Source organism: Choloepus didactylus, chromosome 16 (genome assembly GCF_015220235.1).
Source record: "Choloepus didactylus isolate mChoDid1 chromosome 16, mChoDid1.pri, whole genome shotgun sequence".
NCBI classification, from domain to species: Eukaryota; Metazoa; Chordata; class Mammalia; order Pilosa; family Megalonychidae; genus Choloepus; species Choloepus didactylus.
Genome location: NC_051322.1, coordinates 16,183,870 through 16,328,048, shown reverse-complemented (window position 1 = coordinate 16,328,048; position 144,179 = coordinate 16,183,870). Strand labels below are relative to the sequence as shown.

At 39.6% G+C, this 144,179-nt stretch overlaps 1 long non-coding RNA gene across 1 annotated transcript; it reads left to right on the top strand.

The window, feature by feature from the left end:
• Window positions 1-25,008: 25,008 nt before the first annotated feature.
• LOC119511809 lies at window positions 25,009-84,001 on the top strand. Its single transcript, XR_005212247.1, has 3 exons — window positions 25,009-25,119; window positions 49,458-49,541; window positions 83,857-84,001. It is a non-coding gene; the product is annotated as an uncharacterized LOC119511809 (long non-coding RNA).
• The last annotated feature ends 60,178 nt before the right edge of the window (window positions 84,002-144,179 follow it).

Genomic DNA, 144,179 nt, shown 5'->3' with positions numbered 1-144,179 from the left:
TAATATTCTTACTATATGAAGAACTCCTAGAAATCAAAAAAGAAAATCTCAACTAACCAATACAAAAATTATTAAAGTGTCTGAATAAATAGATCACAGAAAGAGAAATACAAATCATACTTAAATTATGAAAAGAGGCTCAGCCTCCCTCATAATAAATAAATCCAAATTAAAATTACAATGATACATAATTTTTTGATCTAACATGCTGGCAAAAGTACAAAAATTTGACAATCCAATTTGGCAAAAGGGTGGGGAAACAAGTCTTCTCATATAAATTTTGATAGGTGCGTAATTGGTATAACCTTTACAGACAGACAATCATACCGAAATTACAGATGGATATATAGTTTGGCCCAGTATTCATTGGTACAATAACAATTTACCAATCATTATAACTATAACTTCAGTTATAGTTGCATATTTGCATGAGATTTACAATCACAAAAGATGAAAAATATTAATGCACAGGAGATTGACTAAACAAATACAGTTTTTCCATTTCATGGAATACTATGCAGCCATGAAAAGAATACATGCTGATTTTGAGGGGCCTTCAAGATAGATTAAGTGAAAAAATTCAACACTGTGTGAAGTGTGTTCTCTTTTATATTAAAAAGGGATGAAAATATAAAATTGTACTTGTGTTTGCATAAAGAAACTGGAAAAATACACAAAAGCTATTAAGAGGGTCTATTATTTGGGGTGAATGTAGAGCATCGTTCATTGTTTATAAATGTTTATGTACTGCTCCTACAGGAGATTCTAAGCAGCTCCCAACTAAGATTATGACTCCAGCCGGGAATCACTGTATCTGTAACTAACAATCAAGTAAACTTTTTTTCCAGTTTTACTCTCCATAGTGTATTGTAAAGAAGTAGTAGATAATTCATGGTGACCCCCAAATATAAATGTATACTGTAGGATTGAATATGCTTTTCAAAGTGTACATGCATCTCCTCCTTCCCAGATCTGAAATGATCTGTCCTCCACACACATATCATCCGCCACCTCACCCTCAGAACAGCTGAGTCATGGGCAGAAATCAACTGAGTCCAGTTCATGGTCAACTGTGCGAGATTCTGCACATAAGAGGTACAAGTAAGGTGTCTTCATTCCAAGAGGTGTGTAGTGTCTTTCCTACGGCATGGATGCCAGGGCTGCTCTGGCAACTTGGGCGCCAACTGACACTTTGAGAGAATGAGGACTTAGCATCCCAGCAGTGCACGGTGTCATTTTCACAGAGGCACCGTCGGCCCACGGGGTGACCCGGCTACCTCGATGGGCTTCTCATGAGAAGAACGTCACCAGGGATGAGCAGAGCTCAGGACCAGGGACAGAGACGAAGCTGTGAAAGCTCACGAGCCGACACTTGGGATCATCCGGAATTATGAGGGAGGTTGGTTTCTGGGGGCAGGCGACCCTACACAAGTATGTAATGGGCCTGAGAAAAAAGTTGTAAATGAATGAAATCTTCCTCCTTTTGTATACAATGAGATCTGGACATTTTGTATACAACAAAAGTTGTAAATGAATGAAATCTTCCTCCCTCCTCATTTGTCACCCAAATCAATGAGATCTGGACATATTTGTATACAAGGATAGAAAAAGTAAAAACAACTGGAATTGCCAATGCTTGGCACTGGTTTAATACATGAGCTATCCAGGATGCAATTTATGCAGCCCTCAGAATCATGTTCTCCAGGGATTATTTTATTATGCGGGATATTGTTAATATATTTTGGTATCATTTATGGCTCTCTGGTTGGAAAAAACACAGAATAAAGATTTGGACAGAACTTAAGCAAAAAAGAGAATATATTGGTGCAATATGGAGAAGCTTATGAAATTTAAGGAAAACTTCAAGGACATCAGGAAGCAGGGCTGTGAAGGAGATGCCAAGGAACTGATGGACTTCTCCATCTGACATGGTCAGAATGAAACACTTCCCACAGCGTTGCATCTTTATTCATTCCTGGAAGAAGTATTTTTCGCTTAACTTGCATCTTAAGCAAACCCTTAGCTGGAGGAGGGGAGGACCCTCTAAAGTTGCATACAATGGGAAGGGTAGGCTCCCAAAGGATATTTGGGGCATTGATTTCAAGAAGGAAATGTGTCTGTGTGTGTGGGTGTGTGTGCATATCACAACACCTGGTTAAAATCACAGTTTCACTGTTGACCAGCTGGGCAACCTTGGGCAAGTTACTTAACCTCTCTGTGTTTCACTTCTCTGTAACATGGCCATAATAATAGCACCAATTTCACAGGATTATTGATATTATTTAATTGAGTTGTTATTAAGTGAATTACTAAGTGTAGAACACTCAGAATAGAAACTGGTCCACAGCTCAACCAAGGACTCAATAAATGCTTGGTATTTTCAGTAGCTATTGTTGTGTTACAATGAGCATATATGTTTTTGGTGTCAGGACTGGCACTTTCTTCAATGGGCATGGTACCAGGAGTTCGGATGGCCAATCTAATTTGCAATAATTTAGGAGCTTTTATCCCTAGTAAATGTAAGAGAAGCTTGGAAACAAGCCATACACGATCACAGAGTCATGCATGGAACCCAGGCTCATAGGAGTCATGTCACCCACATCGCTGACAACAACGGTGGCGGGTAGTTAGGAGAGGTGCGAGAGGCCCCCACCACTATGAACTTTATCCCTAATTCAAACAATTTCATAGCCCCCAGACTCCCTCCCTCTCTATGAGCTGTTGGCAGTTTTGAAACACAGCATTTGCCCGAGACCACTGACCCGGGTACTCCTTGCTTAAAGGGGTTGGTCTCCACCGCCAGTGTTAACAGAACAAACAAAGGCTGTGATTGCATCGATCCCACAGTGAAGTAGGGAAAGATAAAGGTAGAGTATTCTAACACGTTAGGCTGTTGCCGAGTGGCTGTGTTTAATCAATAGGGACAGGCAGGCTGGGGGACTTCTGCGCTACAGCTCAACCCTAGAAAGACCCGCGGCCAAAGGAGACAACAGAACAGTGTGCGTTTCTGCCCCCAGCCGGGGCATCAACAGCTCGAGAGCAGAGCTCCGAATCCTGCCTGATTATTCACCCTTGCTAAAGCCTTCCCCTGGCTAGTTTTTAAAATGAGGCCTTGGGGTCCAGGCCTTTCCACCGTCTCTTCTAAAGAAGGAAGATGTATCTGTACTTGGCCTCCCCTCCGGGTGTCTAACCGCTGCAATCAGCTTCTGCGCCCACCACCCGCTCCAAGCTGCTTTCCAGCGTCACAAGACTGAGCCCTGCTGGGGCATTTTCTATGATGATCACAGTTTCCTATTTGAGCTACCATTTTCTCCTTTGCTGCTGTGATCCTGTAGTATTCTTGTTTTCCTCCTTTCTTGCTGGCTGCTCCTTCCCAGCCACATTTTCTGACTCCTCTTGATGGACGAGCCATGTCGAGGAAGCCCTGGGCACCCTCTTACCCCTGCTGCCTGCGTGCTCACTCATGATCGCATCTGTTTTCGGGATTTCCATACCCCCTACACTGCCCACTTTCACATTTCATCCCCATCCCCTCCTTCAACCTGAAGCTCCTGGTAGCCAGACACCTGCAGGCAACGCCCCCTCCCCTCCCTGCCGCACAGTGTGACAAAGAGAATCCGCTAAACCAGCCCCAAGCCGAGCGCCTCATTTCCCACCTGCGCCTCGGCAATAGCTCTGCATGGGCTCCCGCTTTCTGTTTTGTCCTGCTGAATCCATCTCTCCTGTGGCAGCCAAAATACTCTTTCTGGAGCCTAAATCTCCCGTTCAAACATTTCTGTGGCATCCAACGGCTATCCCCATAGATTCCAAGCTCTTGCCTGGCCCCAGACCTCCTCTCTGAGTCCATCTCCACCTGCCTCCCTCATCACATGCTAGCCAAGCCACCTCCTTTCTGATCCGCAAATGCACCAAGCTCGTTCTTTTTGCTTTCAAAGGCTCTCGGCCTTTGAACTTGTTGATTCCATTTGGAACGCTGTCCCCTCTGACCTTTGCCCCCTGGCTGCTCAGAAAGGCTGTCCCAGGACAATCTATCAAAGCTGGACAAGCAGCCCTCTGTGATTCTGCCCTTGGTGGTTTATTCAGAGCATTCATCCATGCCAAGAATATCGCATGTACTGATTTTATTGTTTCCATGTTTATCATCCACCCCTCTCCCCCAATACTGTTAACTCTGCCAGAGCAGAGACTCTCGCATTCAGTTGCTAGGGCTGCCATAAAAAGTACTGCAAACTAGGGGCTTAAAACAAGAGGAATTATTATCTCACAGCTCTGGGGAGAGAAGTTGTTCTGGAAGGGAGAAGTCAGAAATCAAGGTGTCCGCAGGCCAGGCTCCCTCTGAAGGCTGCAGGGGAGTTGCCAGCAATCCTCTGAACTCCTTGGCTTGTGGCCACAACCCTGCAATTTCTGCCCCTGTCTTCTCTGTGTGTGTGTCTCCCAATCGCTCTCTCCTAGCAGGACACCAGTCATGGATTTTAGGGCCCACCCTAGTCCAGGATGACCCCATCCGAATTGATTATATCTGCAAAGACTATTTCCAAGAAAGGTCCTGGAGCTTAGGCCTTGAGCCTATCTTAATGAGGAATTACAGTTCAACCGAGGACACTGCTGGGCACTGAGCACTAGGTGAGACGCCTGCCTGCTCACCTGGAACACTTTCTCCCCTCTGCCCCCTTGCATCAATGCAGGTGGCAACTTTGCAGCAGGGCACTGAGGAAAGGCGGGATGTTGACTGTACGTAGTTGAAATATTTCGAATGCATAAATCTGTATTGTGCGGCAGGGCTTAAAGCACTGAACACTGTTTCCAGGTACTCTCGGTTACTCCTAATTTTGTTGCTGGGCCTTTCCTGAAGGGTTTTCTTCCTGTTTGTCTACTTTTCTTCCACTCTTCAGGCCCCCAAATCAAGTCTTCTTCTGTTTGGGTCTTGGTAATGCGCAGCTCTGCTTCTGATTAAAACAAACAAACAAACAAAACAAAAAACAAAAAACAAAAAACAAAAAAACAAAAAACCCCACCCAGTTATTGTTAATGCAGCCACCTCCCTCAGCTCCTCACCTGTTGTCTGCTCTCCTCATTTCCAGGCTGACTCTGTTCCTCTGGTGTTTTACCAACACTCTACGTCCACAGTGGGGATTCTGCTTTACTCTTTCTTTTCATTGGTTTCTTTCCTCAGCCTCCTTAGCCTTTGGCTGCCACTTGTTTTTCTGACACAGACTCATTGATCCTTTGTTTTCCACCCTCTGAAGACTTCACCATGCATGTCTGAATTTTAAAATCAACCCATCAACTTCCATTCCAGCATCAAAAAAAAAAAAAAAGAATCTTACTAGATGTTTAGAAAAAAAATTAGAACTAAATTATTACAATGTTGATAGATTTTTCTCACAAAAAGGTGACATTGCGGGTGATCTCAACTTTTTCTTTCTTTTATTCTTTCTTTCAGAGGAGTCTATCTTTTAAAATAGCTTTCCCTCAAATAAATGTCTGATGGACATTGTGGGTTCTGCGACCTGGGGGAAGTTGCCCAATGTCAGTCCCTTTGGGCAGGGTGGTTGAGTGATTGGAAATGACTCACTGAACTCTAACTCTGTCCCATGCACCATACTAGGTGCCTTGGTTGTGTTGTTTAATTTAAGCCATCAACTCTGCACTATTGCCACTATTATCCCCAGTTAGCAGAAGATGAAAGTTAAATTTACAAGAGTATGTAAGTTAACAATTATTACACAGCTAGGAAGTAGTGGAGCTGGGATTCGAACTGAGACCTGGCAGTTCTAAAAGTCCATTTCTCCTCATTTAGCATGTCCTCTTTGTTCAGAAACACATTTTAAGGAAGTACAGTATTTATACTGACTGAATATAGTATGCCCTCAATGAATATTTAATAGGTTGGGTATAACTGAATTCACTTTTTTTGGTGTAAAGAGATAATTGTTCTTCTGAAATCATTGTATCATCTTTTCATTCCTCTGATCAATGGACTGTCAGTGTTTTCCCACCACAAATAATTCAAGCCTCTTATCCTGGCAATCCAGTCTTGGGTCAGTGAACTTCCAGCCTGTGCCAGACCAGAGCCTCCATTGTTCCACCATTGCCCCTTTGCTGCCTCCTCCCTCTTTACTAAAAGCTCTTGTCCCAGGACTTCTGAGAGTCCTCCTTTCTGTCATCCCAACTAGCATTTGGCCTTCACGACTTTGCTTTCCTAATTTCCTAAGTCCTCATCAATACCTCCCTTCTCTGAAATCCTGCTATGTTTTCTGTTTGTGCTGCCTATCTGCAACTTGAAAAGTGGTTATTATTTTTTATTCAACTTTAACATATGGGAATATTACATTTACAATAATGGGGGTTATTTATCATTTCTTAGTATCTCTGGGATCTGGCACTTAAACGAAGCTAACTAGCTAACTGAAAGTTTTAAGGCTTTGGACAATGATAAGTCATTTTGGATATAACACACTGGAACAGGAGGAGTAAGCCAGCAAAGCTGTGAGTGCCCCCTACCCCCCATGGCCTGGGTGGACTAAAACATACATTATATTTCTTTGTATCTTCAGTGTCCCAGCATGCTGCCTGAAAAAGAGCAAGTGGTCAATAATATTCATTGAATTCAACTCAATTAAGGATAATTTTGTGGAGAAGGTGACTATCCAGAGCTGTTTGAATAATACAAAAGAAGATCTGATAGCCTCTTAGCAAATAAATGACATTCCAAGCACATTATTTCTTTCTAGCATGTTTTAAAAAGGAATAAAAAGGTGGGGAAAAAAAAGTAGAAGCAAGTGGCTGGATGAAAAACCCAAGTGACATAAATTTTAAATTGCCAGAGAAAGAATTATAGGAACTTTCCATATCTGCAATAATTTAGTCACATCATTTCAACTTTGCCTTCAGAACAATGTTGTTGGATGGCTCGATTTACGTTTTCATCTTAGGGAATCTCAAGTGGAAATATTTAGTGGAGATATAAAATGCAAGAATGCATCTGTTTTGGTTTCCCAGCTACTAAAGCAAGTACCATGCAAAGGATTGGCTTAAACAACGGAAATTTATTGGCTCATAGTTTTGAGGCTAGAAGAAGTCCAAAGTAGAGGCATCTGCAAGTCAATGCCATCACTCTGAAGGTGGCGGTGTCCTGCGTGTTGGTGTTCTGGGGCTGGCTGCCCAAGATCCTTGGTCCTTGGCTTTCATATGGTAATGCACATTGCCAGCCTCTTCTCCCTTCTATTCTGGGTTCTGTTGGCTTCTGGCTTCTCTATAAGGCCTCTAGTAATAGGATTAAGACCCCTCCTGATTCAGTTGGGTCACACCTTAACTCAAGTAACTTCATCAAAAGGTCCTATTTACAATGGGTTTGCACCCACTGGAATGGATTAAGATTATGAATGTGTTTTTTTTCAGGGTGGGGGTACATAACTCCACACCACCACATCTCAAAAAATATATTATTTTATTCCCGTAAATAGAATTCACAGTTCTTTAGACAGCATCTCAATATAAGAATGCAGTAAAAATCAGATGAGATTTCCAGTTTCATACTTAGTTTTCACCAAAACAGGCTTATAATTGCTCTGCTAGGTTTTACGTAAGGAGACAAACAATCATGTTCAAAAGGCATTTATTTTTCATAGAAGTAACTGGGAAACAAACAATAGTACAGGCATAATGTCATTGATATTGAAAATCTAGGTAGAATATAATTGCTCAAATACTGTTTGATGATGTTTTAAACAGGAATTATGAACAAAAGATCAGGCAAAAATATTAAATATGACTTAGAAAGTTTAGAAATATATAAAACATGTATGCACATACACTACGAGTTAAACTAGAATCCCAGAATATTAGAATTGAAAAGGATGCCACAGATGGAGAAACAGACCAGAGATGAAAATATTTTGCCCAAAGCAGCCCACACAGGGCTGAGACTGGATCCAAAAAGAAAGCATTTCAGAACAATTCTATTTGGAGCACAAAGCCACAGTTACAGATTTTCATAATGCCTCATAAATACTGAATGCAAAGAAATAATGTCTCTTTTCTTTGTTTTCTAGATTTTTCCCCTCTGCTTTGTGAAATATAAAGATTAAGGCCAACTATGTATATTACAGTGTGAGCTCCTTGAGGTCAGGAGCTGTGTACTCTTATTTCTATCTTCATCTCCAGTGCCCAAGCATCAGAATAGAGGTTAGAGCTAGTAGTCATTGACTGCTCACCATGCTCATTACCCTAACTACCAGGTGCATACATTCACAAGTATAAACCTCAGAGCAGCCTACAGTGGTTTAAGGAGCTATTACTCTCCCATTTAACAAACAATAAGGTAACTGAATCCCATTCTGCAGGGCAAAGCAACATGCCCAGGCACAGCTAGGAATCTAATGCAGGTAGTCCATCTCCAAAAACTATGCTCAGAAGTCTATACTGTGGAGGCAGTTACTAAATGTTTGCTGATTAAATGAATGAGTACCTGGAAATGCAGTATTTCTCTAGGGTTTATGGGCATATACAAAATTAGTTCTCCTTAATATACTGACTTAAATCCAATTTTTTAAATCATGCTATAAAATTTTTATTTTGAAATCATTTCAAACTTACAAGAAGGTTGCAAAAAGAATACAAAAGCCATTCAGAGAATTCCAAAATACTTTTCACCCCCAGATACCTGGATCCACCAACTTTCAACATTTTGCCACATTTGATATATCACTCTATCTATCCATCCACCCATTTACCTATTTATTTTCTAGACATTTTAGAGTAGGTTGTATACCTCATACTCCTTGAACACTTAACACTTCCATGTACATTTCCTGACAACAAGGATATCCACTTATAGAACCACCTAAATTGCAGTTATCAAGTTCAAGAACTTTAACATTGCTATAAAGCTTTTACTCTATGTTCCACTTTTTTCATACGTCCCAATAACTTCTTTTGAGCCTTTCTTCCCTGTTATTAGATCCAGTCCAGGATCATGTATCGCATTTAATTGACATTGTCTCTTTAGTTGCTCTTTTTCTTTTTTAAATTGTGGAAACATATATATAAAACATAAACTTTCCCATCTCAATCCCTCCTAAGCTACACCACTCAGTGGGTAAATCCAATTTTAAAAACCTTTTGCAACCCAATGTTTTCAGCAGCTGTTCAACTCTATAAAAGATGAGTTCGTTCTTCCTTGAAAATCCACTGTGAGTATCTAACAAGTAAAACAAAGGCACCCAAGACAACTTTTTGCAGCTCAGTGGCTCAGTTCCCTTCGTTCAGTAATAACTGTGTGGGTAAGCTTTCGCAGTGCTAACTTTGATCAAAATATCTGTTTATGAATATCCTACTCTGGGAAACTGTGTCAGCCACTTTGCTAGGTGACCTTAATTTCCCCTCCACACTTTAAATAAGAAATTTGCCAGTAATTCTGAAATTGTAGGGAGTTTTCTGTCTAATCACTCCTTCTCGACCCAGGGAATGGTCAGCTTTGCAGGAGAGCCAGTTTGGGGGCTGTAACCCTCAGGTTCAAGCAGAAGGGAAGAAAGCCGCGACAAAACAATTCCTGCTGATAAAGGAGCTTCCTATCATTACCCAGTTAAGTGGACAGACGCACTGACGGGTGGCCTAGGGTTCCATGGGCAGCTGGGGATTGTGACCAGAAACGACTCCTGGTCTCCTTTTAAAACATCAAATGACCAGCTCTTCCAGTCGTGCTGGGTCCCTTTTGCTCATATTTAAACATTTCAAACCTAACTACCATAGAGGCCAGTAGGAGTCTTTGGCTTTCAAATGAATAGCTGTTCCCAGTCCAGAGGAGAGGCCTCTTAGAGAAAGGTTGAAAGAAAAAGTTAAGCTCTACTTCATAAAGGGCAAGCCACTTACCTCAAGTGCAGATGGATGCTATGGTTCTTTTCCAAGGCCTTGCAGGTGTGAAGCCTTCAGGGTAAAGTGAAGTCAACAGGCTCTTGGAGTTTATTCAAGTGGAAGTTCCTTCCCTTTTTCCTAGGAGCAGGAAGACTGCTGACAATGGCTCACGTGTAAATCCAGACAGTCAGTAGATCAGGGCTTGTTAATCGAGGTCAGTAGATGGGGCTTGTTAATTAGACAAAGTATAAGGTGATCCAGAGATCTAAACTATTCTGCAGATATTATATGCCATTGTCATTATTCCATTCAGAGTGACAGCAAAATTTTGGAGTTTTACTGGTTACCTGGTGACCTCAAACAATGCAGATGATTTCTCTGGGACTTACTTTTCTCGACTTATAATATGAAGAAGTGCATCTTTATATTCCTGGCTTTCTGATTCTGTGAAATGTGACACGAAATCAAAGGGCATGCAGCAGAAAGGAGAGTCAGGAACTGCAGCCTAACAGTGCCACCACCGGCTCCTTGGTGAGCTCAGTGACATAGAACAAGATATTGAAACTCCAACTCTCTGTTTCCCAAATTGTAAAATAAAGATATTCATACTCATCTCCAGATCTGTTGTGATAATTACCTGAGATAGTGTACATAAAGTGATCAATCTATACCTGTTTATAAATGGCAAATTTTATCATATTCTCTTTATATGTCTAATTGCTCCCTCTAGACCCAGGGAGATGGTCCACGTTGTAGGAGAACCAGTTGCTGAGTTGTGGTCCTCAGGTTTTATTAGAAGATTTCAGAATTTCAGATTTTTTAGAATTCAATTTTGACTAGCTTGTAACATAGTGCCTGGCTGGCTCATGGCCCCATAAACAGATGGTCATTGAAGGAATGCATGAGTAAAGGAATTAGTGAATGAATGAATGAATGCTAGGTCTGCACAATGCTCTTCAAGTGCTTGACCCAGCAGCTGCCACGCTCTAGCAATATGCCTGTGACCTAATTATTAATTTAAACCTATTTTAAAATATTAATTCAGTCTTTCAACAAAGAACATTTTATATAAAGATATTCCTTCAGATTTACTCTATTAATTTATCCCCCATAGGAAGTCTATAAAATATAAATTATTGTCCTATTATACAGTTAAGGAAAGTGAGACTCAGAGAAATTAAGGAATTTTTTCCAAGGTCACTCAGGCAGGAACTAGCAAAACCAGGATTTGAAGCTTGGAGTGTCTAACTCCAAAGTCACCTATATTGATCACAACCCTACATTGTATGTCCTAGAGTGAACTCTGAAGGTGCTCCACACTAGTAAGAGGATGAAGACAGGTACACACCTCACTATGGCCTATGTGAGTGCAGGGAAGGGTGGCTTCTAGCAGGTACTAGGTAGATTGCCAGGTCATCTTTACACGTTTGCTGGACTTTGGGCTTGCCTTTCAAAGTTGGGCAAATTTTTGACAGGGAGATCACGAAAGCAGAGGGGATTTTAGACCAAGAAACCGTAAGAAATGGCATGAAGACTGATGTTTGCTCACACAATACCCAATAATTGGTTTTAATTGGAGCACAGAGTATGATGTGGAAAAGAGCTGTTGAGAAGGCTGAAAAGGGAAATTAAGTCTGGAATTCAGACCAAGGATTTTTTTATTTTATTTAAAATACAGAGAAATGCTACTTATGATATTAAGCCAGTGAATGATCTGTGTGAGCAGGTTTGGAAGGCCGATCTGGCTAGAGTGTGAAGGACAAGCAGGAAAGTAGTAAACTGTAGGGGGGGAAGTCAAGTTAAGAAGCAGTTGCAGTCATTCTGATGACAGGAAAAGAGAACACACCTTGGTTAAGTACCTGGTAGGTAAAGGTGCTGCCCTACATAGTTTAATCACATTTACGCCATTATTAGTCCTGACAACAATCTAACAAGGACATATTGACTCAGTTTTACAGATGAAGGCACTGAGTCTCAGGAACTGTAATGGTCAAATAGTTGGGGACAAAAGCAGGGTTGGATTCCAGGGATCTCTCTCCAAAGACCACTGGATTAAGTAATATTCTTGGTTGCCAGTGACCTGATTCCAGAGCCAATCCACGGGAAGGATGGGGACAGGGGTGCAATGGAACATGAGAGACCCCGAGAGCCAATGGTTTGAAGACTGCCAGATTGTGCTTCTCTCTGCATGTTAGAATCATTTTCTCTCATTGAAGATCCACTTTCTCAAATACCTAGTAATCATGGCTATCAGCAATACCCAAATTTTATATCTTATCTTATTAGCCACTAGAGAAATACTAAGCTGATAAATCTTTTCCAAAATTCTTGTGGGAAAGGAATAATAATTACCTAGCTTAGGTCTCTTATCTATCTTTAGACTGCTCAGCTCTAGCAAGAGTATGGTATGGTTTGAGAAGAACCCGTTGATTGGGCACCCAGTCTTGAGGTTGGGGGATATGGTTACATTTAGCTAATACGGAATCTCCATCAAAAAATATGTGAATGGTAAGAAGGTAGTTTCCAAAAAATAAAACTGTGGGGGAGTAGCTGCTTTGGGCAAATCATAGCATTGTTCATCAGTTCATGCCTTCTCTTTCCATTAAAAAATCCCTTTGAACTGAACTTCAATGGCCTGGATCACAGGAGCCCCAGAAAGAATGGAAAGCAGAAGCCAGTCACACTCCGAAGCACAGGTCTTACCATGAACACTTCCTAACAGTCCGTATTTGTAAAAAGGTGCCCCAAAAGGCTGTTAAAGTGGTTTTTCAACATTAAATGGGCTTTTCAACTATTGAATTCCTGGTGTTAGTTGGTCATTTCACGATGTTTCCTTATATGAGCAATAGATGCAAAATCATGAAATTTTTAAAATAATGTGATCGACAATACAGACAACCCCAAGCCATAATAAAATGGTGGCACTCTTACCTGTCTATCAGAGATGGTGATCATCTAGCTGCTTTGATGAAAGGGAGCATACTTTTTCCTTTTGTTCCTACATATGTTATCCTTTGCGAATAAGTTTACAAAAGATGAGATAATCAAGATACCAAAACTTATTTATCTGCATGAAACATGTTACCCAGGCAACCCAAAAATGCATTCAAAATCAGTTTTACAAAGAAGTTAAAAATGTTTTCTTTCAGACCACTTAAAGATCATTCCATCCTGTCTAGAAGATTCTTTAATAATTATCTAACACATTTACAGAGTTTTACAGTGCATTGTATTCTCACATGTATCATTCCATTTGAGATTCACATCAACTCTGCAAGGTAGCCAGGGATGACATTCTATTTCTGTTTTTGCAGATGATGAAATTGAGGTTCAGAAGAAGTGATTTTCCAACTTTCACAGTGTATAGATCATAATTCTTAGTTGCAAAAATCAGAACTCCATTTCATTATTAGGAAGGAAAGGAATGTGTTAACAGATATTGGGCTATTTTTAGAATCTCTGATTTGGCTGAAGACCCAGGCTTGATGAAGAGGTAGCTACAACATTGCCTAAATTACACCCAAGAATGGCTCCAGTGAAGACAGCACTGTTATTACTGATGGACACAGATGCCATGTCTACCACCTGTGACACTGGGCAGGAGACAACACTGCTGAGGCCTGATCAATGCCTTCTCTGCGAGCTCAATGTCTTCAATGCCATCCCTGCCAGAATCCATCTGTGCCTTACCTGCCTCTGCAAATCAGTCACCTCTGAATGAGTGGGCATATTTAAGTGGCCATGCTGACTGCATCCTTGTTTCTAGGGCAACCAGTCTTTCTGATTTGCCCAGGACTGTCCCGGTTTGAGCACTGAAAGACCTGCCTCCCAGGAAACTCCTCAGTCTTGGGCCAACAGGGATGACTGTCCCCTTACCTAACCCTAGCTCTAAGCAAGGCCTTTTACACAAGTTTCTACCACCTCTGAGGTAGATAATTCCTTAAAACACACCAGAAGCACTCAACCGTAGAAGGCTAACAAAAAAGAGCAACAAATGCCAATACCCATAAGTGATGAGCAATTCACTTCTCACTAAATTGCAAAAGGAACTAAAGTATTAGAAAAAAAATTCATTATTGATTCAATGGGTGTCTTAGTTTGCCAGTTCTGCTCCAACAGATGCCGTACAATGCTTGACCTAAACAACAACAATTTATTGTTTTATGGTTTTGGAGGCTCGAAGTCCAAAGGCAAGGTGTCAGCAGAATCATGCTTTCTCCAAAGCCTGCAGCAGTCTGGTGTGGATGGCTGGCAATCCACAATGATCTCCACCTCCGTCACATGGCCATCTGGGTCCTTCTGGGTCCTTCTGGCTCCTATTCAGTTATCTGTGTCTCTGTTTAGATTTCCCCTCCTGATAAGGACACTGGTAATATTAGATGGAGGCCCATCGTCAATCAGTTTGGCCTCACCTTAACTAATAATACCTTCAAAGATTCTACCTTCAAAAAATGAGTTCATATCCACATCTTTGTGGGGGGCATAGTTCAGTCCTTGACAGTGGGCATCTTCTTTTGTTCTTTTGGACAAGTACAGGTCATATCCACCCAATCTCAGTGATTGGTCCGTGGATAGTCATGAAACTCAAGCCAGGATGATCCCAGGTTATATGCATTCTCCAGGATAGGATTAAGAAAAGCAAGAGTGGTTAGTATCTGGGTTTCTTGCTTTGCCTTCAACAAGGAAGAAGCCAGAAAGCTCTTAACAGGGTAACTGAATGAGGTCAATTTACGGAGAGGAGCAGAGCCAAGTGCAGAGAGTTGAAAGCAAGAGAGGAAAAGAACCAGAGAGAGAGAGAGAGAGAGAGAGAGAGAGAGAGAGAGAGAGAGAGAGAGAGAGAGAGAGAGAGAGAAAGAAAGAAAGAGAAAGAATGGGAGAATGAGAGAGTTAGAGAGAAGTGATGATGATCTGGGAGTCTCTGAAACAAGCTTAGCTCCTAGCATTGCCCATTATGCACCTTAATAAAGTCCAATTTTGCTTAAGCTCAGGTGGGTTGACTTTGCGGCCCTTATCACCAATAGAATCCCTAACTGCAGGGTTTTCTTTCTTCCGAGGGTTTGGAAGAAACACAGCCTGAGTATGTAACTCCGTGGAAACAATTAGAATTGTTAGGAGTATGTGAAACGCGGGCTCATGGCACACAAATTATCATCTCCTTTAAAATATGCATTTGCGTGGTTTATTACTTAGAGGATGTCAATAATTTGGTTGCTTCTATATTTATTTTTTCCCAGTTAAGTTGTCTTATCACCAGCCTGTTATATATTCCATTTTATAAATACCTATATTTGCGTGTTTCTTCATATTTCATATGAAGTGTCAAATCCTTTTCATAATTTCTTAAAAATTTATTCCAGCATATATTTCAATATTATTTGCTCTACAGGGATAACTTTTCTGATTAATGTTTGTTTCTCATTTTGGGTCTAATGCCAATGGTCTATCTTGTGCTGCCCAAATCTCCAAGGTTCTATCACTGGGTGCTTTCTTTTTGGCATTGCATTTTTCCTGAGTGGATGGTAGTGCTCAGGATCAAAGACTTTCTGCTGGTCTACTGGAAGCCCAGAAAGCAAAAACGAGGAAAGTTAATACATTTTATTAACAAACACTAGCATCACCTATTTGGCTTGACCATTTTAAGAACCTTACAGTCAGATTTCCACATAAAAGCTGCTGGATGCATGATGTACCAGTGGATAATCAGGCATAGAATTTGTGAGGAAAACCAGTATCCCCCAAGTTTCTGTCCCAGATAAGGAAGCTCACTGCTATTGTTAAATTGTACACTCAGACCAGAGAGGGAGAGGCCTTTAGATCATTGGTGCACTTACAAGCTCCTGGTTGGTCAGTCCAGTGCCATGGGGGTCCCCTTCCCCAACCTGGCTCTCCAGCCCCCTAATATTGCCTGCTTCTTGCTCAAGCCACTGATTATCATTCAAAAGAGGAGTAGATGAGCGATAGTGAACTCAAGGCGTGGTTGCTTCCCCTGCAACTCAGAGAACGCCTTCAGCTTGTGCACCATTCCCCAGGACTCATAGGTGAAGCTTGAGGTCATGAATGTACAACATTTAGGTGTCCATAAAACCCCAGGATTAGCAGCACACTTTCCCTTCTTAGGACATGTGCTGGTTTGAAACTGTTTTGGACCCCAGAAGAGCCATGATCTTTTAACCCAATCTTGTTGGGTGAAGCCTTTTGATTGAAGGTTTCCATGGAGATGTGACTTACTCGACTGTGGGTGAGAACTTTGCTTAATTTATTTCCATGAAGGTGTGGCCCCACCCATTCAGGGTGGGTCTTGATAAATTCCCTGGAGTATATAAGAGAGCTCAAGAGCCGACACCTACGCTGATGCTTGGAGATGCTTGGAAATGCATACAGAAGGATGTTGGGAGATGCTAAGCTAAGAGATGAGGCCCAGAGTTTGTCCCAGAGAAGCTGGACCCCCAGATGCTTAGAGAGAAACTCCCTGGGAGAAAGAAGCAGGGATGCACAGCTGCTGAGAGAGAGGAAAGAAGACAGAAACCCAGAGACATTTTGGAAAAAGCCATTTTGAAACACAACCAGGGAGAAAAGATCCAGCAGATGCCAGCCATTTGCCTTACCAGCTGACAGAGGTGTTCTGGACACCATCAACCTTTCTTCAATGAAGGTATCCTCTTGTTGCTGCCTTAGTATGGACCCTTCCATAGTCTTAGAACTATAAATTTGTAATCTAATAAATCTCCTTTATAAAAGCCAATCCATTTCTGGTATTTTGCATAAGGGCAGCTTTAGCAAACAGGAGCAGGACACTTACATGAAAGTGTAATTTTTGCATCCCACCAGGTATTTCTTAAGTCTGAAAACATGATGACATCCCATCCTGTTTCCATGCATTGTCAAGTGAAAAACAAACCCATGTACATTTCCTTTCTTCCCACCACTGACAGACCGCTTTAAAGAAACATCCACATATATTTTCTCCCCTCTTGAAAACCATACCTGTACCTGGGAATTTCATTCCCTCACAAAGAAGAAAAACAAATAAAGCAGTTCTGTTGAAGTTTCCAAATATAATGGTCATTAGTTCTTGCCCTATATTGAATTATGGAGGACCCTCTACCGGAAATCTGGAAACTCTTTTTTTTTTTTTCCTTTTTTGCCTTATTTTTCTGATTCTCCATTTGTGTCTCTGTGTATCTTCCTCTACTGCGGTCGCGGTTACTGCTTCTGGGAGGAGTGGCGGCCGGTAGCGGAGCCCTCAGCTCTCGGGGCTGCTTAAAGGGTACCGGCGGCGGGGGCTCTTTCCCGGAGGCGAGGGCGAGGCGGAGGACTTGGCCAGGTCCTCGGCGGGAGGCGTGCAAGGTGTGGAGGGCGGCGATAAGGACAAGACACTCTTCATCCAGTAGGAGTATGCGCCAAAGAGATTTATTTAGGGGTGATTACAGGTTATATAGGCTGGTAAGAAGGGCAGGGCTGGAAAAGAGGTGAAGTAGCCTTAAATGGCAATACTGAAGGGAGAGGGGCTAGGATTGGTTCTGAGAGGACGCAGGAGCCGTTGCAGCGGGCGGGAGTTGTTCTGGCCACGGTGCATGCGCGCTGGCGGTGGCAGGAGTTGCCTTGGCACAGGGGAGTGTGCGGGTAAGATAAGGAAGTGGGGAAAGGGCGGTTGGGAGAAAGGCGGTTTCCTCCGGCAAGCCTCCCCTGCCCGTGACATTTTGGGTGAGGAAAAGGGAGCTGCCTTGACCTCGTTCCCCAGGCTCGGGGGGGCTGCAGAGGGCACTAACGCCCATACCTACTACCCTCCCCAGGGGGTGATATCAGGTCCCCTGGCCCAGGCCTGGTAAGTCGAGGTACAAGCTCAGTCACCCGCACTCTACCTTGTAAAACATAATTCCATGAAAGTCTTTTTTCTTCTATTTTGCATTCTTATCTTTGTTATCTACCTTGTCTATCCTGGTTATCATATGCTTCCATTATTGCAAATCTGTGAATTAACTCTGAAATGTTTATTTCCAGAACTGGCCTTCCACCAAATTCCAATTTCACTTGTTCAATTAAATATCAGATGGAGCCCCAGGATATAAGACTTGATGTCCAAAGATGAATTGATCTCTTGTCTCCTTAACCTACCCCCTACTCCCATGTCCTCTGTCTCTAGGCTACCAGCACCACCAGCTTCAACCTCACTTCCAACCCTCCAGGCACCTGGTCTTGAAACATCAAAACTAGGTTTTAACTTTCTTTGGTCCTTACATTGAATTGGTTGCCTAGTGAAGTCAGATATGCTGTCATATACTTTCTTCTTACTCTCCTCCCTCTTAAATGCTTGTAGTTCTCTATTTCTAACCTGGACTTCTGCAGGCACCCTCCCTTTCAGTGATTTTCAAGTGTGTGTTTTGGCAGAAAGTGGGGCAGTAGATTGGAGTCCCATTAAGGCATTGGCAGGGAAAAGGAGGCATTGGTGGTGTGCAAATGAGGTACTTTATCAGGCATGGCTGTGAACTGACCCTCCGTGTTCTTCTATATGGTGATTTAGGGAAGCATACAGGCCAGGGGTGCATAGAATGATCCACATGGGGGAAGAAAAACTCAGGTCCTCTATTGTCTGTGGATATCTATTCTGTTTTCAAACACAAAATGGGAAAAGCACAGAAGCTATCCTAATATTTAATGGACAGCTTGGCACTGCCACCCTCCCACCCCACACTCCACTCCCTTGCCATGTTGCCTGACTGTGCTCTGGAAGAGGGGGCAGCCAAGCCTGGGGAATGGACAGTGATGTCCTCACTTGGTCCTTCGTCAGCAGCCTAGAGAATTAGGTTCAGTTCAGGTGTACTCTCATAGCGGGCTTCATGGGTTATTTCATCCAGCGTTAACTAAGAAAACTCACAAAATTAAAGTGGGTAAAAAAATTCTGGTAGAAACCTGAAGATAATATGAATAATTAAGCACAAGCAAACAAAAAAACATGGCAAAACTGAGACTTCTCCTATTCTCAGTACAAGTTCTTTGTCATTCACACTGAGATAGAGCATAATGATAATCTAACCAGATATGACAAGAAATAGGCTTCAAACATTCTAAATTAACAGAAAGCTATTTGAAATATGGCTGTGTTTCCACTTTGGTTGAGGATAAAACTTGCCTTAAGTATATATTGTGCCTGAGGGCATGTAGCTGTCATGATTAGTAAGAGACATAAAACTATGCCTGAATAACATGATTAATTTTATATATATATAAGTGCATATAGAGAGCAAAAAGGTTGCTTTTACAATAAAAATGTAGTAAATAGATATTTGAAATATTTTATCTTTATTTAATTTCTCTATTTGAGTAAACAGTACAGTAGTACGTATGGAATCTATAAATAAATTAAATAAATATATTAAAGGTATACTTAAACTGTCTACGAAAGTATGTCATCCAAAATGTCTGGAGACAAATGTTCTTCACAACTAAGACAGCAAAACTTGTCCCAAGTAAGCAGATCAGATGGAATGCATGATTAAAATTTACATTGTTCTACATTTGGAATGAAACAATTTTTCATTAAACAATATCTTGTATTTGTTTTTAGTGAAATAAATAATTTGCTTTGAAAGTTTTAATAGAATTTTAAAAGCAGTAGAATTTTATTCTTATCAAACTGGAACATGGGTTAATAGCTGTTTGAAAAGCATTTGAGGAACAGTATTTGCAGTGGTTTTTCAGTCTGTGGGCTTTCTTCTTCACATTTGGTATACTTTTATTTTGTGAAATTTGAAAATAGGTTATTAACCAAGAGTTTAGTATTAGAGAACACACACTAAAATCAAAGAAGTAGAAACCCTAAAAGTCTAAATCTGAATTGAAAATATCATTAAGAACTCATAATATATTTTATCTTTTAACTGTGTTTGTATTCCTAGGTCCGGCCTCTGAAAAGGCTGAGAAACAATGACAGTCCAGTAGCAATAAAAATCTCTATTGTCTAGAATGTGGTTGCTAAATTCCCTGGAAAAATTTCTGATTTCAAATCTTGTAAATTAAATGTATAAGATGAGCCCAGAACATCATATTATCCTAAAAAGTAAGAATGTCATCAAAGACAAAATCAAAAGGATTCCAGAACCACTGGATTGAAACACATCAAGTATGTTAAAATCATAAACTTAAAAAGGATATGTTATACTTAAAAAACAATTTTCTTTGGTGATCTTTGGAGAATCCTAGAATTCCAACTTAATCTGAAAGCTTGTAAATAAAAAGAAATAATCAAGCAATAACTGGATCTTACTGTATATACTGTATCTCAGAATATGAAAAACTATTGAGGAGGAGAAAGTTCTTTAATTTTTTTTTCAATTGAAAGACCAGCTAAAAAGAAGGAATGACAGAACTGGAATATTAATGGAAAAATGAATACAAGTAATGATCAACAAGGTAAAAAAAAAATGGGATTTTCATAGTGCATAAATCAAGCTGAAAATTCCTAAATACTTGATTAATCTTAACAAAGGACAACCAGATTCTTTCTTCATTGTGATGGGATTGAAGCAGAAGTACACAACATCACCTATGGAATAGTCTTTCTAAAATAAGCAGGCAAACCTTGAGTAACATCGCAGGTATACAATCAGCAAAACCTGAAGTCTGGGGAACTCTACAGGACAAACAACCCACTCTTTCCAACAAACAAATTTCAAGAAAACAAAGGGCAGAAAATCATAGATTAAAAATTTGAGAAGCATATAAACCAAATGCTTTCTGACTTAATCAAACCAAAGATAAGTAAAACAAAAACAAACAAAATTTTGATGCATTAGGGGATTTTGACTATTGATTGGTGTGCCAGGTTGGATGTGTTATGGTCCCCCAAAATGCCATGTTCTTTGATGCAATCTTGTGGGGCCAGTCGTATTAGTGTTGATTAGGTTGGAACCTTTGGATTAGGTTGTTTCCACAGAGATGTGACCCACCCAACTGTAGGTGATAACTCTGATTAGATAATTTCCATGGAGGTGTGGCCCCACCCATTCAGCTTGGGCCTTGGTTAGTTTACTAGAGCCCTATATAAGAGCTCAGACTGGAGGAACTAGCAGCTGGAGCTGAGGGACAAATTTTGAAGATAGCTGTTGAAAGCTGGTATTTTGGAGAACGCCATTTTGAAATGCAACCTGGAAGCAAGCAGATGCCAGCCACGTGCCTTCCCAGCTAACAGAGGTTTACCAGATGCCAATGGCCTTTCTCCAGTGAAGGTACCAAATTGTTGATGCCTTACCTTGAACACTTTTTGGACTTAAGAGTGTAAATGTGTAAGTAAATAAACCCGCTTTATAAAAGTCAATTCATTTCTGGTATTTTGCATTCTGGCAGCATTAGCAAACTGGAACAATTGGTATTTAAAAATATTAAGGAATCATAAATTTGTGTGTGTTATAATGGTAATGTGGATATTTTTAAAGTCCTTATGCTTTAAAGATGTATATTGAAGCACTTATGGGATAAAATTAAAGAGTCTCAAATAATCTGGGGTTGCAGAGAGTGAGTGGAGTTTTAGAAGCAGCAAGATTTGCCCCATTTGATTATTGTTGAAACTTGATTGATGACTATCTGGGGTTTATTATACTACTCTAATTTTGGCATGTGCAAAATTTTCTGTAATTAAAAAACTCAGGTTTATGGACAGGTAGAAATAATAATAAAGTGATGCCCCATACACGTATCACTTTTAGATATTTTTCTGTAGAAAGGTTTGTAGATGATCTAATATGTAGTATTTTTCAAAAGAAAAGACAATTTCATCTTTCATACAGCTTCCAGATTAACCTTCTTGGATCACAGACCTGTATAACATTGTGTATTAAACCATCACTAGTTTCTTATTTGCTATCAAATGACATAATATGAAAAATTTAGCCTAGCTTTCAAATTCCCACACAATATGATTCAAATATGATTCACATATTTGTCTATGACTTCATCTTGCAATCATTTTTTGCAGTGGCCATGTTATTTCTTACAAATGTCTGCTTCCTTTGATTAGGCTCAGCCTTGCACTTGGAATGCTTATCCCTTTATCTCTACATGATCCAATCTACAGGCTTCAAAGATCATCACCTCATCTGCAAAATTATCTCCAAATCTCTCAGATGATAATAATCCCTTTCTCCCCAGAACCCTGTAGGATTCCATGAGGAATTCACCTTTTATTCTTTCCTGGCTCTAAATTTTTTGTCTGTATTTTTAGCAAATTCTTTATTTCTTATTACCCAAGTTTCTCAATGTTGTAATTTCTTTTTGGAATCATCTTTGCAGCTCCTAAATTACAGACCACAATGCTTTCACACAGAAGGAACTTAGTAAATAGTTTTGAAGTACAAATACACATGTTACAGAAAAAGAATGTCTATTATTTAATAGCTTTATCTTTGAAACCCAAAAGATACCTGTGAACTGAGATCACTTGTGTCAACTTAAAGTAGACAAGACTGTAGAATACCTACCTGTCGACATTGTTAAGTTTAGGCCCTGGACCCTTACCCTACCCCTGACCTCAGGAATTCTGAAAGTCTGAGCTAAAGCCACCCCCAACCCGACCCTAGGAACCCTGCAGGTCTGCAATAAGCCACTGCTCCCACCCTTAGGAATCCTGAACTTTCCCACTCCCAATGGAAATCTGCCAACTACTCCCTTTCCCAAAAGTAGCCACTGAAAGACTACAATCCTAAACCTACCAGCCTCCCTGCCCCTAGACAAAGAACTTCCCACCAACCATTTTTTATAAGCCCGAGTGTTCCCTTGGCTTGGGGCTGTTGCCATTTTCTTGGGCTTCAGCCCGCCTACACAGCTGGACAATAAAACTCCTTTTGATTGGGTTGTGCCAGTTTGAATGTATTATGTCTCCCCAAACGCCATTATCTTTGATGTAATCTTGTGTGGGCGGATGTTATCAGTGTTGATTAGACTGTAATTCTTTGAGTGTTTCTGTGGAGATGCGCCCCACCCAACTGTGGGTGATGACTCTGATTGGATATTTTCCATGGAGGTGTTGGCCTGCCCATTCAGGGTGGGTCTGAATTAAATTACTGGAGCACTATATAAGATCAGACAGAAGGAGCAAGCTTGCTACAGCCAAGAGGGACACTTTGAAGAAAGCACAGGAGCTGCAGATGACAGAGAGTTTGAAGACAGCCATTGAAAGCAGACTCTTGCTGTGGAGAAGCTGAGAGAGGACAAATATCCTAAGTGCAACTAAGAGTGACATTTTTGAGGAACTGCAGCCTAGAGAAGAAGGTCCTGGGGGAAAGCCATTTTGAAACCAGGACTTTGGAGCAGACACCAGCCACATGCCTTCCCAGCTAACAGAGGTTTTCCGGACACCACTGACCATCCTCCAGTGAAGGTACCCTTTGTTGATGGACACTTTATGGCCTTAAGACTGTAACTGTGTAACCAAATAAACTCCCTTTTATAAAAGCCAATCCATTTCTGGTCTTTTGCATTCCAGCAGCATTAGCAAACTAGAACACGGGTTTATGTCTCTTCTCTTCTTGATTGAAAAACCTAACAGATGTGACCTAGTTGTTTGCCCCAGGAAACCTTTGCCCTGGAAAATTAGACCATAAACCAATAAATACCCACAGTGTTTTCTTCAGGAAATTACTCAGACCAATTTATTTGAGCTTATAATTTTTTCACTCATGCGAAGAGTTAACTCACCAATACTTGCTGACTTTGTCTTGTTGAGTCCACTGATCTTAAATTATTATATCACAAATTTTGCCCACTTCCAATTAGTTCCTCGCCTTGAAAGGTCTGCCCTAAAACAACTTGAGCCTAGACCCCAAAGCTCAGTAACTCTCCTGCTTCTTTCTTCCCCTTTCTGAGACACTCCTAAGACTGCCAGTGGTGTTATCCCTCAGTCAAAGTAAGGTTGTTTGGAGCTCTTTGGTGAGTTTAACCCACCCTATAAATGTTTCTGTTATTCCACAATTGTATGTTCTCGTAAAACCAAGTAAGAAGATATACTAAATTTCTCCAAAGCCACGATAATGTCCATGGGACTGAACACAGGGATCAGAAAGTAGTAGACTAAAATTTTTATTGAAAGGCCAGATTAAATATGGAAAGATCTTATATGATAAATTTGCCATCTGCAAAAGAACCTTCCACGTAAAATTCAGCATTTCTCATTGTAGTGGAAAACATCAATCTTCCTCCTCTCTCACTTCAAGTACTGGAGAATTGTTAATTTGACAGTCATTTCTAACTCACAGAGTTACTGATAAGTTAGAATGTTTACATTTGCCCATTTCAAGTCAATTTGCATTGAAAATCTCATTGAAGCAACCTTGTAATTTTAAATTTCCTTGTGAAATATACAACGATCATTGTACTCGAATTAAAAAAGCAAAGCAAGGACATCATTATGGTAGCTTCCTACTCTTGTTTTGAATCAAACTATAAAAGGGGTTTTGTAAATTGCAAAGCACTCTATGAATGTAGCTTTCATAATTCTAGAATGGAATGCCTTGTCTGACACATAGAGAGGACTGTGATAAACATTAGTGAGAAAGTGACAGGTTTTTTTTCTACAATTAGAAGGTTTTGAAAATGTCTCTGTGTAATTTAACATCAACTTATATTTTCATTGTGGGAAAACTACTAACATCTGATTATTCCTCAAGAGCAAGTGTCATCCACAGGGAAGGCGAGAGTCACTGGGGGGTGGGATAAGTGACCCCATTTGCAGAGCTAAAGGCAGAGGCAGGGAGACTGAGCTGGCTGGTGGCCACAAACCATGGGGCACATTCTAGTTTCTCAACGAAGCCCAGGGTTGTGCAGTGCCCGGCAGCCCAGCTGATGTCCCCGAAGTGAATTCTTCCATTTCTGAGGTGTGCCGGTGCCTCCCCCAGCCATGTGGAGTGAGGATAGAGGAATCTCTTTCCAGGCTGGGTTTGCTCTGAGACCTGCAGGGGACAGGGGTAACTCGGGGTGGGGGAGCTGCTCATTACTCTCCTACAGCTCACCTGGCATGTCCCGGGAGCACGAGAAGCCCCGGGCTCCGGGGCTCCGGGGGTTAAAATGCTGAAAGGGGTATTGTAAAGCACAGATACAAAGAGCCAATTGATGCAGATTCTAGTCATGATGCAAAGCAACAGATAGACAATAGTTAGTCTGCACAGGGAACAACAGCCAGAGCAGATTAACAGAAACAAAGAAAGATCTGGTTTTTACGTTGATGGCTTCAATTAAGAAGAACAAAAGAAGAGAAATAGAAGGGAAATGTGTATTGTAAGTATTTTTATTTTTTCAAATGGATCATTTTTTCTGGGTTTCTCCTGTCCTTGTTTTTTCAGCTCTTGGTAAAGAGATACATACAAATGAAATCTTAGCTGTGCATGAATGTGCAGGGAGATTATATATATATATATATACACAAATGAAATCTTAGCTGTGCATGAATGTGCAGGGAGATTATATATATATATATATATATATATATATATATATATATATGCATATGTACATGTATTCCAGTTTGCTAATGCTGCTGTTATGCAAAAATGCCAGAAATGGATTGGTTTTTATAAAATTTTATCTGGCTAAAAATTTCAGTTCTAAGGTCATAAAAGTGCCCAAACTATTACATCAACAAGAGGATACCTTCACTGAAGAAAGGCCGTTGGCATCCGGAACACCTCCGTCAGCTGGGAAGGCACGTGGCTCGTGTCTGCTAGTTCCTTGCTCCTGGGTTATGTTTCAGATTGATGTTCTCCAAAATGTCTCTGGGTTTCTCTTCGCTTCTTTAGGGTGAACTCTGAGCTTCATCTCTTAGTTTAGCATCTCCAAACTTCTGTCTGCATCTCCAAATGTTTCCAAGTGTCAGCGTCAGCAAGTATCTCTTCAAAGTCTCTCTCAGTTGCTCTGACTCCTTCTGTCTGAGCTCTTATAGGATTCCAGCGATTTAATCAAAACCCACCCTGAATGGGCAGCCCCACACCTACAAAGAAATAATTTAGTCAAACATTTCCACCCTAATCAACAAACTTATCAGTCTGCCCCCACAAGATTGAATTAAAGAATATGGCTTTTGGGGGGACATAATATATCCAAACCAGCACAACATGTAATTTCTATATGTTCTCTCTATATAGTTTATATATATAGTTGATATCTATACATTTGTGTGTATGTACATGTGCATATCTATTTATACATATATATATATATACACATACAAAATTGATTCTCATTATAATTCTTATTATTGGTAGTATTAAAGTCTTGTTTATAATGTTGCTGTGAACACCGCCTTAGTGAATCCTGAACCATCACTGCTAGGTGAAATATGGGGAAATAAAGGGTTAAGTTCCTATGAGCCTCTGGCCACAACTTTTCTGGCAACCAATCAATACCTAACTTTGTTTTATATGTGTTTCTGTTTAAAGACACCTTACTTAATATAAATTGTTGATTCATTACCATTGAAATCACGGCCAATAGCAATATAACACATGCCTCAATGAAGCATAATACAAAAAATTTAAAAGAAATAAAACACAATAATTTCTATGGCTCAGAGATTTCCAATGGAGTCTAGAGGTCACTCTGGAGGTTTTTCTGATGCAAATATCGCAAACTGCCACAGTATGCAAAGCCCCAGGCAACAATGTTCCTGGAAACCTAAGGACATCAGTACACCATAAACAAACCACAAGAAAAAGAACTGTTAACTATCTAATCTGCAAGACAATTGGAGTACCCAAAAAGCCACCAACCACAACTGGTGTAATCTTCTTTTCCTGTAAAATCCCTTGCCTGGAAATGCAAAGGAGGGACAAGATTTGGGTTGCTACCTGAATCTGTGCTCTTCAAATTGCAGTTCTAAGACCCATATAAATGCCTTTATTGCCTTGCAGCTTAGTTTTTTATTTCTTGGTTAACAACAGTCTTCGGCACTGAGGAGCGCTAGAGAGCATTTCTGTACTATGGTTGGGTGCCATTTTAAACAGCATAATTACCAACAAAAAGCATAAAAATGCAAAAAAGTGCCCCTAAATATACTGCAGAAAGGACAGTTGCTTACAAAACGACTGCTGAAACGAGAAGCCAGAGTTGCCTCGTTGGACCTCAGCTGGGATCTCTATGCAGGTCCACAAATGACAGAGAAAGCACTGGGAGTACTGATGGCTGCAGATGAATTTGAGCAAGTAGGCAAATTTTCAAATGCAGAATCTGTGAATAATGAAGATCGACTGTACATATATACAATCTTCAACAAGATCCTCCTTGCCCTAAATTACATTGCAGCACAGTGGGCCCTGTCTCCCCACTTGACTTAAGGAAAGACATTACAACAAGGAAAGAAGGAGAGAGGGGAAATCACTTCAGTTCTTTGGTAAGAAGACTAAAGAGAGTGATAGAGAAAATCTTTCTTGTTGGTCTGAGGAGGGAAACGGGCTGCCCCAGTGTGGCTAAGTTAGCAGATTAATCTGTGGAAAGAATGGACGATGCAGATAGTGCTGAAAGTATCAGCAAAGGAGTTCCATCAGACTTTTGAGGAGAAGGTGCTAGACTCCTTGCTGCTTAATATGTGGAAACATGAGGCATGCTTACAGCTGAAGTATAAGTCCTCCAACACTGATGGACAGCGTATCATTATATCTGAGGGACAGACCCATCAGATGACAGGTAGGCACAGTTTGTCCTCCCTGGCAGAGTGAAACAAAGCAAAACAATATGAAGCCATTTGTAACATGCTTTATTTTTCCCTGGGAGATTGTGTCCTGCCTTCTATTCCCACTGAATGTAATCACAACTGTCCTTGGATTACAATTTGGACAGATCTCCAGAAGACAGTAATCTGCAAAAATTCTCAGGCTCTGCAGTGCACGTGCCCTTGTGTGAATAAAGCATAGAGCAAGAGGTATCAATGACCCAAACATTGTAAGCTGCATCTCATAGCTTAAATGGAATTTTAAAGTTGACTTAATATACGTATCCTTTTTGTTTTCTTTACTCTCTCAGAAAAGCACAGCTGAGAATAAAGCATGGTGGCTCCTGAGACCACTAATGGTCTGAAGAAGTGAAGAAGGGATGACATTACGGGGGTGTGGGTCTGGGTGAGATGGTGATGCAGCAGGAAGGATGAGAAATCTGACAATTTCATCTTGATCCTTTGGGACACTGGTATTATCATGCCCATTGGAAAGAACCAGAATGTCTGTGCCTTGGACTTTGCAAGCCATCAAGACAACAATTAACACTTGTTGAACTTACCTTGTGTTGGGCAAAGTCCTTAAAACTCCTTCCATTTTACAGATGAGGAAACTGAGGGCCAGAGAATCTAAATACATTGTCCAATATCACATGCTTCCTAAGTAGCAGAATAATGATTTGGATCCCAGGGTCTGGCTCCACGGTCTGAGCTCATGGGCTCAGGAAAACATGTTGCATCTCCAGATCTGCATTCTAGTAGGGTGCACGCTAGCCTTTAGGAGCAACTGATATTGGAATGGTGCTGATTACTGGTCCCAAGTTGCTACACAAGCTGGAGTAAACTTCCATTTACTGATTATTGTGTGTCTGCTTGTTTACCATTGGTGTCCTTTACTCAAATGTAAAATCCACAAAGGCAGAGCCTTTTCCTTCTCAACTCTGTTGCCCAGCATGTGGCACAGAGCCCAGCCTACAGAGGCTTCTCAGAGAATATTTGTTGAATGAGTGAAGGACCACCAGTCCCTAATGGTGACCGCTTAACTTCCCCAGGGAAGGGTTTTACATTCTAAACATCCAGAGAAGAACCTAATTTTGGAGCCATACTTTAAGCAGAATCCTCTGCAGTTGCTTAGTGAAAGTGGACTCAGTTTCAAGCTCATTTTCGACAGAGAGACAAAGAGGAAGGCATGAAGACAATAAAGCTCTCCTGGGCGTTTGACTGGCATTCCCTGCTAAAAATGCTAATAAGCCATCTGAGTAACTTCAAGTCCTTCATACAGTTACTGAATTGGTTTGAAAAGGAGTGGAGTGACCCTTGTAAATGAGTTTAACTTGCTTTTTCACATGGATAGAAACTGTCAGTTTTCTGTCATCTAAGCTGGTCCTTTATGTTCTGTGTGTCGGGCAGCTCAGTTTTTTCTTTTTTTTCCCCCTAATTTCATATACCCTCAAGAAGGACCTTGTGCTTTCCTTGGAAACATGCCACTGTGATGGATGCCAAATGCAGTTCCTTCTTCCCCTCTTTACCTTTAGCTTGGTGCCAAGGTCCCTGCCCTCTCCCCTCTCCTTTTTAAAGGTCTGATTTCTCTGAGTCACGGGAAGAATTTCCCAGCCTGCCTCCAGGTCTGCATTTGTCTGTTACTCCCAGCACAGCCACCCTCTGAATCTTCAGGTCTCTGGGAAAGGTGACCTGGATGGGAAGGACAATAGCATATTCAAAGCCATTGGAAAACCACGTGGAGGAAAGGCGACTCCCGAAGCAGGTCAGACTCCAGGGGTGGGAGGCGTGGAGGGGGGCTTTGTGCCTCCACTCTCCCCTCCACCCCCCAGTTCCAACCACAGTGGTGTGACCCACAGGCCATTCTCCTCCGAGGCTCAGGCCTGACCCCGTGAGGTGCCAGAAGCCCAGGACCAAATACATCAGCTCCTGGTGCCCCGAATCGAACGTCCAAGCTCCTAGCTTTCTCGGTGTAGCTCTCAGTGTGGCTAAGGTGCACACAGTTCACCAGGGGCATTTTCTTTAAAGGCTGCTAAGAGCAGACGCTGATTTCCTCCCTCTCTCGTTCTCTGTCGGCTTTTAAAAAGAAACGCCATCTGATTACTAACCCTGATTACTGACACCATCTGATTACTAACAAAGAGGCCCTCTCTCAACATCCTACGTATCTCACAAGTAAAGAGATCATACAATTTTAGACAAGAGAAAAGGAAATTGATATTTTCAAGCACGGGGGCCAATAATTACAGTAATTTTCTATTCCTTGGATCTCTGATTGCCAATATCTTTAGATAGCTTCAAATGTCATTTTACAGCTTTAGATACAGCTTCACTGATGATTTTGAGCATTCCAGTAAGTATTAACAATTTATCTTTGAATGGCTGACAGCATTATAGTTTTATTCAAATGGGAGAAAACAAGAGCTATTTTACACTGGCTTTGTGGAAGGAGATGAATATCCCAGGCAAACAGTCATGCTGCAATGTGCACTGGAGTAATGACTGTATCCACTGTGGAATAAAGCACAAACAGCCCCGTTCCTTCGGAAGGACTTCTGCATAAAGACAAAAAAGCAATTATACAGTGCAGGTATTTATACTCTAAAGTAACTTAGTGGAAAATGAAAGAAGGTCCCACTATTTAGGAAAGTAATAGGGAACTGAAAAGCAATTCCAGATGCTATTTGCTGGCCTCACATCACTGCAAGAACTTCTCTGTGGCCTTCAGTGGAGACCCAGGGCGCCTACAGGTTTACAATTCTCCAGGCAGCCTGTTGGGTTGATCTTACCCCTTTTGCCAGCCCAGCCAATCAAGCTCCCCAAATGCATTTCCCTCCAGCCTCACTGGTTGGTTGGTATGGTTAGTAGAGTGAACCAGCGTTTGCCTTCTGTGTGTTCAGTAGTTGGAGGTACAACTCTGAACCTTTATGAATATACTGCAGTTATTCTACAATGAGCTGCTGCTTGACCTTGGCAATGACTTTCCCAGATGATATTGTTAATCTAATCAGCAGCAGCAATTTTGATGCTAATGCTAACTAATGTTTTGTAAATCATTTCAGGGAACAGAACTGCTAGTGTTCCTGTATATTAATCTCAAAATCTTTAATTTTTTTCTCTGCACCTTTCACTTGTATTTGGTGTCTCTGAATCTGAAAGAGCTCACTCTCTCGCTACCAATGTATGGAATGTTTTTATTTTAACCGCTGAGTTGTGGTGTCATGGCAGAATACTTTCTTTCTAGGAAAATCTAACAATTTTCCAATTTAAAAATGCTTTCCAATCATGTTTTGATTTTTTTTTCTCCTTCTCCCCATGACAATTATCTTTCTGTTATTTAGGGATATTCGCATGATCTGAGAATCTTTATTAAGAGTTCATCTGTTCCTGCTATTTATCCTCTACCTGAAATTCTAATAGTCTTGTTTGTGACAACATAATCGTTTCCACTGCAACCAGTTGTGATATTGCAAAGCAAGGATTACACTTCAGGCAGGCAATAAGCACCTAGGAGCTGGTGAATTTTGCAGAAATAAAAAGAGGGCCATTTATATGCAAATCTCCTTGAAGGTGGTGATGGGGAGTGGGGAGGCACTGGGTTTAAAGGAACGAATAATAAAGAAATAGCACTGTTTTAAATAGACTTGAAAGGAAGTTTTTTCCCCCTGGGAATTAAGTGGGCCCTTTGCTACAGCAGCAGGTTGGTTGGTTTGTCTATTTATCTATCTATCTATCTATCTATCTATCTATCTATCTATCTATCTATCTATCTATCCATCCATCCATCTATCATCTTTAGTTTCAGAGGGCTAGACTTGTAGCACCAAATATGGCAGTTAAAAGAGAGATGTTTTTGTTGCCTGTGTACTGGTGAATCTGCTCTCAGGGAAGGGTGGGGATCTTGTATTTAGACCTTCCAAATTCCCTTGCTTTGCCTCATACATAATTAGCTGAACTGTTTTCATGATCAGCTGGAACAAAACGCTGCTTAACCAAACTTGGGTTGTTTCTCTCCTTCCCCCAGGCCCTTGATCTTTACCCATCCTCAGCCTGAGCCAGCCTCCTGTCAGCAGTCCTGCCTGAGAATAGGCTGGCTTCAGGGTAAAACATCAGATCACAGAGCCACCTTTTCATCTCACTCACCCCACTTCCCCCACCTCTGGTTCTTTCTAGCCTTGTTGATTCCTCCTTATAAAAACAAACCGATTTGCACACTGATGTTCATAGCGGCATTGTTCACAATTGCCAAGAGACGGAAACAACCTGAATGTCCTACATGAGATGAGTGGATAAACAAAATGTGGTACACACATTTGATGGAATACCACACAGTAGTGAGAAGGAACAAGGACAAGAAGCATATGACAACATGAATGAACTGTGAGGACATAATGTTGAGTGGAATAAGTTGGTTACAAAAGGAGAGATATTGTATTTATTGCTAATGTGAACTCTGTGAAAAATGTAAAACAAGAGTATTATGTTGCAGAATATAGGGGACCTAGAGATAGACAGCAGCTAGTGCAGGGGGAACAATAATCTAATAAGAACAGATAAGATATTGAGGGTAATCTTAATGATATGGGAATGCTCAGGAATGGCTATGGTTCATTAATTTTCTTGTGGTGTGGTAGGGGCATATTAGAAGCAATGAAACTATTCCAGGATATTTGTTTTTCTTATCCCTTTGCTGTGTTTTGTTTGGAAATTTTGTTTTAAATTTTTTGATAAATAAAGTTAAAAATTAAAAAAAAAAAACCCTTTAATGTCTAACTTTGGAGATATTTGGAAACCTCGTGGTAGGAGTATTCTCGCTATGGTAACAGTCCCTTACACTAATCCTTTAGAATAAAATCTCTCCTTACCAAGGCCCAGGTTTGTTTTTATTTGCCAGCAACACATACAAATTTAAACAGAGTTGTTAAAAGGATTTATGTATGAAATCTAATCCAGTTTGGTGTTATGTTTCCTACACAACTCTGTCTCAGTAGTAAACTCAGTATGGTTAATCAAAGGAAAAATCAAGCCTGACAAAGAGGTGGAAGTAAGGTGTGTGGTCCAGAAGGTGTGTTAAACTGGGTTCCTGCCGAAGCAGATCTGGGAACAAAGGTTGATGTGCAGGTTGTTTCCTTGGGAGGTGATCTAGGAAGACCCAGGAGGTGAGTTGGTGAGTGAGACAGGGAAACGAGGGGGAATTGACACAAGAGGCATTAGTGAGCAGGTCACCACGTGGGAAACTGGGAATCAATCTCCCTGAAGACTTCTGGGAAGCAGGGTGAAATCCTTCAGAGTCGCTTCACCTAAGGGACAGGTAAACTGCACTATCTATTCACAGTTGCTCTCAGAGGCCTTAGCATCTGAGGACTTCAGATCTGTCACACATGTGGGCCTAGCATATTCCTGCAGCAAGCAAGCCCCTAGGCAGACAGTCACAGTGTTTGCATGAAGAAGCCACTGGCATGTTTTCCCAATTTCATTTTCAGATTGTTCATTGATAAGGAATAGAAATATAACTGAGTTTTGTGTGTTGTTCTGGTACCTGCAAACTTGCTAAATTTGTTTATTAGCTCTCATAGTACTTTCGTGGATTTCTTAGGATTTTCTAAATACAAGATCATGTCACCTGCACATAGAGATAGATTTATTGCTTCCTTTCCAATCCGAATGCCTTGTATTTATTTTTCTTAGCTAATTGCCCTGGCTAGAACATACAGTACAATGTGGAATAAAAGTGATGAGAGCAGATATAGTTGGCTTATTCCTGAACTTATGGAGGAGGCATCCTGTCATTTACCATTAAGCATGATGTTAGCGATGGGTTTTTTTTGCAGATCTCTTGCCAGTTTTTTTTTTTTTTTTTTAAATCATAAAAGGGCAATAGGTTTTGTCAAATGCTTTTCTGCATCTATTGAGCTGGTCATGTGATGTTATCCTTTATTCTATTAATATGTTGCATTTCATCGATATTCATATGCTGAACCAACCTTGCATTCCTGAGATTAAAAAAATTGACTCAGTTATGGTGTATAATCCTTTTAATATGCTGCTGGATTTAGTTTGCTAGTATTTTGCTGATGCTTTTTGCATCTATATTCATAAGGGATAATGGTCTGTAGTTTTCTTTTCTGTTGATGTGTTTGGTTTATGTATCAGGGCCATACTGATCTCATAGGGTAAGTTAGGAAGTGTTCCCTCCTTCTGTTTCTTGGAAGTTTGTGAAGAACTGGTGTTAATTCTTTTTTAACCATTTGATAGGAACTATCTGTAAAGCCATCTGAATGTGGGCTTTTCTTTGTGGGAAGTTTTTTTGATTACTAATTCATTCTCTTTACAAGTTTTAGGTTTATTCAGATTTTCTATTTCTTCTTGAGTCAGTTTTAGTATTTTGTGTCTTTCTAGGAATTTGTCCATTTCATATAGGTTTTCTGTTGGCATAGGTTATTTATTGGCATACAATTGTTCATTCCCTTACAATGATTTTTATTTAAGTAGTGTAGTAATGTCCCTCTTCTGATTCTAATAATTTGAGTCTCATCTCTTTTTACTTTGATCAGTCTAGCAAAAGTTTTCTCAATTGTTTAATCTTTTCAAAGAACAAACTTTTGGTTTCATTGATTTTCTCTATCATTTTTCTAGTCTCTATTTCATTTATTTCCACTCTTCATTATTTTCTTTCCTATGCTTGCTTTGTGTTTGGTTTGTTGTTTTTCTAGCTTCTTAACGAAGAGGGTTAGGTATTGATTTAAAGTTGTTGTGTTTTTTCTAATATAGGAATTCACAGCTACAAAATTTCCCTCAGTACAATTTTCACTAAATCCCATAAGTTTTGAGATGTGTTTTCATTCTTATTCATCTCAGTGTTTTCCAATTTACCTTGTGATTTTTTCTTTGTTTGATATATTAGTTATTTATGAATGTAATATTTAATTTCTGCATATTTGTGAATTTTGCCAAATTTCCTTTGTTACTGATTTTTATTTTCATTCTGTTGAAGTCAGAGGACATACTTTATATGATTTTATTCTTTATAAGTTTAGTGAGTTTTTTTTGTGCCCTCTTTTCTGGAGAAAGTTCCATGTCCATTTGAGAAGAATGTGTATTTGGGTGTCACTGAATGGAGTGCGTTATAGGTATGTTAAGTCTAGTTGGTTGATAGTGTTAGTCAAGTCTTCTGTTTCCTTATGGATGTGCAGAGAAATAGGTTGGCACTGACACTGTCTGCCAAAGAAGTGTAATATGGAGGCAGTTTAGAGTCATATATATTCTTTCTCTTCTGTGAAATTAGCTTAAAGGTTTTCAACAAAATAGCTACTCATAATCATTTGTTTCATTATCTCTATCTCTATTTACCTACTGGACTTCTGCATCTCAAGATATCCTACAATTTTGGAGGAATTCATAGGATAGCCTCAAACTGATCCTGATTCCCTGTTTTGAAAGCATGACTGAACTGAGCACTAGACACCTCTGCTATTTTCTCACTTTGTGACTTAGGGAAAATTACTTGAACTTTCTGAGCCTAATCTTCCTCATTTGTAAAATAAAAATGATCCCTGTCTTTTAGATTTCTTTTCATGAACAATATATAACACAATGTATTTAAAACCTCTGGAACATGTTAGAAGCTAAATACATGTTTTGTTTTTTTTTTTTTTTCTCACTTTACATTACTCATTGAGCAAGGAGAGAGGTTTTCAATAACATTTATCAATGCTCTTACCTTAATCCTTTCTTGCTCAACATGTTTATTAATGAGAAAGCATGGCTATGAAATTTATTTCTGATACAAATCTGAAATTTAAAACCATTGGTTTCAGAATCATGATATGAAAACATTGACTGTGTGAAATAATAGGCTGACTCTAGCAAGAGGAAATTTAACAAGGATACATATGAAATGTTACATTTGGGCTGAAAGTCAACTGCATATTTATAAGGTGCTGGAGGTCTGATTCACCATCATTTTATGTGAAAAATATGTTAGCAATTTGATTTCCCCAAAATCTCAGAAAGAATCTCCTCTGACAAGTGATGCTAAAAGAGGAACCTCGTTCTTAGGCAATAAGAAGGGGAACAGCTTCCAAAGCAAGGGTGCAGCCAACCCCCTGTCTATACACTAATCAGATCACACCCACATTTTAAACAATGATTTGGAAGAATGAATTCTATTCAGAGATGCATTCTGGAAATGAACTCATAGGAAATATTTGAAAGAACTTGGAATATCTAAACTGAAAGAAGTAGAACTTGGTCACAGGGCAAGTTTCACAGTTTCACACTTGACATTGAAGAGGATTTAATGCAGAAGAGGGGAAAGCTTATTTGGTGCCTCTCCAATGTCTAAAATACAACCTGTGTTTGAATATAATAAACAGATTCAGCATACATAAAAAGATTCATCTTCTCACAATTAGATCTGGTAGATGAAGAAGATTTTCTTGAGGATCAGTGAATCCTTCATAATCAGTGAAGGCTGGATTCACTTGTCTGGCTGATCTAGAGTGATTTAGAGTTCCCCTCTGTGGGTGTGGGTGTGTGTGTGTGTTATTGTGGGGGAGGGTGGGGCACAAAAAGGAGATGGTTTATAAGATGTTTTTCTAATGAGTCATAGTGGAGAACACTGCCAGTTATCTATCAAAATCTCTCTTCTTTCCTCCTGTAGAAATAAGTCGTAACTTGGCACATGGCCTTAGAGTCCTATATTCCCAGAACCCCTGGCAGCTAGGTGTGGCCCCATGTCTATGTTCTGGACAATGGCAGGAGATTGGAAGTGACATATGCCTCTCCTGGGCTGGGCCCTGACGCCAGCAGGTGGGTCTCATTCTCCCACAGGCTGGAGCTAGGACAATGGGCACAGCCCTGACCACACAGATGCCCACCTGGGCCTCAGGGACAGCAGAGGCTCGAGATGGAAGGGACCTGGTCCCTGCATGACAATCTGGATCAGAGCTGTCTGCTCACTTGGAAGCCTCACTTTGGATTGTTATGTAAGAGAACAATGAACTTCTATGTTCCTTAAAGTCACATTAATATTGAATCCCTCTTTACATCTGTCTAGCCCTTTTCCCAGGAACAAATCTAGGCTACATAAAGTCCAAATTCCGTACAGTTTGGGAGAGTGGGGAGTCTTCTTTAAGAAAAAAGAATACCAAGCTACAAATACAAAACTAAGTACAAAGGTGAATATTTAATTAGAGTGAGAAGAGAAATTTTAACAAATTACAAATTAAAAAAAAAGCTGACAGACAATGAACATCATAAACCAGAAAATCAGCATTATATTTATATTAGCTACCTCCCTGAACACTCATAATACTTTTTTTCTTATATATATATATATTTTTTTTTTGGCTGAATACTGTTTATGTCTTCATATGACAGTGCTTTTCTAGTATCATTTTCTATAGAGAGAATAGAAAGATAATTAAATATTTTTTCTAGAATAGTTGATTGAATTTTTTTTTTAATTTTTGTTTTTGATGGTTCAGGAAAATTCATTTTAGCTTCACAGCTCCTTAATGGTATTGCCATGTAAATTTTTAAGATTCATATCACATTTAAGGAAACATCTATCAGGTTCCTTTCACATATAAGCTGTAAAATTTCATGGCATTCCAAGTGTTACTGTTCAGGGATTGATTTGAAATCCTGCTTGAAATGGTGAGACTCACAGACATTCTCATCAGGGGCCTATTACAAGTTCTATTGTGGGTGCCCCACCTCCACGTCTGGGTGCCAGGAGAGTTGGCCCAGGTAACTGGGTTCCTGGAAGTCTTTCCTACTACCTCAGAAGAGCAGGCAATGATTTAACTCTACACTAAAGTGACTGCAAACCTCATGAAAATATTGCATGACTCCCAGACTAAAAATTCCAGAGCTCCAAATCCCGTTGGTAGATTCCCCAAATTCCTGTGGCTAGCAGCAAGTTACCCAGCCCAGGGGAAACATGACAGAAGGAAGTCAGAGTGTGAAGAGGCAGTGGTCTGAGCTGATGTCTTTGCCAAATTTCCATGAATGGAGGAAAAAATACAAGAATCTGTCAATGGAAAGGGTTGGGGAAGTAGGGTGAAGTGTCCCTTGAAAGGGTCCCTCACAGGAGAGGGGCTCTGAAGCTTAAGCTTCCTGGGACATCCAGTCCCACCTTTATTCTGACTAAGGCAATCTGTAAATTCCAGTAGAGAATGTCTCAACATTGTTATTTTCTGAATAAATGTAAACATTTAACACTTCAGCCTACTTCCCCAACCCTTTCCATTGGCAGATTCTTGCATTTTTTCCTCCATTCTGTCACTGCTGGACAGGAAGATGGGAACACTTAATTCTGGTCCCCATCTGTAAATCACCAACCATGTGACTGTGAGCAAGTTCCCAATAGCTTCTTAAGGGCAGGAACTATTTCTTATCAATTTATGTATTCCCAGGTTCTAACCTAGTAGCTGACATGTGGTAGGCACCCACTATACCTAAACTAACAGATAGGTAGTTAGCTCCTACTAAGGTCCTTGGCCATGGGGATTCACTGCAAAATAATGTAGAATCCTTGTCCTCATGGAACTTATATTACAGTGGGAGAAGCAGAACATAGCCAATGACTAGTTTTAAATAATAACTAAAGTATCACAGATAATTATACCTGTAAGTTCTATGAAGGAAAATACACGGAGAAAAATGGTGGATGAGAAAGGGGTGGGCAGGTTGAAGCTACTCAACTCTGGGTTTTAGGGACCCACCTATAAAATGAAGTGTTTAGCCTAAATGTCCTCAAAGATCCTTTCTTGTTATGTAATTTTCTGATTCTATGGTGTTGTGGGGGGAAACAGAGTTTGTCTGTGCTTCTGGGAGATTCTCAATCATTTGTAATCACTACATTCAATCAAAAGCCTGTTCTGTGGCCCTTGGAAGATTCTCAATTTTCAGGAGAAAGAGGGAAAGTGAGGCCAAAGGAAGCAAAGACAGTTCAGTGATTTTATCCCAAACATCTTCTCCTGATTTCTGTTCACTTCTTTTAGAAAACATAATAGCAGAAACAGTGAAGAAGAACAGGGAAAATAGGACAAAATGTACTATTTTTGTTGGCATGCCAAATCATGGCAGTTTTCCCAAGGGTAAGAGGAAGAGAAAGCAGGAAGTAAGCCCCAGAGTAGAATTAGTAGGCAGAGAATATCAAAAATTCCCCAAATCAATGATTAAAAAATCTATAGAAAGGTGGACAAAGGATTGACAAGGTTATGAAAGGAAATCCAAATCAGTTAATAATCTGGATCCCTGTTAGCAAACAGAGAAATGATAATTACAAAATACAGTGAGCTACCAGATCATCAGCATAAAATTAAAAAGCAGGAAAAGTCTGACAATCTCATGTGCAGCTGAGGAAGCCTACAGATTCAACACAGCTTGTGGGGTGGGGAGATTTACACGACGGCTTCAAGAGTTCTCTAGTACTTGGAGGCTGCAGTTGTGCATAATGTATGGTAAAAATTTCAGTTCTAGGAATATAACCCATAGAAATTCTTACATGCTGTACACATGGAGACATGGACAGAAAGGTTAGTGAACCATCATTGTTAGTATAATGGAAATCTGAAGTTATGAAAATCCCTGGCAAAAGGAGACTGGGCTTGCTAACTGCTGTCTATTCATACCACTGTATGCCATTCTAAATGAGCTAGGTGGATACATCCAAAAATATTTAGTTGCTAACCAAAAAAAAAACTCCAGTTGCAAAATACCTATAGAATCATATAGGTTATTTAAAGTTTAAAAATGTGGATATATATATATATATACAAACACACACACCCTCACTCAAATCACCCAAGTTAGGAACCAGATGACCTCTAGCAGGGGGAGGGAGAGAGAGGGTTTCTGTTAAGAGCACATGGTGGGCTTCATCTATATGTTTCTTTGAAAAAAGAAAGAAAGAAAGGAAAAATGTTAAGAGTGAAAACATGATAATGAGCACATAGGTGCTTATTGTATTTGGCTGTATGATCTATATGATTGAAATGTTTTGCAATGAAAAAGAGAAAGGTAAGAAAAGAACCCATTTCTCCTAAATTGGCATTTCTTCTCATTCCTTTTTCTGCTGCTGTGAAGGCGGGAGTAGAGACCCATATGTGTCTCTACTCAAAAGATACTGTTTTGGGGGAAAGCAACTGAAAGGCTCTTACCTGATCCTACAAACCTTTCTGGACCTAATGTGCAGCCAACCCAGTTGAAGGTAAAACATCTTTAGGCTTAAAACTGGATCCAAAGGTCAGAAATGGGTTGAAGACTAGGCTTCTAAGAAATCTTGTGATGAAAGGAGAGAAGTCAAGGGGCAATTAGCCCAAGTTAGCAACCAGAACAGTTTGTTTTGAAGACAGAAATGACTTGATAATATTTGCAGGCAAAAAATAACATTAATTACAAGAAAAGCTCCATCTGTCAGAAGCAGGTTCATTAATGGATTAACAAGAAAATTGCTGGGAACATTTTCTTAGAAATACAAATATAAATTAGAATACTTACAGAGAAATACTCATTACGGAAGAGCATTTTTGATCTTTGAATGGGACTGAGAGACGTCTGTAAGAAAGATAAATAATTTGGTCACTCTTACTTACTTTTCATTCCAACAAATATTGAATTATTTAAGTAAATTCCAGTAAAATAACATAAATTCGAACCTGACATTGCCATTGAAATTAATTTGAGGCAAATATCTGCTTGGACAGCTGGCACAGAAGAGAATAAACATTTACCTCGAAGTGTCACAAACACATTGGTTTTTATTTAGTTGACTCCTCGATGAGCGATTCAGAAATAACGGTCCCTTGTGTGGCCCAGGAAGGAAACACTACAGCACCACGGAGACTGCTGAGGGCACTCTGGGCAGCAGTTAAGGACAGAGTGGCAATTGCAGATGACAGGATGCAAACATAAAACTCAATCCATATTTTTATTGCAAATGGGTCCCTTAGAAGGAAATAAAAATTTTGCTTTCATTATTTTAGCATCTCACTGAAGATGTCTACAAATAGCTGCAGGTCAATAACAACCACCAGTGTTTCACCTCAGTGGTGTCCCAATAACACACAATGGCTGGAAAAAGAAAACATTCAGGACGACATGGGTTTTTCTGGGCTTTTCTCTAAACGATGATGAACTGCTGGCATGTTTTGTTTCTTTTTTCATCTTAATTGGGAAGGTGTTTGTCTAAGTGGAACTATTTCTTTGGCACGATACAGGGAGTTATTGAGGAAATAAGAGCCCAAAAAGAAAACAGTCTCCTAATTTTGAGGTATCAGGGAGGAAGCATTTATTTTACATCCAGCATGTGTCAGGAAATGAAGTAGTTGCTCTACAGGCAGCACCACACCTACTCTCTCTAACAACTATGTAAGACATGTATTATTATTCCTATTCAAAGGTTGAAAAACAATGGCTTAGTGATGTTCAATTTATTGCTTAACATTGCACAGCTTGTGAGCAATGAAGCTGAAAGGAGGGGTCAGGACTAACTCCAAAGTCCACTTCCCATGGTCTTTTCTCTTCTTTACCTGTTTTTGGTCTTGCATAACGTTCAGGAAACATGTACCTCCTTTTTCTCACCTTTGGCCATAGCTTATAATTATAGCCACTTGGTATTCTCATTGCCATTACTTTATTTTTAAGAAGGCTACTGTTTATTTTTCATAAAGACCATTTGCCATACCTTACCCAACAACGGTTTCAAACCTTCTTTGAAATCTTGTAACTTTCATAGGTTTATAAATAATGACTGTGTGTGTGTGTGTGTGTGTGTGTGTGTGTGTGTACATGGTTAATGCATGATAGGCCCTGAGTTAAATACTTTTTATATGGAGTCTATGCAATCTTTGCAGTAACTGTTTGAGATCAGTATTCTTATTACCTGTTCTAGTTTGCTAATGCTGCAGAATGCAAAACACCAGAGATGGATAGGCTTTTCAAAATGGGAGTTTATTTCGCTACACAGTTACAGTCTCAAGGCCATAAAATGTCCAAGGCAACACATCAGCAACCGGGCACCTTCACCAGACGATGGCCAATGGCGTCCGGAAAACCTCTGCTAGCTGGAAAGGCAGCCGGCGTCTGCTCCAAAGCTCCGGCCTCAAAACGGCTTTCTCCCAGGACGTTCCTCTCTAGCAAGCTTGCTCCTCTTCAAAACATCACTCCCAGCTGCACTCCGTTCCTCTCTTTGAGTCAGCTCATTTACATAGCTCCACTGATCAAGGCCCACCCTGAATGGGCGGGGCCACGCCTCCATGGGAACATCCCATCAGAATCACTACCCACAGCTGGGTGGGGCACATTCCAAGCAAATCTAACCAGCACCAAACGTCTGCCCCGACAAGACTACAAAGATAATGGCATTTGGGGGACACAATACATTCAAACCAGCACATTACCTCATTATACACATAAGGAAGTTGAGGCTCAGGGCTGGCAGGTAACATTTCAAGATCTTGGCAGCTAATAAGTGGTAGAGCTGGGGTTCAAATGTCTGCATAGGTCCAGAGTCTACATAGCAAATCCCCAGCTGTTCCATTTAATAGCTTTTATAACTAGCAAAGAAGAATATTATTTCACGTTTTAAGGAAACCTTTGGACGTTTATCATTCTTCATTAGAAACATGCTTCTTGATGTCCATAATTGCTGTATAAAAGTCCAATCCCAAAACTCAGGGCTTAAAACGCCCATCATTTCTTATTGCCCATGTACCTGTGGGTTGGCTGGGGTGCGGTGTGTGTAGACTGAGCCTGGTTGGGCAGCTCTGCTTTAAACGGAGGCTGTGGAATATTCCTGCTTCTCTCTGCAGGCCTGTGGGTTGGCTGGGCCATCTCTGCTCCATTGTTCTCATCCTTTTTGGGCTGGTGGGCTGAACAGGGTACAGCCTTCTTATGGCAGAGGCAGGGACAAAAAGAACAAAAGGAAACAAGCCAGACCATTAAGATTTAGGATGCAAACCAACTCATTGTCACTTCTGCCTCTTTATACCGGCCAAAGCAAGTTGCATGATCGAACCCAAAGTTAAAGGGTAAGGAAATATATTCTGCCCTTATGGGATAAAATCCCACAACGAATGGCAAGGATACAGGGAGGGGTGAAGAACTGGGGCCAAAAGACTGTCTAGTCTTTTTTGTTGTTTGTAGTCTCTTTACATTGATTATAAGAGATTTCTAAAAAGTGTGTATTACAAACTATAAACATTTTTTTACTTTGTAGGAAGTTCTTAAAATTCTTTTGTTAATATTTTGCACTGAGAGAGAAAGAAAAAAGAGAGTATATCACTTGCTTATACAGTATCTTAGGCTCTTACTTGTTTTATAAATAAATTCTTAAATCCCTTATAAAAATTTAAGATAAATTCTGCTGCTAAAGTGTATTCTGTACTCTATTGTATTACAATATTTCTGTGGTTATATTAGCCATAAACAGAGTTGAATCTATCAATACTTTTTATTACTTTATGAGGTCTCTCGATCCTCCTTCACCTGCTTAAGTTTTGTTTGTCTTCTGGTCTCTTCTTAAATAGTCCTTTCTCAGACACCTTCCTGACCTCTTATGTTGCCCATTACACAGTCCTTGAAAACCCTGTTCTTTGCAGTTTATGAAATTCACAAAAAGTGTAATCATTCATGTGCTATTTTTACTCCACTCTATGCAATAAGTTCCATGGGGTCAGGAACTCTGCCTGTCCTTACTGCTGTGATCCTTGCCCCTAGCTCAGACATTTTGCATGAATGAATAATTTAAGAATAGAACTGCATTGAATGTAGTTGATCACCAGCTAAGTTGCCTTAGTTGTTGGGTGTTTTGTTTGCACATCACAACTTCAAATCACTTGTGATTTAAATTTATACTTAGAAAATGAATACATTCTCACACAAAAAAATTCAGGTGGCTTGTCAATAATTAATATGATGATTGTTAAACCCATGGATGCCAAGGTTGTACCAAATTCTTTAACTCACAGAGAAAGGCCCAGCTGTTTTCAAAAGGGCCTTTCTGTAGGAGTCTTGCTGGGTCACATGAATATTTTTTAAGAATAGAATTCTGGGTTGTTTAAATATATCTTTGCATCTCCCATGTGTACTTTCACCTGAAGAAAGCTATGTAATCCAGGCACCCTAAATAATTAAGAGTGTGAGAAAAGATAAAATTCTTATTACAGAAAACTGTAATTGAGATTGGGAGGCAAAGGAAGATTGCCCAGAGAGTTCTACCTGCTGGCTTCTACTTTTACTGGCATAAGGAGTAAGATCTCCCCGGGTTATAATTCTCCAGCTTTTGAGATTAAAGGGACCCATCAAGAGGGCTGTAAAATGTGTGAATACCTCTGAAAATTTGTGATGATTAGAGTGCCTATTTGTAGCTATTAAAAGAAAACTTTTAACTCTCCCTCCCTCCAAATTTTAAATTTTTCCAAAAACAAATGAGCTAGTTTTCCTTGTTTTCAATGAGACTGGCATGTCATTGATTTAAACAAACAAACAAAAAATTTGGAAAGAATTACGTGCAGTTGCATAACTTTAACTTCAAATTGCATTTTATTCCATTTCATATACTCCTTTTTTGGACTTGTTTGTCTTTCATATATATTTCTTTTATATATCTTAAATTATTAGGAATGGCTGTCTGCTAATATGACAGTGGATTAGGTTTCTACATTTTCCCCAAGAAATACCAGTGTCGTCCATTGCTCCAGTCATGTCCATTAGGGAGTCAAGTTCTTTATGAGACGTGGTTTTAAAAAGTTTCAAATAATTTTAGCAATTTTTCCCATTTAATTTATCTTCAAAGTTGATTGAAAGGAATGCATCTAAGTAGTCAAAACACTTTGCATGTTGAAGTCCCAAAGGGAAAGGAAGTCGAACGACAGGAGCAAAAGACATAAATATCAATCCACATATTTGAGCTAACTTCTGCTTTCAATGAACTGAAAATTGCATATACCATGTTGAATTGAATTCAAAACTTTGAATCATTTTCTCAACATCAATACATCTTCAAAGAAACTGGCATGGGGAAAAAAATCAGATATGTGAAAGTCATTGAATTTCAATCAGCAATTCATTACGCCAATTTCAAATGTGGGAGTAATTACCTTTACGTTTTCTTGGAACTGAGTTTTGTCAGAGAAATGCAAATGATTGCAAACAGTCTTGAGCCATCTTGTGGCCTTGAAAGAAACCCAACTCCTGTTGGAAGTGTGCACGGTTCAGCTAGGGCGTGCTTTCTCTTCTCAGGCACCCTCCCTCTCACTGTTAATCTGTTTTGTGTCTTAATATGTTAAAGAGAAGTGGGATTTATCAGCTACAAATATGTTTAAGTTCATTTCAGTGACATTTCAGTGAAGTCCAACAAGTGCCTTTTCAATTAGTTTGCCCACCCCATCTTTACAGGTTCTGAGGGGAGTTACTGAAAAGGTGGGAAGTCAGCTACAAAGACAAAGTATTGGTTTCAGGTGGAAAACAAAATTTTTGACCAGATAAAAATTTGTTCCTAAATGTGGAGGGCAGCTGCATAGCTTTGAAAATACCCCTGACAGAAAAAAATTATATGAATATTAAGGTAAAGATTAAAAAGGGTGGGTGGCATGTACTTTAGATGTCACATGGGGGCAAAAGCTACCTAAGGATTATCTGGGCAGTGCAACTGTTTACTAATGACAAAAGTCCCCAGACTTAGTGAAGCTACATGTTAACTTGCACAATTTTGTCCAGTGGAGATAACAAATAATTTCTCTGAAGGAACAGAAATCCCCAAAATTTTATGGCCCTGTGGGAATATGAACCCATTTTGTATCTAACCCTGGAATCTTACCATTTAATAAATACACTAGCCTCTAAAGTGGGCTTTGAACCAGTAGTAACATCTTACTGGTTTGCTATTAATTCATGAGTTAAAGAAAGTCTTTGATATGGGATCACTTTATATTTGTGTGAAGGCCATGAGTTTACCTTTCTGAAAACTTATACTTTAGCTCCCTGTTCAGAACAATCAGGATCAATGATAAAGACAAAACAAAGATAAAGACACAAATTAGATTTACTGTAAACAGAAAGATTTAAGATTGGATGGAAATTAATGGGAATTAGAGGGCCATTCCCTGGGCAGGTGGGCTATTAATATGGAAGCAAGAGAACTCGGTCTGATCTGAATTTCGCCATGAATGAAATTTTAAGTTTCAGTAAGTCATTTAATCACTCCAGAGCATCCCATTTCTTTAAAAAGAGAACTATCTCACATGTATAGCTCAACATTTCAAGGTGTGTAGAAAGTGAAATCACCTTGTACTTAGTAGAGCCACATAGATGAACATATTAAATAGAACAGCAGTGTTATTTAATGAGTGATAAGTAAAATGCTAAACAAACAGGAGCAAAAGTTTGCTTAAGAGCTGTTAGTAATTTTTTTGGACATTGTCTTTAAATGTCTAAAGATACAAAAACAAAATTAAGAAGAACAAACGATAAAAACTCATGATTATCTTTAATTTCTAAACAGCTATATTGAAATATAATTCACTTACCACACAAATCACTAATTTGGAGTACACACTTCAGTGATTTTTAGTGCTTTCACAGATATGTGCAACCATCACCGCAGTCATTTTTAGAACATTTTCATCACCTCAGAGGAAACTCCATGCACTTTAGCCATTACCTCATTATCCGCATCCCTATCCTCAACCTGCCTACAGCATTTAGCAACCATTAGTCTACTTCCTTTTTCTGTAGATTTGCCTTTCTCAGCATTTCAGATGAATGGAATGAACTAATGTTGTCTTTTGTGATCGGCATCTTTCACTTAGCCAATGTTTTCAAAGTTCATCCGTGTTGCAGCATGAATCTGTACTCCATTGTTTCATATGACCAGATAATATTCCACCATATGACTATATCACATTTTGTTTATTCATTTGCCAGTTGATGGACCTTTGGCTTGTTTGCACCTTTTGACTATTTTTGAACATTGGTGATCAAATTTTAGGGTGGAGATGTTTTCATTTCTATCGAGTATACACCTAGTGGCGGAATTCCTGGGTTGTGTGAGAACTGTATGTTTAGTCATTTTAAAAACTGCTAGTCTTTTTTCCAAAGTGGCAGCACCATTTTACATTCTGACCAGCAGTGTATGAGGGTTCCAATTTCTCTACAACCTTGCCAACACTAATTATTATCTGACTTTCGGACTGTAACCATCCTTGTGGGTGTACAGTGATATTTCACTGGGGTTTTGATTTGCTATTCTAGATCCCTTGCAATTCAATATGAATTTCAGAATCATATCATCAATTTTTACAAAATGTCAGCTGGGATTCTGACAGGGAATACATTGAATCTGTAGAAAAGTTTGGGGGGATATTTCCATCTAAACAATGTTAAATCTTCCTATTCATGAACATGAGATGTCTTTCCTATTATTTAAGGTCTTCTTTAAAATGTTTAATAATGTTGTGTGGTTTTCAGACTATAGATGTGCTTCCTTTGTCAAATTTATCCCTATGTATTCTACTATTTTTGATGCTATTGTAAATGGAATTGTTTTCTTTATTTCATTTTTGAATTGTTCATTGCAATTGTAAAGAAATAAAATTGATTTTTATATATTGATCTTATATCCTGCAAACTTATTGTATTCATTTATTAGTTCTAGTAGTTTTTAATGTATTCCTTAGGATTTTCTCTATACAAGATCATGCCATCTGCAAATAGAGATAGTTTTACTTCTTCCTTCCTAACCTGGATATATTTTATTTTTCCTTGCCTGACTGACTTGGCTAGAACCCCCAGTCTTGTTACTGAACTTAGGGGGAAAGATTTAGTCTGTCACCATTAAGTGGCACAAGCTGTGGGGTATTTTTCTAGATGCCCTTTATCAGGTTGAGTTTATCTTATTTGGAGTTTGTTGAGCCCTCTCATATGTAGGTTATTGTTTTTCAATAAATGTGGGAAGGTTTTAGTCATTACATCTTCTAATATATCCAATATATCACCTCCCAAATACCTTTCAGCACAACTCCCACTGTTCTTGAGAGTGCTTTTAGGCTTGAAATTCCTCCATGCTCTGTTGCAAAGGAAGAATCAGTTCCTCTGGGAAGAGATTAGGAGCTGTTTGGCTTTTTTGGCCTGCTCCTTCCCTGTCCCCATACACAAGCTCTGAGCCAGGACTTGGAGCTGAGGTGGGGTCTATAGCAAGACCCTCTTCAAATGACACCCTGCTCTGGGTGCTGAGTGCTACGAGGAGAGAGGGCAGCTGCTTGGGTTCCTCTCGGCTTGCCTCTCCTGGCATGGAACCACTGTCCCACTAGCCGGGAAGGGGGTTCAGGACCCCAGATTCTCAGCATTACTCACCCCTGGCAGAACCTCCATTCCACAAGTGAGGGCTGGGTGGAAGAAAGGGGCCTCCACCTCTCAATCGCACTCACCTGGGACTTAGTCTCAGCAACGAGTACCTGGTGGCGGAATGAGAAACGCTACTACTCCTTCCGGGTTAGGAATGAGAAACGCTACCCCTTCCGGGTGGAAGGCCCTCCGACCCGAGCTGGGGGAGAGAGACCCCGTTCGGGCTGCTCCATGGTGGAGTGGAGTCTGCCTGGCAGAGCTGGGAGGCGGGGGAGGGAATGGTCTCGCCAAATACCTCAGACGTTCACTTTCTTAATTAATTTTCATAGATTTTCCTGACTAGATGTTTCAGTGTATGCTGTTTGTCCTTAGGACCATTCTCAGAGGCTGTAAACAGTTATTTTAAAATAATGTCACTGGTCAGCAGGTCAGTGGATCCCCTCATGCTCTCGCGTGGGAAGTTGACTCTCTATTATCTTTTAAGTTTTAAAGAATTGTTTTTAACTTCCAAACAACAAGAATACTTTTCCCAGGGAATAATATGCTCTTTTAACAAAGGCTTGCTATTGCAGCAATAAATCTGTGAAAGAAGCTTTTCTACCTGACAAAAACTAATTCATTCACTATGTATTTTTGGCAAGAAGCGAACACCTCATTATTTATGGGCATCACGTGGTTATACTTTATTGCATATGGTAACCTCATGAGGCACAACACACCACAGCGCCTAGTGAACGTTTAAGCGGATTCCCATCCACACCCACAGCCCCCGGGGTGAGTTCTGGGCACCTGGGGCCAGTGTCCAGGGTCAGCTCAGCCACGTGCAGCCTGTCCTAACAGAACGTGCCTCCCCGTGATGCATGGGGGTTAGCACTGCTGGTTTGTGCTCTTTAAAAGACCGTAAGAAAATCATCAAGCGGTAGTGACTTATTTAAAAGCCAAAGGTCACCTAAGAAAATATATGAATGTCACAAAAAAGTAAAATGTTTTTCTCTTGTTAATGAAAGAAACTGTAAAGAAAGTGGGGTTTTAAGGTAAATTTTAACTTGAAGACAGGAGGCTGCGACAGCTAAAGAAATAAAGGGGATATTGTTATCCTTTTAAGGTAAAAAAAAAAAAACTGGTTAACTTTTAATTGTTTCAATTTAATAGAGAATGTGTGTGGCTCTTTTATTACATTGCTAATATATTTCCCTGAGCTTCTTGTGGCCAGGGAACAGACCAAACAATGCACGGATTCACTGGTTTTATGTTTTTATGCCTGGCAGACCATATGTTGATGATTAATTGTTAAATAGTAGCTCAGATTGACCCAAAGTTGCTACTGTTTATTCATTCTCTGCTAAATGTCATGATGGAAGAAAAGAACACCTTCACCATTTCCCATGGCTTGAATTAGGGTGTGACCTTGGGAAAAATATCTACGGGAGATCTAAAAACTCAATGATAATATAAATTAGATTGTAATGCAATATTTAAAAAAAAATGTGAACGATATCTCAATGAGTAAAATATCAAAATTATAAATAACTGTTGGGTTGTTGCTTTTGTTTTACAGCCTGTATTATTGTGCAATGGGAACAGCCATTTCCATCAGACTGTGGTTCTGTGGACACCAGTGAAAGGCTTTGCAGTCAACAAGGTATGCAAACAGATTGAACAGTACAGGGCTTTACATATAATCAAGTGTATTGATTGCAGAGCTTTTATTAACTACCTCTACTTGGTTCAAAGTAGAAGAGGACATTGTGATAAGTGTAATAGGGAAGCCAATTTCTCTTTTTGCCTCAAGCCCCAACATGGCTCCTGTGGGCACTGCCATTTCACACCATTCCCAGTCTCATGTGTCTTGTCACTGCTGCACCCTAGGCCTTGAAGGGTAGGGTGCCGAGGCTGGACCCTCTCTGGGCTGGGATAGGGACACTGCCTACAGCTCCCCACCCTCTGCTGCCCCAGCGAGGCCTCTCCTTGGACCAAAGAGGTGCACTGGCTCTAAACAGTGTACAAGCTTCTGCTTGGGGAAGGGTCAAGAGTGGATGCAGATTCAGGGCCAAGAATAGATGCAGATGTCTCTCTGCCTTGGGAAAGAAACTGAATGGCAGAATTGACTTCTCCAAAACCACAGAACTGGATAAAGTCTGAACTGGGCCTAGGAGAGAGAGTGGGACAAAGAAGGAGGAGTCGGGAGAACTGGGTTAAATACTGGCACTAAGGCAGGTTAGCTGGTAGAGAGTCCGCAAAAGGAAGAGCTGGAGGGATGCTGCTAAGTCTCTTTTCACCTCTGCAACTTGGAAGAGTCTGACGAAGACATTTTCTTTGTTTAATAAAGGGGAGGGAGGTACCTCCCTGTAGTCGGTTGATTTATGTCCCCCAGAAAACCTTACTCTGAGTCTGAATCCATTCCCATGGGTGTGAAGACCTTTTGAAGATGTTTTCAGTTAAGGTGTGGCAAACTGAATTAGGATGGGTCTTAATCCTATTTAACCTCATAGAGAAGGTCACAGAGGGGGAGGGGCACAGGGAGGGACAGAAGGTGGGAGGCAAAGGAACCTGGAGGAGAAAGGAGAAGACATCACATTGTGCACTGCCATGTGACCAAAAGGCCAAAGACCAAGAATCGCTTGCCACCAGTCCCAGACCGCCATGGTCTTCAGGGAGAAAGCAACACCTTGGTGACACCTTGACTTTGGACTTCTAGCCACAAAATTCTGGGCTGATAAATTCCTTTTGTTAAGCCAACACATTGTATGGCATTTGTTTTAGCAGTGGAAAAGGAAAACACTCCCCCCTCCCTACATGTCTCCTTGAAAATGTAATAGGGCTGATAATTGGCTTGACCTTGTGATTTTGCAACATAAAATCACAGGCTTTCTGCGCCTCAGGACTGTAAACCCTTGTCTTGGAAGGAGCTTGGGAGCCTCTCCGAGGTTGGCATGGTGTGATCACTGGTGCATCCATTCACGCTCAAGGAGAGAACATTGTTCTCGCTTCTGTTTTATTGTTTATATTCCAGTGAAATCCTGTCCACCACTGTGGTCATTTGCATAGTCTACCTATATGCGTGTGTTTCTGATTGCGTACCCCATAATAAATGTACTTTTTCTCTCTCTCCAGTATTTGTATTGAGGGGGTATTGGTTGGCATGTTTTATTTCCCCAACAGACTCCTCACTTCCAACACTCCAGTTTTATATGGAAAAGCAGAATACATTGGCATGTTAATTATGGTAAATAAATAGGCATACACATGCATAAAACAAGTGTTTATGTGGACATAAATATTTTCATTAACTCCCTCTGTGTTAACTACAGTGTTGTGACTAAGACCATAGGTTTAGGAGCCAGCTTCTCTGGGTTTGAATCTGTAAACTTCTGGACAAAAGAAGCTCAATTTTCTTTCCATTTGTTCAGTAGTTGCACACCTGGAAGGTTCAATATATATTAAAATTTTGAAAAATAAGAGATTGTGCTTATCTGTAAAAATATTACTATTTTAGAATCAAATATTTATGATCAGTTTTTCATCTACATGTTTGTCCCGTAAGACATGTGACAGTCGTTTTGGACATGGAAAATTCCTCATCAGGTCGATCTCTCCTGTGTGCTGTAAGATGTCTAGTGTACCTGGCCTCTGCCCCTAACTCATTTTAAAAATCAAAAAACAATTCTGCCCATTTCTACAGTGCCTTCCATGATACTGTCACATCTCATCAAGAACTTCATATTTAAATAGTTTATCCAGTAAAACACAGAATTAGTGATATCAGTCTTCTCAAAGAAGAATTCCTGTTCAATATCTGCTCATTATTCAGTAACCATTTAATCCTTGCTCTGTGCAATGCCTTCTGGAGCTAAGTGAAACACAGCCATGAAATGCAAGGTTTGGGAATTAGACAGTTCCTTAAAGATCATTGAACTCAGTTGTTTCATGCAATTGCTGACAGACCTGGCTTTGTTTGTTTGTTTGTTTGTTTGTTTGTTTGTTTTTATAAAGTCAAGGCATTCATTTAAGTCACCTGAGAAGATCTGCATTTTGCCACATCCATTCATCTTGGTCCTTTGAAATTATGTGAGAAAATCCAAGGGTAATGTAAGAAACGTATATTGATGCTTGAATATGTGTTTCAATGTCTTAGGGATCCTTTTGGAATATTCTTATAAATGTTCAGGATACTTTATCTTTTGGTAATCAGTGAATTAGACCAAGAACGATTAAGACAACAACAACTCTTGTGCTTTCTGTTCCCCCAGCTCACTACAAGCTGGGCTGGGTCTTATCACTGGATGGTTGAGGTGGACCCGATTCTGCCAGTTACCATTGGGACCAATTAACTTCACTGACCTCTGTGTCTTCCTCTGTGATCTAGGGGTATCAAAACCTACGTCTGCTTAATATACATGTGAATGAAAATAAAGAATGGTCTGGCCTATATCAGAAATACAGGAGGTGCTTTATATATTATATTCACACATCACAGGAGGAGGTAAGACTGGCACTATTATCACCATTTAATAAAGAAGAAAACAGAGACCATGAGTGCTTTTGAGGATTTTCAAAAGAAAAATTATGATGATATGAAGCCCCAGCCATGATCTGATCACAGACTTCCTAACTTGCAGGCCTCTGAAGCTTCCTTCATTTTCCCAAGTAGTGAGGGAGGTTATTTTGGGGCATAAACTCTGGGCATATGCTTGCAATCTTAACCTTTATTTGTTCAAATGTGTCAGGAAGCCACAAGTGTGATTTTTTACTATCAGATTGAAATGAAAGTTCAAATTATTTATAATTGCACTTTATTTTTGATCTTGTAAAACATACTTTTAAAAATAGGATAATTGCATATTTGAACTCATAAAGAGTAGGGTCAAAGCAGAATGCTAAATATTCCAGGTCAAATGTTAACAATATATCAAAATCTATGATAAAAATGAAGAAATATTTAAAGCAACAAATAATGTACAAACAGCTTTTTCATGAGTATTACTTGTATGTAAATATGAAATTGGATGACATAGCTTTTAGATACTCAATAAAACATAAGAATAAATGGAAATATTTTAAAACTTAACAGGCTTTAAAATTAAAGAGGAAACTGAGGTTATATATAAAAATAAATAACACATAACAGAAAGGAACGAAGTGAAAAATGTACAAAAGTGGCCCAAGGCACTTTGTCTAACTATAAAATACCCTATTTTAAAAAAATATAAAAACATACCACTTTTTCATTTCTGGTTTCTGGGGCTTTTATGTGTATTTTGTTATGAATAAAAAGTCCCCCAAACAACATCATCATCATCATCACCATCATCATCACCACCACCACCATTAAAATCTTTGATAAAAGTCAAAGTGCTTATTGCAAACTTTTATCTATTTGAAGTATCCACTTACATATATTTCAATGGGGAGGCAGATACTAGTTTATATTGCTTCTATGTCTTTGTCAACCCATACAACAGCAATAAGCTGGCTAAAGTGAAGGAAAAAAATCTGTGTTGGTGATCACAAATGAAACATGAACAGCCAGTCTCAGAGCAATCTGAAGTACTTTGTAGACTTTGAAAGCCATTCCATGTGGATCACAGTGTTTTGTCTCCCAAATACCCTGAAATTAATTTTTAAAGTTTGACAGTTTCAAAAATTTTTCTTTATCAACAAAACATCTTTCAGGACTACATTATTTTGTATAGCAGCAATGGAAAGACTTCTTTGATGTCAGCCATAAGCAGTTAGAATTCATTGCCAATTGTTTAAAACGGTGGGAACTCACTGCCAATTGAAGACAGAAAGTGTGCTGGTATTTTATTGTAGATTCCAGAGTCCAGTGACATCACTGACATAAGGATAGCTACTATAACCGATTCATTTGCAATATTTGGGCACTACCGAATGCTAAAGTTATGTGAAATCTGTCACAGGGGCATAGTGTGGATGGTGAAAAGGATTATATATTAAGAGCCAGGAGACAGGGGTTCAAATTATCCTTGACTGTGTACTGACCATACAACTTTAAAAAGGCAGGGTAATCTCTGGATTCTGAGGGAATTGCTTTGCTTATCTGAGAGGCGACACACCAGAGGACCTTCTGAAGTTTCTCTGTTGCTCTGTGATTCTATCTTTCTCTCCAATTGTCTTAGGCTGAAGGACAATACATTTCCTGATTTAGGAGAGGCAGAACATCTGCTACATACCCTGGCCTGTTTTGCCCTTGGGTTACCTTTGATGTCCAGGAGCAACCAAATCTAACATGTTATGTATGTGCAAAGAAGACTTCTATGCCATATTTCTGGCTCTCAGAGAATTCTTAGACCTAGATGCTGGAAGATAAAGATCAATTGGAAAGCTATTTTACAACACAGTAGGAATTCCTACTTCCAACGTGCGTTTATGATATGCCAGTCTGAAATCTGCCAGCAGGGAAGAGGGTGGAATAGCCCTACAGATGGTTGCTACCAAGAAAACCCTGAAGTTGCCATTAGAAAGCAAATGATACTCCATGAAGCAAGTAGAATGGTTACTAGTTCAATGGAATCCAACTCTTCTTCAGCCTTACAAAGAACATGCAATATGAGAAGTTCCAATTTATAAATGGTCAGTTTGGGAATAAAATGTGAGATTTTGTCCTTCTAGATATAAAATTATTAAATGGATGCCAGTCACTGGTAAATGTTTTATTTAAACTAGGTCAATACAAGGTGTTTTGTTGTTGTTGTTGTTTAATTTGGAGATGAAAACACTAACTCTCTGAAATAATGAGACCATAGAACTTCTCAGCTAAAAAATAATTGATAAATCAAAACAGTATGAAATAGATATTGAGTTTTAAAGCTTGTCGAGGTTATAATATTCATCGTATTTCAAAATTTCCTTCAAACTGTCAATTCTGCCACTACTGAAAGAAATTCCAGACTTTTGCCTAATAACAACCTTTCTTAGCAAGATGTTTTTCTTGCTGTTGAACTTCAAGGTTGATTGTTTCCCTGCATCTTTATTTATGTGACTTGAAGAAGAACTAGTTGACATGTTCTGTGAAGAAAACTTTCCAAAGCTGAGGACTATAATGAAAATATTGTGCTTTAATCCATTGCTTACACCTAAATGCACATTATTTTCCCTTTACCTGGGTAGTTCTCAGAGGGGGAGATCAGGCAGAAAAAATGATGACTTCTGAGAATCAGATGTGTGTTTTTGGTTATCAGCTGTTGTAAATGGAGCAAAGGGTGAGATAAAAATAATAGCTTTGCAGATTGATTCATATAAAATAATCGATTGCTTATCATAGAGAAACATTAGAAAATCAAATCCAAGTGTTGTCTGGGAAGTCTAGGAGGGACTGAACACTAATACCGTGCAAATATGTTAATGCTAAGTGAAATCAATTCAGTCTTCAGTATACCTTACTGGTTACCTTATTGGGTTCCGATGCCAGACTGCTTTGATTCAAATCCTGGCTCCACTATTTAATAATTGTGGGATCTTAGGCAACATAATATGAATTATAAGCCACAGTTTCCTCATTTGTAAAATGGAGTTGATAATAATTTTTATCTTAAGAATGAGATAATGCATGTAAATTGCTTAACACAGTACCCAGCATGTTGTAAAAACTCAGTAAATGTTAACATAGCCAAGAACATTCTAAATGCTTTGCCCAGATAGTCTTCATGACTGTCCAATAAGGTAGTGCTATTGTCAGCACCCCCACATTACCAGGGGAGAAACTGGGCCAGAAGGAGAGTAAGACCCAGCCCATGGTCACAGAAATAGTACTTGGAGGAGGAGTGATTCTAATCCTGAAGAAGCTGCAAATACCTTCTAAAATTTTCTTATTTTTAATTCAATTTTTATTTTTAATAGAATAGTTGTGGTTTTGTAGAAAAATCATACTGAAGATACAGAGTTCCCAGATACCACCTTCTCTCACATATGCAGTTTTCCCTGTTATTAACACTTTACTTTAGTATGGTAACTTTGTTACAATTGATGAAACCATATTATTATAGTTACATTATTATCTGAAGTCCATAGTTTACCTTAGGGGTCACTGCTTGTGTTGTACCATCCTATATTTTAAAGGGGAATTTAAAATTCCCCTTTTAACATCATTCAAATTTATAATGCAGTGGTGTAAATTATATTCACAATATTGTGCTCCCATCACCACCATCCATTACCAAAAGTTTTCAGTCACCCCAAAGAGAAACTCTGTCTCAACTAAGCATTAATATCCCATTTCCTAACCCCATTTTGGCCCCCTGTTAACCTGTATTCTATATTCTGACTCTATAAAATCAGGATCATACAATATTTGTCCTTTTGTGCCTGGCTCAGTTCACTGAACATGGTATCTCCAAGGTTCATCCATGTTGTCACATGTATCAGAACTTCAATTTTTCTTATGGCTGAAAAATATTCCATTGTATGTATATACCACATTTTGTTTAGCCATTCATTGGTTGTTGGACATAAGGGCTGCTTCCGTCTTTTGGCAGATGAGAATAGTGCCCTTTGAGCATCAGTGTGCAAATACTTGTTTGAGTCCTTGCTTTCAGTTCTTTTGTGTATGTATCTAGAAGTGTGATTGCCAGGTCATATGGTTATTCTATTCTTAACTCTCTGAGGAACTGCCAAACTGTTTTCCACAGCAGCTGCACCATTTTACATTCCCACCAACAATGAACAGGTGTTCCTATTTCTCCATATCCCCTCTGACACTTGATATTTTCTGCTTTTTGAGTAATGACCATTCTTGTGGGTGTGAAATGGTATCTCACTGTGGTTTTGATTTGCATTTGCTAATGGCTAATGATGTTGAATATCTTGTCATGTGCTTACTGGCCCTTTGTATATCTTCTTTGGAGAAACGTCTATTTTTTAAGTCTTTGCCTTTTTCCTATTTTTAATTGGGTTCCTTGTCTTTCTGTTGTTGAGTTGGAGGACTTCTCAAGGATTTTTGAAAACGCACACATCTGGGAGTCAAAGTCCTGGATTCCAGATGTTGCTCTTTCACTTAACATCTTTGATCTAGTTCCTCAGCTGTAATTTGAATGTTCTGGACTAGATAATCTCTAAATTTTCTTCAATTCTAAAATTTCCATTATCTTTGATTTTACCTTACTCTGCCATCAAAATTTATTCCATAGTCCTCCATAGTCTTCTGGGTGCCTTTTGTGTAAACAAAGTTTTGGGAGCTAAAAATCTAAAGGAAAATAATTTAAATTATGACATTTTATCAAACTCAAGTATACCTCAGAATTCATCCATCCTGGTGTATTGTATTTGTGTGAATTCATTTAGAATATTCTAGTTAAGTAGTTTGATGTGTGAAAATGATGAAAAAGTCAACTGTAATCTGTACTAACGTTGTAGTTTGGTAAAGTATCATTAGGAATCTTAGAAAAATTTAAAAATACAACAACTGGATAGACTCTACAACACAGCAAACCCTAATGTAAATGATGGACTATAGTTAATAGTACAATTGTAAAAGTGTTCTTTTCATCATAGTGTTTCATCAAGGTGTTAATAATAGGATGGTATATTGGAACACTGTATTTTATGCACGGTTTCTCTGTACCTACATCTTCTCTAATAAAAAATTAAAAATTTAAAAATTAAAAAACAAACAGGTGATCTGTTAGGAGTTAGACAATAGACCTACTGCTCTTGAATGAATTCTCTATCAGCAACCATTACGGTTCTTACTCTACACTGTTGGTGCAGCCCTTGAGATCAAAAACTTGGGGATGGTGAATAAATTCCCTTCCAGGAGGACTCTTATTCCCCTTCCAACTAGACAGCTTGCCCTTCTTGCCTAAGAACCTGGAAGTACCCGCTTCTGACCCAGCCTCCATGCAAGGTACGAGCTGGAGTATCAGAGAGCCACAAAAGAGACCTTTGGAACTGCAGACAGGTTATAGGTCTGTGCCTACTTGCTAATAAGTCTGGGTATTGGTGTCCTGGCCAAAATATAGGGGGATTAGTTAACATGCGACTTGCTTTCATTGCCAAATGCTATCTAGTGGCAATGTGGGAGGGACACGTTGCTGTCAATTACCGTCATCCACTGAATATTACCAATAGTTACCAAAGGTTCCACCCAGCAAATTGACGTGGGTCAGTTTAAGACAGTGACAAAGTTAAATACGTTACCTGGTGAATTCAGAGTGAATATGCTCACAAGATTAGAGTCAAGGGAAACTGAGACAAGATATGTCCTTGTATAGAGAAAAAAGATAAACTGCTATCAGCGGTTTCAATAATTATATATAAAAAAAGCTGAAGAAAGACACAGATTATCTGTGTCCCTGCCCCTTCCTTCTCTGGTTCAGAGCAGGGTGGGAACCTAATTAAGTTGTTTCAATAGAGTTGCTTGACCAGGCTGAAGGACGGCAAAATGAGATTTGTGGCATTCTTCACTCTTTGTGATTAACTTAAGTGATAAGCTGTTTGTAAAGTAGAGATTAAGTGCTCAATTTATTGATCCACTCAAAAATATGTGTTTGCACCTACTTTTCTAGGGTCTAGAAATACAAGAGTGAATAAAATAGACAAAAATTCCTGCTGTCATGAACTTTACATCATAATGTGGCAGTGGAGGCAGCAAATAAGTAAATAAAATACATAATGTGTTAACTGCTGATAAGTGCTACAGAGAAAAGTAAATAAGAAAGGAGGATAGGGAACTTTGGTGGCAGGGTAAGAGAGGTAAGAGAAACACTCATTCAAGGTGTTTCTAGATCCCCTTACTGAGTCCTTTATAAGAGGATAAAGGACAGAGAAAACCCAGAGAAGATCACAGAAAAAGCCCCAGAGAAGCTGAGACACATGGACACACCCGCAGAAGCTGAGAGAGGAAGCCACTGAAGCCAGAAGCTGGTAGCAATGACACCTGGGAGAGAAGGACCAGGAGACACTGCCATGTGCCTTGCTATCTGACAGAGGAGCCCAAGCTCACTGGTAACCTGTCTTCAGAGAAGCTATCATCCTGTTGATGCCTTAATTGGGACATTTTCACAGGCTTAGAATAGTAAACTTGTAAGCTAATAAATCCCCATCGTTAAAAGCCAGTCCATTTCTGGTATACTGCATTTCGTCAGCTTTAGCAAACTGAAACAGAAGGCAAAGGCAGAAGCAGAGAGCTCAGATTAGGAGGCTGCCATAATTCCTGTGGGAAATAACAGCAGCTCAGACCAAGGTAGTCATGGTGTAGGGTGTAAAAAGTGGCTGGACTCTTCTATTTAGAAGGTGGCATTGTCTGAATTGGTTGACATATTAGATGTGGGGTATGAAAGAAAGAAAGAAAGAAAGAAAAAGAAAGGGTGGGGGAGAGGGAGGGAGGGAGGGAGGGAGGGAGGGAGGGAGAGAGAGAGAGAGAGAGAGAGAGAGAGAGAGAGAGAGAGAGAGAGAGAGAGAGAGAGAGAGAGAGAGAGAGAGAGAAAGGAAAAGAAAGAAAATGAAAGAAAGAAAGAAAGAAAAAAAGAAAGAAAGAAAGAAAGAAAGAAAAGAAAGAAAGAAAGAAAAAAAAAGAAAAATCAAAGATGACTCCAGAGATTTTGTGGAAGAAAGTTTAGGAGAAGCAGTTTGAAGGTGGGGGAGCTCAGGAGCTTGGTTTTCAACATTTTAAGTTTGAAGTACCTATTATACATTCAGTTGGCCATATCAAGTAGACATGTTTGGGAGTCAGAAGAGAGGTCCAGGGTGAACATATATATTTGGGATCTTCCGTACACAGATGACATGTGAGATCTCATGAAACTAGAGGTGAATGTAGAGAGCAAAAGGAAGCAGTCCCCACACTGAGCCCTGGAGCACTCCAAAACGAAGAGCTCAGGGGAGATGAAGCCATGAAAGAGGGGAGTAAAAGATGGATTTCAAGGAGAATTAAATTCTACAGTGGTGTAGCATCATTTCTTTCCCCTTTTACTTTTATAAATTAGGGCTGCTCAAATAAAAAACATCTTTTGGGAATTGAGTTTAGCACATGGAATGTTTAGAATACTTGAAAACCACAAACAAGGGGTAGGTTCATGTTTACAAAAATGTATTGCATTTGAGGGAGGAATGAAATTGGACCATCTGAACAACTAAAATATTGTTTTCTTAGATCCTTTTAGTTTTCTCTCTTTTTATGGAAGGTGGATTTCTATATTTCTGTGAGGTCAGCCGCACAGAATCTCTGTGCCCTCAGTCAGCGAGCTCTGGAAATTACAGTTTGCCGAACACCTGCGATGTAGGGTTGACAGGCCGACAACTCTTGAGGATGACAAGAAGCCCTGCAATATTAAATGTTTATTTCACACACACTATCTAAGGGATGAACATATGTTTCCTGACTGATGAAAATGCCTTTGTTTCACTGCTAGACTCAGCCATTTATAAAATGTTTATTAGTAAGAACTGTAAAAACAGAATTTCAATATTTTCATCAAGATTTGGGATATAATCCAGGAAAGGGCAAGTGAGAGATTATCTTATTTTTCCTAATATTTTATGATGAAAATGTTCAAAGTTGTAAGAATTTTACAGTGGACACCTTTATACTCACCACTGGGACTCTACCAATAAATTTTTACCTATTTCTATCTACATATCTATACATCCTTATATACATTCAGCAATCCATTTTATTTTCTGATGCATTTAAAGTGAATTACTGACATCAGCTTTACCCTAAATACTTCTGGGTGTATATTACTAATTATAGTTCAATATTTGTTTACTTTTTTTCTTGACTAATATGCAGTGAAATGCATGAATCTTAGGTGTGTATTGATTGAATTTTGCAACCCAGAGCCCCAATCATTACCCTCATCCCAGAAAATTTCTTTCTGCTCTTTTCCTATTCAATCCCCCAAAGCAATTATTCTGGTATTTTCCCACCATAGATTAGCTTAGCCTGTTTTAGTACTGCATATGCACGGAATCATGCACTAGGTTCTATTTCGTGTAAGTCTTCCTTCCTTCACCATTTTGTAGCAGAATGTCATATCTGAAGACAGAAGAGCTTTTATAAGGCAGCCAAAAGATTAATATATTTAATTCTGAAAACCCAGTTGAATGAATGCTTAAGAGATGCACAAAGATGGAGTGATGTGGATTCCTTCTCCGGAGCTTTCAGAGTAAAATGTGTGTGTCTGGGGGGTGACATTATCTGGAAATACACATTGGATTTTCTGCTTAAGAACATGGGAGAAGACAGCTGATGTCCACAGACCACCTAATGTGCACTAGATAGTTGATGTGTTATTTCACTTAAACCTCACAATAAGAGAGGTGTAATTGCTTTCATTTTACAAATGAGCTGTCCTCTCCTTGATACACTTTGCTGTTTCCTAGGGCTTCCTTTCACCCTTTAGGCACTCAAGGTCCTCATGGGGATAGTGGGGTGACCAGAGCTCCACAAGGGAGCACGGCCATCCCTAGCTAGCCTTTCTTGTATTCTTTTCCTGTTGATTTTCCTAGTTTCTTGTGTCTGGCTCCAGACCAGCTGATAACTAGTTAATATGTTAAACTATCATGACGTAATGACCTATGAATGTTGGTGTCCTAATATATTTTCCCTTGCTAGTTGATATGTTTATTTTGTAGCAACACTGTATGGTGACAGAATATCTTTATCTGAAGGAAAAAGTCATGGTGAGAATTTCAGGTATCCATTTATATGGGTTGAAAATATATTGGAGGAGGCAGGCATTCACACACTTCTATTTACTAACCTTTTAAGAGTTTCTAGACTGTTGCTCGTAGATTCTAGAGATATGATCTTTCTGTATCCATCACTAGGAGCTCAAATATTACAGACCTGATTGGTCAAGACCTCCGTAGCTGGTTCAAGACTGTAACCAAGAGTTCTGGAACCTTCAGGCCTAATCACGTTTCCTAATTAAGTAATATTTAGTATCTTTATGGACAATATTCCCAGTGTTCCAATTTGCTAATGTTGCCATTAAGCAAAATACCAGAAATGGATTGACTTTTATAAAGGGGGTTTATTTGGTTACAAATTTACAGTCTTAAGGCCATAAAACTGTCCAAACTAAAGCATCAACAAGAAGATACCTTCACTGAAGAATGGCCGATAGCATCTGGAACACCTCTGTCAGCTGGGAAGGCACATAGCTGGCATCTGCTGTTTCCAGATTGCATTTCAAAATGACGTTCTCCAAAATGTCTCTGGACTTGCCTCTCTTAGCCTTTTCAGCTCCTGTGCATCTAACCATCTAGGGATCCTCTCTTAGTATCTCTGGAGCAAACTCTGTGCTAGCATCTCTTAGCTTAGCATCTCCAAACATCATTCTGTCCACATCTCCAAGTATCAGCTTTCAACGGCCTTCTCCAAAATATCTCTCTCAGCTGCAGCACTGAGCTCCTTCTGAGCTCTTATAGGACTCCAGTGATTTAATTAAGACCCACACTTAAGGGGCAGCATAACACCTCCATGGAAATAGTATAATCAAAGGTATTACCTACAGATGGGTGAGTCACATCTCCATGGAAACACTCAATCTAAAGTTTCCATCTGACAAGATTGGGTTAAAGATCATGGCTCTTTTTGGGGGACATAATATATCTAAACTGGCACACCTAGGATCCTGGTCTCTTTATTCCTTGACTTCCTTTTAGTGAATTCTTTTTCAACCTTCCACCTTTTTCAATTGAGGTTGTATCCTTGTTCATCACAATAAATTCTTGACTTCCAGACCTTGATTTCAAGGATCCCAGTCCCTGACCACATTCTATCTATTTGATGCTAATTCCCTCATTCAACAAGACCTTCAATTTATTGTCCCTAAACCTTTGTTTTTTAAAAATCATTTGTCACATCCATGGTTCACATCTTTTTCCTTTTTGACATTAAGGTCCATGGGCCAAACTTTTAACCACTTCCTCACCCTCTCTCTTGTACTCATCTAGAAGAACTTGCACCCTGGCAAAAAAAAAAAAAAAAAGTAGCAATCCACTTGCTTCATTCCACTGTATTTCCAGCATCCAGAAAACTTTCTGCCAACAACAAGGGGCTCTATAAATATTTGATGAATGAAGAAGGATGGAGAAGGGGGACTGGTTGGAAATATGCAGCTGTGTAAGATTTACCTTGAATCTTTAATTTCCTCCAGGATGTGTGGAATTACTTGGGTTAGAATGGGAGAGACCAGGTAATACCACGTAGTTGATACCTTCTTGGTCTGATGTTTAGGGCACCTCCAAGCTGCAGATGTAGTCTGCAGGGGCTCCTGCCAGTGGTTCAGAGAGGCAAAACTCTGGAAGCTTCCAGGGACCTCCTTTGGCAGTTGGCAGTTGCTTAATGCTCAGCAAGTGGGTGGGGGCCCCACTTGGTGGTTCATCTCCTTTCTGTTGCCAAAGGCTTCCTGAAATATCTTGGGCTGATAATGGTGACAATGCCAAGAAATTCCTAGTAAAAACCTGTGGTGTTGCTGGTGTGCATCCAGGATGGCTTTCCTCCTCACACCGCTAATGGCTACGTTACACCATCTTGGTTCAGTGAGCCTTTTCAAAGGACAGTGCTATTCAATACCTTGCCTTTCAGGAATGTTCCTTAAGTTCCCCAAAGTGATACAGGAGTAGCAATGAGTGTAACAGCACAATAGAGGGCCACATTCCCATATGTCTCTTCGGCTCAATTTTGGTGCTGGGTGACCCCTACTGACTTCTGAGGGAGCTCTTTGCAGAACATATTGTGCGGAGTCCACCACCCTTTTCTGGCACTGTCTAAACACGGATATCAATAGTGTCTTGGGAGAAGCACCCACTTTTTTTGCCCATGTCTCCACTCATAGGGCTTAGGATCTTGAGTTTCAGCGATGGTCTGGGTATATTGGTCCTCCCCTCCCACCTCCTTCACAACATTCTAAATGCAAGTAGAACTGTACTTGTTACTTCTGGGTTGGGCAAAAATATGTATAAAATACGTTCAAGTCTGCCTATTGCATGTGAAAAGGTTGCACAATCCTCTATCCTTTAGGTTAGAGCAGTTTTCTAAATTAGCCTAATTAAAGGATCACCTGGGGTACATGTCAAAAAAAAAACAAAACAAAATGAAGCATAGAAGTCAAGGGCTCCTCCCCCAGAAGTAATGATTCAATGGGTTTTGGAGGGGTGCTGGTGGGAATTTGCTGTCTTAGCAATGGCCGCAGATGATACAAATAATCAGGAAACTGAGTAGCTCTAGGTCAGAAAATGAGAATAATGTCAGTTTGATCACATCTCATTTTCTCACTCAGTCACCCTGTCTGGAGAACGCAAAAACAATCCCTTCTTTCTGCCTCTGTTTGTCTGCCTGGGTAGACTGAATGGGCCAGTGTGTTTGAAAACAAAACAAAACAAAACAACCACCAAGATAAAATGATAGTCATAAGGCAAAAATATTTCAGAAGCTGGGGTTCAACCCTAGATAAATGTGCACTCATTATTTATTCATTAGAGATATTAACACTTACATAAATAATCCCAGACTCTGTGAATGGGAAAAAAAAAAAAAAGAGAAGTAACCACAGAATAGGATCAATGTCTAATACCAGGCACAATTGTTTAGGGGGCATGAGAGAAATCTCTCCACTAATAACACTTCTTCTAGACTAAGTGCTCACTAAACATTTCTACAAAATCCAAATTTCATTGCCACTGCAATGGAAAGCGTAATGCTGATAGTCCAACTTCAAAACCTAGACTCCAAGGTACAGACATGCATTCCAAATAGTTTTCTGAGAAAAATGGACTTTTGAATTGTGTTGAAGTAAGAAAGGGTGCAAAGAATTGAGAGTTGGTGAGGTTAATACAAGCCTTGGAGGTCAACGTGCCCTTCCTTTGGGTCATAGGGCTAATGATCAGTGAACCGAGCAATAACCAAGCACAGTGGAAAATCAGCAGGGGCCTGGACAAAATCAAACTACTGTTGGCTCCAAGATCTTTTCGTTTTCTTCAGCACTTACCGCTTTGTACTTAATAATGGATAGTCTGTTAGAGGAGCAGTCCCGCTCCGGGTTGCAGTTGTTTTGTGTGAGTGGGTTTAGTTTTGCTGTTTATGTTACATAACATATAATAGATATGCATGAAATACATATACACATACATTCGTAGGATATATGTACATATATGTGCATATGCATACCTTATATAATGTGCCACTGCAAGAGGACGTGATAGTGCCAAAATAATTACTTCTGTATATTGTTTTCAAAGAGTTTTCTGCATACATTATTTCATTTACTTTAACCCTTGTAACACCCTTCTGAGGTCAGAGTTATAATTTTGTTCATTTTCAGAGGTGGCGACCAAAGCTTAGAGAGGCCAAGAGATTTGCCCAATGGCGGCACAGATCCAGTGAATGACGGAGCTAGGTTCCAACATTTCATGTTGAGCTAAAGTCTGTGCTTGTTCCTTGGTAATTTGCTACTATTTTTTTGTTTGTTTTTCTTTTTTGGAAAAATGATTTAATATTGTCAATCTAATGTCACAAAGAAACTTTGAACAGAAATCATGTTTTCTACTATCCCTTTAAACTTTTGAGTCTGTTCTTTTTTTCCATGAAACCCTTCATGTATCTGAACCTTTAGTCTCTCTTCTTCCTTTCCTTACTTTTACAAAAAAGGGTCTTGTAAATGTATTTATAATGGGGGGGGTGTGTGTACAAAATTGAGTCTGAATATTTCCTTCTTAGAATAGTATTTTAATTTTAATTGGAGATAATGCCTTACTGGTGAAACTTTAAAGCCTAATGCTCATAGGAGTAAGTGTGTATTTGTGTGTGTGTGTGTGTGTGTGTGTGTGTGTGTGTGTGTTTAAGCGTTTAGAGGCAATGGAAGGCCCCTAGAACCTCAAGTACAGATTCCCATCCACTCATTCTCTCCGTAGGACCAGCCCTGAGTGGTCAGTTGATTTCTTTGTTGAGAGGTGAGGATGGGTAGAGGTTCTAAGTGTGTTCAAAATGAGGAAAGTTAGTTAGAAACAGTGAAGGCTACTTTATATAAGATAGCGCAGAAACTAGCAACAATATCGCTAATTTCTCTACTTCTCACATACATTCTATTCAGACCACATCTTAGGGGCATATATGATTAACATGGAATGTATGATTTTTGCTTTAATTAGTGAAGAAAGTTACATAAACTTGTATTAGTATCAGCTTTTTGCACACAAACATGTAAACTGAAACATTAAATTATTTAAACTGATTTAGATTCTTAAGTTCTACACACATTTAGGCATGTTAATGTTTACTGATTATTAAGTTGGTTTAAATCAGGCAGATTTTTCACATATTCATAGAATTTTAAATTCTTAACTACTTCCCTATTTTTAAGGTACCGGTGTAAAGAATAACGCATAGAATAAATAAAATGAGGACTAGAAAAATAGCCAAGGAGAAAAGGAGATGATATAAAGAATAAATAGAGAAAAAGAAAATTCCTTGAAATACATGATTTTTCAAAAACATACATGTTTTGAGGTAAGATATAATTTACCTAAATAATAACTTTCGACAAACTGTTTAAATATATAACATTTCTATTTCTGCTATCAAATAAAATATTTCATCAGGTTGAGTTAATGTAATCTCAATTTAATATTACTAGGCTGGCCTCTCAAAAAAAAATATGAGGCCACCTGTTTTTTGTGGCTTTCATGCTTCACACTCTCCTTGGTGAGTGGCAAATTCTCCCCCAGGCTTGGAAACTCAGCTAAAATTTTAGCTCCTCTGTGAAATTTGCCCTAAATTCCCAGGTGGAATTAGTCATACCAAGATGTACCCTTGGCACTTTGCATGTAACTTTATAGATTTGGGAAGCAACCTGATTCCTATAAATACCCTTATAATATCACTTACCACCTTTTTTTTTTTTTTTTTTTTTTTGGATAATCTTTAATAGTCTGCAATAATTTTTGATTTAAAGAGAATGCAGCGAGTTCCCGACACCTCTTGCCTGGTTTCGATTTTCCCGAATGTTATCGTCTTGCATTGTTGTGCTGCATTTTTCAACACTAGGAAATCTACGTCAGTTTATGACTATTAACTAAGCTCCAGATATTATTCTGATTTTGCCAGATTTTCTAATTATGTCCTTTTCTGTTCCAGAATTCCATCCAGGATCCCACGTTTCATTTTTTCTTGCTGTCCTCAGTCTCCTCTGGGCTGTGACACATTCTCAGAATTTTCCTTGTTTGCCATGACCTTGACCATTTTGAGGAAGAATGCCTAGATGTTTTGTAGATTGTCCTTCAATATGGTTTGTCTTTTTTTCTTTTTATTTCTGTTAGATGGGGTTAGGGGTGTTTGGAAAGAATGTCAGAGGGGCATCATATCACATCACACCACACTACTTGTAGCTCTGCATTCTCCATGTCTCTGTCCTCTTCTGGGTTGCTCACTGCTTGAAGACAGAGACTGGCATTAAACTGACTACACTTCTACCTCATCAGCACACAGCACAAGACCTGAAATGTACTAGTATCCAGTAACTGGACTTTCTTTTATAACATTATGTTTTGTTAACTGTCTCACTTCCTAGGAAAGGAGTCTCTTAAAGCTAGAGACTATGTCTTGTCCTTTCCTTTATGCTCTCACCACTAAGCCCAGGGCTCGATGTAAAGGAAATGCTAAATAAAGGTTTTGAAATTCATGTTAAATGAACTGTTACTTTTTCATTTTTTTCGGTAGCAATTTCCAAGGGCGTGCCGTGTTTATTCAATGTGTGCACCTGAAGAAAGTAGTTGGTAAGGCATAGACTGCTCTACTTGAGCTGATAAATGATTATCCTTCATGGGAAATCCACAGGAGACCCAAATTAATGCTTTTTCTTGTTTATGGACATTAGTCCAACTTGATCTTTATAAAGTAGACTTAACTGAAGTTGTTATTGGAGCCCTGCCTTTTAATGTTGCCCTGAGGGTCTGTACTGGGATTTCTTATTCATTAAATGTTAATTCCTTTACTCGCAGCCACTCTCTGTTCCTGGCTTAAGTTGAACCTAGTCTGGCAGTTTATGACATTGGAGAACCAAAACGGTAACAGAGAAAGTAATACAAAAAACTCCATGGACAGAATTGATAGATAATAAATAGGGCTGTCAAAGAACAAGGCTCCATCTAAATGCCTTCAACAGAGGGATATTTACATAAATTATGATCCATTCATATAGTAGGCTATTAAACAATCATTACAATTTTGTTTTAAAAGAACATTTAATGGTGTGTTTAAATTATATAGATAGATAGATATAGATGCATAATATTTGCAGGAAAAAATATTAACTCAGATGTGCAAAAATAGAACAAAAGACTATCCCAAATCCCACTTGCTTAGACAATAGTTTACTCTTGTATGCATGTGCTTCCAGATCTTCTCTATACTTGTATGGGCAATACCTAAAAGAGACAGACTGACTGACATATGTCAAAACAGAGCAATGAAGACATGGAATGTGTATTTGCTGGTCTTCAACAAAATTGGATTTTTCCATATGTATTGTTTTGTAACATTCCATATTTTGTGTGGACATCCCACAAATTTATTGACATTCAGTTTGCTTTCAAATGTTGTTGAAAGTCTAGATGTTTTGAATTTTCAATCTTATAAATGGCATGAAACAGAAAAATGGTGAAAAATCAAATTGAGCTAAAAAAAGCCAAAAAGCTAGGAGGATATTTTTTAAAGTGACCGAAATATTTAATTATTATAGTCAGTTTAATATTCTACTTAATACCATAAACTACAAATATTAAAATCAGTGATTTAGATTTAATATTTTGATTTTAATATTGAATGTTTTAATGTTCAAGCAATTAAAAATATCTTAAGGTGCACCAAAATTGACACTAGTAAAAAAAAAATTATCACAAGTTTCATCAAATTCTTTCATTTCTTCTCTTGCAAATGATCCCCTGTTTTCTCTATATCACTCTATTTTGCAATCCCTTCCCTTATTATGCTTACATAAGGCTCTCCAAACAAATAATAATAATAAAAAAAGTAGTAACAATAGCCATTTGGTGTGATATTTACTAAATACAAAGCCCTGGGCTGTTTTATAAATAACAGCTCAGGTAATCTGTGCGATAACCTTCTGCTCTAGGTATTGCCCACCCCCATTTTATAGAAGAGAAAACTGAAAGGATTCACACTTTTCCAAGGTCACATACTAGTAAGTGACATGGTAGTGGAAACTTTAGTTTGACATAATCTGGGCTCTGCCGCGATACTCTGTTCTACTTCCGGAAATGCTACTGCCCTGTTCCCCACATCCTCACTGTAGTGTGTTTCCACCTGTGATGCGGACTGTTGGGAGAGGCACGTGGCTCAATTTAGGGTGTTTCCTGAATGCAGGAAAAATATTAACTCAGATGTGAAAAAATAGACAAAATACTATCCCAAATCCCACTTGCTTAGGGTGTCGAGCTCATAGATATTCCGCTTTTTACTGCCTGTCTTATTCATGTCCTCCTCCAAGGCATCATGGTCTAATATACAACTGAGGGCTCCGAGGAAAAATCCAGACTCAGGTGCGTTTCAACTATTTGGTGGCAATTTACTTAATAACTCTTAGCTTCAATTTTCTGAGCACCCTTGGGTACTTGTGTTCATTTCCTGTTGCTGCTGTAACAAATTACTACAAACAGCAGTAGAAAACGACATCAATGTATGATCTTACAGTTCTGGAGAGATCAGAAGTCTAAAATGGGTCTCACTGTGCCCAAAGCCAGGTGTCATCAGGCAGGGCTGCGATCCCCCTTGAAGGCTCTCAGGGATCATCTATGTCATCGCCCCTTCCAGCCTCTAGAGGGGGCTGTATTCCTTGGCTCAGAGTCTCCTTCCAGCAATGGTGCCACTCGGACCTGCTTCCATGGACCCATTTCCTTCTCTGACTCTCTCTTGTCTCCCTCTTTGCCTTATAAGGACCATGTGATTACTTAGGGCTTACCCATATAATACAGAATAACTCCCCATCCAAGTCCCTTAACCAACACAAACTGCAGAGTCCTTCTTGCCACATAAGGTGACTTGTTCATGGATTCTGTTGATGAGTGTGTGGGCATCACTGAGGGTCACTGTTCTGCCTACCGTGGCACTAATATCTCTGCCCACAAAAACTATCCTTCCACCATCCATGGAGCATCCACCATTTCTTTTCTCACCAACTCTGCAGAGATCTGGCATTGAGGCTGCTTTGGTTGGCTAAAGCTGCTGAAATGCAGTACACAAGAAATGGATTGGCTTTTACAATGGGGATTTATTAGTTCACAAATTTACCGTTCTAAGGCCATGAAAATGTCCCAATTAAGCCATCAACAGGATGATAACTTCTCTGAAGAAAGGCCAATGGCACCTGGGTTTCCACATGGGAAGGCATGTGGCCAGTGTCTGCTGGTCCTTCTCTCCCAGGTTTAGCTTCTGGTTTCTGTGGCTTTCTCCAAAATGCCTCTATGCTTCTGTCTGTCTCAGCTTTTCTGAGCCCTGTGAGTTTTTCTGTTTTTTATCCTATCATAGAGGACTCTAGCAAGAGGATTAAGACCCACCTTAAATGGGCAGGGTCACATCCCCATGTAAACAACCTAATAAATATGTCCCACTGAACAACAGGTCTGCCTCCACAGGAATGGATTAAAAGAATATAGTCTTCTCTGGGGTACATAACAGGTCCAAACCATCACAGAGGCTTCTGAAGATGGCGTCAAGAACCAATGAACATGCCAAAGTAATACATCAACCATCTGTCAACACTGATCTAGGTGCTGCTTGTGACATCTCTGCTACCTAAGAAAAATTGTTCCAATGTTGCTTGGTGCTGAAGCCAGCTAACCTTTGTTTTATACTCTTTGTGAAAGCAATTGAGTGCGTCCAAGAATTAGGTTCCATAGCTCTTTCAGTTTTTGGTAACAGTCCCTGTGACCCTTGGGTCAGGCACAAGTTCACAGGCACTAGAGTGTGGGATAATCTGAGGGACCTCCCATGAGCGCTGCTCAAAATAACTTGATGCTCAGGCTTGGTTCTCAGATCACACCCGTATGTTTCAATTCTTTTCTTTGAGATTTGGGTGATTTTGCTCCATGCTTTCAGCCACTCATGCAGCTAGATTCCTGGCAGACCTGACCTCTAGTCTTTGAGTTATGCCCAAGCATATGTGAATATTGGGATGGTCCCTGTCTGAGAATATGTTATGATCCATTTTATTATTCCATTATTATTCCATTCTGATTTATTGCTTATGTATCTTTCTGCTTTGCTGCTATCTGAAGTCCTTGAAAACAGGAGATAATTTCCACCCCAGGGTCTAGTGTCACGCTTTGCACAAAGTAGGAGCTGTATAGGTAATTTTTTAATGAGAGTGATTGGGCCATTTGTAACGTGAATCCTTTTCTCCCCATGTAATTAGAGAAAGGGTTAATGTGATTGTTGGAAAAGCTGGAACAAGCACAAGTAAAGCACTCCATAATTGTGGGTACCCAGCAGATCCTGAAACTCTATCAAAATGTTTCAGGATGTTTATTCAAATCTGCCATTTTCTCTGTGCATACACAGGCACACTTAGAGTTGATGTGCCCTAGGAGAATGACATTCATCAAGGTTTCTAAGCCATTACTTTTTCTATGGACCCTAGCTGATGTGCCCTTCAAAAAATGTGAAAGGCCTGCTAATTTCTTCTAATGAAAGAACGACAGAGGCACTGAACTTGAAATCAGAAAAGTCAGTGGTGGAACATGTGAAAGCAAATGGCCAGAGCTTCAGTTTTCTATTAATAATCCTTAACATCTATGTATATATGGCTGCTGAAAAGGAATTTAAAATTATAGAATTTTTCTATTTTGAGTCTATTAAAATCTCTTACTTTTTCATTACTTTTTCAAAATATTGCTGATAACAAAAATAACAAATAAGAGAAAATAGTTTATGGCAAATTCTTTTGTCGTTATTCTTGTGTCTCCTAAGGATGAGGAAAAAAAAAATCTCTATTGAAGTGTTGGGGATTGAGTCGTTACCCCCGCAAATGTTATGTTCTGGTTCCATTCCCTTGTCCTGTGTGTTTAAACCCGGTTTTGTAAATAAGACCTTTGAAAATGCCATTAGTTAAGGTGTGGCCCAAACTGAATGAGGGTGGGTCTTAATCCAGTATGGCTGAGGTCCTTATCAGCAAAGGAAACTGGATTCAGAAGAGAAACCACAGGGAGCAGCCAGAAGCTGGAAGTCAACAGAACCCAGAAAAGAAAGGAGAAGATGCTATGTGCATTGCCATGTGATGGAAAAGCCAAGGTACTGCAGGGTATTGACCAGTCAGAAGATATGACCCTGGAAACAGGGGAGGTTAAGTAAACCTTCTGGCCTCTGAAAATGTGAGCCAATAAATTCCCATTTTTAAGTCAACCCACCATATGGTATTTGTTTTAGTAGCTGGGAAACTAAAACACTAGGGATGTGAGTGAAGGAACAAAAGACAGAGCTTAGCAGTGGCATTAAATTGCCAGAAACTTAGAGAAAGACTGAGGGAAGGCGGGCATCACTGCACAGAGGGGATCATTAGTACAAATGAGAATCCCACATTCCTTTTGGAACATCTATAGACACAAGTGTGGGGAGAGGGGAGAGGTAATGTTTTTCTAGTGTTCGACGGAAAGCACCGTGTCAACGCTGAGAAGCACGCCACATTTACTCCACAGATTTTGATGTAACAACTTGGAAACTGTCAGAGGTAGCCTGTTCCAATTAATTTAATTTATCATAAATCACTCAGCCTAACAAAAGCTTATCCAGTCAAATAATATCTCAACTATCCCACCTAAGTCTTCTTATTCATGCACTGCTCACAGGCACATGCTCCTTTGGCATGAGTTAGAAGGGATGGCTCCTTAACCTCCAGTAGGTGTCTGCCTTGTAGGTGAGGGTTCTCTCTCTCTCTGGGGGTTCCCTGGACACGCTCTGGAGACTGAATCCCATTAGAGGGCTCTGGTTCAGGCAATTTCCAGATCCAGACAGAGGGTTGACTTCCCCATGTTAGGAAAGCAGAGGGACAACAGGTACTTCTACAATGGTATTGAATGTCCTCCAAGTATCAAAGCTGAAGGTTTTTATTCCTAATGAACTCTAATATGGTGGTGCTAGTTTTGCTTAGTGCAAGCGCTGGTTCTGTTGTCCCCGCTCTTCTGATGGGCCATTTTACATTTATTCAAATCAATGTGTTGATGTAGATAAGATGTGGTGTCCCTCACTGGGCAGCTCTTATGGGTTGGTACTGATAGGATCCTGTTAAAGAGAATATTAGTCAAGGTATTAATTCTGGGAGTGTATTTGAGCATCTGCTGATTCACTAATTGGAGAGCATCCTGACTGCAGGTGGAAAGGAGCTCCACCAAGGGGGTGGGAAGGGGCAGCGTATATAGGGCAAGCATGGAAGCACATGAGGAAATGTTCTGCGTGGCTGACATTAAGTTTGCATTTCACATGAGGGAGTCTTACAAAGTGGGGAGCAGATGTACATTGATTAGTATGGTATGCTTGTCCATTCTGACAACCTTGCTCTTTATCACCAGACTTTGCTCATCTATAATCCTGTAGAGTGAATTCCATTGTTCCATTTTCTCAGAGAACTCCAACCAGTCAACTGCTTTTGTCTTCTAGAAAACCCTTTCTCAAAAGGGGTCCCTCCAGGCAATGCCCCATGCAGATGACCATTTTATTTTATTTAATCCTATGGCCAGAACTGCTACCAGAAGCCAGCCTCGGCACCAGCAAACAAGCATTTAAATAGCCCCAGAGCTCACAGTGTAGCTGATTACAAGCAGCCCAAAGGGCTTCTGATGAGACAGAGTCCTCCTTCATCAAGACATTTGACTGCCATCTGTGGGGAAATGTGTAACTCTAGGAGACTGCAAGTGGGGATGGCTCTCCAAGGTGTGAATGGCTCCATTCTCTGTAACTACATGCAGCATTTGGTGCCAGGACATTCAGCTATATCTCCAGACCCCATCCTCACTACGCAGCCTCCTGGGAAATACCTAGCAGCATCTGGAAAAAGAAAACCTTGCACAAGCCTGAAATTCAGTCTTTACTGAGGCAGGTAGTGGTGTAGAGCATCAAGATTTGGGGGAGTAGCAGAATAGTGACGCTATTTGTACTCTCCAACTCTTCAGGTTGTAAAGAGAAGAATATGTGGTGTGCATATATATTTTTTTTTTTTCCTGAGAAATCCATCCTTTACCTAAATGTTTCCAGGAGAAGTTCAAAGCAATCACATTTTCACAAGGAAATTTGCATGGACTATTTAGGCAGAGGTAGGGGGTACCTGGATTGTTTAGATAATGGCTTTGTTTCCCCTTTTAGCCTTTGTGTCAGGAAATTTTGACCTGCTTGATCCTGGAAGTCCCTCAATTTCTCAGTATGTCTTTTATTCAACTGTTCAAGGAAGACTCTGGGAGGCTCAGGAAGCAGGTGGTTTGGAGGTAAAAGCACTATATCTTTTTGTTTGTTCTAATTATTTGCTTGTGGCATATGGAGAGAGAGAGTCAGTTAGGCAGCTAGGATACCGACCACCAAGATCTTTATAGATTCAGACTTGCATCCTGATGGGACACAAACAGGAAGCTATTTGTTTAAGAGATCCTAGTGTTTTAACTGCCACCAAATCTAGCTCCTCCTAGAATGCAAAATGAGTGCTGTTTAATTGCCCTCAGAGTCTCTAAACAACAATCAAGAACTGGAAGTGAAAAATACTGAGTCCAATTCCAACTGCAAAGGCAATAATTAATGAGAAGCAAGAGATGCTGCTTATTGCTGTAGCACCTTTAGTTCCGATGATTGACATCGCTTCGGTATTCACTGTTTCATAATTTATTTCAATGTTAAGTTTTGACACACTAAATGTGTAGTAGGATCATTGTAAAATTTTATGCAGTAGAGAAATAATATGGAATGACTAGTTTATGATCAGCAAGTTATAGTTTTCTATGAAATTCTTTACAGGTTTAAACAGAAATAATTTATTTGAAAAAAGAAGAACATAATTGGTGAGCAATGGGAGGGCTGATAGAGAATGTTAGGGAGCTCATTATTACCGATGTTTGAAGCCCTTGTTTGCACAGTGAGGTTGTCCTAGGATCTGCTCATGTTGGGTCCATCACAGTCGTGTCCATGAGAGGGTCAGGACTCTCCACTGTGGACACTTGTCTATGACGCCAGAGTCCATTGGGACCAACAGAAAACCTGCTTCAACCATAGTGATGGGTTTGCCTGTGCAGATGTGGACAGTGCTGCTTCTAGAAAATGTATCTATGGCAACCATTACCAGCATCATTAGAGGCACTGCAAGCACACCTTAAATGATCACCATGGATCTCATGTCTCTAGGGACATTAGGCTACTTGGTGGATTATCCACTGAAGATGCATAAATAGCAAACAAGTTGCTCCTGTCAATCTGTAATAAGCTTCTGGGCTGCTGACCCAACTACCACTTAGAGTGTGTTCAGGGGATACAAATCAATACGGATTTTAACCCAAGAGGTGGGGGGAAATTGGGATGAAAAACACTTCTCAAATGCAGGCATAATTTGATTTTGCAGTTGAAGCAAAGATTGGCAGTGCCTGCCCACATCCCCTTGAACCACCCAACTGCCAGCACCTGAGCCCACTCTGCCTAAGCCTGTGGCAGAGCAACATGCTAAGAAATGGATCCCACACCCACCCTAGCAGCTCCCTACCAGGGACAGAAGGAAAATTCTGTGATCCTGCCCACGGCATAACTTGGAGGTTCATCGTCCTCACCCGTCTTCTGAGTTCTCCAGCGGGATTGTTTCGGTTATCCGCAGTGGCAATTTACTTAATGGCATATTGTTGTCAGCCTTCCTGCTTCCCTATCTCCTTTTTCTGCTCCTTTCCCAGAGATGCCTGGAATTAGTTGTCCTGTTGTGGGTTGAATTGTGTCTCCCAAAAGATGTGTTCAAGTTCTGACCCTCAGTACTTGAGAATGCTGGAAAATAGTGTCTTGGTAGATGTAATCAAATTAAGAAGACATCGTGCTGGATTAGGGGGCCCTAACCCTAACCCAATGACTGGTGTTCCTATAAGAAGAGGGAACTTCAGACACAGGTAGGACACCATGGGACAGTAGAGGCAGAGATTGGAGTGATGTGTCTGCAAGGCAAGGAGCACTCAGGATTGTTGGCAGCCACCAGGAGTGAGGAGAAAGGCATGGGACAGATTCTCCCTCGGAGACCCCAGGAGGAACCAACCCTGCTGATGCCTTAATGTAGGATTTCTGGCCTCCATAACTTCAAGAGAATAAAGTTCTGTTGTTTTAAATCACTCAGGTTGTATTAGCTATAGGAAATGAATAACCCTCCCAAGTGAACGACAGGAACTGGAGAGCTGATCACAGGCTGCGCCTCTGGGGGATCCTCATTTAAGACCCTTCCCTCAATTGTCCACTTTTGATTACCTTGCCTGATTCACAAAGCTAATTACCCACACATCCAAACAATGCTGACTGCCACACACTGAGAGCCTGCCTATGCCCAGGTTGTGCTGGGAACTGCACATGGGTTGTTTCTGATTTTCAAAATTCATGGACTCATTCTTGTTCTAAGCACTTTCATTATCCAAAGTTAAATATTTATGTGAGGTGCATTTTGAGAAACCACATGAATGCACCATTCACCAGGCTTTCTTCTCCACGGTCAATGTCCGTGCCGGGGCAGAAGTGGGGCTGTCTGCATGAGGTTCACTCGAGGCCCCAAGTCATTCACTAAAGAGGCAGTTGGGAGTCAGGGAGTGCAGGAAAACTCGGGCAAGGCTGGTTCATTAGTGCCTCTGCTGATTAATCAAGACCTGGCTGCCACGTTGTGAAATGCCTCGAGGTGGAGCTGGAGGCAATCAGCCCCGTGGAAGCTGCTTGATTGCTTCTCAAAGAGGCAGTTCACTGTTGGACACTATACTTGTTCCTGTCAGATTTGTATTGTGACCTTCACTAAGGACAGTGACCCTGCCTCCAGATGCAGAATCTGTGGGCACACTGTCTAGGAGTCTGCTGTACAAAGAGTTATAGGCGAAGAGCCAGGCTCATGATCCCCGAATGTAATTATATTTTGGTTTCATAAAGGCAAATCAATTATTGCATTTGTCTTCCTTTTGTATTTATCTTGGAACAGGCACTCCCACTAAATGTGTCAAATGCTTTATTTTTGTCTCCATTTTCCGAGAGTACATTGGGAAACTGAAGTGTGCTCTCTCTCTCTCTCCCACAGTAAACAGCCACAAAACTGTAATAAGAAACTTTCTAAAAAATTTATAATTTGCAAACGAAAATTTGTCTCATTATGCTGAGATGACAGACACTCTGCATAACAATGTGTATTCTCAAAGAGGCCTTTTTCTTTTCTTTTTCCATTTTGGTTACTGATTATTTACACCAATTGAAGAGAAATAACTAAGTACACTATTTAGCTTTGAATTATTTTTAAATCTACTTTTTAATCTTTCAAGCTTATACAGAAACAATATAATTATTCTCTGTCAATCATTGATGATGATCTATTTAAAAGCATTTTCTTATGTGGATGAATGAAACACACATTCAAGATAGTATACAGATCATTGCTTCTTTTTCCTAGCAAATGGGTGCTTCAGGGTTATATATCATCAGTGACTCATGACTATTTTATGCTCAATTTTCCTTTGTAACATGGAAAAAGCTTATAATACATACATCTTGTCCTATAACCACACCACTCCTTCTTGTCTCCTCTTGGCTTGATGTCAAATGTGAAATTGATGAAGCTCTTGTTTGTTTCAAGGTGAAAGTCTTTGATTAAAACTGATGGTTTGGCTGGAGCCACTTTAGGAACTAATCAGAAGATATAGGGAGCAGAAGAAGTGATACTTCTCCTTAATAATGTGGGGGAGAAGCTTGTGCAACCTGGAAGGACATATGAAGTTGAGCTTAAAATTGCAGTGATGGAGGCTGGGTAAGATGGCAGCGTAGGGAGATGTGGAATTTTAGTTATTCCCCTACAGCAGCTAGTAAATAGCCAGGAATAACTAGATGATAGTCTGATACAACTGATGGGGGGACACCTGTGACTGAACACACATCATACACTAGTCTGGAAGGGTGGAATGACTGAGATCACAGCACAGAACTGTAAGTAAAGCCCCCCAAACTGCAGAGCTGGCACCCATTCCTGACCAGCATGGCAGGCTGAGCTGGAAAACTTCACTGTAGGAAAAAGAGGCAGTCTCTGCTGGAAGCAAGGGAATGTAGCTCAACCAATGCCCAGCTGTGGTTTTAATTAACAAATTTGGACTACTGAATATGTACTATGAGCACAGATAAACCTGGAACAAGCAGGAAAAGAACCCAGAGCTTTCTCCTGGCAGAGAGGAGGCAGGGCTGATGGAAAAAAAAAATACATAAATAAATAAAAACAATGGTTTTTGGAGTCTGCTGAGCTCAGAATACTGAAAAGGACTATGTCCCAAGAACAGGAGCACACAGAACCAGATACCAACTCCAGTTCTTGACTGGTGAACTGGAGGGCTATGGACTGACAAGCACCACCTCTGGGCAGGGTAGGAAAAGCACAGGGTCTAGAGGCCTCACAGGAAAGTCTCATCCTCAGGGAAACATGATACTGATTATACCCTCTTCCTGAGACCTGGGCCCATATGGTCTGGGAAAATCTGATTGGGGTAATCAGGGAAACCAGATACCTAGACAACAGAAATTTATGAATCACACTAGGAAAAAAGCAAAGATATGGCCCTATCAAAGGAACACACTTACACTTCAAATGAGATACAGCAGTTGAAACAACTTCAACCAAACTTGCTAAATCAATTCAAAAATCAAATCAGTGAGTTGAGGGAAGATATGGCAAAACAGATGGATGAAGGATACAAAGAAGACATTGGACAAACATAAGGAAGAACTTCAAAGTTTGAAAACTCAGTTGACAACTTACGGAATGAAAGGCACAATAGAAGAGATGAAAAATACAATGGAGACATACAAAGCAGATTTGAAGAGGCAGAATAAAGGATTCAGAAACTAGTGGATAGGACATCTGAAATCCTACACACTAAAGAACAGATAGGGAAAAGAATAGAAAAATATGAGCAGGGTCTCAGGGAACTGAATAACAACATGAAGCACATGAATATACATGTCATGGGTGTCCCAGAAGGAGGAGAAAGGGAAAAGGGGCAGAAAGAATAATGGAGAAAATAATCACTGAAAATTTCCCAACTCTTATGAAAGGCATAAAATTAAAGATACAAGAAGCACAGTGTACCCCAAACAGAATAGATCCAAGTAGACTGATTCCAAGGCACTTAATAATAAGATTATCAAATGTCAAAGACAAGGAGAAACTTCTGAAAGCAGCAAGAGAAAAGCGATCCTTCACATACAAAAGAAGATTGATAAAACTATGTGTGGATTTCTCAGTAGAAACCATGGCGGTGAGAAGGCAGTGTTATGATATATTTAAGATACTGAAAAAGAAAAACTGCCAACTGAGAATTCTATATCCTGCAAAACTGTCCCTCAAAAATGAAGGAGAGTTTAAAATATTTTCAGACAAACAGACACTGAGGGAGTTTGTGAACAAGATACTTGCTCTACAAGAAATACTAAAGGGAGCGCTACAGACAGATAGGAAAAGACAGGAGAGAGAGGTTCTGAGAAGAGTGTAGAAATGAAGACTATCAGTAAGGGTACTGTATGTTCTCACTAATATGGGCTAACATTGATGACAAAATTTGAGAGTTGAGAACATAGGTTATCAGGAGACAGAAAGAGGTTAGAGATTGGGCATTTGATGCTGAAGGAGTACAGAAGCTTCAACAGAAATGATCCAGAAATGGAATGGACAGCATAATAGTGTGTGATGGCAGCACAGTGTTGTAAGTACTCTGAACAAAGATGAGTGTGAGTATGGTTGAAAGAGGAAGGCTAGGGGCATGTATGACACCAGAAGGAAAGACAGACGATAAAAACTGGGATTGTATGATTTAGTGAAACCTAGAGTGGTAAGTGGTGGTGATTAAATGTACAAATATAAGAATGTTTTTAAATAAGGGAGAACAAATGAATGTCAACATTGCAAGGTGTTGAAAATTGGATGGTGTAGGGGAAAAATACAATCGATGCTAACTAGAGTCTATAGTTAATGGTAACACTGTAAGATGCTTCCACTAATTGTAACAAAGGCGATATACCAAAGCTAAATGTCCATGAGAGGGGGATATAAGGAACGATATGGGATTCTTGGTGGTGGTGCTGTTGTCTGACCTTTTCATTGTATTTTATTTTTATTTTTCTCCCTTCTTTTGTGTTTTTGTTCTTCATTTTTTTCTCCTTTTCCTCTTTCTTTGGGGAAGAAATGGAAATGTCTACATATAGATTGTGGTGGTGACTGCATAATTATGTGACTACACTGAGAATCATTGATTGTTTACTTAGGGTGGATTGTATGGTGTGTGAATAAAGTTGTTTAGAAAATAAACAGAGGGATACAAGTGCTGGAGAAAATGTGGAGAGAGGGATGTACCTATTCCCTGCTGGTAGGGAGACAGAATGGCACAAGCCAGCTGGAGGGCAGTGTGGAGGTTGCACAGGAAGCTGACTATGGGGTTGCCATATGGTCCTGCAACCCTGTTATTGGGCATATACTTGGAAGAACTGAGAGCAGGGACATGAATGAACATTGCACACTGGTGTTTAAGGCAGCAGAATTCATGAGTCACAATGGATGGAGGTGGCCTAAGGATACATTGACTGATAAATGGAATGGTGAACTGTGTTGTTGTACATACAATGGAATACTGAGCAGCAGTATTCCACTGAAGGTGTGAGGGATGCAACTAGGTGAATGGACCTTGAGGACAGTATGTGGAGTGAAATAAGCCAGAATCAAAAAGACAAACATTATAATGCCTCGCTAATATGGACTGACTATAATGTGCAGACTCTGAAAATTGAATCTGAGAGCATAGGTTATCAAGGGAAGGTTTATGGTAAAGGTTCCTAGACTGTAACCTCTTACAGCAGTTACATCTGTTCATGTGTTGTAATGGTTGTCTCTAAATTATGAGATGCTGAGCTGTTTGTGTATAACATGGTTGGGCCCTGGAAATTCAGGTATCAGAGTGACACCTAAGACTCAGAGCCAGAGTTCAGCAGCTATGAGTCAGCATTACCCCATACAGCAAACGTTAAAGAAGCTGAAAAAGAGATCAGACTTCAATTAGAGATAAAACAAAATGGACTTGGTTAGAACCAGACTAAAGGGAAAAGGGTGATATTGACTGTGTTTTAAAAACCTCAGTTTCTGTGTGAGACCAAAGAAAGAGATGTTTATTTGGTGCAAAAATCTATATTTTCTGTAGCATGCTATATAAGTTAACTTGAATGATCAGTCTATTCAAACACCATAATTACATGGAAACCCAAATACAGGGTGAGATCTGGTTGGTTTGTACAGGTTAGCATGAAACCCTGAAACATCCCAGAGTAATTTGGGCAGAGAGTAAAAAGTATTTTCAAAGCCCGCTGAGGGCATGGGGAAAAACGTGGAAACATTAAACTTCCCTACCTGGGGAATTCCTGATATTCTCTCAGACATTGGGGACTACCATTGTAGTAGGCCAAGTCCTTGATCCTGGGACTTGCCTTTATGAAGCTTGTTACTGCAAAGGAGAGGTTAAGTCTACCTATAATGGTGCTTAAGAGTCACCCCCAGAGAGTCTCTTTTATTGCTCTTATGTGGCCTCTCTCTCTCTCTAAGCCCACTCGGCAGGTGAACTCACTGCCCTCCCCCTTACGTGGACCATGACTCCCAGGGGTGTAACTATCCCTGGCAACTTGGGACATGAATCCCAGGAATGGGCCTGGACCCAGCATTGTGGGATTGAGAAAGCCTTCCTGACCAAAAGGGGGAAGAGAAATGAAAGAAAATAATGTTTCAGCAGCTGAGAGATTTCAAACGGAGTTGAGAGGTCATTCTGGAGGTTATTCTTATGCATTATATAGATATCCCTTTTTAGTTGTTAGTGTATTAGAATAGCTAGAAGAAAGTACCTGAAACTGTTGAAATGCAATTCAGTATCCTTGATTCTTAGAGATGACTGTATAACGCTATAGCTTATATAATGTAACCTACGACTGTGAGAATCTTGTGACTCCTATTCCCTTTATCCAGTGTATGGACAGATAAGTAGAAAAAAGGGGGGCAACAAGTAAATGAATAATGGGGGAAGGAGGAGTATGAGATGTTTTTGATGTTCCTTTTTGCTTTTATTTTTATTTTTATTCTTATTTTTAATTTTATTTTTCAGAGTAATGAAAATGTTTAAAAAATTGACTGCTGTGATGAATGCACAAGTATATGATGATGCTACAAACAACTGATTGTACACTTTGGATGTTTGTATGGTGTATGAATGTATCTCAATAAAATTGCAAAATTAAATAAATTTGAAAAAATTGAAGGGGTGTTGATGAAGTGTTGGAGGAATCCATCACTTACTTTTAAATTGTAACATCTCATAGCGTGTGCTTGCTCTGGAGGTGTAAGTCACATCAAAATACAACCCATGGTTTTCTTCTGTTTTCAGAAGACCAGTTATTTTTCTTGCATGAGTTAATTTCTTTCTTCAAATTAGTCAGAATAGTAATCTGTTTTCCCATCTCATTGATTGTTATCTAATTTCACTTCATCTTCATTTTGGTTTCACCAGAATTTGCCAAAACTTGGTTGTTGGGTGAAAAACCTGTGTGTGGTGTGGTTTCATGTGTCAGGCAGCTATTCATCAAGAAAACAGTACCAAATGCTGGGAGGATTTAGGAGTATTCGAAAATGTACAATTTGATATTTCTGCCTCCTAGGACTTGAGAATTCATTAGGAAGCAAGAGAAAATTACCCTTCATGGGCCACAGATATCTACTATTTGCAGAAAGAACATATTTTTATTTCCTTATATGGATATTTGCCCTGGGGGTGGGTGAGTGAGTGGTTGGGTTCAAGCAGCCACACAGCTCCCCCAGCTCAGAACCCAAGAAAGCGATGAGAAAATGGCCACAGAGATGGGTCGGGGTTATTGTCATCTGCAAGCAGCCTTGGCAGAGGAATCTGGCCAAGCCTGTAGAATCAATCAAGGACCTGGAAATCATTTGCAAATCTAGATATTCTGGGAAGTACATCTGAGTAACAACAGAGGCCACCTGAAAATGCTGCCACCACAAAGTACCTCATCTTGCTCAGTAGTAGGTAGGGTTGGAGCTGGAGCATGGACATGCCCTGGCATTAATACCTCTTCCCGACAACTGGCAGCATGCTGGAAGGTGAGGATATTGATATTTTCTGGTGGATTAGAGTGCAGGCCTTATCATAGCACTCCGAGCAGAACTTGGATCTAGTTTGATTGACAGCACTCACAGTCTCCCATTATTCCATCACCAGTGACCCCTACTCTTGGCCCTGAATCATTTTGCACCAACACTGTCTTTGGAGATTTCCGTAGGCTGACATTTCTCTGTATATATTTTCAATAATATTTTACTTGGACAGCAGCCACTAGCTCTTTTTAAACACCTCAACAGTTGTCAGATGATGAAACTTTGCATTCCATAATAACCTAAGGTAGATTTAAACCCTGCCATATTTCCTAGTCCCCAGTCCTCCTATCTCCCCCACATTAGCACATTTCTTGATGGTTAGGAGTGGGCAGACAGCCCACTAAGGATGCTCTGAGCAAGAATGTCAAGAAAGGAGACACCTCTGCATTTACTAACGGCTAGTGCCACCTCTCTGAGTTTGAGGAATTTGATATCATAATAAAAAAGAACTTTCTTCCATTGGTGAAAACTGTTTAAATAATAAATTTATGGAGTTCATTTGCCTTTATTATGACAGGTGTTTAAATTTCTACAGAAAGTTATATTCTTTTCCAGGTCTATTTTATGTGATGAAACATGTCAAGAGATTCAGAATTAACCTGTCTATAAGGAAAGTGCTAAAGAAGCCAAGACACAGGTCCAGGAAGCTTGTCCTTGTGCCTTCTTCTTGGACAGACCTGAGCTTTCCAAAAGCAACCCCAAAGGGCATTCAGGTTGGTCCAGTTTCAATTCCCCAGGGCAACAGATGGTCCTGAATAGAATGGTATGTTTATGATTTTGATTTCTCTATTTTGGTTTAACTGCCTATTATACATAGACTTGCATCCCTCAAAAAGATATGTGGAAGTCCTAACATCCAGGAACTCTAAATGTGACCTTATTTGGAAATGGGACCATTGTAGATGGAATTAATTATGATAAGGTTTTACTGTAGTATGGTTTGACTGGTATCCTTATGAGAAGAAGGAAATTTGGACACAGAGACAGAGAAACACAGGTGGGAAGACCATGTGAAGGCAGAGGCAGAGATGGGAGTGACGCATCCAAAAGCCAAGGATTGCCAAGGATTGCCAAGGATTGCCAAGGATTGCCAAGGATTGCCAGCTGCCACCAGAAGCTGGAAGAGACAAGAACAGATTCTTCCCTAGAGCCATCGGAGGGAGCCTGGCCCTGCTGACATGTTAATGTTGAACTTCTGGCCTCCAGAACTGTGAGGCAATACATTTCCCTTGTTTTCAACTGTCTGTGTTGTGGTCCTTGGTCACAGTAACCCTAGGAAAGTGATTCACTGCCTTTTCAGTATGACCCGGTGTCCTTTCAAGAACAGCTGTAAACAGCAGGGGGCTCGACCGGACACAGTTATAATGAGACCTCCAGAGTCAGACTTTTCATTCCAAAAGGCCTATCCTGAGGTTCTGGTTATGCGAACTCCAGATTCCATGTGTACAGGAACTAGCTAATCAAATGTGGTTTTTATTTATTTATTTATTTTTGGATGATGTTTACTCAAAATTAGAGGGATACTAGAGGGTCTAGTGAAGATTTGGGCCCTGGATTTTCATTGTTTTAGGTTCTCACCTCTATTTACCACCACCACCAAAAAAAATAGTGGCACATCATACAGTGCTGGGGTTAACAGGAATCCAGCCTTTCTAACACTTCTCTCATCAATAAATCATTTGTTTTTTTACTTTAATAAAATGTAAGAGAACAACATGTATTGCTGTGGTGGGGGTAGGGGGGATTGGTGACTGCGAAAGGAAAATGCTTTTACAGTGGTGAAAACGGAAATTTACAAATTATTTCACATTTAGTTTTCCCTTTTCACATTTGAAGCTTAAGTTTATTTGCTCCCAGGAGAAGAAAAACAAAACCTAATTAGAGCCCTCAGTCATATCAAGGGGCTATAGGTATGTGTGAGGACATGCCCTCCTAAAAATGAAGTCCAGAAGAGGTGGCGGATTAAGAGGGAAAGAGGGTTTTTGTGGGAGGAAAATAGATCTGATGTGAATGACCCCTAGCAAAGCACTGGGCATGTCATAGAAATTAAAGACTGTGGTCTCTCTCCCTACAGGAAGAGAGATTCAAGCTTCCTGGGTCACAGAAGTTCTGTTCTTTCCTATCCAGGTTAGTGAAAAAGATATCTTTCTCCAATAATTTAATCTTTGTCTTTCCTGGCAAGGGCAAAGGTCTTTCTGATCACAGAATTCTTTTCTGATAGTGTCTCCCTCTGTTTCAAACCATAAATAAATTGAGACAGACTTGTGGCTGCTTTTTCTTTGTTCATTTTCTTCAGACAATGGTGGTGATGAATAGAAGAGAGAAGGACAAAGGATAAGATGAAAGCAAATTAAAAATGATGATAGTAGCTGTCATTGACTGGTTCCTTTAATACAGAAAGGGCATCATGCACGTTATTATGCTTCATAAAGCAATACCGCAAAGCTGCCATTATTGCCCTCATTTTAGAAGTGGAAAACCAGAATCCCAGAAAAATTCAGGCACATTGCTGAAGTAATACAACATGCAAGTGGCAGCCTGGATGGATTTGATCTGGTGTCTGTTGGTTTCTCGCCAGGATTATTTCCAGGGTATGTTCCTGTTTTTCAGTGGTTGGTCTTGTCTAGACAGGAAAACATTTCTGGCCATTCGGGTAGGGTCAGGGCCTTGGTCTCACTGAGAGACCTCTGAAGTTTGCCAGGGTGAGTCTTCAAGAGCAGCTCTCACAGTTGGGCAGTGACTTACTGTGAGAAAAACAGAAAGAAGAAACAAAAGGCACCGGAAGGGAGGAACTTGGCCGGAGCAACAGGAGTGAGGCAGTTAGGGAGGTGAGACCCACCCCCACCTGGGTGTTCCTGTGGTACTTCCTGGAGAAAGCTCCCCCCTGCTCAGCCCCGTATCATTACTGAGCGGTCACAGGGATTGGTCTGCCACATACATTCTGTCAAGTAAGGTAATATGGCCGCCTGCATTGGGCACGGCTGGGGATGACCCCTGTCCAAGAAGACTTTTCCAGAAAATGGAAACAATTGATCTGCAGGGGTTCCCCAAGAAAAGGGAAGACACCCTACAGGGTTGCTGATAAATGACACCTGCTGATAAAACTAGTTTTGGTCTAGTGAAGAGAGCTGATCGGAGTGGACAAGCACACCATACTAATCTATGCATTTCTACTCCCCACTTTGTAAGACATCCCACCCCCAAATAAAATGGAAACTTAATGTCAGCCAATCCAAACATTTCCTCACCTGCCTCCTTGTTCGCCCTCTATGAGCTTCCCTTTTCCACCCCCCTCAGTGGGGATCCCTCCTACTTTCTGAATGAGATGCGACTTGATTCATGAATCATTCAAAAAAGCTATGAGATCTCAAACTGTATGATTTTATTAATTCTTTTTATGCTGCACCTCTTGTTACTGAAAGGATATTCTACATTTTCCATTTTGTCCAGAATCTAACAGCTGTAATATGGACCTTTTCTCTCAGAGGCAAGGAGGCAGCCCGTCCCTTCAGGTTCCTACGTCCCCAGCTCTCACCGATGACACTGAAAAACTGACTTGGAACCGTGCACTGAAAGGTGAAAGACAAAGAAACCCACAGTGGGCTTGTCTTACAAAGAACTAGAGTCTCATTCTTCTACAGTTCAGAGGCCTGTTCTGACACACCCACTCAGTTTTCCTGTGGGTTTGGATTCTGAGGTCTCTGGAGTGCCCTGAGGAGTTTCCTTGGGGTGTTGAAGTTGCCTCCAAAGAGCTGGAAGCAAAGCACTGTAAATGACGAGAAGGCCGGGAAGTGGGTGCAGAAGGTGATGGCTGGGGTATGGGGACATCATCTTCCCTGCCCGGCTTGACACTGTCAGCCCTTGTACTAGAGATAAAGGAACATTTGATCGACAGTCCAGAAAACCTACAGGAGGTGAAAGGAAGACATGAGGGACAATTTCAAAGTACAGCTGCTGAGACTAGAATACTTGCCATCAGTGTGCACAAATGGAATTTGCCTCAAAATATGGTCTTCTGGAAAGTTTGCAATTAAATTGCACTACAGTACTTTAAAGTTGGATGTGTAATTTTTGAAAGCATTTTATATGTATTTTGTTTTGTCTTTGAGTGCTTGCTCCAAAGCATAAAAGCTGGATTCTCTTTCCCCTTGAGGGTATTTTTAGTGTTAGAAATATCCTTGAAGCCTTTTCTTGCTCTTCTTCGTGTGTGTTTGTGTGTGTGTGTGTGTGTGTGTGTGTGTGTGTATGAGAGCGAGAGAGAGAGAGACAGAGAAATTGAAAGAGAGAGAGATTGAGAGAGAGAGAGATTTGGTAGAAATTTCCTGTGCTTGCCTGTCACTGCAGTGACCTTTACTGGAGTTTGCTGAAGTAAAAAAAATGAAAGGTTTATGGATACCAGATTTATTCAGCAAGCTTTGAGTAACCAGTGACTTCACATCTGTGTGTCAAATAATGCCTCAGATTTTGAGGATTTGAGGATTTATTGATTGCAATTTACGTGCCTGTAGTTTTGCTAGGGTTATCTGGGGTCTCAGTGTTTGACTTTGAGGGATTTATATTTATTAGATAGAGCTAAAGCACATAAATAATTAGAATACAGTTAAATTCAGCTCTGAGGTGCTGATTTTAATCTCTAAGAGCAAACTGGAAGGAAAGCACAGTGTGAGTTGAAATTAGGTTTCATGGAGTAGAAGGGCCTATTTTGGCTCTTGAATGCTATTACTATTTTTCTTTTAGTAATGACCAGGGAAGTTTTGCATAAATCTCTGTGCAGAAATGAGAATGTACTATAATTTGAGTAGATCAGCCTTCCCTCCTGGATGTGAGTCTTCTCAGGCAGAGACTGAGTCTTATTTATATTTTTATCCTGAGGAACTGATCTGATGATGGTCACATAGTAGATATGCATTTAATATTTGATGAATATTATAAATAATACAAATAATATATGATAAATGAATGAGTGAATTAAAAAATATTGTTTTAGTTAGATATTTTTTATTTTCAATGATGGTAAACCCTTATAAAGTGAACAATTCAATAATCACTTGCTTCAAAGGAATGGTCAAGGTAGAATAATGTAAGTTGAGTTGCTTCTTTTAATGAACCTTTTCAGGGTAACTGTGGCAGGTTGTATTTTCAAAGATGGCTTTGACAATTGTTCCCTTCCCATGTGCTCTTCTACATGTGACCTTGTCCCTCCTCATCAGATGGTTGTATGGTGTTAGAATTTTAAATGTAACTCTGAAACTACAAACAAGCTATGCACTTAAAAATTTAGTCTCACAGAGAGGCAAAATGTAGGGCATGCACCCCGGCAGGTGTAGGCAACAGTTAAGCTATATGTTAATCACTATTGTTTTTGTTCTCTCTTCTACTGCCCCAGGTCGGAGGCAACACGCACCATGTATCTTAAAGAATGTAATCTTAAGGGATGCAGTAAGTAACTGAGATCAGAAACCAATGAAGTTCTCCTGACCACGACTAAATGTTACATGTCACCCAAGATGATTAACTTTCTGTTTCTAACATGTACAAAAGCCACAAGAAAAATCAGTACATGGTGGCAGATTTGGGAATCTCCCCTGTCCTCCGCCGGCATGAAGAAAACCTTCTTTTCCTCCATAGCCGCCTTGGTGAGTCTGTGCGTTAAGCAGCGCCAGGGGACAAACCCAGATTTGGGGGGGGTCTCGTCTTCAGTTGGGCCTATTTCTCTGCCCCAGTGAACATGGGCAGGCCTGGTGAGTGCTTTGAATGGGAGATATGGAAGAAGTGATGCTGTGCTGTTTTGAGTAGTCTCCTGGTGCCTTCTGCCATGTAGAAAGTGAAACCACTAGGCTGTGAGAAGCCCAAGCCTTGTGGAGGGGCTCTGGAAGATGAAGCGTCAGGTGGGGAGACAGGCCGAGGAACACTGAGGTGCTGGATGCGTGAATGAAGAAGCCATCTTGGAAAAGGCTCCTTTAGCTCCAGCTCCCCCAGTCGACACCATGTAAATCAGGGACCAATTGCCCTGCTGAGCTCTTCCTAGATTCCTGATCCAAAAGTCATGAGTAAATTAAAACAGTTGCTGTAAGATACTCAGTTTTGGATAGTTTGGTTTGTGACAATAGATGACTAGAACATTAGTAGAGAGCTTATAAAATGTCATCTACGTTTATCAACACAGTCTTGATCTTGCAGAATTGACCACAGGTTGATGTGCAAAACAGTTGGTTTCTGAGCTATTGGTTACAAAAAAAGTTGAGAAATTTCTCAGGGCAATCATATATGTGCTTTGCCTGAGGAATACTATTTCTAGGAAAAAAAAAAAAAACCCAGCAGCAATAACCTTTTTCTCATTGAAAATCTGAATAACATAATAATATCATAGGTGTTTGTTTTGTGGATCAGGTTTATGCCCCCTCTTTCTTTGGTTTAGTTTAGAGCATGTGCTGGTTTGAATCTGTTACATACCCCAGAAAAGCCCATGTTCTTTTAGTTCATTCTTGTGGGAGCAGACCTATTATGGGTGGGACCTTTTGGTTAGACTATTTCATTGAGATGTGACACAGCCCATTCAAGGTGGGTCTTAATCCTTCACTGGAGTCCTTTGAGAGAGGATAAAATGCAGGTAAAGCAAGAGAGCATAGAGAGAAATGCCCAGAGACACTTGGAGACAGCCATTGAAACCAGAACCAGTAGAGAAGGACCAGCAGATGTCACCATGTGCCTTCCCATGTGACAGAGGAACCCTGGATACCAGCAGCCTTTCCTCAGAGAAGGTATCTTCCTCTTGATGCCTTAATTTGGACATTTTCATGGCTTTAAAGCTGCAAATTTGTAACTTAATAAAACCCTATTGAAAAAGCCACCGCATTTCTGGTATATTGCATTTTGGCAGCTTTAGCAAACCAAAACAGAGCTTGATGGGTAAGTTTATTCCAAAATAATTAGCTGCCTTATTTTTGATATTATATGATCATAGTTAAACCTTCATATAGGATTTACACAATTCCTTATTTTTCAATGTGCATTAAAATGTATTTGTTATTTTAGCATTGGAGTTAAATGCTATGTATCATTGTATCTAAAAGACATGGTTACAGCACTGATTTACTCCAAGGATTGTGCTATCTACACTGTGGGGATATAAACATAACAACCATACAGGAAATGTTCTCAAGAAACCCACTGTCTACTCTTTCCACCTAATGGATGAACGACAGTTAACCATGGACAGGGTAAGAACTTAAATTCTGGTCTTTGAATTCCAAATTGTATGTTCTTTAATCTTTAGTGCCATACTTTATGATAGCTATTCTGATTTGTGTTTTAATATTCACAAAGTGTTTCACACATCATTTAATTTAATCCTCTTGAAAACCTTATCAAGTAAATAGTATTTTCCCTCTCTGGTGAAGATGAGGTAACTGAAGTTAGGTGTTTTTCCAAATCTTGGACAAATAATAAGAAATAAAGTTGATCCTAGTAATTAACCTCTTGACTTCAAAATTTATTCTCAATTCTATTGTCACAGATGTCTTTCTAGAGAGAGTGAAGAGTGGTGGGTTTAAGGCACCAGCTCTAGATTTAGATTCTAGATTCAGATCCAGACCAGGTTCAAATCTTGGGAATTGTTTGCCTGAGGGCCAAATTGCTTCATAGCTGTGTACATTTGGGCAAGTTAATTAACTTCTTTGTACCTAAGCTTTCCCATTTATGAAATTGGGGATTATCATAAGGATTTACTGAAATAATACATGTAAAGCTCCTAAAATATTTCAGTGCACAGAGAAGTAATTTAATATTAGCTACTATTGTTTGAAGACTACCTGACCTACATGGGAAGATAATATGAAGACACATCCATTTCACCAGGGATCTCTGGTTACCTGAATGTGAAGGCCATCACCAGCTCAGGAAGGTTGGGGCATTGGAATATAAGTACTTAATCTCCAAGTTCCAGGAGAAGATTCATCTTTTTCTGCAGATCAACTAAGTAGCCAAGGTAACCAAAGAGGTTGGGAAGGTGGCAGTAAGGTGGAAGATGCTTGGTTGGAGGTGAGACACTGGGAAGAGCAAGCAGGCAATTAGAAGGGAAAAATCCAAGCCAGATAAGCATCAGTGAAAAGAAGAATCAGGGAAGTTTCTGGAACAACCAGAGCAGCACTCTGGCACAATATGGGTACTCAAGAACACATGGAGTCTGGTTGTACGATTGTAACCATGACTCTCCGTTTGTAGGGGTCTACTTCAGCATCTTTTTGTAGCATCCACACAGGAATGCAGGTATTGTTCTGGGGTGCCTCTGGGGGCAGACACTGGAGAGGGGGAGTCAGATAGAACTAGGGGCATCTCAACATTTGTTGCTACCACCTGGCCCTGCAAGGGCTATATCTCCATATTCTTGCCTTTGACAATCACTCACTCGAAATGGGAAAATTAGCCAAGTAGCCATGGAATATGCTCAGTTCCTGTTCCTATCAGTAGCTTTCCAGTTTTTCTGACTGATGGATTTCTACTTTTTTAGGGAGGGATTATTTAGGGATGCCACATAAGGGAAGGTTGATTTCATACACTTAAAATGCATGTCTGCAAGATGTAACCCTTAAGAATGGCTAATAATCTGAACAATCTGCAGTCTATGTTTAGATAGGCGTGAGGTAAAGCTGTCACTTTTAAATGGCATTAGTGTGAAATCCCCTAAATGAATCATATTTCTCACTCAGTTGAAAAATCCATTAATGTACCATCACCTACCAGAGCTCATTGAAATCCCTTTGCCTTTTGGATGAATCTGAATTGCACAGGCAGGTTGAAAGCAGGCCTTGCCATTGCTATTTCAGTGCACCTCCTGTCCACGTCTGAGCCCCTATCAGAAATTGTGGGACACGGCACTCTGCCTTCCTGCTTCTGACACGTGTGTGTTATGTCAGTTGCATGCCAAATATTGTCAACAATTTGTAGCCCAGTCAGCAAGAGGGAGTTGTGAAAAACCCTCACCTCTGTCACTTTATGCTTTCTAATGCACTTTGACCCCTAAAGGGAATGTCATCTTGTAACCAGACGCTTTTTTCAGTTCACAATTTTTGAGAAAAATACAAGGAAAATCTGCAATGCAAAGGTTATGAAAATTAAACAAAAGTTATGAACTTAAAAGGTAATGCTTTCCCAATATGCTAGATTTTTTTTTTCCTTACTTTCTTGTCACTGGATTGAGTGCCTGAGCAGTACAGAATCCCTTGCTTGGGTTCCCATTTTTACGCTTATACACTGGCACTAATCATCTCTGGTGTTTGAGAGATTGTTTCTAAATTGGATTTTAGCATGCCCACTGCATAAATATTTGTGCCCATCTTTGGAAAAATGCAAGTATCTTCAAATTATGTTCAAGTAAATGAAGGAGAAGAGGGAATAAAGGAATAGGAATATAAAAGTCAGGCAACAATTCTTACTGAGCAGCATAAAAACTTGAACATGACAAAGAACTTTTTATTTCAACCATACTTCATATTTCAAGGTCTAACTTAGACACTCAAGTTCACTGAGATGTTGATTTAATGCTTCCAGTCCTCCAATTATGAGAGAGAGAGAGAGAGAGAGAGAGAGAGAGAAGGAAACAAAAAGTTGAGACAATCTTTACCAAAACAACAACAATAATAACAAATTCCAAGGTTCCTTCAGTTTATTTTAATACATTTCAACAAGTATTTATTGAGCACCTACTGTGTGCTAGGAATTGCACTGGGCACAGGGAAGACAGTGATTAACAAGACAGCACAAAGCGCAGTGCGTGAAGCTTACAGTGGAGTGGGGGAGCAGAGACAGTGTGATCAAGGTTAAACGGTGGTGAGGTTTCAGGAGCTGTGGGAACACAGAGCAGAGGGTGCTAACCTCATTGAAGGGATCGAGAAGCCATTCTAGCTCATTCTTGGGATGCTCCTAGGGGTGTACAGATTGATTCGCTGCTCCAATCACACACCAGGGAATAGAGGTGAATTTCCCATGTGCTCTGAAATCCTGAATGTTTGGCAGAGTATTTACAAACATGCTTGTGTTTTATCTCCATTCAGTTTTGAAATCCAACTGAAGAAGGCAAAGTCTGTCCCCGATGCTTTCAGTGTAAGATAACATAGGCTTAAAAACCTACAACTGTGTGCTTGAGAGGAAATGATTATCTAGGGCTCCCCCTCTCTCCCCTTCTTCATCTGAAATACCTCCTGGCCCAACAGAGAGTATGTGGGTGAGTCTCTCACAGGCTTTGTAGGAGCCCCAAGCCTGGGCTAAAGGGCCCATGGAGCTCGGCGCACAGCAGCCTGTGTGACCTAGGTCAGCTAATGTTTCATCTACCCTCTTTGTGAACTGGCAGGGATGTGCAGCTGAGCTATGCACATGTAGAAACCAGAACTCCTGCGCCAGATGTTGATCTATAGCTTACCTCCTTCTTGAGCCCCTATAATTCTCCTCTCTTTCCTGCACGGCATAATCAATCACCCCTATGTCACAAGACCCCATACCTGTGCTTATGCCTCGTACCCTTAAGAATGTCTTTGTCTCAAGCCTTATGACTAGCCTGACCAGTCCCCTTAATTGCACAGTCTGCTTCCCTGCTAAGTGCTGTACCCACCTGGTGAGAAAAAGCTGCTTGATCTCTACAGTATCTTTTGTGCTCCTGTAAGTAACTCCCAATAAAAGTTTATGTCTCAGACAATGCCTGGTGTTGTCTTTGGCCTTTCAACTGGCAAAGCCCCCACAGGCAGTGACAAGCCTTTTCCTGTGGAAGATTTACCCCGTAAATGTGCTGCTTGCTCATAACTGGTACCAAGGCCACCACGTGCTTCCCTGAATTCCCAGAAATAGCTGTTGCTGGCCTCTTCCTGGGTGTCTGTCCCATCCCTGTCTCCTACCCAACTGCCAAGTTCTTCTCACACTTTCAGTATGTAACAGAGAGGGAAGGGGGCAGATTGCTTCTGATGATTTTCAAGCCAGACAGTACCATGTGGCTCATCAGCCACTGAACAGCCATTTTTGGATCAGGTGTCCGTTCCTGCTACAATGTCTGTCCACCCCAAGTAAGGAGAAACTTTGTGCTATTTTCCCAAACAGGACATGACTGTGAGGGTTGCTTAAGCCTGAAGGGGAAAGCTGAGACTGGCAGACGTGACAAAGAACGCCTTCTTTACTGGAGCAGAATAGCGCTGCCCACTTCCTTAGGCCTGCCGGCTTCGGAGCACCGTTTGCAGAGCCATGTACATCATCCAGCACAGTGTACGGACATATTGAAAGATGAGACATGGCTTAAAGTGTTCAATCATTGTAATACGTTTTTAAAGACGTACCCTCTTTGGAAGTGCTGGTGGGGTCACAACAAATGTGTACAGTGCAGCCTTCTGAGAAAATCACACATCCTAAGTAGCCCATGTTACTTTGGGGACACATCTTAACTTGATCTTGAGCTCCCCACAGGTTATCTTAGAAGAATAACTTAAGAAAGTATTTGCTCTTCTCACTGCAGAACCACTCATGCTGTTGGTAAACCCTCCTATCATGAAGTCATAGAAAAATGTGTAGTCAGCAGGAAAGTGTAATAGACAGTATATAAGCACAATGTATCTGGAAAAAGTGATTTATCAGAGAATTCAAAGCTTTTATATTTCTTTTAATGTTGCCACTCTTTCACTTACCATCTTCTTCTTGATCCAGGAAAATAAGTAAAGCAAAATAAGCAATTGTCGTCTACAACCAGAAACAGATTCTTGGCCTGGACTGCCTCTAACATTTGAAGAGAGAGGTGGGACTAGAGCAAAAGTATAAATGGAAATTCATATATATCTAAAGATTTAAATGTTACAAATAAGACTAACAAAATGTTAAATAAAAAATGTTCCATACCTTTCCCTTGACAAACTATCAAAATATTTGGAAGGCCAGATTCAGCCATAAAATTCCTGGAGTTCTTGAAGTTCTGGGCTGATCACAGTATTGAGGCAAATTCAGCCTCCACCCCCACCCCTTGGCCCACCCACCATCTCCCCACCCACCCCTTGGCCCACCCACCATCTCCCCACCCTTGGCTCCGTGCTGCCCCAGGCAGGAGCCCCGGGCTCGTATGTGTGGACACCCTTGCCTGCATGTCCAACCCCTGCCCAGATGGCTGCTGTTTGTCAGCACTTTCTGTGACAGATGATCATAGGTGACATGGTCCACCCTGAAGAAGAGAGACACAGGAAAGAGGACAGTGCCAGCCTTGGAGCCAAACTTGGGCAGTTTGGGCAGAGAATTGTGGGGCCCAAAGTACCAGAGCACGGTCTTCCAGTAGAGATGGGCTCTGTGGCCCCATTGCCTCTGGAAAGGGATGGGTGCCACTGGAGGGGGGCTGGAGTGGGGCCTGTTAAAGGGCTTGCAGCCTCGGGCCTGGAGGAGGGCACCTCCTGCCCGGGTCTAAGGGTTTATTCTGGGTGGGAAAGAAAGCCACGGAATTTTTTGAGCAGAAGATGGTATGATATGACTTACACTTTGAATAGATCACTCTTGTGGCTGTGGGGAGAAGTGACTATAGGTTGTCAAGAGTGGATCAGGGATCCCAGCTGGGGGGCCACTTCGGTGATCTAGGAAATAGAAAACGGTAGCCTGGAATAGGGCAGTGGCTATGCTGGTGGCGATGGATGTTGGAAAGAGAATCAACACGGCTTGCAGATGGATCTGATGTGGGTGATAAAGGAAATGAAGGTACATAAAAATGACTCTTAACCTTTTGACTTGTGCTCTTAGAGGAATGGTGGGGAAGTTTGAGAAACGAGCTTGTTTGAGGAAGGTGGTGGAGGAATCCAACATCAACTACCTGGACCAGGCCAAACACACTTGCATCTCAGGGTCTTGGCTCTTGCTGGAATATTTCTTCTTCAGATCTTCACATGGCTCACAGCTCTCTGTCTCTTCAGAGAGATCTTCCCTGAACATCCCATAATCCAGGATGCCCACCCCTCACTGTCACCTAACCCTACTTCATTTTGCTCCATCACTCTTCATCATCACATTGTGAATATACTTAATTTTGTCTGTCTCCTTCACTAGAATTAACTTCTATGTGGTCAGGGAATTCTCTGTCTCTTGTTCACTGCTGTGTTCCCAGGACCGAAAAACAAACAAACAGACAAAAAAACAGCTTCCTGAAGTCATTGTCAATGATCTCTTTAATATTGGGTTGACAATTAGACCATTCAGGCTCTATGCACTTTTTTCTCCAACATGCAAGGATTCCCCCCTTACCATTCTGGATCTAATCCCTAGGACTTAAAATTTAATTTTAAGGTGATTTGCAGATTTAATGGTAATTTGTTCTTTTTTTCCCCAGAGTTTCACTGTACTTTGATGTGTTATGATTATTGCTAAGAAATATTTTATGAGAGATATGAAGAGTGATTGTCCAGATGAAAGAACTTTAGGAATAACAGGAAGTTCTGATGTAAAATAATTAGAAATGTCACTCCATGGGACTTGGCTAAAGCCAGCTCATTCTTACTGGCTCTATTAGAGCCATTGAAGACACTCCTGAGCTGGATTAAACTTTCCCTACACTGGAGTCATTCCTGGATTACTCCCTGGGGTGAAATTCTTAGTAAGGACATTTCAAAGAGAAACACTTGTTTTCTCACCTGGCCCACCATTTTGCTAACTTTATTGGAAAAATAATGTACAGTTACCATGAACACTAATGTCAAAGGGCACATTCCACTTCAGTCCAAATGTGTGGTATCTTCATCTAATATAGAGAAAGGAATAAATCTCTAAGATTTAAGTAATTTAGTCACTCCTACTTGCAAACATTGAACCTGTGCTTTCCCCATCCCCTTTAAACAACAGCTTATGAACACTCCCTAAGGTGTACTTAAGGGAGCTAAGTGTCCTGCTAGTTTTCCCCAGAGCTAAATGAATAGCTTTGCTGCAAACATTTTCACCAAGATTGCAGTTCTGTAACTTTAGCTGCTTCAGAATCATCCGAAGGGCTTGTTAGACACGGATGGCTGGGCCCGGCTCCCAGCATTTCAGATTTCATAGGTTCAGGTCATGCCACGAGTTCCCAGGTGACCCTTAGTCTGCCGATCTGAGGACCACACTTTGAGAAGCACTGCCCAAAGGGTTCCTGAAGGCCACATTTAATTGTAACATTTACACTAAGCCATTAATTCTGTTCTAATTTCCCTGTGAATTCTCCACGTTTCTTGCAAAAAGCTTAGGATCTAGAAAGTTGAGTCAAACCTGACCAAAGAAAGAGTAGCATTTTCTGCTCTGAGAACCTTAACTTTAATTCTGAAATTTAAGCCTATTTCCTTTATAGGCAACCTACTGTGAAAAGAGGCAAGATGTTTTTCATACAAATGTTGTCTATAGTGTAGTCTTAGAATGGTTAGTGGCCTAAACCTGTAAGGAATGCCATTTTCCCTCACCATGTCTATTTTATGAGGTGGGTAAATTCAACAGCACAAAAGAGCTGCTAATTACTTGCGATTGCTCTGGAAGCCTGGGGTGGGGGGTGTCACCCTCCCTGACAGCCTTCTTGTGAGGTAGCAGGGAAGGAAGGAAATTGGGAGCCAAGGCCTGTATGATATAACAGGTCTTTCGGACTCACTTGGGTGTGCTAATGCATCAAGTCAAAAAGCAGTGATTGAAAACTGGGTCAGATTTTCCACCCCTCTAACTGGGACGTCAGCCTAGTGTGTAAAGCTCGTGAAGAAGGGTGTGTAAGTGCAGGCATAATCAGCCTCTTGTGTAAGCTCCCTCTGAGTGTACTGGGGAAGTAATTTAGGCCAGGTCTACCTTGGGGGAGATCAAGACTCCAATAAAATAACCTTTTTACTGGAATGTGAGTTAAATACTTTCCCCTTATAAGGCCTGAGTGAAGTGAAGGTAGGAAGTAGGATCGTATTCGGTGGAGTTTTAAGTACAGCTGCACCCTTTTCATGCCAGAGAGGGATACTGAGCTAGCACCTGTTGAACATTGTATACAGAGCGTGAAGTCTGGATTTAGAGCCCTATTTTGTTGGGGAAGTTGCATGCTGGCAAGTTAGGCATTCTGTAGTAATGCACTGAGACCTAGAGTACATTATTTAATCAAGTGAGTAATCAAGTGAATAACCATCAGCAAACTAACTGGTTCATGAGGAGGGGTATGCTGAGCGTAATGCTGAGAGTTTATGTGTTTTCTAAGCCAGCTGATCTAGACTCCTTCTGTGTAGCAAAAATAAAAATAATAAAAATAAAAATAAAAAAATCGACGTACCACTACAGCAAAGATTCTAGATGTGAATTTACTAATTGCAGTATCCTACAGAGAGAGCAAAGCCATACATAATGTAACAATAGTAAGGAAAAAGTTGTGAAATCGTTGATTGTGTCAGCACCTATCAGTGGTTACTCCCTACTGCAGACGCTGCACATGCTAGATTCCATTTAAGACAAATGAAATCATTTTGAACTGCCTTGTATTTTAAGTAAAAATGTATTCACATTACAAAGCTGCTGTAGCAAAGCATTTCTATTAAAACAGCTCTGCTGCTTATATTTAATACTTTCTGGGCTGCCATGTGGCTCAGAGGGGCTGAGAGAAGCTCATGAAAGCATTAGAGAAATCCCTAAAGAGCAAGGATTTCTAATTATCAAGTCACACTTAGTAGACACTGGGTAGAGATAAATGAATTGTGGCTTGGCAGATTCAGATTCTGAATCAAAGACTTTCAGAAGAACAAGGAAAAGATGCCTGCCTGCACCTTCTGTAAGACATAGGCATTTGTTAACAGATTTGAGAAAGATGTTCATCAAAACTCTCCAGCAACTTCCTAAGTATTTCCAACCCTTTAACGGTTAATAGAAAACATATGAAATCTCACCCTATGATAGAGAATCCAGGCATGCACTTGTAAGACCATTTCTCACATTCCTAACCCAAAGTTATTATTCCAAAATAAGGTAGATTACAACTTTCATCAGTGAAAATCCAATAAGACTTTAACTAATTGGGATTTTGTCTCTTCTGTGCTGAATTTTAGTACAAGAGGAAATTCATGATAAAATAAGTTATAAGAAGGGATTTTTTTTTTCCTCAAAAGATTGACTTTTAAGGTATATCCTGGGGTCAAATAGATGCAGACCAACCTTTCTTCTTTATATTTACAACCACAACACTGGACTGCGATCCTGTAGACTCCAAATGATCCCCAAGGCAGTGCAAGACACTCACTCACCATAGAAAAGTTCAATTACATTTGCTGGCATCATCTGCTAAGGAAGCAAAGGAGGCTGATGCTTTCTAGGATGATTTCCAAGAGCCTGAGAGGAAGGAACGGCGTGGATGGGCACTCTTATCATCCTCAGGTGGTGAACACAGCTCAGGGCGCAGAGCAGACACTCAGCAAATGTTCCTTTGATTATATCGGACTTAAAAGATATGGCATTTCCACTCAGCATCAGTTAATTGGGGACCGTTTCATCTTCCAAACTGCTCCCAGCTCCAGCGTTCATTCCAAGGCAGTGTTACCTGACTGTGGAAGATACATTGGCCTGGGTATATGAAAAAGAGGAACTTGTTTCCTTACCCAAGTTTCCTGTTTTTTCATTCAACATCTTTGTCAACTTATTCAGAGCCAACCAACATTAATTTTGTTCCTACTCTGTGTGTGCACAAATTCATATACATCAATTAATTCAATCTTCACAGAAATCATGTCAGAAAGTTAAAATTCTTTTGAGAAAAAGGAATCTCTGAAAAGTAAATTATTTGTTCAGAGTCGTGTGTAAAATAAATGACAAAATAAGAATTTTAAGCAGGTTTTTTATTGTTTATTATTATTATTAAATATTTACTTCAGTTGTGGCATTTGTTTATCTCCCTAAGCCACTCATTCAAATATGGCACTTCTCCCCTCAACTGGGCATGGATTTCCCAGCCATTTGTCACTTCCAGAGGCTGAGGGCTTCTCTCTCACTCAATCCAGAAGGTCAATGCCAAGTAGCTCGTCCCTGGCTTCATATCACATCCATCATGCATTGAGGTTTCACGTGGGTCTTTACTTTTCTGGGCACGTCAGGGCGGAATAGCCTTGTTTTCAACTTGGACACCTGTTAAAGAGCATGTCACCATCAGGTCTCTGCTCATTCTTCTGGTGAGAACTTTGGTGCCTTTGGCTCTTTTAGGGGGCACTTCTGGTGGACAAACTTGAACTGTCTTAGTTAAGCAGATCCTTAGACAACTCTGCTTCAGGGTTCATTGTCTTAACTTGACATTATTTATTATTATTGAGAATCTTCTGTAAGCTGGAATAATTCTGAGAGTCGGTGACATGGAAATGAATGAGACATTGCCTCTAACCTCTGTGAACTCACAAGGAACACAAATAACAATAACTGCACCCTAGAGTACTAAGTGCTTAAATAGCGGCGTGTGTAAGGTGACATCTGATGACGTGATTGATTTCGGTGAAGAGAATTTCAGGGAGGGCTTCAGAGAAAAAGTGAACTTTGAAGGATTAGTCACTTTGAGCCAAGCCAAAAACAAGTGACATTGCCATGTCAGAAAAAGAATGCTGTCGACCAGCTTGGAAGATCTGAGAGGATGAATTTCCTAAGGTGTGGCCCCATGGATTGTGTTGCAGGAACTATCATGTCTCTTTATGTGGATCACAACCCATGTCATTAAGAGACTTGTTAAGAAACTACAAAATCCCCTCTTTGGGTACCCCCTGCACTTGGATTTCAGGGCACATGTGAAAATGGTGTCCTCAGAGTAGCCAGATACTCTATATCTTCATGTAATCAGTGGTTATGGTTGTCTGGCTGTTTTATATTCAGTGCCCCACAAAGTGCCTGTTACAGGATAGCACCAAATGAATATATATTCAACTCATTAACATGAAAATAAAGCTAAGTGGTAATCATGATGCCAGGAAAATAAACCCAAGTTTTCCACCATTTGGTGTATATTCCAGTTGATGGCAGTTAAATTGCAGTTGATTTCTGATTCTGCTGGTCAACATATTTAAGAAACATTTTGGATAGTTCGGCCAATGTACTAGTTATTTGAAAAGCATTTTGGGTAGTGTAAATATGACCTGCCTTTTGTATTTCACATTGGAACTTACCATCCATATACTCCAGAATGTCAAAAATGTATGTTAATCTTGTAATTCATCTCTCTCTTTTCATCAGTGTTCCAACTTTGTTTGCCCAATGTGGTCACATTAAAGGATCATAATTTTTCATTCTCTGTATGAAGCTACCAACCAGAGCTATGCTTCATTAGGAAAAATTGATGAAATAGTGCTTATTTAAGGCAGTTAATTTATAAATACCATGGAACCTATTGTAATCAGAGTTCTTATAACAGGGAATCCCTTTTAGGTACTAGAATTACCTTCCACACAATAGGATTTCATCTCCTGGTATCTTCAGAGAATGAGCTATTGTGCATAAATAAAATTTCCAGGGAGCTAAAGCATGCCTTTCAGACCCTGAAATTTCTTTTGTTATTTTCAACAATTATATACTAAAAAACAAACTAACTTTTCAAAAATGTGTCATGTACTCTGTTGCCTTTTTAGAGTTTTGATCATAATATTGCCTTTTCTTTCTTGATGACTCACAATTATCATTATGGATGTGAATTATTATACTGCCTTATAGTATAATGGCTATCATCCATGATGATCTGTCTTCCCCACTATTAAAGGCTTCAGACTAAATCTCTCCTGTTAATGATTCTCCTATCTCTTCTATCTTTTTCTATGTTTACTTGTAATTTTCCAGCTTCCATCAGCTGTTTCGATTCATTTCTATTAAAATCAAAGTTAGAGACATTTAACAAATACCCAACATATTCCAATTGCTGTGTTGGAGGCTGATGATAACAAGATGAATACAAAGTCCTACATTTCACTGTCCTTTGTGACCTTGAGAAAAGAGATAGTATATTTTAAGTAGCTTAAAATCCCCTTGTCTAGGGGTAGCTTCAGTTTATCTTGGGAACAAAATTGGTAGGCTCTACAATAGCTCTTTTATTCACTCAAAGATTTTTTTTCCTATTTTATCTGGGTTCAAAATGTGATCTTCAGGGAAGTCAAGCGTTGCTCTGTTAACTTACTCTTCCATTGGGGTTACTTTTTCTCTTTCATGGGTTGAGTTTTATCTTGTTGCTCCCCACTTCCTGGGCCCTCGCATTGCAAGAGGTAGACAGTGGGCCCCAGCCCTTCCGCACACTGGGGTCTCTGGAGCTCATGGCAGCTTCAGACTCTGGGGAACATCCTGACAGCTACATGCTAGGAAAGAGGAGCATGAGAAGAATAGTGATAATAATGATGACAATAATAATAATAACAGCAACACAATAATTGGTAACATTTTTAATGGCGTAGCATTTTTATGTTAAACCATGAGATATTTTAATTCCTTTCATCCATTTCTCTTTTCCCACCCTTTGGCAGCAGTGAGCCCTCTCTATGTGTTCTACCTTTTCCAGATAGGCAAAAATAATCTAAAATTAAATCAACTGAGTGAGCTCAATGGGGAACTCTGAGAGGAGACAGCTTGCTGAATCTCTCCTTGCTGACCTGCAATAGCCACACCAGGGCAGGAGAGACGGTCGCCATATTTAGGCAGAGGGCTTGAGATGGCAGCACTCAGCGCCATGAGTCTCTTGGCTTCTGCAGAATGGAAAGTTCTACAAAAATTTCTCATGTTTCCTGGAACCTTTGCCCTCCCATGGCACTCCAGACCCCCACTCTCCAAGAAAAGTAAGGAATATCGATGAGAATTTGGGTGCTTTTTAGGGTGACAGCACTGTGAGGGTAAAGGAGCAAGGGAGCCGAAGATGGAGGCTGTGGACAAAATGGCACGTGTGGAACACGTTGTAGGACATGGATGATCTTAGATGGAAGCCATGCTAGAGAGTCAGTGCTGGGGGCACAGAGGGACCACTACACTCTTAAGAGTAACAACAGCAAATTGCTTGAGCTGGGAGAACAGATCACGAGACAGACCACTTGAGAAATCAGCAGTAGCGGGACGGGCTGATACTTAAGACTAGATGGGAAATGGCGTGTGTCTGCAGAGGCTGGTGAGGACTGAAGGATGGCACTGAAACTAGGAAGCCCTTTCTCAATGCCATGGTGCTGGGTAAGGCCTCCTCTGACCCTCTGTTTGGAAATGACCACTGTGGACAAGAAGGGATGGCAGGTAAGGCAAGCATCTTCATACAACAGGTTTCCAATTCATAGTTGACCAAATTTAAATCCAGCGATGACAAAGCTAGCTTCATTGGGTGGCAAGTTTAATTTATTCTGTGGTGTTTATCCTGCCGACAGGGAAATAGAAGCCTGGGTGCTAGGTGGAGTTGATAGAAGAAATAAAAACATTTTAAACTTACACAGCACTTGTATGAGGAGCAGAGAGAGTAATTTCCTGTTTGCTTTCTCAGGTTAAACAGGCATGCCTTGGCATTTGTACTTTCTTTCCTTACCCCAGCCTGCCCATGATGTGGGATTTAGCAGTTGTTTTTTGTCTGTCCACATCAACACTGGGGCACCTGCCAAAATCAATCTCATAGCATCTTTAGGAATCTTTGGTAGGATTCATTTTTAGCAAAAATATATTGGGCAAAACTGTTTAATTGTGTGATTTATTACAGCATGACAGTTAATGATACATGATTATTGTACAGATGGTGACTCACCTGCTAAACAAATGTGGATTGTGATAAATTTCCAAAAGTATTCAGGCCCGGTTGCATTCTGCTATACGTTATCAATGTTTTTTTATGAAGTGGTTAAGGGGCCCTTGCCAGATTTCCAGCAGTTTGAAAAAATTGTTGATGGACAATGTTAATATTGTGCTAGCCTCTTACATGTTTTCTTTTTTTTCCATTTATTAACAAGAATGTTTTCAGTTTCTTTTTTTTTTTAATTTTATGTCCACATCAACCACTTTATGTTATCTTTTGTCCTATAAAATAAAATGAAAAAGGTATGACTTCAGTGGAGATGGATAGATATGCTAAAGTTTTAATCAATTGGCATTTTCACAGCTGTTCACGAGTTTTCTTTATATGCTGACAGATGGTGGGAGGATTTTCTCCCTTTTGTCCAGCTACATGTTTTTTAGTTGAGTGAATTAAAATTCCATTTATTTATGTGTAGTTTTTTTTAACATTACTGGTGATATTTTTAATAATAACTTTATTGAGATGTAATTCTCGTATCATACCACAAAATTCATTCCCTTAAAGTGTAAGATGTGATGTTTTTAGTATATTCTCAGTTATGTGCAGCCATCAATGCCTTCTAAACTTAAATTGTTTTTATTACTTCAAAAAGAAATCCAAGGATAAAAGAGCATGATCCAACTATATGCTTTCTGCAAGAGACCCACATTAAAGTCAAAGACACAAATAGATTGCGAGTGAATGGAAGGAAAAAAATATAATGTGTATAAAAATATAGCAACCAAAAGAAAGCTGGGGTGGCTATGCTAATATCAGATAAAATAGAATTTAAGTTAAAAACAGTTGCAAGGGACAAAAATGGTCATTACATACTGATAAAGGAGGAAAGTCAACAAGAAGATGTAATAATTATGTATATGTCCCTAACAACAGAACCCCAAAATAAAAGAAGCAAATACTGACAGATTTTAAGGGAGAAACTGATGGTAGGAGACTTTACACATCACTCTCAATAATGGATAGAACATCTAGTCAGAAGATGAGTGAGGAAGTGTAGAACTTGAATGATACACTAAAACCAACTAGACATAACAGACATATATAGAACACTTCACCAAACAAAAACACTGTACATATTCTTCCCAAGTGTACATGCATAATTCTTCAGGTTAGACCATATGTTCACCACAAAACAAGTCTCAAAAACTTAAAAAAATATTGAAATCATGCAATGTATGTTCTCCAACCACAAAAGAATGAAGCCAGAAATCAATAACAGAGGAACAAAGGAAAAATTCACAAATATGTGGACATTAAACAAGATACTCTTAAGCAAACAGTGGGTTAACAGAGAATCAGAAGAGAAATTAGGAAATATCTTGAGGCAAATGAAAATGAAAATACAATATACAAAAACATATGGGATACAGCAAAGGCAGAGGTGAGAGAGAAATTTATAGCTCTAAATGCTTACAATAAAAAATGAAGAAAGACTTCAAATAAGACCTAAACTTATAACTGGAAGATCTAGAAAAAGAAGAGCAAACTAAACCCTAAGTAACAGAATGAAGGAAATAACAAAGATTAGAGCAGAGATTAGTGCAGTAGAAAAAAAAAAAAAATAGAGTCATCAAAACCAAAAGTTGGATCTTGAAAAGACCACTAAAATTGACTTTAGCTAGGCTGACAAAGAAAAAAGAAAGAGGTTATAGATAACAAACATCAGAAATGAAAAAGGGGGCATTGCTACTAATCCACAGAAATAAAAAGGATTATATCAGGATAGTATGAAAAACTATATGCCAATAAATTAGATAACTTATATTAAATGGACAAACTCTTAGAAACACACAAACTACCTCATTGATTCAAGAAGAAATAGAAGATCTCAGCAAACCAATTACTAGTGAAGAGATTGACTCAGTAATCAAAAACCGCCCAACAAAGAAAAGCCAAAGACCAGATGGTTTCACAGGGAAATTCTACCAAACATTCCAAGAGGTCTTATCTCCAGTTCTGCTCAAACTCTTCCAAAACAATGAAGAGGAGAAAATACTCCCTAACTCATTCTCTGAGGCTAACATCACCCTCATACCAAAGTTGGGTAAAGATACCACAAGAAGAGAAAACTACAGACTAATATCTGTTATGAATATAGATGCAAAAATCCTCAGCACAATACTAGCAAACTGAACCCAACAGCATATTAAAAGAATTATAGAAATGGGATTTATCCCTGATCAAGTGGGATTTATCCCTGGTATACAAGTTGGGTTCAACATAAGAAAATTTATGTAATACTCCACATATGGAATGGGAGGAAGAGGACACAATCAAGACAAAAAAGGCATTTGACAAATTACAGCACCCTTTCTTGACAAAAACACTTATAGCACTAGAAATAGAAGGTACTACAACATGATAAAGCACGTTTGAGAGGCCCACAGCTAACATGCTAGTTAATGGTGAAAGACCGAAAGCTTTCCCTCTAAGATCAGTAACAAGACAAGGATGCCCACTGTCAAAATTGTTATTCAACACTGTACTGGAAGTTCTTACCAGAGCAATTAGGCAAGGAAAAGAAATAAAATGCATCCAAACTGGAAAGAAAGAAGTAAAACTTTCCCTATTTGAAGATGATGTGATCCTATATTCAGAAAATCCTGACAACCCCACAGCAAAGCTCTTAGAGCTCATAAATGAATTCAGCAAAGTAGCAGAATTCAATATCAATACCCCAAATCAGTAATGTTTCGATATATAAGCAATGAACAACTGAAACAAGAAATCAAAAAAAAAATCCATTCATAATAGTAACTAATATCTAGGAAAAATCTAACCAAGTATGTAAAGGACTTGTACACAGAAAACTATAAAACATTACTAAAAGAAATTAAAGGAGATGTAAATAAATGGAAGGATATTCTGTGTTCATGGATTGGAAGAATAAATACTTCAGATCTTAATATTACCCAAAGCAATTTTAGATTCAATGTAATCCGAATCAAAATTCCAACAACCTTCTTTGCAGAAATGGAAAAGCCAATTGTCAAACTTACATGGAAGAGTAAGTGGCCCTGAGTAACTTAAAGGCATCTTGAAAAAGATGAATGAAGTTGGAGGACACAAATTCCCAAATCTTAAAACTTATTACAAAGCCACAGTGATCAAAACAGCATGGTGCCAACACGAGGACAGACATATAAACCAAAGGAATAGAATTGAGAGCTCAGAAATCAAACCTCACATTCATGGCCAACTGATTTGATAGGATTACTCAATTGGGAAAGGACAATCTCTTCAACAAATGGTTCTGGGAAAACTGGATCTCCATTTGCAAGGGGTGGGGGGTTGGGAAAGAAGCAGCCTACTACTACCTCCCACCATGTACATAAGTCAACTCAAAATGGATCAAAGACTTCAATGTAAGAGCTAGAACTATCAAACTCCTAGAGGAAAGCATAGGGAAGCATCTTCAGGACCTTGTGCTAAGCAATGGTTTCTTAGACTTTACACCCAAAGCACAAGCAACAAAAGAAAACGTAGACAAATGGAACCTTATCAAAATACACAGCCCTAGATGATATGGCTCCTGGCTTTCTATATTACGTCACTGTCATGCCCAGCTAAGCCTACTGCCTGACTCCTAATAGATGTACAATAAATATACTGAATGAATCCAGACAGAAATGCCCTCACGAAGACATGTCAAAACAGAAACTTGCACATGTAATGAAAGGGGAAAAATTACTGTAACACCTTGGAAAGATTTACTGTGGAAATGAGGAAACACATTTTCTGTGTTCTCTCCCCAAACCAGCATCCTTCTGCTTGGAGAGAGTCGCTGATGGAGAGCGCTGACCAGTCACCATGCTCAGACCCCTGTCTGATTCTTGAACTGGAACCATGTGCAGCAGTTCGATGAAATCGCTTTCTAAGGCTCTGCCATTCCTTTGTCTTCTGAAACTTGAAACCTAAATTCGATTTTCATATGGATTTTGATTTGGGAAAAAATATGTAAATGACCTTTTGATCAAGGTAAGATAACATGAAATGATGTTCTGAATAAGGCAATTCTAAAATTATCCACGAATTAGAGTAAAAGGCCTATGTTCTTTGGGTATAGGGAGTATTTGAATGTTGAGGTTTTGTTTTTTTTTTAAAATAAAGCAAGGCCTAGAAACTGATGATTCGTGCCCTTGACATTGTGAGGAAAGGGGAGATGAAGAAAACTGGCCTTGTTCAGAGAGTGGACACTGGTAGCAGGGAGGGAGGCTGCAGGGCCGAGAGGAGTGGTGATGACAAAAGGACTTTCTGTGACGGGGATGAATGATGGACTTTTGGAATAGCCACGGCTGACAGCCCATCCTGGTGTTGGCTTAAATTCTCCTTTGTTACTTCTTTGTCCCCCACCCCTCCTCAGCCCCTGACTTCAGTAGGGCTTTTTTAACCATTACAAATTAGAGCAAGCCTTGGCTTATCTTTGTCTAGAATAAAGACAGGAGAGCCATAAGCATAGTTTGCAGCAAAGTAGGACTGAGGAGAGTAGAAGGCGCTTGTATCATTTACTCAGAGGCTTCTGAGGAAAAACCTGGAGCAGGAGTTGAGGAGAGATTAACAGATGATAATCCAGAGAACAATCATAGAAAAGAAGAAGACTTTTCTGGAAGTAGACTTGGAATGGGTTTTGAAGTTATTTTATTTGTAAATAAAAGCTAAAGGAGGCCCCCAAGCCTCATTCCTTGTATGTTTTTGTTGAGCTTGCAGAATGCCCTATCCAGGAGGACTGTCACACACTTTTTGACAACGTATGTAAGACAAGAAGCGTGTAGCTATGTTTTCAGTTTCTGTCACCAAGTATAGGAAACAAAGATGAGCACTGCATCTCCTCAAGCATTGCCACTGAACACAGAGCAGCCGGCTGCTGACACGACGTCACTCTGGGATCTCTGTCCTCTTGGGCATCTGTCCTAGGATCCTCTTGTGGGCACACTCAAGTCAAAGACCTAGCACAGTAGTTCAGGAGCAGCTCTTCTCCAGCCTGGCAGCTTTGATCTCTACAGTGTGGTCCAGGCATCCCGAACTCATGGAGTTTTTCAGGATGGCCCACTGGGATGGTGACTGATGGCCAGTCCCTTTGGTAATGGAAACTGGGTCCTCCGCATACCAGGTTACCACCATTAACATTTTTCAGTCCCCTGTGGGATGGATTCCTGACTCTTTTCATAAGCTTTCCAACCTTGTCTTCATCCATAGTGATGAATTTATGGAGTGATTGTGACTATGTATGAATACTGTAACAGAGATAAATGGACATTAGATGTTGACAAAGCCAAGAAAAAATATTGTTCTCCACACCTTTTGTTAGCAAATGCATGATTCACTGTAACTTTTCTTTAGTGATTTATCTATAAATCTTCTTTTCTCACTTAATAAAATGCCCCCCACTTGTCCTCCTAGGCTGACACCATGTTTTTGTAATACATTATTAAAGCCATGTCAGCCTCTGGCTGCAGTGGGCTTGGAGCTTCACAGCAGAAGCTAATTTATCTTCTACTTGTAAAACATGCTCAGAAGGGTTCCGAGGACCTATCCGTTCCCCTCTGTATTGTTCCACACAACTTATCTGGTAAGTGACCAGAACTACCAAAAGCTTTGGAGATGGATATTTTTTCCTCACAAAGTTCTCATACATTTTCTAAGACATGCAGGGAAACTATTTAAAAAATGAACTATAGGCCTTGAGAACGTGGGGAGTTGTTTTCCCTGAAGTTAAACTCAGAAGAATCACTTCCACAAGCGCCCTGGACCTCTACTCCAAAGGTCGACTGTAACTACTATTCTGTTGCTCTTTTGCTGGCCACCTTTAAAGAGCCACATTCTATTTCATGGGCTTTCAAATTAAAGGCATGCTGTTTGTATTGTTTTAGTAGTTTATTTTCTTTTTCTCAGGCCAAGGCAAGAAAGTTTGTTGAGTGCTTTCACTTCCCTTGAAGGATCTCTGCTGCAGGTGGGCCCCCCTGGTTGCTGCCGAGAACAAGGGGCAGCCGCTCCTCCTCGGGTCCCCTCTCTAACCTGCCCATGCTCTGGGGTCCGTTCTGTTCCCACACCTGGGTTGAAGCTCATCAGAACCAGCAGGTGTTGGAGTACTGGCAGGCCACGGAATTGTGTTCCAAGCGCCGTGGTGGGCCGAGGCATAGATGCTTCTCTTGAAGCCCCCCAAGGGGTGTCTTATATGCAGTTCAGTTGGCGCCCACCAAGCAAGGCCTGCTGGATGCATGGAGCTTTGGCTTATGGAGATGTGCAAAATTTACCAACCAGGGAAGGGTGGCAGCGACTCTCTGGGCCAGTTCTTAGAATAGAGAGTTGGTCTATTCTTGGTTTTGTTGTATCAAGGTAAAAAACAGAACGTGAAGCCAGATCAGGGACAATTTTGATGTTTGTTCTATCAGCAGAGGATGCATTGTGTGTTTTCAGATGGGGGAGTTGACACAATCAGAGATGTTCCACAGGAAGATGAATCTGGCAACAGTGGGATGGCTGCATGCTAGGGAAGTCACCTCCTCCCCACGCCCTTTTCTTTTGTGTGCAGATGTTACAGCCGGGAGGAGACATGATTTCTAATGCAGTGGGCTGACAGTACTTTGAACCCCAAACCAGGAACACGCAGCCCCAGCTGCCTGTCAAAGCAGGAAATCTCAGTGGCAGGGTCCCTCCTCCCGGGGCAGCACGGACTTGTTTCTCCCCTCCCATGTGAAGTGGTGCCTGGGGAGTTGCCCTCCCTCCACCCTCTCAGGAGACTGGCCTCGATGGGCTCCCTTTCCCTGCTCTTTTGGATCCTTTGTGTTCTGTCAGTTTCTCCAAGTTTCTGTTGTGACTGAGCCTGTGTTCCCAGGATGTACCATAGGGGAACTGGCTTCACATGTGAAAGAAAATAGATTGGAAGGAGGGATATCAGACAGGAGACTTTGCAAGTTCAGGCGAGTTATAATAAGGACCCGACCCCAGAAAATGAAGGTCTCGTTAGATAGAAGGAGACATAAAAAGGAGATCCTCTGGAAGCCTGAATAATTCCAGGTAAGTTCAAAACTGCCATGCAGAGAATAATGAAGAAAATCAAACAGTTCTGTCATGCAATGTAAACATGTCAGTCGCTCAAAGCCTGTTATCCTAATAGTACCTGACAGTGTCCTCTGGGTTATTTTCTATTACAAGAAGTTGCAGGAGCTGATAAGCCTGTGACTAATTTAAAATGTAATTTTTGGTCTGTCTGCCTGCAACATCGCTTTCATTTCATTTCCTTTAAGTAAACAGTAAAAGAATTACAGTCTAGTCCAATATTGGGAGCCTAATTCCTAGAAATAGAAAAGGGCTTGAGAAAGGTCTCTAGCTATAAAGCAATTTGATCCTTAAATTTCCCGTCATAGTGATGGTGGCCTCCTTTGTTGTGGGTGAGACCTTTCTCCGGGTTCTGTGCTTCTTGAGCAAGTGGATTTCTCTGATACTGGCACAAATGAAGGACATAAACTAAACAAAGAAGACATGTGCCACTGAAGGGGACTGTGAGGTTAATAGACGACCAAAAAAGCATTTTGAAAAATATTTCATAAATCATAGAATGTTAATGCTGGAAGGGCTTGTAGAGATCATCTAGTTACATATGCCCTTATTTAAAAATCAAAGAAGCTAACTTTAAAAGTCAAGAAAGATTAGCTGACCTACTGAAGGTCACCTACACTGGGCCAAGGGGCATAAAGTGTAAGCGGTTTTGAGTCTGGCCAAATTGGGTTTGAATTCCAACTCCCTCCGTACTAGGCAGGTGACTTTTCTTTTACTAGCCCCTGTTTCTGCGAGACAGTTTCTCCATCTGTAAGACGGACACATAACCATCTCCCAGGGCCACTGCGAGGCTAAATAAGTTAATGAATGGAAAGCACTTAACCCAGTATTTGGCAAACACTCAGCGCATGGCAGCTGTTATTAGAGGTAAGCCCAGATGTCCTCTCCTCTTATATTCATTCCCGTGTGAAACTAACTTTTCCAGAAAACTTCCCGAGTTTTGACATTGAAGTTGACACCACCTTCTACATCAGACTGCTTCCTTCATTACTAATTCAACTTTACCTAACTGATCAATCAATCGCTTAACAAATATACTGAGAACCTACTCAATATTGAGAAAGGCGCATGCTTTTTATGATAAATGACACGACACCATTACAGTTTTTAATTACAGCTTGCGAAATGTTAATCATTCTATTTTTAACAGAATTAGACCGCATTGTTCTGTAATGAAGTACTCTGGGATCTGATGTGTGGATGGAAATAAGCCCCTCAGGCCAGGGCATGGTCTCCCTGCTGTGATCAGCTGCAATCGAAAGGGCACATTCTGGTTAAGAAGCATGCAATTTACTTAAATATTCAAAATTATTATCCAATTAAGTAAAATTATCACTAATATTACACGGAAGGGAAAACCTGTTGTTAAAACAGAGTAGAAATTGTGCAGGTAGAGGAGGAAAGGAAATAATGCTAGCTGGGAGGGGACTCAGGGTCAAATTCCTGGTATATATCACAGTATTTCTTCCTTAGGACACTTCTAAGGGGGTGGATGGTTCTTATTTCCACTCACACTTTTATTTTTTTTAATTTTTATCGGGATTGTTCAGATACCATACAATTATCCAAAGATCCAAAGTGTAAATCAGTTGCCCCTGGTACCCTCATACAGCTGTGCATCCATCACCACACTTAATTTTTGTTCAATTTTTAGAAACTTTTCATTACTCCAGACAAGAAATAAAGTGAAAGATGAAAAAAGAAAAAAAAGGAAACTCAAGTCCTCCCATATCTCTAACTAACCCTCCTCAATTGTTGACTCGTAGTATTGGTATAGTACATTTGTTATTGTTTATGAAAGAACGTTGAAATACTACTAACTGTAGTATATAGTTTGCAATAGGTATATATTTTTTCCCTACATGCCCCTCTATTATTAACCTCTAATTGTGTTGTCATACATTTGTTCTGGTTCATGAAAGAGATTTCTAATATTTGTACAGTTAATCATGGACATTGCCCACCATAGGATTCAGTTTTATACATTCCCATCTTTTGACGTCCAACTTTCCTTCTGGTTACGTATATGACTCTGAGCTTCCCCTTTCCACCTCATTCACACACCATTCAGCACTGTTAGTTATTCTCACATCTTGCTACTGACATCTCTGTTCATTTCCAAACATTTAAGCTCATCCTAGTTGAACATTCTGCTCATACTAAGCAACCAATCCCCATTCTTTAGCCTCGTCCTATATCTTGGTACCTTATATTTCATGTCTATGAGTTTACATATTATAATTAGTTCCTATCAGCGAGACTCTGCAATATTTGTCCTTATGTGTCTGGCTTATTTCACTCAGTATATTGCCCTCGAGGTTTCTTCATCAACCCATTTTTTTTATTAGATGGTTTTGTTCACATGTCATACATTCCATCCTAAGTAAACAATTGATGGCTCTCTGTATAGTCACATATTTATGTGTTCACCACCTTCCCCACTATCTATATAAGGGCATCTATATTTCTTCCACAAGGCAGGAGGGAGAGTCAAAGAAGGTAGAGAGGCAAAAAAAAAAAAAAAAAAAAATAATAAGAAAAAAGAAAGAGGAAAAAAAAAATGACAGCTAGGAAGCAGCAAAATGAAAGATAACCTTACGTCAAGGTAAAGAGTCAGACACCACCACCCATGTCAAGTGTCTAACACGCCTCCCCATCCCCCACTCTTATCTACATTTACCTTGGTATATCGCCTTTGTTATATTAAAAGAAGCATAATACAATGATTCTGTTAGTTACAGTCTCTAGTTTACATTGATTGCATCCCTCCCCCAATGCCTCCCCATTTTTAACACCTTGCAAGGTTGACATTTGCTTGTTCTCCCTCATAAAAGAACATATTTGTACATTTTATCACAATTGTTGAACACTCTAGATTTCACCAAGTTACACAGTCCCAGTCTTTATCTTTCCTCCTTTCTTCTAGTGTCTCATATGCTCCCAACCTTCCTCTCTCAACCATATTCATAGTTATCTTTGTTCAATGTGCTTACCTTGCTAAGCTACCATCTCCCCAAATTGTTTTCCAAACCACACACTCCTGTCTTCTCCTATCACTCTGTAGTGCTCCCTTTAGTATTTCCTGTAGGGCAGGTGTCTTGTTCACAAAGTCTCTCATTATCTGTTCATTGGAAAATATTTTGAGCTCTCCCTCATATTTGAAGGACAGCTGTGGTGGATATAGGATTCTTGGTTGGCAGTTTTTCTCTTTCAGTATCTTAAATATATCACACCACTTCCTTCTTGCTTCCATGGTTTCTGCTGAGAGATCTGCACGTAGTCTTATTAAGCTTCCTTTGTATGTGATGGATTGCTTTTCTCTTGCTGCTTTCAGGATTCTCTCTTTGTCTTCAACATTTGATAATCTGATTATTAAGTGTCTTGGCATAGGCCTATTCAGATCTATTCTCTTCAGAGTTGGCTGCACTTCTTGTATCTGTAATTTTATGTCTTTCATAAGAGATGGGAAATTTTCATTGATTATTTCCTCTATTGTTGCTTCTGCCCCTTTTCCCTTCTCTTCTCCTTCTGGGACACCAATGATACGTACATTCTTATACTTTGTTTCATCCTTAAGTTCCTGGAGACATTGCTCATATTTTTTCATTCTTTTCTCCACCTGCTCCTTTGCGTGTAGGCTTTCAGGTGTTTTGTTCTCCAATTCCTGAGTGTTTTCTTCTGCCTCTTGAGATCTGCTGTGTATGTTTCCACTGTGTCTTTTGTCTCATGGTTGTGCATTTCATTTCCATAGATTCTACTAGTTGTTTTTTTGAACTTTCAATTTCTGCCTTACATATGCCCAGTGTTTTCTTTATAGCATTTATCTCTTTTTTTATCTTCATTTTATTGAGATATATTCATATACCACGCAGTCATACAAAACAAATCGTACATTTGATTGTTCACAGTACCATTACATAGTTGTACATTCATCACCTAAATCAATCCCTGACACCTTCATTAGCACACACACACAAAAGTAACAAGAATAATAATTAGAGTGAAAAAGAGCAATTAAAGTAAAAAAGAACACTGGGTACCTTTGTCTGTTTGTTTGTTTGTTTCCTTCCCCTATTTTTCTACTCATCCATCCATAAACTAGACAAAGGGGAGTGTGGTCCTTATGGCTTTCCCAATCCCATTGTCACCCCCCATAAGCTACATTTTTATACAATTGTCTTCGAGATTTATGGGTTCTGGGTTGTAGTTTGATAGTTTCAGGTATCTACCACCAGCTACCCCAATTCTTTAGAACCTAAAAAGGGTTGTCTAAATTGTGCGTTAAGAGTGCCCACCAGAGTGACCTCTCGGCTCCTTTTGGAATCTCTCTGCCACTGAAACTTATTTCCTTTCCTTTCACATCTCCCTTTTGGTCAAGAAGATGTTCTCCATTCCACAATGCTGGGTCTATATTCCTCCCCAGGAGTCATATTCCATGTTGCCAGGGAGATTCACTCCCTTGGGTGTCTGATCACATGTAGGGGGGAGGGCAGTGATTTCACCTTTCAAGTTGGCTTAGGTAGAGAGAGAGGGCCACATTTGAGCAACAAAGAGGCATTCAGGATGAGGCTCTTAGGCACAACTATAGGGAGGTCTAGCCTCTCTTTTTCAGCAACAGTCTTCCCAAGGGTAAATCCTGTGGTAGAGGGCTCAACCTATCAAACCACCAGTCCCCTATGTCTGTGGTCATGTTAGCAACCATCGAGGTGGGGTAGGCCAATACCCCTGCATTCTCCACAGGCTCCTCAAGGGGGCTCTACATATTTTTTTCCTTGTTTTTTTTTTTTTTGACTTTTTTCTTTTTTAAATCAACTGCATGAAAAATAAAAAAATTTAAAAAAATAATTAAAAAAATACAATAAAAGAACATTTCAAAGAGACCATAACAAGGGAGTAAGAAAAAGACAACTAACTTAAGATAATTACTTTTCTTCCAACATGTTCCTACTCTACCCCAAGAAAGTTACCTAATACAGCAACATTTCTGTGAACTTGTTCCTACTATACCCATCAGAAATTAACAGACCATAGTCATTCCTGGGCATTCCCAGAACATTAAATTTACCCATGATAGCTTATCTATTCTTCTTGGATTATTGTTCCCCCTTCCTTAATTGCTCTCTATTGCTAGTTCCCCTACATTCTACATTATAAACCATTTGTTTTACATTTTTCAAAGTTCACATTAGTGGTAGCATATAATATTTCTCTTTTTGTGCTTGGCTTATTTCGCTCAGCATTATGTCTTCAAGGTTCATCCATGTTGTCATATGTTTCACAAGATTGTTCCTTCTTACTGCCGTGTAGTATTCCATCGTGTGTATATATCACGTTTTATTTATCCACTCATCTGTTGAAGGACATTTGGGTTGTTTCCATCTCTTGGCAATTGTGAATAATGCTGCTGTGAACACTGGCGTGCAGATATCTGTTCCTGTCACTGCTTTCCAATCTTCCGGGTACATACAGAGAAGTGCAATCGGTACCTCTTTTGCCAAATTTTCTCTAAACTTTTTTAATTGATTTAGCATTAGTTGTTTAAATTCTTGTATCTCAGTTGAAGTGTACGTTTGTTCCTTTGACTGGGCCATAACTTCTTTTTTCTTAGTATAGGTTGTAGTTTTCTGTTGTCTAGGCATCTGTCCTCCTAGGCCACCCCAATCAGGTTTTCCCAGAGCAGAACAGGCTTAGGTAACAGAAGGAGGAAATATTCAGTATCCGTTTTCCCTAATGGTTTTTCTTAGAGGATTGACACACCCTGTGCTTTTCTGCCCGGCAGGTGCACCTGTCATCCTGTCACGGGCTGGTGTAAGAGGGTGTGGCCTGTGGCTCTCCTTTCCCAGGTTTTGGGGTCTGGTGCCGGTAAGGCAGGTAGTAGAGCTGGGCCCCTCCCTTTCCTCTTGGGAAGCTATGCCCCCTCCAGAGAGGTCACTGCATATCAATAAGTTCTTTGTTTCTCTGACTCTGCTGGTCAAAGTGCTGTGATTTAAAAATGGCTGAGGCTTTCTTTACTGCAAAAGCACTGCAGGCTGAAAATGGCTGAGGCTTTCCCCACAGAGAGAGAAAGGGACAGAAAGCTCCCAGATTCACCCGTCAGCCAGAGATAGCACCTGATCCTCTGGGCTCTCTGTCCTGAGACAGATATGTCCCCCGATTCTCCCAAGGTCAGCTGTCACCAAAAGCTTCTGTCTGCTTGTTGGGGATTTGCTGTCTGTATTGAGCAGTTACTGTTAAAACACCAGTTGGAGCTGGGCTGAGGTACACTAGCTTGTTTGGAGAGTGCTGCTCTCTAGCACCATGAGGCTTCCATGAAGGAGGGGCTCTCAGCTCTTGAACTCTCAGCATGGGTCTGCAGTTTTTGCTTACAGATTTTATGCTGTAATCTTGGGCAGTCCTCCCAATTCAGGTTGGTGGATGATGAGTGGACAGTCATGTTTGTTTCCCCACAGTTATTCCAGGTTATTTACTAGTTTCTTTAGCATTTATGGATTGTTCCAGGAGGGACTAACAGTCTTCCACTCCTCTCTATGCCGCCATCTTAGCTCCTCCCACTCACACTTTTTTAAAAGGAAACAAGGGCTCAGATGTGAGGTTGCCATCTTCCAGAAAATAAGCACTTGGACCCGGATTTGAGCTCACATTCCTTTGACTCTAAAACTTTTGCCCTTTAGTTCTCTTGTAAACCTTTCTATTGCAAATAAAACATAGTTACAGAACACCACTGATAAAACGTTGATAGCTAGTGAACACTCCTGTAACTAGCACTGGTCAAAATGGAGAACTTTGTCAGCTGCTCCCAAACCCCTTTCCCCACCTCCAAAAGTAAGCACTCTTTTGAGTTTTAACAGTCACTTCTTTACATTTCTTTATGGTTTTATTAGCCAAATATTTGTCCCTATAATATAGTTCAGTATCCCACATCTTTGTAAATTTAATGTCTTTGATGTTTCATTTAATCAACAGGATCCCCTTTTTCCCTTATAATTTACCTGCTGAAAAGGGTGAGCCATTTACCTGTAGGGTTTCCACCAGTCTGAATTTTGCTGGCTGCAAACTCCTGATGCATTCTAATCATTCCTCTATTCACTAATTTTGTTAATTGGCCTCTGGATCCAAAGGATTAATCAAACTCAGGTTTGATCCATTGGGCAAGGTTTAGGGGGAGCGTGCTTTTTCACCAGGAGGCACATGATACCTGCATTTTGCTGTTGCTTTATTTTAGCACCTATTAATGTTCAATGCCTGTATCATTAATTCATTGGGGGTTGCAGAATGGTGTTATTTTCTCATTTCATTTTAATGTATTCACTGAAATAATTTGAAAAGAGTACATCTGTATCTCTTTTCTGCCACCTTGAGAATCCTAGTTTTCCAGGCCATCAGAGATGACAGAATTAGAATTTGCCATAAATATTCATTAGATTTATCTCACATTAGGTAAACACGGATTCAGAATAACAATACTACTACACCATCATTGGTTATGATTGTTTGAAATAGCTACCCTTTTTTTCATATGCTGTCCCATTTCTCCTCCACATACCATATTTTAATGGTTATGCCTTATCAATGTTGTTAGATCATATAGTCGTTACAATCTATAATCTCTCCTATTTTACCCTCAACTGGTCTTTTTTTAATTGTTTTTTTTTTTTTTTTTTTATTTTATTTTCCTCAACTGGTCTTAATTTTGCAAGTAATTGCATAGACCACTCGTCCTTATGTTCATCTTTCTCTGGTAAATTTTGGTTGTCTGAAGCTGGTTCTCTAGTGGATTCCTTAGAAAGAACTCACAGGGAAAAATTTCCCCAGGTTGTTGCACATTGATAACATTTTTCTGTGCCCTTTATAATGAAATTTCGGTATTTATGGATATAAAAGCAGTAGTTCATACTTTTGTTTCTTTAGTATCTTAACTGTTTTAGTTCATTATCTTCTGGAATAACATGTTGCTGTCAAAAAGGCAGATTATGACATAATTATCTGTCTTTTACAAGTCATTGCTCTTTTTGTCTAGATACTAAAAGGATTTTTTTAATTTAATTTTTTTAATTTCAAAAATTTTTCTTGAATTTTTATTTTTTTCAGAGTCTTCTATCATCAGTTTGAGGATATTTTGGATCTTCTTTGCCTGTCTTCAATATTTGCCACACTATCTTGACTCATTCATCTTTCTTTTGTTTCTTTCTTTGTTTAGTTTAGTCTTCATTTCTAAAATGATTTTTTTATTTTCAATATTTTAGTGTTTCTAGTTTTTAATTGCTTTTTGCTAATTGAGATTTATGCATTTCTTTCATGTCATACATCATTTTATTAAATATTTTAGCTCATTTTAAATTAATACAATATAGTTTGACCTGTCCTTTAAGTAAGTTTTCCTGGCGTGTTTTCACTGTCTGTAAGGAGGCTGTTCTGTTACTTGTTCTCTTTTTTATGGTAACTTTGTATGGGATTCTGCCTCCATAATTTTCTGTTGCCATTGTGTGTGTGTGTGTGTGTGTGAATTAGTTTTCCTTTACTTTTAGCAAGAGACTGGATTCAAGGGTCAGGTGACATATCTAACTCCACAGGTGGAGTTGTCACTTTTTTATAGTGTTCAAAACTATGCAGGTTTTTGTTCTGAGGTATCCTGGTTCTGTCCAACTTTAATTCTGACCTTTCATTTTTCTTTGCTTCTAATTTCCTTATTTTACTTCACTTTTAAATCTGCTTCCAGCAATTTCTCTTCATTCTGGTACCCATACTGGAAATACATCCTGGCAGGATATTTTCAAGAGTATATATGGTCTAATTTGTCCCCATCATCTTCAAATGTTACTCTGGATTTTGATTAATTTGCGCATCATTGGAGAAGGTAAATCTCTTCCCAATTTTAGCTACTGTTCTCGGATTCACCTACCTGTGCTTTCCAGAAACCTTTGTTGTCTATTTGGGGGTTCTTCTGTTCTCTAGTCCATCTACCCTCTGCTATATCCCTGCATCCAGGCTATTGATGGTTCGTCCCTCCCGGTTCTATCTGGTGACTCCTAGGGACAGCTTGCCTAGTCTTAATGTAAGTGTTTGTCATGTGCGTGTGACTTTGATACCCACTCTTTCAGTTTTTATGTGGGGGTTTAGGAAGATCGAAAATCTATGTTTTACTGTTGTCACCATAATCTTTGAATTTAATTTTCTAAAGCCTAGGCTTTTAGAACCAGTATTCTGTCTTCTCATATGAATGAAATAAAGATCAGCTGAAATATTTATTGCATACTTAGTTAAATTGGACTGTGGGAATTCAATCTAAAAAAGTGACATTTCTGAATAAACTCTAATCAGATGCTAGATGCTCTGTTGCCTTTTCTCCTTTAAACCTTGATGCTCCAGAAGATTCACCCAAGTTTTTGCTTGTGAAAACTTCTTTACTGGGCAATAGGTTATAATGGAAAGCATGTAAATTTTGAAACCAAAGAGACTGGAGTTCAAATCCTTAATCCATCATTTAATGGCTGTGAAAATGCAGGCAAGATATTTAAGCTTCAAAAGCATTCTTATTTGTGAAATGTACGAACTGTATCTATGTCTGTTGGTACATAGCATGTCTTGAATAAATTTTAGTTCCCTTTCCTTAAACCCTATAGTCTCCAGCACAGCTTAAAGATATGACATTTAAGACCCCTGTTACCTATTTGTATACTTTATTAGATGCAACTTACACTTGTAGCATATTCAGGTGTGTAACAAATTGTGCACCCTTTCCCAAAGAATCATTTGCTTTATTTTTTTTAATTGGCGTTACCTTTCCCTTCTTATCCTGGTATCAGTTTTGATTTGTCCCTACCTTTTCAATTTAGAGAAATAAAAGAAAGGAAGGAAAGCACAGAACTTGAAAAGCCGTTATAGGGATTTAAGCACACTTCACAGAGCTGCCTCTTTCCACAGTCCAGGGCAAACCCAAAGGAATGATTTTTTTTTTTTTTCCCCTCATGCAGATTGTCACATAATAAATTACAAGCGGAATTCAACTTTGGGGACCTGCTAGAGCTGGGGGCAGGAGGTGCTTAGAAGACAGGCAACCAGGATTAAAAATCTCTGTCAAACCCTAACTTTGAACATGCTGTGGTTTGATTTTTTTAACACAACTATGAGCAGAAAATAGCATTTTCTCACTCCATGAAGTCACACCTCTCTTTGTCAATGGAATAGCTGATAAATCAGTGAAAACAAAATTAAATGTAAATTGAGCTTTCCATCTGGCCATTGTGACACCCTTTAATTGAAGCCAAACAACTTGTCTTTGAGGAAGTCTTTCTCTGAAGCACAGTGGATTGACAACATTTTAAAGGGCCCTTCCATAGTTCAAGAGAGTATTTTAGGACAGTTGAAAAAAAAAAATTCTTCAGAGGAAAAAAGAGAAATATAAAAAGGTGAATATCTTGTTACTTTTACGCCGAGATACCTCTTGAAAAGAAGGTGTATTTGAATGAATGTGAGTAATTCTCTGTTCCCCATGATTTTGCAGTGTGCTTGTTTTCTTTGTATCCAAGCTCTTTTTATTTTCTCTTCTTCCCTTCTTATACTTCTTTGATTTCAAGAAGCTCCAAGAGAGAGGGAAAGGCAGAACAGAAGGAGAAGGAAACTAATAACACATTCAGAAACTTGAGAGAGAAGTGGTCAAGGCATTCGGCTCTGAAACCTGCCAGACAGTAGTACTAAATTCAGCTGGAACATTTACTAGCTGCACAATCCTGAGCAAATTTCTTAACCTTAGTAGGTTTCAGGACATAATGGAGGCATTTCTTCACATCATAAATGCTCATTAAAATTTAGCAATTAATGTTGTTAAGATATGATTTGAGGACTACATTAGAGTATTTTCTACTTTGCTAGTACATCTCCAGTTATCCCATCCTTTTCTTTGGTGAGCAATCAACATATTTAGGGTTTACTTTATATTGCATTTAATGGTGTGGTGTGTCTGACAAAGTGGAATTGAATGAAATATGACAGCTACTTCTCTGCATAGTCAGACAAATCATTTGGAGCAGATATACTGTGTTCAGAGGAGTGACTTGAATTTCTCTTCTTAGGTATGGCTGGTAGTGTACCAGAGGGAAGACTGAAATGCAACTCTTTGTGGACCGATAAAGGAGTCTCCAGCTTATAGCCATTGGCATGTTCCATCCTGCAGAAGGAATGGTTAGGCTAATTTACATAAGATTCCCTTTCCTGGAAGACCAGAGTGCAAAACTGGCACAGGTAAGAGTCTCGAAAATTAGTTGCAGACATCAAGTTTGAAGAGCAGGATATTCATTAGGGATAACTACCTGTAAAAGGAAGGGGAAGGAAGAATGCTTGGTAAGAGGCAGACAAAATCACTACTAAACTAACCCATCCGGAAGCCCTGGACCAAGCATTTCCCGTTGGTGTCATGCTATGGGGGTTGAGCTGGCTTGTCATTTAGTAACTTAGCTTTGCTCAGTTACTAAATGTATTTTTCCTTGGGAAGCATGTAAACTCAGACAAAGTGGCTCCCTGCAGCTGGGGTGAACCCCAAAGGAGAGACCCTGGGACCACATCCTCATAGCTGGCAGCAAGTCCTTCCTCAAAAGGGGATCTGTGTTTGACTCTCCATGTCTGCCACAAAGACCCTCAAACAGCACTGCCTGAAATCTGAGAACTGTAAATCCTCATCCAGTGGACTTGGTTGATCAGACTCTAAATAAATAACTATTATCATAATTAAGGTCTTTTGGAAGGAAAGGACACCACAGAATCCAGAGGAAAAGTTACTCAAAAGGAAAAAGGGGATGTCTGGGCTGAGGGACCAAGACAGATACAAGTACTTAGGGTTTATGTGTTGGGTGGGGCTGGTTAATGACACTGGAAGTCTCTTAACACAATTGTCATCTTTCTTTATAGCATTATTGTTGTTCTAAATTTAGTTAATTTTATAAGTTCTCACGTTTAGAACAAATGCATGCTAGTGGCAATTTTTCCTAATATTGAAAGAAATATTTAGAAATATTTTAATGCCACCATTTTTATATACTCACACAGCAATAGTCATATTCATTTTCCTTTTCTAGACAAGAGGTAGTGTACAAGTACAAATCTTCTCAAGCAGCCTATGAAAAAAAGGAAAGTTGTGGTGTCCCTTGTTGCATGATGATTTCTGTCTTCTCTAAGATATATTAATTCTAGCTAAAACAATCAACTGGAAAATTTAAAGAAACATACCTATATCTATATAATAAGGCTATGTTGCAGCTCATATTAATTTCCATATATAGGGAGGAAGAAAATTCTGATGAAAGGGACACCGTATTTAGTTTCCTTTTACTACTTTAAATAGGTATAATATTGGACGTGTCTATTCGTATTTCTAGGACTACATTTACTATGCCCCATAAAAGAAGTTGAACTAGATTGAACTAGATCACTTGAATTCTTTTTAACTTTTTATTTATTTATTATTTTTTTATTAGAGAGGTTGTAGATTTATAGAAAAATCATGCAGAAAATGCAGAGTTCCCATATAGACCCTCACACAGTTTTTCCTATTATTAACTTTTTGCATTACTGTAGTACCTTTGTTACATTTTATTAAACAATATTAGTAAGATTATACTATTACCTATAGTCCATAGTTTACATTAGGGTTCACACTTGGTGTTGTACAGTCCTATGGGTTTTTAAAATTTTTACTGTAGTAACACATATAAAACTAGGATTTTTCCTTTTAGCTGCATTCAAATATACAATTCAATGCTGTTAATTATGGCCATAATGTTTTAATGTTCTGTGACTCCTATGCAAATTCTGCTAGTGACACCTGTGTATGATTTTAGAGACCATTTTATCATGATGAGAAAATCAGCATTTTTCTATTGTTGTTAAAAAAAAAAAATTAGTAACAGATCTTCCCTAACTCTGCCCTCAGTTTCCTGGAAAACTGAGATGCAATATGTTTAAAGAAGACCATTCTTTAAATCTATTTGCTATTTTTTGGTAACATGAGAACAAAACTCTACAAGAGTTAAATAATGAAGTTGAAAAACAAAACAACTTTAAGAGAGGGGTATCAAATAAAGTTCACATGCTTCCATCATAAAAATTAGGTAGACCTGTTTCTGAATCTAGAAAATCTCCATTAGTTTCTAACTGAATATTGAATAACAGACAATTCCAAGCACCCAAGTTTATCATCTCTTGTTCTATATACATCATATTGGCATAAGCATTTTCAGTCTCAATCTTTTTAAAATTCTAGCAACACCTCTGGTACCAATTCCCCCTTTTTTCTCTCCTGCAAAAGTCATTAGTGTTTTTCTTAATGCCTCCAATTTGTTATGACCTTTACCCCATATTTTAGTGTCATTCCTTTCCAAATCTGACTAGGTTTTCTCTTCTGGCACATTTTGATGGACAAGGCAATCCGTTTTGTTGTCTAACCTCTATATCAAAGTGACAGAAGATTCCGTGGTTGAACAGCTGGGGAAATGTTCATTACATGAATGGGATTTAGATAACGTTTCCATTAACAGTACTTAAGATCAATGTCCCTAAACAGACCATTCCCAAATCAAGAGTTTATCGTGTGTTTTAATACTTTAGAGCCACAAAGGTTTTCTTATTCAAACTGCCTATGACACAATTTGGGGTAAAAGTGATTTAAATAAAAGTTCAATCATTTCTTGAAAATACCCAGCAAGAAGCTGCAGAAGACCCTCTCTAAACCAAAAAGATAAATAAATGAAAGTTTATAAAAGCAGTTCTAGGCAGCTTTGCCGCCTTCCTGTCTCCCTCACAGTGCTTAGCGAAAGTGAGAGCTCCGGTTGAACTCTGAGTCATAATCTTCCTTTCCACCCACAGCCTTTCCAGTAAAGAGAAAATAAGCCAGGACCGTGACTTCAGTTAAAAATTCTAACTTCTGGCATCACTCTTTAAAAGCTGCCGTTCACTGAGTAAAAGGGATTCCTTTGATTTGGCGATTCATAGCTCTGCAAATAGATTGTAAAACAGCAGCAATCTTCAGATGGGTCTTTTCCTTTGTGTCTGTGCAGACTATGGTGCTTAGTATCAGGCACATCTTATGCATTTATAAAATTGTTGAGCTGAAATGAAAATGTTTCTATAGGAAGTGAAAAACACAATTTTCAATTTGGTGATAGAGTGATGTTGGTTCCTGAATTAATTGCCTCAAATTTTTTTTTTTTTTTTTGGTAGCATTTGAGATCTACTTTAATTCTCTTTCAAAAATTGTTTGAGTAATCTTTGTGCCAAGATTATCTTAGGGCCCATGGATTCTTCTTTTTTTTTTTTTTTTATTTTTTACAGGTATAAAACAAATAACAGAGTCACAAATTACAAGTAACCCTGTCAGTTACTTTAAATCCAATCTCAAGGATTATTTTAAAAAGTGGTTGTTAATATTATAGAAAGACTATTTATCAAGGAGTATGCAACCTGAGACATTCCCATGAATCCCATGAAATCTACAGCATGCTTTCCCTGTGTCAAGGAGAAACAACAGTGATTCCCTGTTTCCAAATCCTCTTGTCTTTGACACAACGGACTTGTTCATAGCAGCATGAGAGCTGGACTGGAGATTCCTCCACCCACCAGAGGAGGAGGAGAAGTGACATTGAAGACACCTTGGAATTCATTTAAAATAATCAGGAATTTGCATAGCTGGAGAACCTGATGGGTTCCAAAAAGAGAAGCAGAGGGAGACATTAGCAGAACATACTCTAATGTGTTCTGGTAAGAGGGGAGTCTTTTCTGGAAGCGCCAGAAAGCAGGTAAGTATTTCCAATTTTATTCGTTTTCTTTTCAAAACAGCTAATATAATCTTCATGACATAAATGTTGGCTATAGCATCATATAAACTTACATGGGAAGAAAAAAAGGCTGTTGTGTTCCCATGTACCCTTATTTGTTATACCAAAACCTACCTGTTGTAGAGTCTGTTGGGTCAAGAGTTGGTTCTCATGTGCAGAGTTTGACATAGGGTGGAGAGAAATTTCTCCATTAATTTGTCCATTAATATGGTAGCTCCCTGGTATTTCCAAAACAAATAAATGAAGTCATTTCTTAATCAGGCCACTTTCATCACTCTGTACATGCTTGTTAGGCTTTTCTAGATTGGATAATTAAACCACTGTTGATTTATTTGATAGAGACAGCCAGTCCGAGAAAGTCAAACCTAATACTTGAGATTTGTCCATGATTTCATTCCTTTTTAAAGTGCGACAACTTAGCCTGATGGTTTTGATTACAATTGCTATTGAAACACACATTTCCAGTTTTACTATTGCACCCTGACAAAATTCATGGTGATTTTGACTTTTTCATTGTGCAGTCGAGGCTACATTTGGCATTCATTTCACTTTTCATGTGCTAGATAATTGTTGCCCTTCTCTTACCCTGAAAAATTAATCAGCAAACAGCTGCTGTGTGCAGAAGCTAATCTGATCAAATACTCTCATCCATGCCACTGAAAAGTCACCTGAAAAACACTGAGTCTCATGTCTCTAGACTTATCATTTTATCAATTATCTAAAATATTAAACTCATTTCAAGTACTCTATTTTAATTCTGACTAATGGGTTTGAAATATTCTTCATGTACATCCATGTGAGCGAAGCTACCAAGGAAATCCCTTCTTCATGTTAACGGAATTTGGACCAAATTAGCCCAATGATTCTACAGATTCAGTTTTACTCCTTGGCTGTGAGATACCAGATTTTACCTTCTTTTTTTGCATCCCTTTAGTAGGAGATGATAATTTAGCATTTTAAGTTTAGGCTGGTAATGGCAATTATTCTGAAAGCTGTCTTAATTCTGAAAACAGCATTTTTTAAAAAAGGTAAGAAAACTGGGTGGAAAACTGGTTTCTAATTTGCCTTGGAAATAGGGCTCAACAGCTGATATTTCTTCTCCAACTGTCCTTTGAAATGGCTAAACTCTCTGTCATTACCCAGTGACACAGATATCAGAGAAGATATCAGTCCAACGGGAGCTACTTTTTTTTTTTTAAACAGTCAGAAAATATGGTGTAAGCATATGCTTTTGCTTTTTTGGCACAGAGAGGTGATGCTGGAAAGCCCTGGTTCTCAGACATTTTTCAAGCAATTTCTGTGCTGCTTCCAATCTACATGTTCCAATGTGTGTGTCTCCCCGGTGTGAAATTAATTAGGAGCAGCGTGAGTCTGTCACCGAGAGTTCCAGTAACTGGGACTTAGGTTGACTTAAGCCTGTTTTCATTGATGCTATGCTGTGCCCACACACCCCTTGAAATGTGACTTCATCTGGAAATGATACGGTCTGATGTGTCAATGTCCTCAGAGATGGGGGTTTCTTTAAGGAAAAATATTAACAATTGCTACACCCTAGTTGCCCTAAAACAAAGAATGAACAGGTCAGGGAGGGTAAAAATGCCTCTCAATATGATAGTGAATATATACAGAGTCACCTTTGAGGACTCAGAAAATAAAAGAAAACTACTCAGCAACAGCTGAAATGGGTGCCACTGTGTCTTTTATTTTCATAGCCCTAATTCTCTCTAAAGCACATACTACTTTAATTTCCTTGAACTACAGAGACTTTAAATGTTTCTTCTCTCATGTAGTTATTACCTACTTGTGAAAATATATGCCAGTGCCCATGGAAAGGGGGTTTTGACTTAGATTGGAATGGAATTGAAATTTGGTGTTGAAAAGTGGTAGATTATATTCTTCTTCTAAAAGTGTCTTCTTGTAATTAAACAGTAATTCCCAAATTTAATTTTATAGTAAAAGTGTATTCAATGATTTCAATTTGGTTAACTGAGGTCACTTGCTATCTTTTTTTGTTTGTTTTTTTAAACATACATTTAAATTTACTAGTGTTTAATACTTATGGTTGTTTGCTTGCTTGCCTAGATCAATGTATTTGCTTTCGTCTATTATTGGATTTTTCATTTCTGAAAAACAAGAAAGAGAAAGGACGATATTCCTTACCCAGTGAAAACTTTAATTCCTGGAAAAAAATTTTTTTAAAAAAATTGTCATCAGATGTGGTAGTACGGTTGATTTCAGCTAGTGAAGGGAATGTGTTCAGGGATAGAATAGATTCTTTTAATTTGGAGCAGCCAAAATATTGAAATGCTGCATTTATTTTTAAGAGAGAAAATATTTTCATCTTATTTCAAAATGCCAAATGTGTAAGGGTTACAATTCACATTCATTTTATAATCGTGATTTTGTACATATTGAGTCCATTTGAATCAGAGTCTCTGGGTTGGGATCTGACTATCGGTTCTTTTTTAACAGGTTCTCAACCAGAATTCAGAACCATTGACCTAGCTCAAATGTTACTTCCTTCTTTTGGTTGCACATTCTCTCAAACCTCCTAACTGTAGCTTCTTCTTTCTTATAATAGTATTTTGCAGACAAATCTTTCCTGTGGTATTTATCATATTTCACACTGGATTAGAATTGTTTGTGTATAGGTCATACTTCCCTTACTAGGTTGTAAAATCATTCAGGTCACAGATAAGTCAGTGTTTGTATCTGGCATGATATGTTTGCAAATATGTTGATTCAGGCAAACAAAGGACTAACCATGCATGTTAATATTTAAGAAAGTCTAAGTCCATGCTTTAAAATACTTAGACATTTTATTTGACCAATTCAGAATATGTGTGTGTGGACTGTGAAGAACACAAGGGTGAGGTTGGGTACCAGTTAGGATGTAACTCTCTGTGTATCTTTAAGCGCTGTGTGTTGCGGAACCTCGTGGGAGCCACATAGGTTTCTGGTCTTGGGTGGCTGGTGCATGTGGAAAGTAAGCCAGGGCTTGGTGGGGTTCAACTTTGCTTACTCCTGGTGGTTTTGTCCCAAAGGTATGGCCCGAAAAAATCAGGTCATACTCAGAATGTTAGGATAAAACAGGTGCAATTTGGATTTTGAGGTGTCAGTGCAAGAATACAGAGCAAAAGCCTGACATCTACTTTTCCCCTGTCCTGCCCACTCGTAGAAAGTGCAAAGTTGATGTGGAGTCAAGTTAAGGAGGAAAAAGGAATGGGCAGTGTGATGGTTAATTTTATGTGTCAACTTGGCTGGGCTGTAGGGTCCAGTTGTTTGGTAAAACACTAGCCCAGATGTTTCTGTGAATGTATTTTGTAGATGTGATTATCATCTATAGTCAGTTTACTTCAATAAAGAGGTTACCCTTGATAAAGTGGTGGGCCTCATCTAATCAGCTGAAGGTCTTAGGAAAGAGAACTGTGGTTCCAAAAGAAGAAGAAATTCAAGACTACCTACTACATCATCTCTTGTCTGAGTTTCCAGCCCGATGGCCTGCCCTACAGATTTTGGACTCACCAGCCCCCAAAATCACATGAGCCATTTAAAATAATTCTCTTTATATATTATATAGTCTGTGGGTTTTATTTCTCTGGTAAATCCTTGATCGAGGTAGGAACAAGGATTGAGAAGCTTAGAATCTCAATGCACTCCTGGGAGAAACTTGGCAAATACTACAGTTACTTAGTACTTGGTCTTGAAATCCTCTCTGCTCAACACCCTAAAACATTTCTTAAACACAAATATAAGCCTGATTTCAATTTCTATTGACTATACTCCAGGGAAAAGGGTGATGTCCCTAAGTGTGTGAGTGTATGTCAGTGGCTGCTTCTTGGTGAGGGGAGGGAAACACCTGGGTAGTCACCTCCCTTCTGGCTGTAAGGCTGCTGGGCACCTAATAGCACCAGGCCAAACACAGTCAAGCATTGTCCCAGTGAAGTTTGTTCCCAGTGAAGCCACACTGGAGGTGGGAGGAGAATGGGACATAGAAGGGGGATGTCCTTTTGTCAGATCAGCTTAGGTTAAGAAACTTGCAATTCAGTGGTTGCTGAATCATTTCCTGCACTGACATTTTCTTTTCATCTGGCTTTTTATGAGGCACCCCCTCAAGATTTGACAGGTGTCTCTTTCCTTCACATTTGGGTTTTTGGGTTCTTGTACAGCTGTAGGATCCTCTGCCTCCAGCACAGAACTGTACTGGTCTTGCTGATGTTACATCGAGCTCTACATCATTTGTGCATTGCAGTAAAAGGGGAATGGAGGGTCCATAAAACTGTCATCCTCAGGGAAAAAAGGAAGGAACGTGATGTAGCACTTCTTTCCTTGCTCCAATTACATTCCATAGATTGCTGCTAATGATACTTTGATGTGAGAGTGTTTGCATGCATGAACTTTTTTTGTTACCTTTTTCCCCTGATTGTCATTTACTATTTATGCAGAGTCTTGGGGATGTGGAATGTTCAGATATAAAGACTCTTTCAAAATGAGTTAAGATAACTTAATGCTTTAACCAGAATACTGGAGGAGAAGATTGGGTAAAGAAGGACCATAGAATATGGCCCCTAGTTTTATTAAGAAATATGGAATAAGGACATTAGTAGCAGCAGTTTTATGCTAGGCAAAATCTCCTCCAATTTACCGTTTGGTCTACAAAGTGATACATTTTATGAAAGTGAAAATCTTTTAAACGTAATTCTGAGCTCCTTTATTCTTGTAGGTAGTAAGAAAAAGGAAAGAAAGAATTCATGTATATTAGGAGCAAAAGTGGGTTCTCATAAGAAGACAAACATGGACGTTTTCATTAATTTAGTAGAAAAGCACCTGGTTAATAATTTACCATAATTATATGGCTTTTGGTTTCCTGAATCCTGTCTCTCTTCCATTGCTTCAGTAAAAGGCAGAATTTACCATAAGGGAAAAATATAATGGCTTCCTGTATTTCCATAGCTAATCTCTTCTATTATCCAAAACCTAGCTTTTATGGCCCTAAGCAATAATTTTTATCTACCAGGGAAGTTTTAACTACAGATCAGTATTGCTTTTTTCCTTTGCTTGACTTCTATAGACCCAGAAAAGCTTAAAGCATCAGGGATCTTATTCATCTACTCGACATTTCTAGTTTCTGTATATTATGATTATAATTCAAACAGTTATATGACCATGAGCCTACTACAAATTCATATCAATTAAATGTGCTCTTATTTCAGATTAAAATTCTATAAATTTTGTGCCACCTTTGCACTTTCCCAATGATTTGGAGCTCGCATTTTAAATTATCACATTTCTGTGATTTCTTTCTTCTTTCTCACCCTTTCAATTGTCAAAAAATCCAATTGTGTCAAAAAATGTACTGAAGTGCATTGAATGCCTGACTAGCTTTTCTCTTTTATTTTTAATTTGATAAAATTGAATCTGCCAGGTACGTTCCTGGTGTATGAACTGTGTGTTCTCCTTTGGCTCTTTCACTGGCTCCCACCCTGGCTCCCAGCCCCTGGCTCATGCTCCCCTCCCCTCCCCCAGCACCCCTCCCCTCCCCCAGCTCCCTCCCCCTCCCCCCAGCTCACGGAGTAGCCAACTGTTCAGGTTCTGGATGTTCTGTTTGCTTCAGAAGGGATTCACACTGGGACATGGGCTGTGCAGTCACCACCTTCTGTTTGCTTTAGTTAGCTTTGCCTCTGTCTTTTTCTCCTCTGCTGTCAAATGCGGACTGGTTATAGGATAGGGATATGGTGTGGAACTTGAGATAAATTACGGGTTCTTTATCTTTTGAAAAAATTTTTAAAATAATATCCATTTTATCTTGAGTCAGTTGTCTAAGGTTATGGTAAAGGAGCAAACTATAAATCACAAGGGGCATCTTTGGGGAATATGTGAGCTCTGGAAGGTACGAGAAACCTGCCCTCTGGGGACAAAGTCTCAGGTCCTCCTCCAGCCGGGCCCGCGGGAGGGCAGACTGAGTCATGGCAGTTTCTCCAGGCCTTTTCCACTGTCAGCAGAGAGGTAAGATGATCTTGAAATAAGAGTATGCTTTACCTTGAAAGCAGCTACCAGAATAGCACCATAAATGAGGCCATAACCCCTTCCAGGGCTGTGCTCTCTGCCCGCTGTTCCCCCGACGGCTCTCTCTCCTTTCGCTCCCTCCTGCCTCTGCGCTGTGCTCATCTGCTTCCAGTCCCTCACCCAGCTGCCTCTTTACTGCCCGCATCTTTGCCTTATTCATGGGGGTCTGTTCCTTTTCTACTCTTATTTTCTGGCCAATCCTACTCTTCCTTATTACCTTGGACATCACTTTGAATATGAAACACACAGGCACACACACTTTCACTGACTTGTGCTCTAAGGGCAGAACCAAATGCCTGTAAATGGGCCACAGAATAGCACTAACATTCCTGAGATTTTCTTCTAAGTGACCAGGGTAGGGAAATGACGATCTTTTCTCCTGCCCCCTTTCGTGGTCCCCTTCTCTCCACTTTTGATTCCAGATCATTCCAGGCACAGTGGCGGAGGCCCTGGCCTTGCCGGCTTTCCGTGGTGTGGAAGGCTGGCTGCACCCGGGCTTGGCTCAGACATCCTCAGCTGGGCTCTGGCTTCCTGGGTGTGACTCACCAGCATTCTGACCCTTGGTATTTTCCTGGTTTGGACTTTGGATCATTTATGAATAGGTTCAGTTGCTTGTAGAGAATAACAAAAGTTAATAGTTAAGGGTTTATTTTATCATGAAAGAAGTCTGGGTATAGGCAGCTGAGGCTTGACATGGTAGCTTTATGAGGTCACCAGAGACGTGACTCTTTTTAGTTTCTGCTTTCCCTTCCTCAGTGCTTCTTCAAGGGGACTGCATGTTCCAAGATGGCTCTCAAACTTCAGTTACCGCATCAGCACTCTGGGAGGCAGGACAGAGGTGGCAGGTAGGCAAAAGGGTGTCAGTTCTTTTTAAGCAACCTGCCTGGAGTTCTGTTACACATCCATGTACATCTCAATGACCGTAACAGCTGCAAGGAAGCCTAGCAAATGTGGTCTCTGGTGGGGTGCCCTGTGCTTGTGGTTCTTTATTGGGGTGAGGGTGCAGTGGAGATTAGAGATGGCAGCAAGAATTCTCTGACAAATTGCATTTTTATTTCAGGGCTGATGAATTATGCCACAAAGAAGTAAAGGAGTGGATCTTTGTGAAGGAGCCAACGTTTTGAGTCAAAATTTAGTAGTAAGGAGATGAGATGATTATTTCACATACACTTCTCTAATAATGTGAGAGATGGGCTGCATCATTTTAAATTCCTTTTTGAGATCAAAATTTAGTCCCCACAAAGCATTTTCTCTGGAGACTAAATTATTTTTGAAATACAGTTCGGTTTCCTTAAAAGCCTTTAAATTATATTGCAGTCTTTTTCTTTTTCTTTTCCTTCTTTTTCTTGTGAAAGGAGAGTCCCTGAATTCCATATCATTTCAATGACTTACAAACTCATACCCCTAAGTCTCTTATGTTAATGGAGCTGACACAATTTCAGTCCAGGGTGAGGCATACAGATTCTAGTTTGCAAGCCTGTGTCCCACATCCAAGAGCTCCCCAGCTGATGTATTTTCTACTGAAGGAGATGCTCCAAAAGTTGCAGGGTGGGTGTCTGGGGGCTTTCCCAAGCCTGAAATGTGGCCTCCTGTGGACCATGCACAGGAGGTCACACAGAGACAGGGGAGGACAGTTTCTGCTAGTTCTAGAGGAACTTCCTCCAGGTGACAGCTCCCCCATGAGCCTTTACCTCTGCTCTGAGCTGTCCTCACTCAGGTCCATTAGTCTCCTCCTGCCCCACCTGGAGACTGTTGCCAGGAAGTTCTCTCTGTTGCTGAAAGTCACTCCAGAGAAGTCCACCAGATGCCACTAATACATGTCCTCAGCCTTTTCCTCACCAATATATCTGTCTGATGTCTGCACTGGCCTTGCTACAGCTCACGGGGAAGCTTGTCTTTCTGCTGAATTGTTCCCTCCTCCTCTCCAACTTGGAGAGATCTATTAGGTATTCCCTGGTCCTCCTACCAGAGTGACAAGGACACCCTAGAACATTTTTCTCTCTAGGGCAGGTCCTGCTGAAGGTAATCTGAGAGTCAAGTGATCCTTCTGGATTAGTAGTGTGTGTGTGTGTGTGTGTATGTATGTATATGTGTGTGTGTGTGTGTGTGTGTGTGTGTGTGTATTTCCCTAGTGCTTACTGAACATTTAATTCTCCTTGAAGTTAAAAAACATAAAGTATCCATGCCTAGGGTCCACCCTCAGATATTCTGAAAAATTGATCTGGGATGTTGCCCAGGCAATATGTATATTTTATTTTTTTTAATTTGTAATTTGAAAATTTTCAAAAACACAGAAAAATTGAAAGACTAGTTCAATGATCATCTCTGGGTATAAATTACATTAGTCAATAATTGATAATCTTTTAACCTGTTGTTTCATTGGGTGTACATGTGTGTGTTAATGTATATTTGGTGTGTGTGTGTGTGTGCATGTGTGTGTGCATTGCGCATGGATATTCTTTTAAGTCCTGAGTGATTTGAATGTACAGCCTGGGTATGTTCTGCCTCTTTATGATATAAACATCCCTTTGGCTAAGCCGGCGAGCTACAGACCTCCTCATCCCCTCACAGAGGACACAGTCTATCTCTTCTCCAAACTCACTGATGCTTATCAAGAACATCCTACAAACCTGAATACAAGAAATCAGTCTGTGGAGTATGATACGTGTTGGCAAATGCCAGAGATATTCAAAGGAACTCCCCTGTATCAGTCAGGGTTTTCCAGAGAAACATGAATGGGAGGTTTTATGTATTTATATTGGCTCATGTGGTTTTGGGGGTTGGGAAGCCCACATTTTGTAGTACAAGCTGAATTACATAGGGCAGGTAAATTCCAGTGGGAGTGATATTGGAGTCTTGAATCCAAACTCTGTAGAGGAAGCTGGCAGGCTGGAAACTCAGAGACGAGTAGAGGATGTAGTCTTGAGGCAGAATTTCTTCTTCTTCTGGGAATCACATTTCTTGTCATTAAGGCCTGCAACTAATCAGATGATTCCCACCCAGCAACTGATTAGATGATCAAGAGTCCTCTCCTTTACTTAAAGTCAACTGACTGTGGATGCTAATCCCATCTAAAACAGTAACACAGTCCACAGGAAAATCTCAGTCAGTGTTTGACCAAACGCCTGAACACCATAAGCCGGCCAAATTGACACATGAAATTAACCTTTGCATCATCCCTGAAGACTTTCCTAGGTGATAATGTATCCACCTCTGCTCTTCAAGATACTAGTGCTCTGACAAAGCTCAAGCTAGTCTTCCACAGTTCTGTTGTTAGTCTCAGAGAGCTAACATCCATCTGAAAATTTACGTGTGGTAAGACAATGCTGACCCCACCTAGTGTTTTCTCCTAGAAAGATATATTTAATTGAATGCATGAGTTATATTTCTTAGACAGTGGAATGTAACTATTCATTATGAAGGACCAAGTCTTATACTTGGTTTTCTTAAAAACTCTATTAAATAAAAAATATCTGAACGGGTAAAAATGTGGCTCTTGGGGGAGGGGTACTTCCTGTTCTGATCAAGATAGGTAAACAGGGACTAGATTTGTCTAGCCCTGTGAAACACCTAAGGAACTGGAAAAAATATACAAAACAATGGCTTTTAAGACACTGGGCAATGAAGGACAGTGATTTTTGAGAGAAATAAATGAGGGAGACCAATGAGGTGAGCAGACTGCAGAGCAGGGAGAGGGACTCCTGGCAGATCCTGGCATTCTCTCTTTGTTGATAAGATGGAGCTGGGAATCCAGGGAAGCCAAGGTGGCTGCAGTTTGTTGGGCAGTGTATTAGAGAGGTGGGGGAAAGAGATGCAGAGTGAGGAATCTGTAGATCTTCAGAAAATCCCCCTTGAGTGTTCAGTTAAGTACTGGTAAGTGCATTCATGTGAGAAACTACCCAGGGCTGGGGAAAGAATGACCTGAAATGATTGGGGGGAGCAGTATTCAGAAGGTTAGTGATGCTGCCTTTTCTCCCCAGCCAGACTGGAAAACCTCATGGTTCATGGGACACTGAGTAAAGTACTCAGAAATGTCTTGCTTCAGTAACAGGTAATTTAACTTCCCACCGAATGGTTCTTGGATCCCACCTAACAAAGTTTAATTGTAAGACCTGAAAAAATAAAATTGATTTCAAATAACTAAAACATTTCACAGAAGAAAGCACAAGAACATTTTTAGGAATATAAAATATTCAGCCCCCAAACAAGGTAAAATTCACAAAGTCACAAAATATCAGGCATACGAAGAGGCAGAAAAGCCCGTAATGAGAAAAATCTATCAATCAAAACTGACCTACAAATGACACATGATAAAATTTAGTAGGAAAAGACATTAAAAGAGTAACTGCGAATGCTTTCCGTATGTTCAGGAAACTAGAGGAAAGACTGAACCTGTTAACTAGACATAGACAACTTTTAAAAGATTCAAATAGAATTTTAGAGATGACAACTAGAATGTCAAAGATGAAAAACATACTGGTGGCATTAATGGTGGTTCAGCATCACAGAAGGAAAGATAAGTGAACTTTAAGACATAGCAAGAGAAACTATCCAAAAATGAAAACATATAGAGGAAAAAATACTGAAAATAATGAACAAAGCATCAACAATCACAGGGGCAATGTAAACAGCAAAATATATGCTTAGTTGAAATTCCCATGGTTAGAGGAAAAGAAAAAAATATAATGGCTGAACACTTTTCAAATGTCATTAAAACTATACACCCGCAGATCCAAGAATATCGACAAACCCCAACAACTAGAAACATGAAGAAACTGCATCAGTGCCCATTAGAGCCAAACTGTCTGAGTTTGTCAGAGCTGCTATGATAAACACAACACCTGGGTTGACTTAAACAACAAGCATTTACTAGCTTACGGATTCAGAGGCTGGAAATCCAAAATCAAGTTGTCTGCAAGACCATGCTTTCTCCTGGAAGTCTGCAGCATTCTGGCTCTGGCTTGCCACAATCCTTGGGGTTTCTTGGCTTGTATTTCCACTTGGTAACATTCTTGGCCTCCTCTTGTATATCTTTCTGACCTCTGCCTCTGAACTTCCTCACATATATAGCCTCCAGTAATATGGATTAGGCCCACCCTGATTCTATATGGCCATACCAAATGAGTCCAATATATCTTCAAAGGATCCTAATTTTCAAATGGGTTTGTACCCATAGGAGCTTGGAATAACATTAAGAACACGTCTTTTCTAAGGGTACATAATTCAGTCCACCACACCGCCTAATATTAGTGAACCTGAAGAGATCTTAAAAGTAGTTGGGGGGCATATTAAATTAAAACAGAAAAATAATGAGATAGCGGATTTCTCATTAGAAACCATGCAAGTGAGAAAACAGCATAGCAACATATTTAAAATACTGAACAATATAGCAACATATTTAAAACACACACACACACAAACACATACACAAAACAACCTGTCAGTCTGGGATTCATTATCCAGTGAAAATATCATTGGAAATGCAGGTGAAATTAAAACTTTTTTTCAGATCTCCAAAAGCTGAAAGTATTCATCACCAGCAAACTCTTAAGAGTTAAGAAGATAAAAGATGGAAACTTGGATCTACACAAAGGAATGAAGACTAACAGAAATTGTAACTATATGAATATATGTTAAAATGTTCCTTATTTAAATTTTGTTAAAAGAAAATTGTTTAAAACAAAAGTGATAATAATGTTTTGTTGGTTTATACCATATGTGAAAGTAAAATACATGACCATAAAAGCACAAAGTCAGGAGGAGAGAAATGGAACTATACTGTTGTAAGTTTCTTACATTACATGTGGAGTAGGATAATATCACTTGAAAGTAGAATTTATTATGAGTTAAAGACATATAGTATAAACCCTAAACTAACAACTAAAATAACACAGTAAAAAATTATGTTAATAAATGAATAACAACAAAAAAGTAAATGGAATCACAAAAACTTGCTTAGATTGAAGAAGGCAGAAAAAGAGTAACAAGGGAATAAAGAACTGATGGAACAAATTAAAACAAACAGCAAGATATTAGGGATAGTAGATGTAAATCTAATCATACCAATAATTATATTAAACATAAATGATCTAAATAAACCAACTGAATTACATAATTTTTCATATTGTATAAGCAAAAGCCAACTACATGCTGCTTCCAAGAACCTTACATAAAGACACAAATAGTTTAAAAGTAAAAGGATAGAAAAAGATATACCACTAAACAAAATATGCATTAAATACAAGAAGGTTGTAGTGGCTATTTTATATTAGACAAAATAGATTTCAAAGCAAAGGATATTACTAAGGATAAGGAGGGTAATTTTATAATTATAAAGAGGTTAGTTATGCAAAAGGAAATACTAATAATAAACACTTATACACCTAATAACAGAGCTTCTAAGTTTAGGAAACAAAGATTGACAACCTCCAGGAGAAATAGACAAGTCCACAACAATGGCAGCATGTTTAAGTTGCCCTCTCTAAAAAATTATAGAATAAAATGACTTCAGCAGCATAAAAAGTACTTGAACAATACCGTCAACTAATTTGCTGAAACAATATTTATGGAATACTGCAACAACCACAGCAGAATACATATTTTCAAGTGCACATTGATAATTTACCAATGTAGACTACCTTCTGGAACAGCAAAAAAAATTATCTCAAGTAATTTAAAAGTATTCAAGTCATTTGAAGTAAATTGATGATAATGTGAATAAATTTGAATTCAATAATAGAAAAATATATTTTTAAAATATCCAAACATTGGAAACTAAGTAACATACATAAATTAATCATGGGTCAAAGAACAAATTTAAAAAGGAAAATCAAAGAGGATTTTGAAATAAATGAAAATGAAAAATCTCTCATTTCAAATCCTGTTGAAGGCAACCAAACAGTATTAAGAGGGAAATTTATAGCACTACACACTTATATTAGAAAGAAGAAAGGTCTTGCATTAATGAACTCAGATCAGATCTTTAGAAATTAGAAATAAAGGGGCAAATGACACTTGAAGTAAGCAGAAGAAAGGAAATAATAAAGAACAGATTAGATCAGTGAAGTATAAAACAAAAGCAATAGAAAAAAATCAGTGAAACCAAAGCTAGTGTTCTGGTTTGCTAATGCTGCCATTTTGCAAAACACCAGAAATGAATTGGCTTTTATTAAAGGGGGTTTATTGGGTTACACAGTTACAGTCTTAAGGCCATAAAGTGTCCACGGTAAGGCATCAACAATTGGGTACCTTCACTTGAGAAAAGCTGTTGACATCTGGAAAACCTCTGTTAGCTGGGAACACACATGGCTGGTGTTTGTTTGCTCCTAGGTTGCATTTCAGCTCCTCTCTCAGCTCCTGTGCATTCTTCAAAGTGTCCCTCATGGCTGCAGCTGCTCTTCAAAATGTTCACTCTTGGGCGTTTGTCCTCTCTTAGCTTCTCTGGGGCAAAAGTCTGCTTTCAATGGCTGTCTTCAAACTGTCTCTCATCTGCAGCAAGCATCTGGGCCTGTGTGGCTCTTTTATATGGCTCCAGTGATTTAATTCAGACCCACCCTGAATGGGTGGGGTAATACCTCTATGGAAATTATCCTATCAAAGGTCTTGCCCACAATTGATTGAGTCACATCTCCATGGAAACACTCAATCAATAGGTTCCAGCCTAATCAATGCCAATAATGTCTGCCCACACAAAATTGCATCAAAGAACATGAGTTTTGGGGGACATAATACAACTGAACTGGCACAGCTAGTTTTGTGAGGGGGTCAATAAAAGTAATAAACCTCTAGTCAGGGCAATTAAGAAAAAAAAAAGATAAACTACCAATAACAGAATTGTAAAATGTGACATCACTGTATATTTTAAAACTTTTGAAAGTATAAACAGAGAATATTATGAACAACTTATGGCAATCAATTCGACAACTCCATGAACTTGCTAAACCCCCGAAAGACACAAACTACCAAAGTTCACTCAAGAAGAAATAGCTTAACTGACTAGCCTTAAAAGACTCTCATTTGAGGTCGAAAACCTTCCCACAAAGGACACGTTAGGCCTGGTGGCTTCAGGGTTCATTCTATTAAACATTTAAGGAACAAGTAATACCAATTGTATACAAATTATTCCAGAAAATTGATGAGAAGGGAATATTTGTCAAAGAATTCTGAGTCTGGAATTACTGTGATACCAAAACCAAACAAAGAAATTACAAGGAAAGAAATCTACAGATAAAGGGCTGCCATGAAAAAAGTTGCAAAAAAAAAAAAATTAAAAAGTCATATGCAATCTCCAAAAAATTCCTAGAACTAATAAGTGACATCAGTAAAACTGCAGAATACCAAGTCAATTTAGAATAATCAATTGTACTTCTATATGCTAGCAACAACAATTGGTAGTTGAAATAAAAACACCATTTACAATAGCATTTAAAAAATACTTGGAAGCACACACATGCTTTGTGCATACACACTTGTGCAAGATAGAGAAGTAAGCAATCATCAGTTGCCTCTTCTTTGGTCAACTATGCTGTGACAGATGTTTTATTCTAGAAACCCCTGATGTAGTCATTTAATATTTAAATTTATCAGTGACATCATACTAAATATCCTGTATCCTCTTTATTGACATATTGAACTGCGATATGTCATTGGCCATCCCCAATCTCTCATTCATTTCTCATAATACATAATATACATATGTATATTCTTTGTTTTGAGTTAATATTTTTGAGTTATTACTATAAAGTTAGCTAACAGCTCATGATTACCCTCAGATATTTTTCTAAAATAAATAATAAATGGATTTTTATTTATAATAAATAATAAATTATTTTTATAATAAATAATTTATAATAAATAATTTTAATAATTAATAAATAATTTATAATAAATACTTTTAATAATAAATAATAAAAATTATTTTCCTTTATATATAGTCACTGCAAATAGGCCTCTCTGAATTTTCACCATGAAATTTATCACTCAGTTTTTTATAAAAGAAGTCTGGCAGGGATATTTGCTGTTTTTAGCCTTTAAGTTGATCCAGTTTTATCTGGTCTCATGGTCTGTTTGCTGTTTTTACCCCTCACATGTTATTTACTGATGCTTCTTAAAAATTAAAGGGAATTAACTGGGCTGGTGACTCAAAACATAAATCCTGGATATTTTCTTAAAGCATAAGTCCTCTTCAAACTAGATTTTTGACAGATGCTTGGGCACTTGCTTCTGATATTGTGACTAAGGATATTTCCCATTACACTTAGGAATGGTAATATCTATGGGTATTATTTTCCTTGAAATTCAGACACCATGGTCACATGGTGTTTCTTCAGAAATGAGAAGGTCAGTATTTTTCTTCACAAATGTCAAAAATCTTCAGGAGGAAGGAGAATGGGTAAATGCCATTGGCAACTACAAGACAGATACGTGTTCTGAAAATAGGGGACAGGGCAATATTTATTAAAAAGAAAGAGATTTCAGACTTGAAAATGAATTACAATTCTCAGTGTTTAAGGGTATAACAAAATTACCAAGATTCATCAGACTCTAATTGGGATGGTTCAGTAGAAGATGAATGTGACTATTTCTTCTGTCTCTGCAAGAGTGGAAGATGCAAAGGCATTTGGGGCAGGGGTAAGTTGGAATTATCAATAGCCCCAGGCGGCAACACTTTGCAGTCTCTGGTATCTATGAAACTTTTCTTTATTCAAGATTCAGAGAGGGGCCAGGTGCAATTAGGCCACTAATTGTAAGGCGCTTAATTTGAAATCAGCTCTTCTAGTGTAGAGAGATCTTTGAACTGGACACCATATGAACATGTTAAGATAATCCTGTCTGCTTCCTATGTGATTTTGGGCAAGCCTTTTAACATTGGTCTTCCCATCCATAAAATGATGTGTGTGTGTGTTTCAGTTTATGGGAAACCATAAGCTTGACCCTACTTGAACTCATGACTGAAATGGTAGACGTTCTAGAGGGCTTTTAGCAGCCTAAATTAAAGTTTTCTTTTCTTTGCAACTTGTTGAGAGAAGCCATCAGTTCGGGAATTATTTGTTGAGAGTCTACAAAGTATGCTGAGGATACAGGTGTGCGCTTACTGCCTTCCTGGATTTCATATGCTCTTCCTTTTTTACACCCGTTACTGAAGGAAGTGGACTTGCAGATATGAAGTCCTCCAGCATGTCTCATACTCATTTCTGGCTTCCTTCTTTTCCCACTATAGTACAGAGAAGGTATTTGTGAAATATGTAAATTAATAAATGCACAAAAGTGAGAGCAACAGCACGTTTCCCTTTGTCCCTTCCTCTCTTTGTCCTGACTGCTGAAGACTTTGAATCAATATGAGGTTCTCTTTTCCCTTAACTATTTCTACTCTTCTGCTTACTGTTACGCAACATGAGAACAGACATACATATGTATGTTGTGGGAGGGTCTGTTGTTTTAAAAAGTGGGAACAAAGATGCTTTTCCTATAGCTGCTGTGTAGCCCCTTAACTCCCAGTGATCTCATTTCCCCAATCACCAATAGTAATTTGGTCATTACGTGGTTTTTAATATATTTTTCCCATCTTCCTAGAGCACTATGGGAATTACCTTCTTTTATGTCTGAGTCTGTAAAAGGCACCTTCAATGTCCAAGGAGTAAAGGTGCTGTATATAATACAGGTAAGCTCATAGCGATGCATCACAGGGATATTGAAAGGAATAATTGAAAGCTATCTGTAAAATATGGTGAGCTCCTCAGACAACAGTTGCTACTGGAATTTTCTTCTGTGTAACTAAACTTTCTGCCTCATAAACAAAAAATGTATATCTTTTTTACAACTTTTTTTATGTTTGCAGGAATTATATCTCCGGGCCTTGAAAGAGGTCTGAAATAATGATAAAAATAGAAAAAAACCTTTTATTTAAAAAGTAATTGAACACATTTTATTGCCAATTGGAGAGTGGAAAGTGCACCAACATGGAAATCAGGAGGGCTAGGCTCTCATCTCCTCTCTGTTCCTTTTAGGAGAAAGGCATATTTTTTGCTGCACACTTTTAGGAGACAGGCAGGTACTTGTGAATTTGAAGAACCTCCTTTATGAAGCCAGAGATGGAGTTGATGAACTTCATGGGTCCTTCCCGCGCTAAAGCTTTCTGATTCTGATCCCCACCAGTCTGGAGTTCCTTAGGGGATGTTCTAGTTTGCTAATGCTGCGGAATGCAAAACACCAGAGATGGATTGGCTTTTATCAAAAGGGGGTTTATTTGGCTATAGAGTTACAGTCTTAAGGCCATAAAGTGTCCAAGGTAACACATCAATAATCGGGTACCTTCACTGGAGGATAGCAAATAGCGTCCAGAAAACCTCTGTTAGCTGGGAAGGCACATGGCTGGTGTCTGCTCCAAAGTTCTGGTTTCAAAATGGCTTTTCCCAGGACATTCCTCTCTAGCAAGCTTGCTCCTCTTCAAATAACATCACTCACAGCTGCACTGCGTTCAGTCTCTCTGAGTCAGCACGTTTATATGGCTCCCCTGATCAAGGCCCACCCTGAATGGGTGGGGTCACACCTCCATGGGACTATCCCACCAAAGTCACCACCCACAGCTGGGTGGGGCACATTCCAAGCAAATCTACCCAGCACCAAAACGTCTGTCCCACAAGACCACAAAGATAATGGCATTTGGGGGACACAATACATTCAAACTGGCACAGAGGACATCATGTCTCTTTTCATCTTTTTTCTTCCTTGTCATAAGCAGAGTGCCAGGCAAATGACAGAACCTTAACAAACATTTGCTGAATGAATGTCTTGCAAAGTATAACCAGCAGTTCCAAGGCTCGACACCTTCTCTGTTTAAAAGACTCCTGTGAAGTTGATATCATTAAAAGATTCTCTTGGGCAAGCAATTAAAAACTGTCAGACTATGTCATATGGACCAGTTCGGAACAGATGCTGTGCTGAGGAATATGGGAAAGCGCCCCATGAATTACTTTCTAAAATTAAGTGTGTGAAACTGTGTGCATTTCTGGCTGTCAAGTGAAAATGGTTTGTGTGTTCGGCCCTGCTGCTGTGTTTGAGTGAATCCATCAGGAAGGCTTGTGAGTCATCGGTGGACAGAAGTTGGAAGATATGGTGAGCTTGGTATGACCCTGTTCAACAGTGGTTCAGACTAGAGTCCGTGTCAAAATCTTCTACAAAAGATT